General features: G+C 36.1%; 9 protein-coding genes, 1 long non-coding RNA gene and 1 pseudogene across 25 annotated transcripts; 4 read left to right on the top strand and 7 right to left on the bottom strand.

Moving 5' to 3' along the window:
• Nucleotides 1-17,181: 17,181 nt before the first annotated feature.
• LOC126699925 (uncharacterized) lies at nt 17,182-19,544 on the top strand. The gene is made up of 2 exons (XR_007646928.1): nt 17,182-17,453; nt 19,319-19,544. It is a non-coding gene; the product is annotated as an uncharacterized LOC126699925 (long non-coding RNA).
• A 3,614-nt stretch (nt 19,545-23,158) lies between these two features.
• On the top strand, nt 23,159-24,335 carry LOC126699663 (uncharacterized). The gene is made up of 2 exons (XM_050397617.1): nt 23,159-23,397; nt 23,744-24,335. The coding sequence occupies exons 1-2, from the start codon at nt 23,220-23,222 to the stop codon at nt 23,935-23,937; spliced, it is 372 nt and encodes a 123-aa protein (XP_050253574.1). The 5' UTR covers nt 23,159-23,219; the 3' UTR covers nt 23,938-24,335.
• A 901-nt stretch (nt 24,336-25,236) lies between these two features.
• Nucleotides 25,237-29,781, bottom strand: LOC126699400 (probable folate-biopterin transporter 7). The gene is made up of 2 exons (XM_050397173.1): nt 29,437-29,781; nt 25,237-26,653 (listed from the first exon to the last, which is right to left on the bottom strand). The coding sequence occupies exons 1-2, from the start codon at nt 29,693-29,695 to the stop codon at nt 25,593-25,595; spliced, it is 1,320 nt and encodes a 439-aa protein (XP_050253130.1). The 5' UTR covers nt 29,696-29,781; the 3' UTR covers nt 25,237-25,592.
• An 8,976-nt stretch (nt 29,782-38,757) lies between these two features.
• Nucleotides 38,758-44,892, bottom strand: LOC126699391 (uncharacterized). Its single transcript, XM_050397164.1, has 8 exons — nt 44,210-44,892; nt 41,984-42,504; nt 40,647-40,697; nt 40,455-40,562; nt 39,557-39,652; nt 39,338-39,436; nt 39,199-39,258; nt 38,758-39,108 (listed from the first exon to the last, which is right to left on the bottom strand). The coding sequence occupies exons 1-8, from the start codon at nt 44,712-44,714 to the stop codon at nt 39,043-39,045; spliced, it is 1,506 nt and encodes a 501-aa protein (XP_050253121.1). The 5' UTR covers nt 44,715-44,892; the 3' UTR covers nt 38,758-39,042.
• Nucleotides 44,893-46,416: 1,524 nt separating this feature from the next.
• LOC126699387 (pentatricopeptide repeat-containing protein At5g14770, mitochondrial) lies at nt 46,417-76,772 on the top strand. 14 transcript variants are annotated; one of them, XM_050397157.1, is made up of 6 exons: nt 46,417-49,870; nt 50,016-50,104; nt 50,679-50,802; nt 51,952-52,014; nt 52,137-52,208; nt 52,961-53,415. In XM_050397157.1, exon 1 carries the CDS (start codon nt 46,622-46,624, stop codon nt 49,802-49,804), a length of 3,183 nt encoding a protein of 1,060 aa, XP_050253114.1. In that variant the 5' UTR covers nt 46,417-46,621; the 3' UTR covers nt 49,805-49,870; nt 50,016-50,104; nt 50,679-50,802; nt 51,952-52,014; nt 52,137-52,208; nt 52,961-53,415. The 14 variants fall into 14 exon arrangements, with proteins under 14 accessions (XP_050253114.1, XP_050253107.1, XP_050253109.1 ...); XM_050397150.1 differs by adding an exon at nt 51,421-51,609 and having other exon boundaries at nt 51,952-52,208; XM_050397152.1 differs by adding an exon at nt 51,169-51,609 and having other exon boundaries at nt 51,952-52,208.
• Nucleotides 53,846-60,563, bottom strand: LOC126699390 (maltose excess protein 1, chloroplastic-like). Its single transcript, XM_050397163.1, has 9 exons — nt 60,032-60,563; nt 58,544-58,717; nt 57,912-58,202; nt 57,664-57,753; nt 55,787-55,888; nt 55,463-55,581; nt 54,767-54,829; nt 54,585-54,646; nt 53,846-54,352 (listed from the first exon to the last, which is right to left on the bottom strand). Exons 1-9 carry the CDS (start codon nt 60,278-60,280, stop codon nt 54,270-54,272), a joined length of 1,233 nt encoding a protein of 410 aa, XP_050253120.1. The 5' UTR covers nt 60,281-60,563; the 3' UTR covers nt 53,846-54,269.
• LOC126699389 (septin and tuftelin-interacting protein 1 homolog 1) lies at nt 65,250-68,293 on the top strand. The gene is made up of 2 exons (XM_050397162.1): nt 65,250-65,403; nt 65,529-68,293. The coding sequence occupies exon 2, from the start codon at nt 65,529-65,531 to the stop codon at nt 68,124-68,126; it is 2,598 nt and encodes an 865-aa protein (XP_050253119.1). The 5' UTR covers nt 65,250-65,403; the 3' UTR covers nt 68,127-68,293.
• Nucleotides 76,773-77,751: 979 nt separating the features above from the next.
• Nucleotides 77,752-84,227, bottom strand: LOC126699385 (RNA polymerase sigma factor sigA). Of its 2 annotated transcripts, none has more exons than XM_050397145.1 (10): nt 84,062-84,227; nt 82,414-83,269; nt 81,458-81,656; nt 81,248-81,340; nt 80,392-80,520; nt 80,158-80,211; nt 79,986-80,063; nt 79,812-79,874; nt 79,035-79,147; nt 77,752-78,087 (listed from the first exon to the last, which is right to left on the bottom strand). In XM_050397145.1, exons 2-10 carry the CDS (start codon nt 83,106-83,108, stop codon nt 77,979-77,981), a joined length of 1,533 nt encoding a protein of 510 aa, XP_050253102.1. In that variant the 5' UTR covers nt 83,109-83,269; nt 84,062-84,227; the 3' UTR covers nt 77,752-77,978. The 2 variants fall into 2 exon arrangements, with proteins under 2 accessions (XP_050253102.1, XP_050253103.1); XM_050397146.1 differs by having other exon boundaries at nt 77,752-78,082.
• Nucleotides 84,228-86,377: 2,150 nt separating this feature from the next.
• Nucleotides 86,378-108,654, bottom strand: LOC126699384 (dual specificity protein kinase YAK1 homolog). Of its 2 annotated transcripts, none has more exons than XM_050397144.1 (18): nt 107,820-108,654; nt 103,086-103,282; nt 101,455-101,608; nt 101,222-101,331; nt 101,059-101,128; nt 100,859-100,941; nt 100,646-100,724; nt 100,515-100,555; nt 99,674-99,796; nt 98,338-98,488; nt 97,946-98,060; nt 97,678-97,760; nt 97,508-97,582; nt 91,930-92,004; nt 90,990-91,804; nt 87,649-87,801; nt 86,882-87,227; nt 86,378-86,696 (listed from the first exon to the last, which is right to left on the bottom strand). In XM_050397144.1, the coding sequence occupies exons 1-17, from the start codon at nt 108,003-108,005 to the stop codon at nt 86,912-86,914; spliced, it is 2,826 nt and encodes a 941-aa protein (XP_050253101.1). In that variant the 5' UTR covers nt 108,006-108,654; the 3' UTR covers nt 86,378-86,696; nt 86,882-86,911. The 2 variants fall into 2 exon arrangements, with proteins under 2 accessions (XP_050253101.1, XP_050253100.1); XM_050397143.1 differs by having other exon boundaries at nt 86,923-87,227; nt 107,820-108,653.
• A 7,641-nt stretch (nt 108,655-116,295) lies between these two features.
• On the bottom strand, nt 116,296-118,961 carry LOC126700836 (uncharacterized). Its single transcript, XM_050399017.1, has 4 exons — nt 118,706-118,961; nt 118,183-118,241; nt 116,844-117,081; nt 116,296-116,402 (listed from the first exon to the last, which is right to left on the bottom strand). Exons 1-4 carry the CDS (start codon nt 118,959-118,961, stop codon nt 116,296-116,298), a joined length of 660 nt encoding a protein of 219 aa, XP_050254974.1.
• A 9,369-nt stretch (nt 118,962-128,330) lies between these two features.
• LOC126700835 (benzyl alcohol O-benzoyltransferase-like) lies at nt 128,331-134,254 on the bottom strand (annotated as a pseudogene).
• Nucleotides 134,255-144,179: the final 9,925 nt, after the last annotated feature.

Raw genomic sequence — 144,179 nt, 5'->3', positions numbered from 1 at the left:
AAATCTTAGGTTTTTCCTATGGGATTTCTATGTATTTTGAAAATGTACCATGTAAGACTTTTTATAGTAGAAAAAAAAAAATGGGGTTTGGAACGGCTCCTAGACAATGTGGGATTCATTCCAAACCCCAGCCATTATTGCAAAAAACTTGCCTTTTTCATACTTCTAAAACCCTAGTTGCGTATGCCTACGTACACATGCTTTGGGCCACGTACACAGGCTATTGCCCACGTACGTGGGCCAAGGGCCTCTTTGGTCATTTTATTTTCAAAAATAGTTTTTTTTTTCTCATTTAAAAGGTTATATTTTCCATTTTAACACTCCTCAAGTCAACTTGATATCTAATTGGGCTCTAAACTGGCCTTAGACCATAGAGTTTGAGCATTATTGGGAAACGGGGGCCCAAGTCATAAGGAGTACAAAATGCGGTGTCTACACCTAGCGATGAACCATTAATGGTAAGCTTAAACCAACCTCTATGAGGTCTCTCCCATTTGATGAACTTCTCAACTCGAGGCCTACTGACAGCCACATTTTGAGCACAAAAGACATACCTAACTGCTCTTTGGATAATTTCTTTATGGATTGTTTGACTGGTGAGTAGATTTTTGAAAACCACCCTGTTTCGGTGTTGCCATAATATCTAGATTCCGAAGGGAAACAGAATATGTATACTATGAAAGAGGAGCAAGAAGGATGTTTGCTTTTGACGTGGACCGGTTGGGTTCGACATATTGTTTTGAATATGAAAATATGAATGATGGAATACCTTAATATAATCAAGGGAAGTTATTGGGTACTCCTAGAGCTATGCTCCCCCCTCTCACATAATAGGTGGGTCAAGTTTTATATAAATATAAATATATATATATATATATATATATATATATTTAGAGTTTTAAATTATGGCATCTGCACCAGACCAAGACCTCTGTCGGTTTTTGGTGTAAATGGAGATTGACTTCAAATCTCTTATTCAACTATCAGAAACTTTACCAGTTGAGGTAACTGAAACTCACGCTATGAGTTAATAACTGAAAAGGTGATTTAACTTTTAAGTCATGGTTTTTTTTTTAAGTTATAAAAATAGAGTAAATACACTATGTAAAATAAACACCACTCTAATATTTAATACCACCAACGATATACGAGGTATAGAGTGAAGAAATTAGATAAGTATGGTTAGAATATGGCTCTTCTGACATGGTGGAAGTAGAGACCCCTTATCCCCCTTCCTATTCATGGGCTAACAAATCCTCTCAAGAGTCAAGACTATATATATAAAATATATATATATATATATATAAAAGAGTAAAATTTAAATTTAAAAAACCTAGAGGATATCTATCACCTATCTAAAAAAACAGGGGGAAAAAAAGTTTATCACCATCGATCAAGTCAAAGTGAAAGTGATGCGGGTGTAGGAGGCAAAATTTTAAGCCAATTATAAAATGCCACATCAAAATTTAGTGGCAAATTCTAAATTAATGTCATTAAATTAATCAAATTAGATGATGACATGTGTCATCCAAATTGATATCACATTGGCATATCAAAATTTGCCACGTGTCATTTGGCCCACAAAATAAAGATAAATTTCATATTTAAAATTTATGGATAATTATCTTTATTAAAATAAATAAGATAAAGATAAATTTTCTATTCAAAATTTGATAGTTAATTATCTTTATTAAAATAAATAAATTTAATAGAGATAATTATTTATCTTTGTTGATTATTATTTTTATCAAAATGTGATCTTTATCAAAATAAATAAATAGAAATAATTATCCCTAAGAAGAATTTGGACCAATCAAAAGTCTACTACATACTTTCAAGCATATCAATTCAAAGTGGAGCTTATCCTCTAAAATCACTATAAATAGAGAACATCCCCTCTCATTTTCGACACCAAGTTTTCAAGGGGTCCAAGCTCTGGAGAAATTCTGTCTCAAGAATCTTTGAAGAGCTTAAAGCATCTTTGAAGAACTTGAAGAACATTCAAAGGGCTTGAAGAACTTGAAAAACAACAAATCTCTATCAAGCTCAAGGCTAGAGATTCGTTGAGAAGACCATTCAATCCATCTTCCAACCAAAGTCAAGAAGATCTATTGTTCGAGTTCTTTGAAGTTCTATTGGAATTAAGCTAAAAAGCCTCCATAAACCTCAACAAACCCAAATCTTTGAAGCTCCCTCTAAAGCCCTGAAGAACTTCAACCCTAGAGCCTTCACATTCGAAGACTTGAAGAACAATAAATCTCTAATAAGCTCAAAGCTAGAGATTTGTTGTGAAGACCATTTAATCCATCTTCCAACCAAAGTCAAGAAGATCTCTTATTTGAGTCAAGTTCAAAGAAGATAGAATCAAAGGGTATTCTTTTGTAAAAGAATTGAAATAGAGATTGTACTCATTATTCATCAATACAAATTTATATTTGCAAACCATATTTCTTTTCAATTGTTCGATTTTTTGCAATTGAGAAAAATTTGTGTTCACAGCGGGATGTGATAAGGATAAAAGGAGTCTGGCCTCGGACCGACGGTTCTGTGCGACCTTCCATACATAAGCAGACGGAGCCATAGCAGACGGTCTCTAAGTGTGACGGTCTTAATAGCTGACGGTCTAAAAGCTGAAGGAAATGAATTGAGGCTGACGGACAAAGTAATATGACTTGCTCCCCACGCTACAAGTAAGGGATTGACTTGTTTCCCACGCTATAGAATATTCAAGAAACCCCTATAAGGAAAGGATCCCGAAAAATACGCCCAAAAAGGACTCCTATAAGGAAAAGACTTCTACTCCAAGGGAAAAGGGGATGACCCTTGCTACTATAAAAACCTTAACACCCTCGTGATTCAAGGTACGCATAATTTTACCCTCTCTAGCACTCTAGAGCAGTGAGAATAGTTCTAACTTGACCTTCGGAGGGTATTCGGCCGGTACCACACCGGTACGCTCCGCTAGGTTATTCCTTTTCGTTGTGCAGGTGTCATTGGCGATCGTACGAGGAACGCGTGACTCACTGGTGGACATTTCCGGCATCATCAGTTGGCGCCGTCTGTGGGGATCGCTTTAACACGTTCTCGCTTCCAAGGCAAAGAGTTACATGGTACTCACTCGCTCAATGGCGACCCTCAACGACGTTCAAGAAGAAGAAACTCCTACAACTGCGCTTGAAAGACAGGTGAGGACGCTCGCCGCCGCCGTGGAGCGCCTCACAAAACAAAACCACGACTTAGAAGAGCAACTGAGACAGAAGAATGCGGCTCCCAACAACCAAGGAGCAGAGCAAGAAGGAACCAGCGCCGACAGGAGAAACCAGGAAGGACCCCAGGCCAGCAACGCCCCGAGCAAACCTGAACGACAGAACACGAGCATCCCCTCCCTCGCGGAAACCACTCCGCCACTCGTTCTCGCAGAGATGCAAGCCATGAAGGAACAAATGGAGGTCATGATGAATGCTCTTAAGGGACGAGTATCAAGCGACCTTGACGACCTTGTCAACCGAACTGACTCGCCGTTCACCGCCGCCGTCAACTCCTACCCCTTACCAAGTAAATTCCGCATGCCGCAGATAGACAGTTATGACGGGATCAAGGACCCGCTGGACCACCTGGAGACCTTCAAAACCCTAATGCACCTTCAAGGAGTAGCGGACGCCATCATGTGTAGGGCCTTCCCTACAACGCTGAAGGGCGCAGCAAGAATTTGGTTCAGTCGACTGGCACCAAACTCCATCAGCACCTTCAAAGAACTCAGCGCTCAGTTTACCGCACACTTTATTGGAGGCCATCGGTACAAGAAGTCTACGGCTTGCTTGATGAGTATGAAGCAGCGAGAAGACGAAACTCTAAGAGCCTACATCTCCCGCTTCAACAAAGAGGCACTCTCGATCGACGAAGCTGACGACAAGATACTTGTCGCGGCCTTCACCAATGGCTTGAAGAAGGGCAAGTTTTTGTTCTCCATATACAAAAACGACCCAAAAACCATGTCAGAAGTACTTTATCGCGCCACAAAGTATATGAACGCCGAAGATGCACTGTTAGCCCGGGAAGAGAGGCCTAGGAAAAGGGAACGGCAGGAAGACAATCGGCAGGACCAAAGCCGAAAGAAGGCAAGAACCGCGGACCGAAGGGACGAAAGACACCCTAAGCCCCCGGGTGGAAGGTTCACGAGCTTCACTCCGCTAACAGCCCCGATAGACCAAGTCCTTATGCAGATCAAAGACGAGGAGTCGCTGACATTCCCAGGAAAGCTGAAGAGTGACCCCAGCAAGCGCTCCCGAGATAAATACTGCCGATTCCACCGCGACCACGGCCACGACACAGCTGATTGCTATGACCTCAAGCAGCAGATTGAAGCCCTTATCAGACAAGGAAAGCTACAGAGATTCGTTAGCAAAGAGAGAGCGGATCCCCCCGCGCAACACCAACAACCCCGACGGGACAATGAGCGACCAAGGCCCCCAATTGGAGATATAAGGATGATCGTGGGAGGAATGACCGCCGCCGGGTCATCCAAGAAAGCCCGCAAGACCTATCTTCGGATGGTACAAAATGTTCAACTGACGGGAGCCGTGCCAAAGATAACACGAGGAGAAGGTCCCGTAGTCGGATTTTCGGAAGAAGACGCACGACGCCTTCACCATCCACATGACGACGCACTCGTCGTCAGCTTACGTGTAGGAGATTACAATATGCACCGGGTGCTGGTCGATAATGGCAGTTCAGCAGATATCTTATACTACACCGCGTTCCAGCAGATGAGGATCGAGAGGGAGCGACTGATCCCAACAAATGCCTCGCTTGTTGGCTTCGGCGGGAGCCGAGTATTCCCACTGGGTGCGGTCACCTTACCCGTAATTGTGGGTGATTACCCCCAACAGATAGCCAGGGACGTAACGTTCTTGGTTGTAGATTGCTCATCCGCCTACAACGCTATCCTCGGGCGACCCACGCTCAACTCATGGAAGGCAGTAACCTCCACCTACCACCTGATGATAAAGTTCCCAACTGACTACGGAGTAGGGGAGCTGCGCGGGAGCCAGATGGCCGCGCGCAAGTGCTACATAGCCATGATGGAAATGGAGGATCAGGTTCAGGCTTTGAGTATAGAAGAGCACCGGACGGTAACGGAGCCGGTTGAGAAGTTAGAAGAGGTACCCCTTGACAGTTCCGATTCTGGCCGAACGACCAAAATCGAAACGCTCGCTAACCCCACAATCCGTCAGGAGCTCATAACCTTCCTTAGACGCAATCAAGACGTATTCGCATGGGGTCATGAAGATATGCCAGGAATAGATCCTTCAGTCATGGTGCACAAGTTGAATGTGTCACCCGCCTTTTCACCCGTCAGACAAAAGAAGAGGGTGTTTGCCCCCGAGCGAGACCGAGCCATAGCAGAGGAAGTCAGAAAGCTACGGGAGGCGAGTTTCATTAGGGAAGTGTACTATCCCGATTGGTTAGCAAATGTAGTAATGGTGAAGAAAGCGAGCGGGAAATGGCGAATGTGCGTGGACTTCACCGACCTTAACAAGGCCTGCCCCAAGGACAGCTACCCCCTTCCCAGGGTTGATGTCCTAGTGGACTCTACGGCCCGACATCAGTTGCTGAGCTTCATGGACGCTTTCTCGGGATACAACCAAATCCGGATGCACGAAGCCGACCAGGAAAAAACGTCGTTCGTGACCAGCCAAGGCCTATTCTGCTACAAGGTCATGCCCTTCGGCCTAAAGAACGCAGGCGCCACCTACCAAAGGCTCATGAACAAAATGTTCGCGCAACAGATTGGGAGGAATGTCCAAGTCTACGTAGACGACATGCTAGTCAAAAGCCGAAGGGAGGAAGATCATCTAGGAGATCTCAAAGAAACATTCGACACCCTTCGCTCCTACAACATGAAACTCAATCCGGGGAAATGTGCCTTTGGAGTAACGGCAGGAAAATTCTTGGGATTCATGGTGTCTCAAAGGGGAATCGAGGCAAACCCGGACAAGATCCGGGCCATTATGGATATGGCACCACCAAGAAATGTGAAGGAGGTGCAAAGCCTCAATGGAAAGATAGCGGCGCTGAATAGGTTCGTGTCAAGGGCGACGGACAAGTGCTTGCCCTTCTTCCGAACGTTGAAGAAATCCTTCGAGTGGACTGACGAATGCCAACAAGCATTCGAAGGATTGAAGGCTTACCTCTCCTCCCCGCCATTGCTGAGCCCGTCGCAGCCAGGAGAAGAACTTTTCCTCTATCTAGCCGTCTCCCCCGCAGCCGTTAGCGCTGCTTTAGTCAGAGAAGAAGAGAAGGTGCAAAAACCCGTGTATTACGCAAGCCAAGCGCTTCACGGTGCCGAAGAAAGATACCCGCCCATGGAGAAACTTGTCTTCGCATTGATTACGGCAGCCCGTAAGCTCAAGCCATACTTCCAAACTCATACTATAAACGTCCTAACTGACAAGCCCTTACGACGGGCGATGAGCAGCCCCGAAGCGGCGGGACGATTGGCGCTGTGGGCCATAGAACTGAGCGAATTTGACATTCAATATCGCCCGCGGACCGCCATCAAGGGACAGATCGTCGCCGACTTTATAGCTGAGTTCACCCATGGGGAAGATAAGGGGGCAGCAGAGTCCCCTCAATGGAGCATATATACGGACGGATCGTCCAACAGGCAAGCCGCAGGGGCCGGCATCGTGCTGCTATCGCCTGAAGGAGACACCATCGAATGTATGGTCCGTTTCGACTTCCCTGCCACCAACAATGAATCGGAGTATGAGGCTCTGATAGCAGGGCTTGACCTTGCCAAAGCAGCAGGAGCCTCCAGGGTAGTCATCTACTGCGATTCACAGGTCATCACCAACCAGATAAACGGAGACTACGATTGCAAGGGCGAAAAGATGAAAAGGTACCTTGACAAAGTGAAAACAAGGGTGGGGGACCTAGAAGCCAAAGTCGTCCAAATTCCCAGAGAAGAGAACGAGAGAGCCGACCGTCTGGCAAAGGCCGCTTCAGCTGAACAAATGGTCATCCCTGGTAATGTACTCTCTTTTGTACAGCTTTCCCCGCTAATAGATCTCAGCAACATGCAGGAAATATGCTCCGACAGTAGCTGGGCAGCACCGTTAGTTTCGTACTTAAAAGACGGGGCCTTACCAGACGAGAAGGAAGCCGCAAGGAAACTTAAAGTCCAGGCGGCAAGGTTCGTCCTGATAAAAGACATCCTGTATAAGAGAGGTTTCTCCCGACCGTATCTAAGATGCCTGGGTACGGAAGAGGCAGACTACGTCATGAGAGAAGTACATGAAGGAATCTGCGGAAACCACTCAGGGTCCAGGTCGTTGGTACACAAGCTTGTGCGAGCAGGCTATTATTGGCCCACTATGCAGAAGGACGCCGAAGCCTACGTCAGGACCTGTGACAAGTGCCAAAGGTTCAGCAATATCATTAGACAACCAACCGAAGAGCTAACCCCGATGACGGCCCCATGGCCGTTCGCACAATGGGGATTAGATATTATGGGACCATTCCCTACAGCCGTGCGTCAGCTGAAATTCATGGTAGTAGGCATCGACTATTTCACGAAATGGGTGGAAGCTGAAGCTTTAGCCACGATTACAGAGAAGAACGTACGGAGCTTCGTCTGGAGATGCATCATATGCAGGTTCGGCATCCCTAGAGTCTTTGTCTCAGACAACGGGAGGCAGTTTGACAACGATCATTTCCGGGATTTTTGCTCACAGTTGGGAATAAAGAACCATTACTCCTCCCCCGCCCACCCTCAAGCTAACGGACAGGTCGAAGTCACAAACCGATCCTTGCTCAAGATCATCAAGACTCGGCTTGAGGGGGCAAAGGGCATATGGCCCGAAGAATTGCCAAGTATACTATGGGCATACAGGACAACGGCAAGGACACCCACAGGAGAAACACCGTTCCGACTGACGTACGGGGGCGAAGCAGTTATCCCAGCCGAAGTTGGACTCACAAGCTACAGGGTGCACAATCATGATAAGAACAAAAATGACGAGGCTATGAGGCTACAGCTCGACTTGGTGGACGAGATCAGAGCAGCAGCAGAACAAAGGCTCGCCAGGTACCAGGACCGCATGGCCAAACACTACAACTCTCGAGTCCGACATAGAGACTTCCAAGTTGGAGACCTTGTTCTTAGAAAGGTCATGGGTGCCGCCAGGGACCCTACTCAAGGGAAACTCGGACCCAACTGGGAAGGACCTTACCGAGTTACATCGTGGCAGAGAAAAGGTACTTACCACCTAGAGACATTGGAAGGACAGAAGCTACCACACCCGTGGAACGCCATACACCTGCGGAAGTATTACCAATAGGAGCGGTAGCATGAAGACCAACCTCTTTTTATTTTTCAGCAAATTATAGTTTAACTCCTTGGATTTATTGTTTACTTTAGTTTTTTCGCAAACAATACTTTTTAGCCCAAAGGGCAGAATTTGGTTTTAATTACTTTTATTTAAATGCATGGCAATAAGAGGAGTTTTATTCAGAAATTACTGAAGTGCGTTTTTTCGACGGTCCACTAAGTTTGCAACCCAAAATCGACTAAGTCCAAAACACACGGACTAAAGACTGACGGACCAATAAAAATGTCAAAAGACATCAAGGCCAAAATGGCCAAGGAAACGACGGTCCAAAAAGACCAAGAAGCCGACGGTCTAATAGATGAAGCTATCTTCATACGGCCCAGGCCTTAAAAACTGACGGATCAATAAAGGTGTCAAAAGACATCAAGGCTAAAATAGCCAAGGAAATAATGATCCGGGAAAACTAAAGCCAAAAAAAAAAAAAAAATCGACGATCATCTAATGGGACATACCCAAGAAACTAACGAGGCCAAGGCCAAGCGAGTGACGGCCCGAAAAGGCCAACACTGTAAAGCTGACGATCCAATGGATGGAAATATTATATGATAGACGGTCAAAATGTTGACGGTCTTACCAAAAAAAAAAAAAAATGAGACTACTCACAAATAAGTCTCTCCAACCAACAAGCCTGTAAAGATGACGAGCTAATCGAAAAAGGCTAAATAAAAAAGAGATAACGGTCTCATTAAAATTAGTCAGAATCAATGTATATGTTTAAAGTGACGGACAACGGGGAGTAAATAGAGTTACAAGTAAAAAGCCCAACAAACATAAGGGCACTTAAAAACATTGTTCAGAAATTACAATTAAAGGATTAAGCGGCAGGAACGTCCTTGGAGACCCCGTCATCCTTATCCTTAGCATTCTGATCTGAAGACTCAGCAGGAGTAGGAGCAGCAGGCTGGGCCAAAACGACCCCAGCATCGTTAAGCAAAAAATCCAAACTGAGGGGTTCGTCATCTCTGTCAGCCGCCGGAGTCATTGGAACGGAGGCATCCATGGTGATCCTAGATAGATCCAGCTCCGGATAAGCTGACGCTACTTGCTTCAGACAATCATCAAAACCTGTGCCATAATAGTCAGCACAGGAATCAATGAAAGACTGGGTGGTCTTGAATTTCTCCACTGCGTCAGTCCCAGCCGTCAGCACTTGCGCACGCAGAGACGCAACCTCCTCCTCAAGTTTCTTTTGCTGGCCCTCAGCTTCCCCTAATTTCTCCCTCACATCCTTCAGCTCTGTGTTTAGGACACGGACGGCCTCCTTGTATTGCGCCTGCTGATCCATCAGGGTGGAGTTGTGCCTCCTCACCCGAGAAACGACGCCTTCTTTGGCCATGCACCGGTCTTGAAGTGCTCTAACACGAACCAGGGCCTGAAGATAACACAACCGTCAGCTATTAAGCAAGGTAAAGGATTAAATTGTTCAAAGTAGGAAACATACCCGTGCAATATCGAAAAAGGCTGACGCTCCGAGGTCTTCCGTGCCAAGCTGAGCACAAGGATCCAGATCCGTCTGTTTAATAAGGGATTCCACCCCTTCGACGGCGTAGTCCTTGTGAGTCAACAAGGAACGGGGGCCCTCAATGACGGGGCCAGAAGAGGTCATCACCCCTTTCCCAGCACCATGGCCGGATTTGGGGGACGACTTCTTGGAAGGGACGTCCAGGGGGCTGACGGTTGCCTTCTTGGAAGGAGGATCATCCTTTCCGTCAGCCTTTCTCTTGATCGGACCCTTCAAAGAAGAATGAGGGGTTGACGTTCCCTCTTTCCCCTTAGCCTTGTCTTCCTCCTTCTTGCGAGCAGCCGCAGCCCTCACCCTCTGCTTCGCAGCTTCCATCTCTGCACGAAGTAGGGTGACGGATAAATAAAAGCAGACGGAATAAAATACCGACGGAATAAAATAATACATTTACTTACGTTTTCTTGAAAATTCTTCCAACTTCTGGGCTTCGACCGTCGGCTCAGGACCACCACAATACAAATGAAGAGTGTCTAGGGTTATTAAATCCCTGCACTTACGTTGCTCAAGTGGGATGGTGAGTATCCGACGGATGAATTCTCTTTGTTCGTCAGACACCTCCGGACGAGCGACGGCTGGAACAAAAGAAAAGAGACGGTTAAAATTTCCTGAAAAATAAAAAGCGACGGTAAAAAGAAAGAGACGGGGGCAACCTGACTCCTTAATATAAGCCCAGGTGTTATCAAAATAACCCCCGGGCAACTTATCCCATTCATCTGGGTGACACACCCAGTCCGTCCCTTTAACGAAGAAAAATCTATTCTTCCAGTTCCTATTCGAATCCGGCATATCAAACACTAATCTTAAGTTCTTTTCACGAGGTGCAAAGTGATATGTCCCCTTGGCGGATACTTTATGCTGAGGTCGGTAGCAGTAAAAGAACTCGTCTATCGAAAGTTGACGGTTCCCCCCACTCAAGCGTCCCCAAAGAACTTCAGCTCCAATAAAGATCCTCCAGGCATTCGGAGAGATCTGGCTGACGGACAATCCTAAGAAATCTGCCAGCTGACGGTGTAAAGCCGTCAGTGGAAGTCTAAGGCCAGCCGCGAACATGGCATCATACATCCCCACATCAGCCGTCCTCCCTGTATAACACTTCTCATTCTTTTTAGGGAGACGGAGGGGAATGTGATCTGGGATCTGGAAGCGAATACGCAACTCAGAAAAAACTCTGTTGCTCATCTTGGGGAGAAATTTATTGACGGCCCACTCCTCTGGAAGGATGAAGGGACGATTACCTCCGGAACTCCCTGAAGTTCCCTCACTGGACTCTTCGTCATCCTCATCCTCATTACCGTCACTATTAACCTCGCTACTGTCATCCCTAGCTCCGTCACTATAGATCTCTTCGTCGCCTTCCTCCCAGTTCCCGTCATCAACAACCTCCTCGTCGATCCCCTCGACCTCAACCTCACTTAACACCTTTCCCCTAACTCCCTCAACACGGTCCTCTACATCAACACTAAAGGATTGGGTGGACGCTTCTTTTCCTGACGACTCCAAAAAGCCGTCGGACTCTTGACCTGAGCCAAAGACTTCGTCGTAGCCCGCTCCGTCGCGGACTGACGACTGATCACTCGACGCGTCACTTGACATCTGACTACCTACAAGTGACGGATACACCCTAAGTTCCTAGACTGACGTTCTCAATAAAAGAAAAATTCTTGGGCAAAAAGTAACAATAAAAAGGAAGCAAAAAGAGAGGAAGAAGAACTTACAGGTGAAATAGATCTTGAATAAATGGAACAAAGTGTGACGGTACTGGTAAGAGCTGACGGAGCAAAACGTGAGTGAGAGTGACGGTTTCTCCGTTAAAAAGATCTGCGAAGTTAAAATGACAAAATGAAGCAAAGTGTGATATTTATATAAGGAGAAAAACGCACGGAATGCGAGGCGACGTCCGTGCCCAGAAACGAGGCCAACGACCGCTCGCCACGTAACCTTGCATTAAATAGCTCGCAGCTCGAGGAGGCATTCATAATTCTTTTTCTGTTTCAAAAATAACTCAACATGCTGACGGTTGTAAGCGTCGAACATGTAGAGTAGGGGGCAACTGATAAGGATAAAAGGAGTCTGGCCTCGGACCGACGGTTCTGTGCGACCTTCCATACATAAGTAGACGGAGCCATAGCAGACGGTCTCTAAGTGTGACGGTCTTAATAGCTGACGGTCTAAAAGCTGAAGGAAATGAATTGAGGCTGACGGACAAAGTAATATGACTTGCTCCCCACGCTACAAGTAAGGGATTGACTTGTTTCCCACGCTATAGAATATTCAAGAAACCCCTATAAGGAAAGGATCCCGAAAAATACGCCCAAAAAGGACTCCTATAAGGAAAAGACTTCTACTCCAAGGGAAAAGGGGATGACCCTTGCTACTATAAAAACCTTAACACCCTCGTGATTCAAGGTACGCATAATTTTACCCTCTCTAGCACTCTAGAGCAGTGAGAATAGTTCTAACTTGACCTTCGGAGGGTATTCGGCCGGTACCACACCGGTACGCTCCGCTAGGTTATTCCTTTTCGTTGTGCAGGTGTCATTGGCGATCGTACGAGGAACGCGTGACTCACTGGTGGACATTTCCGGCATCATCAGGATGCATAAGCGTCAAGAAGCAAAACATGTCTACTTCTAGAAAACAGGAAACAAAACACATTTTTTTCTTAAAATCACCTCAAATCCACGAGGGTTCCTTAAATCCACGAAGGTACTTGAATCCACAAGGAGAAGGGGTCTGGAATCTATCAAAAAATAGAAAGACAAAATTCTGAATTTTATTGATTGAATAATTGTTTAAAAAAAAAAGTTTACAGACTTGGAGGCCTATTTAAGGGCACGGTAAAATTTAATAGACAAGAAAATATATTTTAAAATAAGCCCTAATTAATACCTAACCATAATAAGAACCAAATTTGACCTAAAAAGCATTAAAAGCACCTAAAAACAAGAAAATAAATCACCCAAACCTAAAACAACGTTTTTTACATAAAAATACGAAAATTTAAATAATTACAAAAATTAAATTATAGATTCTGTCCTACATCAAACCCCTTCACTTGAAACAAACTTGTCCCCGAGTTGATGGTTGAAATCTAAAATCTTCCATGCCAAGAGAACTACTTTAAATACTTCATCTTCTTCGTACTCTTACCAAACTTGAAAGTCATCAATTGGGTAACTTGAACTTCTTGTCCTTTGATCTTCATGCAATTGAAAATATTCACCAAATAAAAGTCAATGATCAAATCAAATATTTCCACCCCAATAAAATCAATAAACTTTGTTTCGATGTCTCCCACCAAAATAATAGGAGATTGAACATTGCAATCATCTAACTTGATTTCATCGAGATAGTTAACAACTTCCTCAATAATTTCTTCTCTAATGGTCTCTACTATCTCAACCTCTAGATTTTTCTCTATAATAGGGTCTTCATTAATCTCCTCCAAAATCTTGATTTTAGGTTCTTCTTCTATAACAAGGCCTTCATTAATTTCCTCAAAAATCTTTATATTTTCTTCTTTGACTTTTACATATTCTTCAAGAAAAGTATTTTCTTCAACATGTAATTCTCCTCTTAATGGTGGAATATATGACTCTTTAAAATAATTCAAGTGTGAACTTCTTGACCAATAATAATCTTTTTTTTTTTTTTATATGACAAGATTTCATCACAATCCATAAAATACATGTTTTTGTCTTTACCTTGTCTAATTCTATCAAACTGTATTCATTACCACAACCGTAAGGCATACTCGCTAAGGTTATACAAAGCAAGTTTAACTATTCTCTCATAATAAATATCCTCAAAGTCAAATAAATCCTCTAGATCAAGTAACCAATCAAGAAAATCTTCTTTATAAAAATAGCCATTAAAATTTGCTTACCAATAGGTTGTCCGTGAGTTATGTCTTCGTGACAGTTATCCCTATTGTTTCCATGCTCCAATGACGGCATCCTAGCAAAGATATTTGTGAGTGCTAGTTGTACGTCACGTAATACTTGCTAAGTTTTCTATCAACGGAATTGCTACTGTCTCATACGTTAGCCACTAGACCAGGATAAGTCAAGACTATAATACCAACTGATGCGGGATGCAGAAGCAAAAAAAAGTAGAACATGTCTACTTCTAAAAAAAAAGAAACAAAACACGTTTCCTTCTTAAAATAACCTCGAATCCATGAGAGTTTCTTGAATCCACAAGGAGAAAGGGTCTGGAATTCACTAGAAAATAGAAAGACAAAAGTTTGAATTTTATTAATTGAATAATTGTTAAAAAAACGTTTATAGATTTGGAGGCCTTTTTAAGAGCTTCGTAAAACTTGACAAACAAAAAAATGTATTCTAAAAAAAGCCCTAATTAATACCTAACCATAAGAGGAACCAAGTTTGACCTAAAAGCATTAAAAGCACCTAAAACAAGGAAATAAATCACCTAAACCTAAAATAACATTTTTTACATAAAAATACCAAAATTTAAATAATTACAAAAATTAAATTGTAGATTTTGTCATACATCAGAAAGCTTGAAAGGAATCTACCCAATTTGTAAATGATATTCTAATCTAATTTGCACAAATGTTGATGAATCCCAAACAAGGGTCAATCTTGGAATTTTTACAAAATAATAGAAGAGAAATTATGTGTATTATTCAGCAAGAATGGTCAAATATTTTTTCTTTCTTTTTTTTTATAAAAAAAAAATGTGCATATTAATTGAACAAAGTCTCTCTCCAAACTAGTTTGAAAAGAAACTTTTCAAACTTCTCATATATTTTCATTTTTTGGTATGATTTTTGAAAATCTAATCGTCAAAATTTCATGTTCCTCATATGCTTAACATGCATATCAAATTTCGTTCAAATCAGATTTTATTTACTACTAGCTTGTAACTCCATGCATATGCATTAATACACTTAAAGATATACAATAAGATACATAATATAATTCCTATATATATAATTTAAATACTATTAATAGTCATTTTTATATTTTGTTAACTCTTTAAAAAAAATTTGTAAGAACATTATTGGGTTTAAAATGTAAATTATCCTTTTTTTTTTTAATTATTGTGAAGTACTTTTTTTTTACTATTCATTTATTTTAGATTCTTTGGTTTTTGTACTTAATAACTTACTTGGATGAATATTTATGATATGGTCCCACATTTGATTCTAAAATTAAGAAATTAAACTCTTTAAGAATAAATAATTTAGGACACATGGCGCAAAATTAGAACTCTAATTTAGAATTTTAATTTGAGTTTTTCTCAGTTTTACCTATTATTATTATTGTATATAGATTTGATCAATAAACTTATTTTATATACACAAGTTTAAATCACAAAGACTTAAAGTTTTTATATTTATTTGATGACATAGCAATTGATCTTTAATTTTATTGAAATTTTACAAATATTAAAGATATAATAAGAATATTCAATCCAGCGATTAGATTGTCAAAATTCACATTCAATAGAAAGATATACGAGGAGTTTGAAGGATTTCTCTCTAAACTAGTTTGGAAATAAACTTTGTTCATATAAATTTTAGAGATTGTCTCAATTATAGGTTTGTTTGTGTGTGAAGACTACCAAGTTAAGATTACCTAAATCATGTTTGATTGTAAATGATATATTCCTGGTCTCTCTACATAAAATTAAAAAATATATGTTATGCTCACAGCATCTTCACAATAAATCTTAAATGACAGTTTGTTTCTGTTGTGCAAAAGAGTAAGTTTAATGGTTGGTTTAAATTAAAACTAATAACAACGTATCACCTAAAATTTGTTATGAAAATGTGATAGACTTATTACTTCTCTAAAAAAGATACATGGTCATCCGATGAATATAATTCTTCTATATTGTGGTTGTGAACATTTTATTGTTTTTTATATTTATTCTTCAAAAAAAAGTATTTATTTTTGTAATTATTTTAATTTTTCTCATTCTCTCTACAAATCTATATATATAATAATAGGTAGAGCAGAGAGAAAATCTAATTAAATTTCAAATTGAAATTCAATTAAAGTTTAATTTTGCACCATGTGTCTCATCTAATCTAAATTTTTAAATTTTGTGCCAAGTGAGTTAATTTAGTGTAAAAACTGAAATTTAATTTTGCACCACGTGTCTCATCTAATCTAAATTTTTAAATTTTTGTGTCAAATTAGTTAATTTAGTGTAGAAAATGAGGAGTCTAATAATAAACCACAAAAAACATAATCATATAACTAAAAAAAATTCAAATTTATAAGTCATATATATGTATTAATAGGTAAAACTTAGAGAAAGTTGAATTAGAATTTGAAATTATAATCCAATTTTGCAAATGTCTAAATTTATGTGGAGACTAAACCATAATTATCCACTTAAGTGTGGGTTTAGATCCACATTTCCAAACCCACTTTTGCATTTTTTTTTTTTTTTTTTAAAGACCAGAGCCTAATGCACTGTTCATGAGACATGAACAGTGCACCAAGGCATATGAACAGTAAAAAAAAGAGTGAACAGTACTTTTTCACACATTTAAAAATTATTTTGCTACAATATTTTCAGTTTTCAATTTCAGCAAAAATAAGTTGTATCCAAATAGACTCTAAGTATATGCCGTATGTCTACTTAAGTTTTTTAATCTTTGTGTCAAGTGAGTTAATGAGTGCAAAATACTAAGAATCTAATATTAATGAACTATAAATTATAAAAAATAATAATAATTACATATACTCAATAAAAATCACTACATGTTTCTCAAAAAATAAATAAAATAAAAATCACCACACGTTTGATCTTATTAAAAATTAGAAGAAGAAAAAAATGATCATAAGTAGTATTAAATTTAGTTAAGAATTTTAATATGTGACTAATTATATTTACTTTTAAAAAATAATTTGACAAATTATCTATATTTTATGATAAAAATTGTGTTTAATTTTAAATATATCTATACATATACATGAATGCATGTGTTACATATTTTCTATTTTGTTTATTTTTAAATGCATCAATGTGTTTGCATGGAGTTACATGCTAGTTTAATAGTAATTAGTAACTTCATTAATAATAATAATTGTCTAAGTCTTTTTTGGAAATTTGAACACAAAAGAGCAATTGTAGATCAATATTATCCATATACTTAACTGTGATTAAAAAAAATAACTTTTTCACATTTTTACCAAATGTGTATATGTGATTTTAGAAATCATTTTTTTTAAATGTACTTTCTAAAATTGCTATATTTAAAAAACACAATTGTTAAAACAACTAATCCAAACCATTCCTAAATTATGGTCTATTTAGATCCCTTGGATTTGGATTTGGATTTGAGGGGGCCAAATCTAAATCCTTTGTTTGGGTAAGTTAAAAGAAATGGATCTAGATTTGGTTCTAAATCTCACCAAAATTTGATAAGCTCAAATCCATGAATTTCAAATACCTTCATACACGGTGGAATTTAAAATCCTCTCACACAAAGCTCAAGCCTTCTCTGCCTCAAGCTACGTCAACAACGTTGAAGCTGCAATCACCATGGTGTTCAGGTTTGTCTCTCTAAGTTCGCACTAACCCTCTCGTCTTCTTAGCCTGTCCATCTCTCTCCTCCTTCAATTCCAAATTTGCTTCAACAAAATATCAATGGGATTTTGTGTTTATCTGTGGGTCTTGTATTTTTTTTTTTTTTTTTTTTTTGACTTCTTTGCTATGAAGCACGGGTGCGTTTCGAGACTCGGGTGCGGGTGCGGGTGCGGGTGCGGGACTCGGCAATTTTTGAAAAAATAGGGTGCGGGTGCGGCGGGACTCGGCGAATAAAAAATGATTAAAAATATTTTTATTTATATTTTTTATATATTTTTACTATTAAAATATTCTTAAAAAACACATTAATATACTTGATTCACAAAACAAAGAAAGAATAAGGCAAGAAACGCACCTGAGGTCTGAAATTCGGCCTCTCCGGCGAGTTTCAAGGCCGATTTCGGCCTGTTTCGGCCGTATCGGCCGTATCGGTCGCCGGCCGATATGTACCGATATGGCCGAAACAGGCCGAAATCGGCAGAAACAGGCCGGTTCGGCGCGAATCGAAGCCGATTCGGCCCGAATCGAGCCGCATCGGCGCGAATCGAGCCGAGTCGGCGCGAATCTGAGAAAAAAAAAAAAAAAAAAAAAAAGCAGACGCGGCACCGACGCGCGGTCTACCGCGTCGGACGCCGCGTCCCGCGTCGCGCCGCGTCGGACTCTGGTGCGGCGCCCTCCCAGCCGCGTCCGTGCATTCTAGCTTCTTTGTGGATTTTCTGTATCTCTTTTTGATTTTGTTTGTATTTGGGTTGTGTGGTTTTCTTTTGGATTTTTCTACGTCAGTCTGTATCTACTGGTAAGCATGGGCTGGTTTAGTTTTGTTAAAAAATTGTTGGAGATTTTATTTTTTTAGAGTTCAAAGTTGGTATAATTGAAATGCATTGAACTGTTTGATGAAATGCCTTGTGAGCTATGTATTTTAATGCATGAGTTTTTAGTTTGAGATTTTGAGCTACTTTGATGTACATACATTACAAGGAAAACATCCAAGTCCAAGAGAAATTGGGAACTAATTTTTTCATAGCTTTATACATAGCTAACAAGTAATATACAGTTTGCAATGTGTGCGTCCAGTTGTGTTTCCTGTGGTTGAATTCCTAAAGCACAGTCAGACTTTTTTTGACACTCTGCTGTGAAGCAATATCAATGGTACTTGTTGCTTTCAGATGGCTTTCGTTTAATTAGTTCTGCCTTTCTTTCTGAGAATCTGTTTCTAGGAAAATTCTCTATAGTTGACTACCGTCAAAGAGAAGATATAATTTCCCCAAGCTTTCTCTTTCATTTTCTACAATGAAGCTGTTCATATTGGTATGTATTTTTGTCCTTTGGTTTTTGTTAAAGGATTTCAAATTCAACTCTCTTTGGTTAAGCAAAGAGACTTGTGGGTCTTATATTATGTTCTTGCATTTACATGATAAATATTTAAATAACTGTACAACAATGCTTCTGCCTAGTGAGACATCTTATGCATGAATTCAATCATGAGCATTATAACCCCTGCTAGTTTACATAAAGAAAGGAGTTACTGACCTGTAGAACACCATATTGTGATTTAATTGTGCTTTATATTCTTTAAAAATCCATCAAACACTATCATTAATACACTGAAAAGATGGGATGCTTCAGTCTTTCATTTGACTATAGGTGGACTGGTGAGAAGGTTTTATTAGAACTTACTGGAAAGAGTGCTGACTTTACTGGATTTCCTATTTGTTATTCATATTTGTAGTTGCAATTACATTGATTTGTTTGGTGTGATTTCATGGATTTTCTTTGATAACCTTTTTATTAGTTATAGATTCTTATTGTTTGTATTTTGAAAAATAAACAGAGACAAAAATGATCAATGATGGAAGAGATAAGTCCATTCAACGAAAAAGTGGACAACCTTTCAAGATATTTTAGCAAAGGAAATGTTTGAGGAATATCAATCTCGGTATTGTCATGTTATTTGAGACTTTATATTTATATTTATATATGTATGATTTTTTATTTTAAATTTTGCATTATTTGAAAAACATAATAGAAATGGGAAGACAATGCACATATTTTGGGTATTTTGTCTCTCTCGATATATAACTTTTTAGTTGTTATGAACTTAAGAATAATTTTTTAGTTTGAGATTTTGAATGTTGTGAAGAAATCCATGCATTTGGGTTTCCTCTCTAGTTGATATAAAAATTTTAGTTGTCAATAGTTGGCAAGATATTTTTTTAGTTGTCTACAACTAAAGAGATTTGGTCATTATCTTGTCAATTGAATTATCAATATTATGTCATGTATTTATTAAAAATGTTAATAAAATTAAAATGTGGAAGGATTAAGAAAAATAATAACTATAAAATATATTTTATTGATCTTAAATCCAAATCTAAATCCAAATCCAAATTTAGGTATTCAAACAATGAAATTTCAAATGATGAATTTCAAATCATTCTTTGTTTAAAAAGACCCAAACAAGGAACTTTAAAATCAAGAGATTTCAAATTAAGGCATTTTAAATCAATGAATTTCAAATCCAAATCCAACTCTAAATGTTGTCATCCAAATAAAAGTGATTTGTATTTGGATTCATGTGCGAAAATACAAATCACTTTTATTATGACATCTTTTATATCATTTCCCAAGGCTATAAGAGCATTCACATCCCGAATTCCAATTCTATCCTATTTTATCATCCCAAAAAATCATTTTATCAATTATACCATACCACTTTACAATACCTCCAACATCCCAAAAATCTATTATTTTACCATTTTATCAAAATATTGTTTTTTTAAGTCCAAAAAGCAAACATAAAAAAATAAAATAAAATAAAATTATTCATCCTCTCTCATTTTTTTCATTTCTTCCTCTCTCTCCCCTATCTCACTTCTCTGTTACTTATCTGGGTTTGATTGTGCTCTGATTCGTGCCTATGAGATCATGGGTCTGTGCTCTGGTTGTGGATCGTGGGTCGTGGATCATGAATTCGTGATATGGGTTTTTGTTGGTTGTTGTGTTCCAGTGGGTTTTTGTTGGTTGTGCTCCAATGGGTTTTTGTTGGTTATGGGGGTCAGATTTGTGGGTTTGGTCGTGCTTGATGGCGTCACCGTCAGTTTGGCCGTGGGTTATGGGTGTCACCATTGGTGTGGCCATGGGCCATGGGTCGTGGTTGTGGTGCTAGGTTTTTTTTGCTTGGGTTGCTGGGTAGTGATGGTGGTTTGATGTCTGGCTACAACGGTGGTTCGGTGGTTGGTTGTGCTTGTGTCGTGGGTTGCTGTTTGATCTATGGTGCTAGGTTGGCTGTGCTGTGGGTTGCGGTCTGGTGAAGCATCAGCGATGGAGAGACAGAGATGAGAGACGTGTGAATGAGAGAGAAAACTAATATTTAGATAAAATATTGATATTTTCTTTTGCAATTGTACTACAGTGCAATTCTACATGTAGAATTGCACTGTAGCACAATTGCAAAAAAAAAAAATGCAATCGTTGGCTTTTACAATTTCAAATGCTGAGGTTTTTGGGCTTGAAATGCCATATTTTCTTTACATTTGGCATTTGCAAATGCTCTAAGCTCGGTGTCAATTTAATTACTAGATAAGGGCAACAACTTCAAAAGTCAAATCACTTTAACACCGTATTTTGCCAGAACTAAAGAACTTTTGAATTGAAATTCTTCATCGTTAAGTTATAAAGTATAAATCAAAAGTTCTATTGCTTAAAGATTTACTTTTTATACCTTTCTATAAAAATTCCAAACGGGCTTTAAGTATAAATAGTGGTTAAATAACAATTATATATTTACAGGTTGAAATAGAACCATGTACATTCGGTTCCAAATAAAGTGAGCTAATTATGATGATGATAAAAAATAATAATAATAATAATAATGAAAAGTGAGCTAATTATGATTAACTCGAGCTTGGCTCATGGAAAGAATTATTTATGTTTGTTGACTTAGAAAACAAGCTAAACTCAAGTTTAAAGTTAGGCTTGACTATTAAACAAGGACAATTCAAACATAATAATATGTTCATGAATAGACTCATGAACGTGGGACTCGATTTAAGTTTATATAATATTATACATATCAAATGTATATATGTTTAAAAATATACTTATACAAACTTGACATTGGATGGTGTAAGTTTGTAAATAAGCTACTAAAAATATTAAAATATTAATTATAATTTATTGGTAATATAAATAGTCAATTTTATAGTAGAAATGATATATAATAGCAATATAAGGTTGGTAGAATGTAGATGTAATTTTTATAAGTTTATAAATGAAAATCATTTTGTATATTATAATTTGATTATTAATTATTAGAATAGATTTATGGTAAGTAACAACTTTTGGACATGGCTTTTCTAATATTTGATAAAAGAATAAATTAATAAATTAGTTCGTGAATAAATTTGAACCTGTTTGACAAGAAAATTAACAAATTTTGAACATATAATCAAGTTTAGTAATAAGTTTGAGCTCATCTTGTGTTTAAAATAAGATTAAATTACATCAATCTCTTTTTGTGTTAAGTTTGTGTAAATAGAGAGATGCAAGTGTTCTTGCTAACAAGGCAACGAAAAAGAGGAAGTTTGGCTTGTTTGTCCCTCTTTTTTTAAGAGTAATGCTTTAAACACAAATTATTTTACAACTTTTTTAATAAATTGTTGTAATGGCCAATTTCTTACTAGTTTTCATCTAGGCCCATCATTAACATCATTTTTTCATTTACCAAAAATCACTCATCACATTAACAGTTTGTAAATTTTTTTGTAAAAAAGTTTGTATCTCTATCATTATTCTTTCTTTATATAATATTAAAAAATAAAAATAAAAATAACGACGACAACAACAACAACAACAACAGAGCTATGAAGAAGTGGGATTTTTTTTTTCCTTTTTTTTTTTCTTTTTTTGTTAGAATTTATTTGGGATTCGCTTATTTGCTGAAATCGAAAACTTTTTGCTGAAAGTACTGTAGATAAAGATTAAAGTTAGATAAAATAGTACAGTGAGACTCATGAATAGTACCAAAAGTATAATGTAGCCCATGAATAACAGTAAAAATAAGCTAAATTGGCTTTTTAATTTGGAGCCAAACTCACACTTAGGCTGTGTTTAGATAGCAACATGTTTGCGTTGCTATCTGCGTCTAAGTTTCCTTGGGTGGGTCTAGTGTACTGTTCACGAGACCCACAAGTACCTCTTTTGGCAAATATAACTTCTAAATTAGGTCCCACGGCACTATTCATATATTTAAAAATTATTTTGCTATAGTATTTTCAATTTTCAGTTTTTAGCAATAAGGGGTATCCAAACAGAAGGGTCTGTTTGGCTAGTTTATTTTTTGCCAACTTAATTTACTATTTAGCTTATTTTTACTACTATTTATGAGTCTCACTGCACTTTTTAGTACTATTCATGGGTTCCACTATACTATTTCAATTAACATTTACCTTTATTTACAGTACTTTCAGCAAAAAAATTTCGATTTCAACAAAATAAACAGATTTCAAATATACCCTTAGTTAGAGATAAATACAATGCATTAACTTTAAGAATGTAAAATAAGTAAATGTGGGAGACAAAAATGAAAATATGTAAAATTACAAGGACAAAAACGAAATAAAGCAATAAAAAAAATTCAAATTTTATATAAGCATAGCCTTGTTCCCTTGGGATTATTGAAAGAGAAAGAGAAACAAAATTCAAAATTCAAAAATTTGAAGAGAGAGAGAGAGATGGCAACGACATCAGGAAACATCAAGGAATTCTACAGACAGAGGAAGAAGAGCGGCGTTTCAAAGCCCTCCAACTCCAAGCTTTCCACCAAGAAATCGCTCAAAAACGCTGCCACTTTCGGCTCCGATATCACCCAACCTTCGGCTCTCATTTCTCACGGCTCCCCTGATCTCAAAGGTCTCTCTCTCTCTCTCTCTCTCACTCTCATAAATTTATAGGGTTTTGTTTCAGATTCTTATACATATTCTTTCGTTAGGGTTTCAAATCTGCTTTTTTTGCCCCCCGAAAACATGAAGATTCTTCTATGTGATAAATACTGAGTACGACGTCGTTTTGAAAAAAGAATAATTAATTTGTTTCTTTTCTATTGGTTTATTTTCAAACGATCAAAGATTTGGTACCGGTAATTTTTTTTTTGTTTCCTAAATTCGTTTTCCTTATGTAGGATTATTAATTAAGCAATGTGTTTTGCTCTCAAATGTACTAATGTGTTCATGTTTTTGGTTTTTTGGGGGGGTGATAGATGACTATGATGAGAATGAGGACATGTTGCGAAAATTCGACATGAACATGGCATATGGACCGTGCCTTGGGATGACTCGACTGGCCCGTTGGGAGCGCGCTCGGAGTCTAGGTTTGAACCCTCCTGAAGAGATCGAGGGCCTTTTGAAAGCCGGGAAAGCTCGGTCGGATTGCTTGTGGGATGGCCGCATATAGATGTTAGTATGTTGATATAATGTGTTCTTTGTGCTATGGTATCACAATGTAGTAGGTAGTGTATTGACTGAAAGTAGTGGTGCTGCTTGTTTCATCTCAAAGTGTTGAAGGTTCAGCCTCTGGCTGTGCTGTTCTGTTCTGTTCTAGATGATGTTTGTATGCTTTGATTTGCTAGACAGTTTGGTAGTGTTAATTAAGGTTTGTTTTAGTTCATGTTTGTGATTATGGTTTTCATTGCTTTTGCTAGTTGTGTGCTGGATTGAGTGATTGATAGTTTGAAGCAAAGCATAGAATGTTGCAAGTTTTGCAATTGTAGCCTGGAATATATGCTTATGCTTTGCTTGTGTGTGTCAAAACATTTGAGAATATGTCTATGGATTAAGATGCTTTGGGTAGTTTTGGCTAATTTGCTATTTCATTGTATGTTATGGTGTTTGATTAAGGTAACCAACCAAAAAAGGCATACCTAAGTTAATGCTCTTTACTCCACAAGTTTAAAACACAACAATTCAAATTGGGCAATAATGGTTAGCATTATGTCACTGATTCATAAAGCTAAAATATGTTTGCCTTTACTTTTTGATGATGAGATGCTATATCAATTTCTGCTGTTTGTTGAGCAAAATACTAGACATTGAATGTTTATGCTAATTGTTTTATAGGTCATGTTAACAGATACCTTTAAGGCATTTGTTAATTGTTAATGAACCATTTTAGAAAGCATACCACTTTTATGAGAAATATATAAAATTAATGAACCATTTTAGGAAACTTTTAATACCACTTTAATAAGAAATATATAAAACTATCAAAAAGCTAGTTTTTTTTTTTTTTTTTTTTTTTTAATATATATATATAAATTTTCAAAAAATTTATCATAAACTAATAAACCAATACCTTTAGAATATTCATTAATTTTTCCCTTGCTATATAAATTCCTTTGAAAAAGACAAAGATGAAATAACTTATGTAGCTAGCTATACCATTTTTTCCCTTTTAACTGCGTAAGGATTAAGGATATCCTGGACAGATTGAATAAAGTTTTCATCTACTGCTGCAAAAAGCATGACATTATCTGTGAGAGAGTGCCACCTTAATATAATCACATCTGATGAAATTTAAATACTCAATATTTTTTTATGGAATATTTCCACAATTACAATAAAGATGTAGAGTGATAATTAAAGGGTTCACCCTTCCTAAGGCCCCCTACCACCTCAAATTATTTATGAAATAATCATAAATTACTACTTAAAAACTTTGGAGAAATGATGCAAGATACGATCTAACCAATCAATCTTTAAAGGAATACCAACAACAGCCAAATTATTATAGCAGAATTTTCCAATTTATTCAGTCATATGCTTTCACTAGGTCCCCTTCAATGGTGGACCTTAGTACTAAACAGTGTTTTATCATCTATCATTTATTTTGTTCTTCCATTTCAATTATACAAGCGTAGCTAATTTCCATGTAATTTTCATTTGATCCTTACAGACATACCACTAGTATGAATAATGACTATATATATTGAAACAATTGACAAAGAAATAGTTTTACAAAAATCATACTAATAACAGATAAGCCCCCCTAAAAAAGAAATCATTTTTAAAAAGCTGCTTGGATAAACCTCCATCTCTTTTCAAATCAAGTGTTTACTCCTTTTTCCTCCTCGATTTGGATTTCACATCATCAGGTATACATGATGACCAATAGATTGGCAAAACCGTGCACACTGCCTGTATTAGAAGGCCAACTGGAAACCTTGAAAAATTATTTCCTGTAACCCCAATGTATGATGCAAGTGCTACACCAAAGTATCCACTCGCTATGAATGCAAGGGCTATGGCAGACATCACAAATGCCATCAGAGATCCTTCACATCCTGGAGGGCAGTACTGCGCTATCAGAACACTGAATGGCAGAATCTTAAAAAAGAAGAGAACCTCCAAAAAGCCTGAGAAAATCACAACATAAAGAGAGTCTGGCACACCCATATTTCGATAAAACCCCTTTACAAACAAGACATCAGATATCATAAGTACCGCCATCAACACCTGAATGGCTGAAATCAGTTTCCTCGGTGGGACCGACTTCAAGTGACTATTATAAATGATGCTCCATAGAAGCATTGCTGCCTGACCAAACACCTTAGAGAGACCCAATACCGATGAGTCAATCTTCAAATGTTCTATCTGGTAAAAGAACATGGTGCCTGTTAATGCTGGAATTATGGCATAAGATGCTGCAAACCATGCTATTGGGTAAGCAATCTCGGGTTTTTTTAATACAACTGCGAGCTCTGAAAGTTGTTTTATAATCCCAGCATTAGCTGTGCTCTTGGGAAGGTTAAGAGAGCTTTCACGAACTGTAAGTGTTATAAAGAACTGGAGGGCAAGGAGAAGGCCAAAAAATAGGAACATAGTTTGGGGGGAGGTTCTATCTATGACAATACCACCTAATAGGTTTCCAAGGACTCCACCAGCAGAGGAAGCCATCCAAACATACGCTTGGAGCTCTCCTGAGGAAGATGATTGAGAACTTTTGGAAGAGGAAGTCGGTTGTTTACCTACCTCTGCAACTATAGCATCATTTGCAACCTCAGCTATTGATGCCCCAAGGTTACTAAGAAGTAGAAATAGGGAGAACGTGTAGATTGACATGCTTGATGGGGAGAGGGTTGCTACAGCTAGCCATGACACTACTTGTAACAAAGCTGCAACAGCAAAATTGTGGGATTAGTAAGAGACCATAAAAGAATCATATTGCACTGGGGAAACAAAAAATGGACACATTAAAAGAGAAATAAAAAAGTCAAGTACATCCATCTAGAACTCTTTAGTTCTGAATTATAAGGGATCATAATATTAATCAGACCTTATGTCTACAAGCACAAGCAAATTAGCTGGGTGTAAGTTCAGATAATCATTTTTAAAGGTATTAAACTTTATCTCTTGCAAGCATCCCTTTCTCTCGGTGTCAAACTCTAGCTTTATAGAAAATTTATAAGGTTGCTTTTGGATACTTGAATTTGGATTTGAATTTTCAAGTAATAGATTTGAAATGTCTTAATTACAAATCCAAATATTTAAGTATGTTATACGGATTTCTAAAATTCTATAGGTTAAAAAGTTATTCAAATTCAAGGATCTTAACGGATTTGTCAAATACAAATCCTTGACCCTTTGCAATCTATCCAAACAAGGTATTTGGATTTTAATCACCCAAATCCAAATCCATGTGCCCAAATCCTACCATCCAAACACACCATAAAGAGAGCAACGCAGCTCCAAAACTCACCAAATTCTGACCCATATTGCTCAATTTTCTCATTTCCTCATAAAAGGAAAGGCGACCAACAAGTCAAGCCCAAAATAGCTTTTGAATGTGTCAAAAGTTGACTGACTAAGAGTTCTCTCTCTCTCTCTAATGATCAAATTCTCATTTTCCTTTAAAAACAAAAGCAGATCAAATAGCTTCAGTTGTAGGGTCAGATGTGGATATTCTAGCTCTTCTGGGCAGCTGGTTATGGCTTAATTGTGCTGCCTGTTTGTTCTATTCTCGTTTTTCATGAGTGTCCTTAATATACTCCCTGTGTACTTCAGCTCGGCCTTCTTTTGCTTTTTTCTTTAATAAAGTTCTTTACTTACTGATACAAAAAAAATAAATAAATAAAAATTCTGAGACTTTAAGTTGACAAATTTGAGCTCTATGGATGTGTAAAAGTATAACTCATGCAGACTTTCACCAAATATTTTTTGAAAGAAGGAAAGACTACATAAATTTGTACCTACTTCACATCAGCCAGTATAGCATTGAAACCAAGATGAGTTAGCAATATTAAACATGTGAAATAGGCACAAGACAGTATATTAACTAATTGTTTCGTGTTTTTATGCAACAAAAGAATTAGCCTAGGAAGCAAACATGAAAAATGACAAGGATACATGAGATTAATTCTTTCAAGCAAGAAATTTATTGGATTGCTTAAAAAAACTATGGATAGTGAAAAAGAAGTACAAATTGAACTAGATATTGGAGAAAACACATGATAACTTAAGAGGAGATCAAATTTCTTCGATAAGTTCTAATGAAATTTGTTTTTGTGAAGTATTAGACAATGCTATGGCCCAATCAATTCTGCATAAGAAATCAAGAAAGTCATTTTTATGATGATAAATTAGGCCTGCTTATTTTTACTAATGGATGAAATTACAACACAATCAGTTGAATGAAGTCAGTCGCTCCACCAAAAAGTTTCCTATATTGTTAAAAAATGGCTACCCAAGAAGCACTCCATTAAAGAAGCTTTTACGCAGCATGTTGAACAAATGCAGGCATCTTATCAATAAAGTATTGTTCTGCTGCAATAAATGTGGTAATGTGTTTTTTTTTTTTCCTTTCCCATTGTTTATGAATTCCAGGATTTTCTTCATCCAAGGGCCAAAAAGAGTCTACATGTTGTCAATGAGCTCTAGCTCAAACAACACTCTCTTTAATAAGAATGGATAGAAGGTAAGGTGTGGGTTTAAACCTCAGTGGTGCGTGTGTAACTTACTTAATTTAATCAACCTTGCTTCTCTAAACATTAAAGAAAAATTACAGTAATGTCCTATAGAACATAATGGTATCCAATCCTTTGGCTTAGGAAAATTATTCATAAAATAGGTGCTTACAAAAATGTGAGCTAATGGCTCTTAGATTTTTGCAACATCATGCACTCAAATGACCTTGCATGCGTGTGTCCACACAATGGGTTGATTGAATTATAAGATACTGCTAATAACCACCCTAATAACTTGAAGGAACCACATAACCAACAGCCAACTCTAGTCTCCTCCCCCTTCCATCCAAATTGGCCATAAAAGCGCATAGCTTTCACACCCAAGTATGGTAAGCAAGTAACGAGTGTGAAATGAAAATTTGAGACAAATGTTGACTAAGATTAAATAAATCAGACATAGACATTACAAACAACAATTAAAGAGTTAACAACTAGTATACTAGATAAACGATTAAGGTTTATGAGTTAAGAAAAGAATAAGAATAATGTGCTTTCCACAAATAAAGCAAACAGCTTTCAGGCATTATTGAATCTCTACTACATTTGCTTTTGCTCAGAGCAGAAAATAGTACAAACTTTAAAAAACATTAAATAGTATCACATATCAAAAACCCTCCACCTTTTTTATTAAAAAAAAAACCAAGAACATTAAGAATTCATAAGAGTACTAAAATTCATTTTTATCAGATCCAAATCACCATCACTGTTTCCATCATCTTAAAAAATGCCACCACTTTATTAGTGTCAGCACAAAATATTCAAAGTCATATTGGGAAATTCAGAATAACAAAATAAAGTAGAGCTTAGTCAATTTACATTCACTAATCTCAGCAATTCAGAGAGGTATTACCGTAATAACAAGGCCTCGACAATGGCAAAAAAATATATATATAATATATATATATATTTTATTATATATAATTTGATGTACCTACCTCCAATGGCGATGTAGGGAATGCGATGCTGACCAGAGATATACACCGCATCAGAAACGACGCCGTAGAAGGGCTTAGCGACCATGGGAAGATTGGCCGAGTTTTGAAGAAGCTGAAGAGTGGACGGGTCCACATTGAGCCCATCCTTGAGAAAAAAGTTCACAGCCATCCATGGAAAGCACCTGAAACCCTGTACAAAGAACCCGATCCCCAGAATTGTCCGGGTCGGGTTCTCGTTGTTACGATCCGACGAGACCATGAATCTGCTGGCGAGACCTGTATAACGTTAAAAAACTCGAAAGGGGGTTCTGGAATCTGGGACTGAAGGTGTTTGTAGTTTAGTTTAGTAGTGGCTTTATAGTGTTTTTTTTGGTGGAGTTGTTGAGTGCCACGTGTTGTCAGTGCTGGTGACGTGACTTTCTTTTTTGGCTTGTCCTAGAATTTTTGTTTTGCTGATTCTTGCTTCACGCTGAATCTTTTGCTTTTATTAGTTACGTGTAGAAGTACAATATGTCCAAAAAAAAAAAAAAGGAAAAAATTTTGGGTGTATGTAGAATATTCTCTAGGTTCGATATTTTACTGATATTTTTTTGTTTTTGTTTTTGTTTTAATAAAGATTTTTATATGATAATGATATGTTGCAAGGAAATGATGATTGCAGATGAGAATGAATTTGCTGATTTTTACATGACAAAAGAAATTGACTCAAAGGTGGTCTAATCATATTCCCCCCCATGCTTCACGATGACATGATCTGTATATTGGATTTTAAACTCTCTAGTATGCATCTAGGGGTCTCCCCCAAATACACTTGAAAGGATTAGTTAGAAAGAGCTTTGGACACTCACCTATAAAAAAAAATTGGTAAAAGTATTATATCTATAAAATAAAATGTATTTAATTATATAAATAGATAACATTTATGTATACTTTTTTTTAAAGGAAAATTTTTAATTTTGAACATATTTATTAAAAATATTATATTTAATTATTTTTTTGTGATTTTTCGTAAAAGAAAAATGGTAATAGATGATTTATGAAATAGAATTGATATCATAAAAAATGTTATTATTACTGAGTTAGACTTTGAACTTATAACTGTATTTTATTTTTTTAATATAACGATAGTTGGTGTGGGAGGAATTTAGATTTTGGATGTCTCATTTAGAAACTTAGGAAATATTTGTTGAATTACAAGACTCAACTATAACGAGAGGTTAATTATTCAACATTATGAAATGAAATATCATGATTTTCTAAAAAAATTAAATTAAAAATTAGATAAAAAGGAATAGATCTGAATTTAAGAATATTCTGTCACATGTATAGAAAACATAGGAATATCCCCTTTATAATGGTGGTTCAGCACTACAGCTAGCAATCCTAGGTGATTTCCACATTAAATTTGGGGTCTAATAACGAATGCAATAGTCACAAAGATGGATGATAAAAGGTGAGGTGAAGAGTATAATATACAAGTCCAAAGCCCCCACAGAACTTTACCCAAAGCGATATTCCTATCTTATTTTTATTTTTCAGTACAAAACAAAGAACTTTACTCAATGTTCAAGAAAAGGTAACAGATTAGTGATTCCATTGTAGCCATGTGAAGTGAAATGAGCAGACCCCAGCCCAGGTTATGACACGTCCAAGGTCCAATTTATTAAGTTCCAATATTCATACACAGATTGAATTTACATATGAACCATACCTAGTAGGCCAGTCCATACCGACTACCAAATAACAGTTGTCCAAAACTGATATCTATGTACATCCACAAACACACGCTCTATGCATGGATTGAGACTCATGTTTGATTCGCGATCTAATCAGATTAAAGATAATATTTCGGAATTAACTTTTTCTGCTAAAACAGCAACACCGACAACCAAGCAAAACTTTCCGAAATTTGTTCATACTCACTTTACTCTCCTAAAAATAATAATTATTGGAACCTCATTTCAAAATATGAAACATGTGGGGTCCAATAATTGATGGGCCAGGCCCACTTGCTGATGGAGAGTTCAAAGGCCTAAGCCGAAAAAGGACATGACCCGAGCTCAAGGATAATAAAGCCCAATTGGCCCGGAGAAGCGGTCGAGGACAGTGCAGTCCTCGGCTGACCCAAAGAACCACCAGGAAGAGGGGCAAAACGGTAAGGGGACATGCTTGAAGGGAAATCTAAAATATCTAGAAAAGGCTGCTTTTACCATGTTCCCCATGCGTATCTCTGCGCCTAACAGACTCTTATCCCTTAACTTTATTAACCACTCCCAACAACTTTGGGTTTGGATTGACAGGACAAGTATCAGTCTTGGAAATGTCGATCCTACACGTGGACGAAGGAAAGTGAATGCAGACTAGTATAAAAGAAAATTTAAGTAATCTAAGAAGGGGGGCTGTGACTACTGGCCAAAAAAGAAAGGCTCCCGGTCTACCTCCAGAAGAAAGGCTCCAAGGGTGAAAGCGCTTAAATCACATATGAACACCACCAGAACCACCACTGGGTAACTAAGGCCTAGCCTTTCGAATCCACTCTCTACAAATGATATTGTTTGGGCCCATTCACGTGCGGACCCAACTCTACTGCGGTTCGTCGCGAATCGTGACCTTACAATTGGCGCCGTCTGTGGAGAAGGCTTGCGTGTTAGCTCGAGCGGTGGTGAAGTTGAGCTTCTGTCGAACAAGGGTCTATGAGGGTGCCTTTATGACCGGCGACACATTGTTGCTATTCCAACATAAGTTCCCATTAGAGGCTACGTCTCACAGTGTCGATGGCATGGACAAGTCTAGGGGCTTCAAACATCAGACTAGCTTCCCCCACCTTGTTCGAGGAGCTAAACCTTCAGAAGATAAATAAATAAAGAAGAATAAAAGTTTTGGACAGAATCAAGGCCTTGTATGGTCCTCGGACCCAAGCCTCTGGGGAAACCAACTACTTACAAAGACAATACAAGTTTTGGACAGAACCAAGGCCTTGTATGGTCCTCGGACCCAAGCCTCTGGGGAAACCAACTACTTAAAAAGACAAAAAGTTTTGGACAGAACCAAGGCCTTGTATGGTCCTCGGACCCAAGCCTCTGGGGAAACCAACTACTTACAAAGACAATACAAGTTTTGGACAGAACCAAGGCCTTGTATGGTCCTCGGACCCAAGCCTCTGGGGAAACCAACTACTTACAAAGACAATAAAAGTTTTGGACAGAACCAAGGCCTTGTATGGTCCTCGGATCCAAGCCTCTGGGGAAACCAACTACTTAAAAAGACAAAAAGTTTTGGACAGAACCAAGGCCTTGTATGGTCCTCGGACCCAAGCCTCTGGGGAAACCAACTACTTACAAAGACAATAAAAGTTTTGGACAGAACCAAGGCCTTGTATGATCCTCGGACCCAAGCCTCTGGGGAAACCAACTACTTACAAAGACAATAAAAGTTTTGGACAGAACCAAGGCCTTGTATGGTCCTCGGACCCAAGCCTTTGGGGAAACCAACTACTTACAAAGACAATAAAAGTTTTGGACAGAACCAATGCCTTATATGGTCCTCGGACCCAAGCTTCTGGGGAAACCAACTACTCAAAAAGACAAAAAGTTTTGGACAGAACCAAGACCTTGTATGGTCCTCGGACCCAAACCTCTGGGGAAACCAACTACTTACAAAGACAATACAAGTTTTGGACAGAACCAAGGCCTTGTATGGTCCTCGGACCCAAGCCTCTGGGGAAACCAACTACTTACAAAGACAATACAAGTTTTGGACAGAACCAAGGCCTTGTATGGTCCTCGGACCCAAGCCTCTGGGGAAACCAACTACTTAAAAAGACAAAAAGTTTTGGACAGAACCAAGACCTTGTATGGTCCTCGGACCCAAGCCTCTGGGGAAACCAACTACTTACAAAGACAATACAAGTTTTGGACAGAACCAAGGCCTTGTATGGTCCTCGGACCCAAGCCTCTGGGGAAACCAACTACTTACAAAGACAATAAAAGTTTTGGACAGAACCAAGGCCTTGTATGGTCCTCGGACCCAAGCCTCTGGGGAAACCAACTACTTAAAAAGACAAAAAGTTTTGGACAGAACCAAGGCCTTGTATGGTCCTCGGACCCAAGTCTCTGGGGAAACCAACTACTTACAAAGACAATAAAAGTTTTGGACAGAACTAAGGCCTTGTATGGTCCTCGAACCCAAGCCTCTGGGGAAACCAACTACTTACAAAGACAATACAAGTTTTGGACAGAACCAAGGCCCTGTATGGTCCTCGGACCCAAGCCTCTGGGGAAACCAACTACTTAAAAGGAAAAACTGCGTTACATGGATTCTCTAGTTTGCCCTCGGATCCTCAACACTAAAGGGACCAGTATGGAATGGAGCAACGTGTTTCCAAAAGCATAATCAAAGTCGTGCAATGCTCGGTCACTCCCTCTGATGAATTATTTGGGATTTGTCGTTCTCAAACAGTATTCTAGCGCTTATTACAGAACGTTCAACCATTATCTCGGTTAGTTTCTTAAGTTTAACTTACTATGAGTTATTATTATTATGCCTGATAGTGTCGGTAGATTAGAATTAGTTGGATTGTGTTTCAAGAGTTCTTGCTTTAAATACCACCGAGGAGAAACACACACATGGAGCACACCCATTCACAAAGTAGTGTTGTCAAAGGAACAGCATTCAAAACAAGTAAAGAAATTTCCATTTTTTTTTACTAAAGCAAAGAAATAGTACAGCGTACAATGAAAAACTGGAATCAGTTTGTGTCAAAACTCACTACATAACCAAAAAGAAAGGAAGGTACAAGAGAATAAGGTAAAGCCGAGGAAGTAGATCAGAGGAGAGGTTGGCTACAGCTCCAAGACCTTGTTCTTCCTCAATGCTTTCACATGCCCACAACTCAAACAGCAAAAGAGACCCAACTTGAGCCTGACACCGCTGAAGGAAAGGTGCAAGGAGTTGGAAGTTGAGGGGCTTTCTCTAAATATTTGTCCGCCACAAGGCAGAGGCGCTGATGGCGGAGAATCTTTCTTCTGACACACCAAAATTCTGGCATGAACAGAACCTGCTTCGGATTTTGACTAAAAGAGGGAGAGACATCCTTTCCCCTCGATCGAAATGGAGTATTCCCTTGAACTTATGCTTCCTGTGCCCATACCTCACTATTTTGAGTCTCATGAGGGCACGGGGCTTCCGTGGCGGAGAGAGTTCCTTCTTCCCAACCCTCGCCTCAAACATGTTGTGCTAAGGGAGGACAGCACTGAGTATAGGAGCTGTGACTTGGGAGAAAACTAAAGAATTGGTGCGAGGGTGAAGTAACTTTCTCTCCTATTTATTTAAAGAGATAAGGTGGTGGCATTTAATTCACGCAGCGTCCCAAGGAACGCTACAGACAAGATGGCTTAGGCTCAATCTCCAACGCCACCTGCAACCAGGGGATTAAAGGAGTCTCTGGAAGGTGCACCTCGAACATTGGGACGCCAAAAAGTACTACGTAACCAAAAACTACATAAATACCCTTTAAGTTGTGGGCCAAGTGAATTCGCGGTCCAGGCCTGTTCTGCATGGGGGCCCAGGGGCAATGGCCCACACCGAGGAATAACCGTTGCCGAGGACAACTTCCTGCTCGGCACCTCGTGAAATACCTGAGGAAAGGGAGAAACTGAACTCAAAAAGTTTTGGACAGAACCTAGGACTTGCATGGTCCTCGGACTCAAGCCTATGGGGAAACCAAATACTGAGAAAAAATCTAAGTTTTAGACAGAACTCAGGCGTTACGAAGTCCTCGGACTCAAGCCTTTTGGGAAACCGACTACTCGAATGGGGAAGGTTCTCGGCTCAAATACTGTAAAAGGTTAAAGCCAGTGTGTTAAGAAGATGGCGAAACGACCCAACTTTCATTAACCTAAGGAAACTGTCCATTTGGCGAGTGACATGTCCTCGGATAGTTACTTCCTACACCGTATCGAGCACTTAGTCCTCATCTTGGCTAATTTTAAGGTGAGTTTCGTTCCTCACTGGTCGGCTTTGCTATGTTAAATAATCTTATTGAAGTTATGGTGACACCTTTTTATTAGCAAACATTTTAGCCTTAGTTATCATTGATTCAAATGCTATATTACGGTGCCGAGCAGCGTTTGTAAACTTGTAAAAACATAAAAACATAACATACGAAATAAGGTAACAACAACTTTTATTAATGTGAAAAATTATTACAACGTACAAAGAAGGGCTTAAACAAGCCTATACAAAAGATGAACTACCAAAGCAACAATAGCATCCGCAATACAGATAAGTAAACAGTCAGGTGTCTTTTAAACTCGCCTTCAAAGTTTCTCCAATCTCTGCCTCAGTACTGCTCGTATCAAGAGAAGAACCTTCTTTAGAAAAAGATAAAGGAGAAGGAAGAAGAATTGGAACACATGGAAGCACTTCAGCAATCTCTTGTCATCAAAGAGCGCAAAGGAAGAAGAAGATGGAGGACATGAGCAGAAGATGGAGGAGATGAATGAGGAAGATGGAGGACATGAGTAAAAGGAGGAGGAGAAAAAGAGGGAAAAGGAAAAGCACCAGGATGGATCTGGTGGTGGAAAGAAGAAGAAAGAGAGGCAGAAGGAGGCGCCAGTGAACGAAGAGAGGAAGAAGCAGGGGCACTTAGTCCCTGCCCCAGTCCTGACTCCTAACACACTGGTGCCATGTTAGATATGCTCATGACAGAGCGGAGGGTGGTGATAATGGATGTCTTTGACTCGGTCACACCGAAAGTGAGATGTGACGAGTCCCTGCTTCGGATTTTGGCTAAAAGGAAGAGGAGACGAATCTTGAGTCTCCGCCATCCTTGCCCTGACCGAGCCATCTCGAGCTTTATTGGGACATGGTGTTTTTGGAAGTGAAGTGGTTTATTCATGGCTGACTACTGTGGTGAACTTTCTATCGAATAAGGTATAATCAGAGAGAAGAGGTGGACTCTGGGAGGAATCTGAGGGACTCAGGTATGAGAAAGTAAGCTTTTGTCTTCTCTCTTTATATAGGGGACGAGGAAAAAAGTACATAATACGTTCAGATCTCCAAGGAAATCTGTAAACATGAATGCGTCCGTTTCATTCCCCCACGCCATCAAAAACCGTTGAATCTGGGAGGCCTCGTAAAGGGAAGACATTAAAGGCGCGCTTCAGATAACCAAACGGCATAAACGCATCGCGCGCAAATCAAGGGAAACGTCTTGTAGGCCGGTACATTCTCTGGGCAGGTGAAGATTCGCCAGCACCAGTCAAGGGATGAATTAAATGAACCATAATAAAGGCTCGGTATTACCAAAACCCCCCTCTCCAACCATGACGTCGGACAACAGGGTTTTGAGGGGCTATTGTGGGGTCCAATAATTGATGGGCCAGGCCCACTTGCTGATGGAGAGTTCAAAGGCCTAAGCCGAAAAAGGACATGGTCCGAGCTCAAGGATAATAAGGCCCAATTGGCCCGGAGAAGCGGCCGAGGACAGTGCAGTCCTCGGCTGACCCAAAGAACCACCAGGAAGAGGGGCAAAACGGTAAGGGGACATGCTTGAAGGGAAATCTAAAATATCTAGAAAAGGCTGCTTTTACCATGTTCCCCATGCGTATCTCTGCGCCTAACAGAGTCTTATCCCTTAACTTTATTAACCACTCCCAACAACTTTGGGTTTGGATTGACAGAACAAGTATCAGTCTTGGAAATGTCGACCCTACACGTGGACGAAGGAAAGTGAATGCAGACTAGTATAAAAGAAAAATTAAGTAATCTAAGAAGGGGGGCTGGGACTACTGGCCAAAAAAGAAAGGCTCCCGGTCTACCTCCAGAAGAAAGGATCCAAGGGTGAAAGCGCTTAAATCACATATGAACACCACCAGAACCACCACTGGGTAACTAAGGCCTAGCCTTTCGAATCCACTCTCTACAAATGGTATTGTTTGGGCCCATTCACGTGCGGACCCAACTCTACTGCGGTTCGTCGCGAATCGTGACCCTACAAAACAAGTTTGCTCAAGGCCATTAATAATACATATTTCTATCCATTAATAAAAAATAAAAATAAATAAAAAGTAATACTAGAGATACAATTTTTTTACAAATGTTGATATGGTGAGTAGTTATTGGTAAATGAAAAAGTAATGCTAATGGTGGGTCTAAGTGAAAACCAATAAAAAGTTAGTCACATTAACAATTTGTAAAAATGTTATAATATAGTTTATGGTTGTAGCATTACTAAAAAAAACATATTTCTAGCTTAATGGCATTGTCTCCGTATTTAAATTATTCCTCCCGTTGTTGTAACTTATAACTATTAAATTATCAACAACAAAAAAAAAAAAAACAATAATACATATGCACATGTTTTACAACTTACGTGTGATTGATAGGTGAGCCAATTCACATATGATCGTCCATAATTAATGTTAAGTGTTTGTGTTTACAAGAACTAAAGCTAACAATATCCATATTATTTTACCAGGCATTTTACCAAGAAACCAGCTAAACCTCCTGTTGCCTAAATCATTTATAATTATTTATCCCCAAGGTCTGAAAATCTATTGTTCTGAGGAAATTAACTAGCCTAAAGTAATATTGAAGTGAAGAATGCAATGTGGGTGTAGCTGCAAAACATTGTATCTGGAGAGGTCTTCCTGTTGGGAGATTCAACATGCCTTTCAGAACTTGATAGTCAAATAGGCTTTTTTAAAATTTCCTATTGAAAGCCTACAATTTCAATTTAACAAGGCCTGTGCTTAATGATATTTAAAAGGTATCTTAAAAACACACTTCACAACCATTCTTACTCTTACATTTAACAACAGTGATACCATTAAAAATCCAAGTCTTTTGAAGGAAGGGTAAGTGGTGGGAAAAAAGATTTGAAAGATTGCCCCAAACATCACCATTCCCAGCCTATCTAATGAGGCTATGAATACTTTTCTTGTTCTCCATTACCACCCTAAATTATACCCTTAATTACACTTTGTACCTTAAACTTTGCACCCTAAAGTCCTAAACTATGACCTTGTTACACTTTGCACCCTGATATTAAGTTTACCGTTAATTTAGATGGAAAAATATAGCACAATGTGAAAGGACCTAATTGGACCCTAAACTTTGAATTTCCATCAAAGTTAACAGGGAACTTAACATCGAAGTGCAAAGTGCAACAATAGTCATAGTTTAGGGTGCAAAACATGCATTTAAAGAGTTTCGAGTGTAAAGTGTAATATGAGGTATTGTTTAAGGTGGTAAAGTGTAATTTCTCCCTTGTGGCATTACATGCACTAACCAAACCATATTCTTTTCAATTCTGCTGGATGAAGTTAAAATTGAGTCTATTATCATTTTATTTGCAACAATAAGTCTACAACATTGCACCCCTCTATCTTGCTGGTAAAAATGTCAACACAAAAATAGAGAGAGTAACAGTAGTGGCGAAAAATAACTACCACATACAAGGGTTAAAAAAAAAAGCAATTGAACAACTAAAAAAAATTTCCATTTCATCATCTAATATATAAAGGAATACAACCTTCTTTTAGATTTGAGGAAACATAAGTACAAAACTGTAAGAATTGGAGTCGACCCAAAAATGCAACCATATCACAGCAAGTACTTCTCAACAACAGTCCGGCCAAACTTTTCTTGAACATCCTTTGGAGTTTCAACCTGGAAATTCACAGATAAGAGCAAATCAACAAGAAATTTTTGAAGAATATACAGGAAAGCATCCATAATATTGAAAGATGGGCAGCTTACTGCATTCAGAGCTTTGAAGAGAGCCTTAACAGTGTTGTGAGGATTCCTTGAGCCAACAACCTGCCAAGAGTTTTTGTTGTCAGAGCAAATACCAAGATATCATGATATAATCCTTGGATTCAGTTTGGTAGTTAATTACCTTAGACTTGATATTTTTAAAACCAGCTAAATTCAAAATGGTTTGGACAGTTTTTCCAGCTTTCATACCCGTCCTAGTTGGTGCAGGCCAGAGATATACCTAAAAGATTATGCAGGTTAAACCTAAGGTGAAATTGCACAAAGAAACCAAGGAAAGAGAGAAACAGAGACTATAAATAGAAAAAGACATGGAAACTGAAATAACCAAAAACACAGATACCTTGGTCTTCTTATATGCTGTTTGTACTGCATGTGCAATTGTATGCTCCTCATGCCGTTCCACATAGTGGAGATTTTGAAAGCATTTCTCATATGCCTGGTTGATTTTAAATCAAAAAATTAATGCATTCAAAAATATCATGTGAGTAACATAAGAGAGGGCACTTGCAAACCACCACAACATTGTCTCTTGGGATTGAAATCAAAATTCTTCATTCATTTAGGTTCTAACACACAAAATACAAATTTTGCACGCAAGAAGCATGGTTAAAATTTTCAAAAAGTGAAAAGGGGTGGCAATGGTTACTACCCTCACAGGGTTTAATAATTTTGCCTTCTTAAGTATGAGTGTATGATCCTATGCAACCAACTACACTTTGTTCTACAGAAAGGGGACAGTCAAGAAACAACGCCAATAAAGTGGGCTTCACTGAAATAAGAATAGAGCAATGTAAATGGCAACATAATATATATATATATATATATATATATATATGCATTTCCCAAGAAGCTCAGTCCTTGCATGTAGCACCAACGGACATGAGAGGAAATCAGCTGAAACGATAAAAATGTTGGAGCTTTCCCTATAAAAGACTAGATTAGATAATATTAAATAAATAAATAAAACAGATACAATCTCATGGGTATCAAGAACTAACTGCATCAAAAAACGTTTTGATATTTATTATACTGTATTGTTATTGTACAACATGAACACGAGTATCTATGTATTGTACAACATATATTGCATATTATTCATAGTTTGACTTATATCCAAATCCTGAATGTAATATGGTAATCAAATCAAGTAATTTTGAAACAGTAAGAAGTTAGAAAGCAGAAGATAAACAAAAAGGACCCCAAATTCATAAAAGAACTGATAGAACCAATAAAAATACCTTTTGAAGAGCAATAGGAATTGCAGGGCCTTTGGCTTTAGCAAAACCAACAAGACCATGATAGTTTCCACATGCTAAAATAGCAGTGTATTTGACCACTTGCCCACCCTACAGTACATATGATTAAGATATAAATAAAAATTATATAGACATTATTTTCAATAACAAGAAATTAAAAAAGGGAGTCAATACCTTAGTAACTTTACAAGTTCGATTGACATCAATCAATTTCACATCAAAACCCTGCAATTAAATGATAACAGCTCATTGAATGAAGGAACATAGGTAACCAAGAACAAACGCTGCATGGAGAAAAATATAAAACTAATTGAAAAAAGCCAGAAAACACTGCAACATATCTATAATGAAGATAACTGCAGAATATTAAATATAAAAGTAATTACACGAAGAACAAACTTTGTTAAGTATAGTCAAAATCATAAAAGGTTTGAGTAAAAAAGAACAATTTATCCCAGGCAAATCAGCATAGAGATTTCAGGACAAGGCAATCGCCATGCGCTGTGTGTGTGTGTGTGTTGTGTGTTTCATGACAATACTTGAACTCTTGACCTCTAACCGGCTTCCACATCAACCAAGTTCCTTCAAGAAAAGAGACACTGAACGTAGAGGAAACGGGAGTCAAGTATCAGAAATACATTTCGTCTTTTAAGTAATGGTCTATTAAACAAAGATCAATCTAAGAAATGTAGGCATTAACCTACAAGCTCAAGTTCATATTGAAGTTCCAAAGATTTTATTTTTTATTTTTTATTTTTTTTGATAAGAAAGTCCCAAAGAATTTTTTGAAGCAAACATGGTGCCAACTAGGCATTTATACATGGGAAATGTTAATGATTGCCCTTAGGGCATTAGCTAATAATTCATTTAAAGAAAGTTTTTATAGAAAAAGAAAAAAAAAACAATTAATGTTTTGACAGCTTTTTTCATTTCCCATAAAAGTTATGTCAAAACTTTTCTAAAATGGATTGTTAACCAATGCCCAAAGGGCACTCATTAGCATGACCCTTTATACATGATTTTCCTTGATATGACTAGTGAGGAATGAGCTTAAATTTAGACAATTTATAATCATGCCAATGAGCTAAAGCTCAATGGCATTTCCTCTTCCCATAATAATGGGATAGAAGGTGAAATCCTGGGTTCTTGACCCACTGGGTACAAGTGTAATTTACCAATAAAAATGACAATTTTAATCATTTCAAGATGCTACCAATTATGGTCATATTTAATTCTATGAATTGAAAAACCAAGAAAAGCAAGAGAAACTTCTCCACAAAAAGACTCAAAACCAAATGAAATTGTACAATACTTGCATGACAAAGAAAAGAGCAAAGGGAAAAAAACAGAACAAAAGCTACAACTTACAGAATTTGTCCCATTCTCACATCACAATGTTAACCAGATGAATTTTGAATATTTAGTACAATAAAAAAAATCAGAAATCCTCAAGTATGCTGAATTTTATCAATTAAAAATGAAAAACGTAGCAGGATGATGCATGCACTTACTTTCCTGTACAGAGGTCTTCTTTTCTTCTCTGTCAAATCATTTCTCTCCTCAGCCAGATCTCTGATCTCTTCCTCTAAAAGCTTCCCCTTCTTTCCAAATGTATGGTCCAACTCTGCTAGCTTCTCTTCAAGTTTTTTGTCAATGAAATTAATCTTTGCTATCAGTATGTCATCCCTCTCTTTCATGTCATCAAACTCTTCCTCATCATCGTCATCCCCTTGTATCAATTGCTTTGCCTTCTCAAATCCAGGTTGGTCCAAGAGATCAGCAGAAGCCCCAACTTGTTCATGGTGAATAACTCCATAATTGGCAGGATTGTTAGGATCATAAGCTTCCGTCCATTCCACCAACCTCATAGCCCTATTTAGTTTCTGTTGAAGAATGAATTTATCCTTTCCCTCTGCTACTTTCAAACGATTCATCAACTCACCAATGACCCGATACTCAAGGCGGAGTCGGAAATGCTTTTGCTCAAACTTGTCTATTTTATACATCCACTTGAATGCATCATCAAGTGTATCTGTTAGATATACCAAAAAGAATCTCACATCAATTTATATAAAACAACACTTTCTTTTTAATAGTAAGTAACTCACACACTCTACAAGAGTTCAACCTATGACCTTGTCCTCCATCCCATTCTTATGGGGAGTCAAAAGAAGAAAACACAAATACAGAACATGAACCCTCCATTGTGTTGATCAGAAACTTAGAAATGGATAAAAATAATAATAATAAAAATGTTTGAAACAAAAATGTCAACATTCGAAGTCATTTTTTTCAAAAATTTTACAGTTTCTCTTCCTTACATAGCAACCCTAATAGAATATTGGACATGAGCATTAGTTTGCGAAAGAAAAGGAAATTTTTATTAACTAAATTAAAATTTTCTGCTGAGTTACAAAGAGCACTTCATATAAAGCCCATACTGAAGGGAAAGACTGCAGAGAAGACATTAATTGAATTATCTTTGTAATTCAGCAACATTTAGTGCTCCCTCAATTTACAGAATGGCCAAAAAGCCAGAGAATAAAAAAAAGAAAGCAACTCAGAATGACATACAAACGTATATTAATTTATGTAACTGCCTGTATGCATGGTGAGCGTGAGTGTGTGTGCTGGGTGCACATGAGCTGTCAAGCAAAACAAAACCCAACAACTGTGAAGACTGCAGGGTCAGAAAAACAAATTAATGTCCCCTTCCGCCACCCCCCGCAGCTCCCCTTCTCTTCTATCCACACAGAACTTAGATGGAGTTGGGAACATCTCTTCCACTATCATTTTTATTTTATTTTTTTGATAGGTAAGAAAGAAATATTATTGATGATAAACAGAAAAAAGAATACAAAGTGTTCACGAGATGAACACCTTAGATATGCAGTAGTATGAACACCTTAGATACAATAACCAATTAAAGTTAAATGTAGTCTTTAGAATGTGAATACATACATATATTGTTTTAGGCTTTCTATAGATTGTGATGACATTACCATATCAAAATGGCAACGAGAGGGAGGTTACTGGCAATCTTCCAAAGTTGAAAAGATGCTCCTTGACCCAATTGTAAAGAATCCAAACTCAGAAGTCTATCGAACATAACATCCAATAGGATGCACTACGAACACTTGAGGTTAGAACTTTTCTTCTCATTTTAATAGTAAAGATGGGATTATCCTTAATTACTCATATTTATCTAACATGGATAATCTTCTACAAAGCTCTTCAACTGTCATCATATCAATTGAGAGCTGCTGAATGTACCTTTTCCCACAACCCACTAGTTGCAAAAAACCTATGCTACTCAAAAATAAATTAAATTATTAAGAAGAACAAAAATGTTCATTCAATCCCCACCCCAAAACCTAAAAAAAATGATAATTACATTTCTAGTGCAAAACTGTAATTTAAAAAGCTGCACTTTACTCACTTGAGCTAAAATTTCTTAGTAAAAATTAGCAAACTTGCCGATAAAAAGAATTCCATTTTCTATACTTCTCCCACTCCCATACTTCCTAAGCTACCAAACACATCATCCCAAACTCTTCTACAGTTCTACTCAACATTACAAACAAAACCATGAGATAACTATAAACCCAGTATTAAAAAGTCATTCTTTAGTCTTTTCCTACACTTTTCAAGCATCCAAACATATCACTCCAATTCCACTCAACATCACAAATCATCCAAAGAAGCAAACAAACAAACAAGTGGAAGGCATTCAATACCAGCTTCAGTGAAGTTCTTAAGCAACTCCTCGTGCCGCTTGAACTTCCTATCAAACTCATCCTTCCTCTTCTTCACTGCTTCATTGCTAAACCTCTCGTCATCATCGTCGCTATCAGAGTCCGAACGCTCCTCGTAGCGGTTCAATTCCCCAGTGTCCTTAAGCTTCTGTTTCTCAAGCCTCTCTATCAATGGCATGACACCCATGTAATCTTCGTCATCCTCAGCATCAATGTCTTTGGTGTCCAAGCCAGCCCTTTTCCTCTGCTCTCTTTCTCTATGCCTCTCTTTCTCCACCTCGGCAAGGAGGTCATGGACCACCCTCTCGGAGGCTGTGGAGTAATGGGTCTTTGTTAGAAATGAGAATTTCGGTGTTTGGGAGGTGGGAAAGTGTGTGAAAGTAGAGATTTTCCGGGAAAAGTGGAGTGGGGGTTTTGTGGGTTTTTTCAGGAATTGATAGTTGAGGAGGAGACGTGACCATGAGAATGGTTGTGATTTGGTGGCCATTGTTATTGTTGCTGTTGTTATTGTTTCATTGCAATGGAAATGCGGATCAGAAGAAATGCCTGAGATTTTCCCAGAGGAAAGGAAAGTAAGAGAAAATGACAGAAAATTTTGAAGTAGGGGTTAGGGTTTTGGTTTTTTTATTTTTTATTTTTAATTCATGGCCCAATACATCACGTAGTGGATCTAGAATCTAGATGGACTTCCTATCACATGATTTAGGCCTGAGAAATTGGGCCTACTATTAAGGCACAGACTCGAGAGAAAAGTGTGGAAACTAGAGATAGAGGGCAGATTTTGGGGTAGAAAAGAGAAGCATTAGTTTTTAATGCCGGCAAACAGTTAATGGTAAGTTATTAGGAGTGATTATTAGGTGCTCTCAAGATATGGTTGATTCGTGGTGTTATTACTGTACCTAACTCACTTAAATTCTAACTTATGCATAATATGGGATCATCCATGTAATAATGAGGTTTGCCATTACTCGAACTCATAACTTCTGAACTTACAAGTAAGATGAGTCACAAAGGTTTTCTATTACTAAGCCACTAGTGATAGGATTTCAACTTACAAACCTATAACTCTTAGGCTTGCAGGTAAGATGGGTTATAAAGGCCTTGTTTGGTTTATCATTCACTCATATCCCAACACTCATAACTCAAATCTCTTCACTCAAATTTATATCCTAATATCTCGCAATCCTAACTCAATAAAACCCATAACTCACTCTCATGCTCATTTGGTTGAAGATTTTCACAGCTATCTCAAATTCAAAAACCCACATTTCTGTCACTCATTGGGTCCCACATAGCATTGATTACACTACAAAAGCACTACAATGGCTTGTGTTGTGGGTTGGGAGAAGGGAAAAGGGAAAGTGATGAAGAAGAGTATGGTCTGGTGGTTGGAAAAGTAATAAGGAAAAATATCAGTTGCTCACAAAAAGCCTGTAGTGATGGGACGAGACATTGCTGTGGGACCCATGTTTGCTAGAAATTTAGAAAATTGTCACTGATAACTCAAAACTCTTAACTTGAAAATAGTCTCACTGTATTTCCAAAATTGCTCACCCATCACTCAAAATTATGAGATATCATCACTAAGTTAATGGTTTGGAAATTCATCCAAACAAGCATGCTACCCGTGGCCCCCACCGATTTTGGGTTATGAGTTAACAAAATTGGGATTTATTAACTCAGTTTGGGAAAATTCAAACAAGGCCAAAGGCATTCTATCACTGAGCCATAGGGATGGAACCATGTCTAACTTAAGGGAGACTATGGCCCCTACAAAATTTTTAAATATTAATTAGTAGTAGGTAAATGTAACTCACCAAATTTATATATATAGACTCTCCCTTCCCAACAAAATAATTGGGCCCCTAATTATGACATTTCTGTGGAGTGAATTAGAAAATTTTTGCATACTCAATATAGAGTTTAGAAAGATGTAAAGCTTTCAGATAAGATAAAATGTTTAGAAATATAACTTTTGTATGCGATATATATGAGTTATGTGTATATGATACTTTTCTTGAATTGTGAATCAATGTGATAGTTTTAGTCTCCTACGCCTCAAAGTAAAAATTCTGGTTCTGCCGGTTACGCCACCTCTGTATTGGTAATAAGATTTTAACTCATGACATTCGGTTTTTATTTATTTTTTATATATTTTTTATCATTAGGTCATTTTAGATTCAAACTTCATATATCACTTGTTCCTCTATAATAATAAGAGATTACAGTTGAGCTAGGTGAAAAAAAGAAGTCCCAAAATCTACGGAACTAGCCGGTTACAGGGGAAAAAAAGAAGAAGAAGAAGAAGACAGTGGAACAGAAAAGAGAAGCATAAATAGTTAAGGGAGCAGACTGCAGATAGAAGCAGTCAATAGAAGCTTTACCTGAAAGGTGATGCAGCACTTGAAGAAGCAAACAAAGAAGACCCTCTTTCACTTCACATCTCTCTCCCAGTCCTTCACTTTCTCATCCTCAACTAAGCATCCAAATCCAATCCATCTCTTAAACCTTAAACCCCATCAAAACCCTCTTCCCTCTTTCACAAACACCTCTTCCCATCCAAAATATGAAACCAATGCCATCACTTTCCCACCTCCAAAGTCTCATCTCTATGCCTCATTCTTCTGCACCCTCATCCACCTCTACTTGTCCTGTGGAAGATTTTCCAAAGCCTCAGACTCCTTCTTCCATATGAGAAGTCACGGTATTATTCCCATTTTGCCACTCTGGAATCGTCTTCTATACGAATTCAATGCTGCTGGCTTAGTTTCTCAGGTATGGGTTCTTCACAATGAAATGCTCTCTTGTGGGGTTCTGCCCAATGTTTTCACAACCAACATATTGGTTCATTCTTTATGTAAAGTGGGTCAGTTGGGTTTGGCTTTGGATTTGCTTAGGAATGCTGAATTTGATACTGTTACCTATAATACTGTCATCTGGGGTTTTTGTCAACAAGGATTGGCTCATCAGGCTTTTGGGTTTTTGTCTGAAATGGTAAAGAAGGGTGTTTGTATAGATTCTTTTACTTGCAATACTTTGGTTAATGGGTTTTGCCAAATTGGATTGGTAATTAATGCAGAGTGGATTATGGATGATTTGGTTAGTGGGGGGTTTTGTGGAGATGTTATAGGTTTGAACACATTGATTAATGGGTATTGCAAAGCTGGGGAAGTGACTCGTGCACTCGAATTGATGGAGAGTATGAGAAATGATGGTTTTTTGCCTGATATTGTTACTTATAATACTTTGATAAATGGGTTTTGCAAGACGGGTGATTTTGTTAAGGCCAAGAGTCTTATGGATTTGGTTTTTGGGTCTTGGAGTGACAAAGATCATGCACTTCTGAATATTGATGATAGTGTGGATTTGAAACCAAACCTTATTACACACACTACCCTCATTAGTGCATACTGTAAGCAGCAAGGGCTGGAGGAAGCATTTTCTTTGTATGAGGAAATGGTTATGAGTGGGTTCTTTCCCGATGTAGTTACATACAATTCCATTATATATGGCCTTTGCAAGCATGGGAGATTACCTGAAGCAAATGTACTTATGAGGGAGATGGAGAAGATGGGTGTGGATCCTAATCATGTTTCATATACCATCCTCGTTGATTCCTTATTTAAGGCAAGGAGAGCTGTTGAGGCTTTTATCCTTCAAAGCCAAATGGTAGTTCGTGGCATTGTTTTTGATGTGGTCACACTTACTGCTTTTATGGATGGACTTTTTAAGGTTGGGAAAGCTAATGAGGCTGAGGTCATGTTCAGAACATTTTCAAAACTTAATCTAGTTCCAAACTATATCACCTATTCTGCATTAATTGATGGGCTCTGCAAGTTAGGAGACATGAATACTGCAGAGTCTGTATTTGAAGAAATGGAAGAAAAGCATGTTTCTCCAACAACAATTACATATTCCTCTATAATTAATGGCTATGTGAAGAAAGGCATGCTTGATGAAGCTGTCAATTTACTGAGGAAGATGGTGCAAAGAAATATCCTGCCAAATGCTTTTATATATGTAACACTGATTAATGGCTATTTCAAGGCAGGCAAGCAAGCAACTGCTCTTGATCTATATAATGAAATGAAAATCAGAGGATTAGAGGAAAACAATTTTATCCTTGATGCTTTTGTGAACAACATGAAAAGAGGAGGAAGCATGGAGGAGGCTGAGGGACTGGTCAAAGATATGATGTCTAGGGGCTTGTTGCCTGACCGTGTTAATTATACGTCCTTAATGGATGGCTTCTTCAAATTTGGAAAGGAGTCAGCTGCTCTTAAGATGGCCCAAGAAATGACAGAGAGAAATATAGGGTTTGATGTTGTTGCATATAACGCTCTGATAAACGGTCTATTGAGGTTAGGAAAATATGAACCAGAATCTGTTTATACTGGAATGAGAGAGCTGGGTTTGTCTCCAGACCATGCTACGTACAACACCATGATGAATGCATACTGCAAACAAGGGAACTTGGAAAAAGCTTTTGAACTCTGGAATGAGATGAAGAACCATGGCTTTCTGCCAAATTTAATCACCTGTAACATTCTGATTACAGGGCTTTGTGAAGTTGGTGATACTAAAACTGCGGTGGACATTTTGAGTGAAATGTTGGTTCTGGGGCTTCATCCTACTTTAACCACTTATAGAGTTCTGCTTGATGCATCTTCAAAGAGTAACAGGGCAGATGCAATTTTGCGAATGCATGAGAAACTCCTAGATATGGGGCTTAAACTTGATCAGTCAGTTTATAACATTCTAATCACTACCTTATGCAGGCTAGGGATGACCAGGATAGCCACTTCAGTATTGAAAGATATGAAACAAAGCAGAATTTTAGCAGATACTATTACCTACAATGCCCTTATACGGGGATATAGCATAAACCGCAATGTAAATAAGGCCTTTGATGTGTATTCTCGGATGACGCTTGAAGGAGTTTCTCCAAATATTGCTACATACAATCTCCTTCTAGGGTGTCTTTCAGCTGCTGGTTTGATGACAGAGGCAGATGAATTATTTGGTGAAATGAAGGAAAGAGGATTTGTCGCTAATGCTTCTACTTATGATACTTTGGTTTCTGGACATGGTAAGATTGGAAATAAGAAGGAATCAGTAAAGCTTTATTGTGAAATGGTAACTAAAGGCTTTGTTCCCAAAACTAGCACCTACAATGTGCTTATTAGTGATTTTGCTAAGGTGGGAAAAATGGGCCAGGCTAGAGAGCTTCTAAATGAAATGCAGGTGAGAGGGGTGTCCCCTAATTCTTCAACTTACGACATACTAGTCTGTGGCTGGTGCAATCTATCTCTGCAACCAGAGTTGGACAGAACATTGAAAGCTTCATATCGAGCTGAGGCCAAAAGTTTATTCACAGAGATGAATGAGAAAGGGTTCATCCCATGTGAAGGTACTATTTTATGTATCAGTTCCACCTTTTCTACACCAGGAAAGAAGGCTGATGCTCGGAGGCTGTTGAAGGAACTGTATGAGAGAAAAGAACAGATGAGAGATGGGATGATAAGCAGAAGACAAGAAATCTCTATCATGGATAGCCAGCCGCTCAAGCGCCAATAAAAGTATATGTTGCTGCAACATTCCAATTCTTCAGTTGGATACCAGCCATGAAGTACTTCAAATATGGTATGCTTTCTTGACGCCTTGGTCTTGGCCTGTGGTGTTCATATTTTCATACTATACTTTTCACCAAACTGATTAAAGTCTGTTTCTATATGAAAAGAGCATTAGAATTCAGCCATTAGCCATTCTCACTTAGCATTTTTTCCAGATTAACACTGAGAATAAGGTTGAAAGCCTCCTGTTTTGGACTCGCATGTGTAAATCCTTGCTTTGAACTTGGGGTTCTAAACTGCATTCGTAAGTTTTTAATCATTATTTATGATATGATAGAGAACATTTATTTATGACCTGAAATCTACAACTTGTAGATCCTGTGGTAGCATAAGAGGCTCATTTACATTTCTAATCTTCTTTTTTCTCAATAATAATATTCTTGCTCTAGGGAGGCGTCATCACTATGCCTCTTTAAGTCTTGGTGCATGATTCCTTCACCATTCTTTCAGCATCCACAGAAAGCATTCTCTCTCTCTCTCTCTCTCTCTCTGTGTAATTTATTTTGATACTTACTCACTTTCAGAGAAGAAAGCACCAATTTTTTAATCCCTGTCATGAGGCTTGGAGTACAATCCATATGGTGTCTGTTTGGTTTGGTTACTTGTTAATTCCTTGATATTTCCAGCTATTGATATGATCTGTGATTTATTTATTTATTTTATTAAGTAGACATTATGTAGTACAGGGAAAGAGCCATTTCTTCTTTAATTCCTTTAAGTTTGGTTCTCAGAGACATGGTGGATCATTTCAATTTTAATCCTGAGTTGCAATGCCCAGTTACATTTAAGTACTAATATTTTTAATGTTTACTTCGCAGAATTTCTTCCACCCCTTGTGGCAATCTATAGACATAATGTCATTTCCATTTTCCTGAGTGTTGGGAAATACAGGAAAGGAAGAAATGTTGAACCACTATTCAAAGCTTCAAAGCAGAAAGAGAGGTTGGTTTTACTCTTGTAGGAAATAATGAAGGGAAAATATTTATAAGTAGAACATAAATTTCAAATCAAAGGTAATAATTTCTCATACTGTATTTTGTGACCATGCACAAAAATAAAAGTAAACAGAAACAGATAATCAAGGAGCTCCCCTCATGCTCTATCCTGGCCTTAAGAGTCTCATTTATTGCTCTCTTGGATCCAGTGAATGGCAATGCCCTTTTGTAAACTGCAAAATATAATCTCTCTTAATTTCTTAGTAGTAAATGTTCCCTGGTGAAATCTTTACTATATTTCCTCTTTTTAGCACTTCAGAAGTTTTGTTCTTTTATTTCTTCACTCTGCTTTAAGTCATTCATTCCCTTCCAGCATAAGCTTTACAAACATGCCCTGCTGATTGAACTATTGGAGTGGAAAGATGGGCCCTGAAAAGGAGCCACAGACAGCCTGATTTTGTGTGTCTATCAACTGGGACATTCCCGCTGTTCAGATAAATGATATCACTATTCTGCATGTCATACCAAAGCATCAAGCAATGCATATTTGTGGAAAGCAGTTTACCTTTATTATTTTCTCCCTTCTCCTGTGTTTAATTTATTGCTTTGTTAATGGCAATATCAGGGTGAATATGTTGGAGGCTATCATGTTCTGGACAGTTTGATACTAGATCCTATTATAAAGACTTCAGAGGAAACTGGGATATTGGGTTTCCATGGAAGAATATATGGATTAAAGGGTTCCACACAAGATAGGATTTTTTGGCAGCTGCATCAAGGATGATTTTGACAGGGGAAAATCTTTTTGAGAAGGGTATAGTTATAGTTAATTGATGTTGTACGAGCAAGAAAAGTGCAGATACAGTATTTTGCCTCTTACTTCAATGTTTGGTGGTAGGAGAACTTTGGGTCGTTAGTCTTTTTTTTTTGGGGGGGGGGGGGGGGGGGTGGTGGAGAAAAATGGGGGATGCCAAAGACAATTGTTGATGCTCCTCTTATTAGTACAAAGATTATTTACTTACCAGAAAAATCTACGAGGCTGCCACATTTGAACATTGATTCTATTCATTCTTTCCTTTTAACTGTTACTTAATAAAACACAACAAACATTTAATTTTCATATGCTAATCCATTTTTCTAATTTCCCAATGTGAAGATATTGATCTGTGCTCCTTGAATAGTAGAACTCTGCAGTTGCATTTAGTTGGCTATAAATCAGGTATACTATAGATTACTGAAAGTACATTTGCAAAGATGCTACTGTGGAAATGCTCTTTGAAAGGTGAACTCTACTTTTTATCTTATGCTTACACAGTCTCAACTATTTGATATCCTTACTAGGGTGGTCTAATATTTTGCTGGAGGAACATGGATGCTAGGAAGCTGAAAGAGCTTTCCAGAATCATGAATTAGGTAACTTTTAAATATGTTGTCATTTTTTTTAAAAAATAATAAACTTCACTGAAATTGAATATGTTATCACTTTTTTTGTATAAATAATCATTCATTTTAAAAGAGGGGAATGCTCGAGTTTTATACTCCTTTATCACTTGCATACCTTTATTAAAAAATGGTTATTAAAAACTGGAAATCCTGTTTTTTTCTCTTGCATACCTTCTGATGTATCTATTCCAATATGACAAACCACCTACTCTATCTTCTGATTCTCTACCAATAAAGAAACTCTATCTTTCCTTCCCTCACCAATTTATTTTCTCTTCCTAATAAAATTACTAATTCTCTACTTTCATTTTATTACTTGAAATCCATTGAATTTTCTAAACTTGATTTAGGTTTATAGTTGATGACAACTGATTTTTGTGGAATAATCTCATCCAAATTTCTAGTTCAACAGGAAAAATTTATTAAATCTTCTCCACAATTCATGAATTCTCTTTAATTCACAGTCCTTAAGTGCACCGGGACACCCAAAGCTAATCCTCAATATAATAACAAGACTTTACTAAATCCACTGACTCATGTTAAATTCAAATCATTATTGTAAATTTATAATTAAGATTAAATCTTAGTTCAGTTGAGTTTATATGAACTTATAATTTCAATCTTCAAATTTATTTTTTCATATTTTCTCTCTGTATCACTTTAGGCATCCATGGATGTTGCTTGGCATCATATATTTTAGCTTGACATGCGTTGTTTTGCAGAATCAATTTACTTTGCACTTTGGGCCAAGATCAAAAGGTCTTGAAAAGTTTGATGCACGGAAAAGCCATGACTTGTTTGTTCAAGAGATACGGGACCTAAATGTTCCTAAATGCGTTCCAAGTTTGTTAAAACGTCAATAGCCACATGTCCATATCTTTTGAAGAAATTTGATTTCCATTTAAGTGCACCTGGACCAAAGAGAGAGAATCCTGAGACTTTTTCTGGTCCTATATAAGTGACATGTTGAAGGCTTGGAGCTCCCTTTTTCCAAAATGTTGGAAGACTTGTTTCAAGAGATGAGAGGAAGACACTACAAAATCTTATACATGGCCCCCGCCAAATATAATTGACTTGGGCGCTTTTCTTTCATTTTTAATCATATTATATTGATAGGAGACTAACTTTTTTTGTAAAACTTTTGTTGTTCCAAGTAAAGTGTATGTTTTCCTCTTAACTTTTTAGGTACTATTTCCATTCCATTCCAATCCAATCCAAATCGGCATAATCAAAAACTGCGCATTCAATTCTAAAATTTCTTGATTCTGTTAGGATGATTAATGGTATTTTGAGCTTTCTTGCTGTTCATTTTAAACTCCCATACTTACAAGCATTTCCGGATACCCAGGTTTTCATACATTTTTGTTTTTCTGTATACTTCTTGAATGTGAAACTTCAAACTAGTTGGTTTGCTTAAAATGGTCATGTAATAGTTCAAACCTTTTAAGAAATGAGCTGAATTACTAGATTGAAACATCCAAAAATTAAGGAGAACCTCCTCTCCTAAGAATGGGATGGAGGATGAATTGATTCAAAATTCAGTGCCCAATTGGAGGATGAAGTAATGGATTCAAATCTCTGATGCACAACTTACCAATCAGAAAAAATGTTCCAACGGAGATGATTATATTAACATCCCTTGTAGCCTTATTTATTTTTGAACAAATAACAAATAAGTTGAACAAATGAGGGCATTTGATCCTAGAGAGAAAGAACACTATTAAACAAGCAGTGAATGAAAATTGGACAAATTATTATAGGAGATTATGCTACATGCTGGACTATTTTGGAGCTGATTTTATACTATCATTTTAAAAGTTACAATGTGCTATTTCGCGTTCCCTCCATAGATAAAAAGCAGTGGTAATACGGTGAAAATGCTGTATGATTGAAGCTTGTAGGGTGGCACACTATTGTCGCAGATGTTGCACCAGCATCCCAGCAGAAAAAGAATTGTTGCATTTTATGCTCTGAGACCACGTCACTTCTACATCAGTTGAGCTCCATTTGCAGCATCAACTTGGCTTCAAGTCAAGAACCAAAAACCAACTCTTTTAAGGATCTCAAAGGTGAGTTGTATCCATACGCTAGGGGGTCTCTCCACAGAGCCATTCCTGTTGTAAGGAAAATTATATTAGAGGGTCTTTTTCTCCCATGTTCAAGACTAGAATCAAGTTTAGAGCAAGAAAAACTTGATGGTTGGCTCAAGCACATAAAATAAATTAAAAAAAGAAACCCAAAGATTTGGGGGAGGGAGGGGGGGGGGGGGGGTGTTGTTGAAGGTTATCAGTCTATAAAAACTCATAAAAATCAACATATAGCATGAATGGGGGATAGAGGGACAACCTAGCCACAAAAACAAACCAATCGTTGCTGCCAAGAAGAATTCCCTACTAGTGGCGTTGAAACTGAAATCACAATACAACACAGATTCAGTTGAGATCAAATTGTCACTCAGTAAACATAAATATATATATATATATATATATACATATGTAGAGATGGACTATTCATTAGGGATTTCTTACCAGTACAAACATAGAATATTCCCATATCCATAAAACAAAGTAGCCCAAGTTGAACCAAGAAACCTGTAGTCACAATTGAACCAACTTTTTACTAATATATATAGTTAATAATTCATCAAAGCATCAATGAATAAAACAAAAACATCAAAGAATCAGGTCAACAAAAAGCATGTTAAAACCAGGTCAGTAAGGAGTTTACTAAAATTTAGTAGTTGGTATCTAACTCCCTGGAAGTTAAATGATATATGTTCAAGAATTCTATGATACTTCCCATTCGTACCTAAAAATGTTTAGATATATTTGGTATAGGTCATAAATATGTTATATAGAAGATTTCTAGTGAGTGGAGATAGCCACTTGGACAGACAACTCCACCTCCCACACCCCTTCTGATAATGGAAACTGATAACAATCAGAGTTACTTCATAGGAATACCTTATTTTCACCCAAGAACTAAGTTAGATGGTAAACTTTACAGTATATAGCATGGTGGGCATTGTTAGAAACAATACCATGATAGATGATACACATAATTATTTTGGCAATGTGGCGTTCAAATGCAAGTTAGAACAAACTTATTCTTCTAGAGTTGAAATGCAGAGGGTTAATCTGTGGAACATTAGCAAGTTAAACAGACCTATGAATATCTTATTCAACATTGAAATCAAAAAGAGCATAGAAGGACAAGGGCATTACCACATAAAATCACGAGTAAAGAGGGCACGTGGAATCATAAGTCCATTTCCCATCATAGCGAGTAACATCGTGAAAGCTGATAAGCCTCTGATGTTATCAGGATTCAGGAAATTTGTCCACTGAACAGGAAGCACAAATTGTTGTCAGTGTATGTACCGGTGAACTACCAGCTGACTTGAAGCTTAATCTTGTATCATTTAACCATTATTCTAAATCTCCTCTTCACATGAGTTTGATTGTTCAACTATTGATCTAACACATACAAAATAAATTTTCCTATTTAAAATGTCACAATTCTAAGACAGCACCACAAGATTAGATTACCATTTGTGAAACTGGCATCCACATGAAGAGAAGTGTAGCCGTCCACCCAGATATTCCTCCAACAAATTTGACACCTTCCTCAGAAAGTTTACCCATTCGTGCCTGCAAATATTAGCAGCTTCATGTTAGGGGGGAAAAAGGCTGAATCAGACTGCCCATTTCTTGGTCTTAATCTAAGAAACATTAAAAAGAATGACAAAACGTTTTTTTTAAAGGCATCTATTGCAGATAATGAACCCTGAATTAGTCACTTTTATGTTAATGACAACAGATTAATCTCACAACAATTTTACAAATGAATTATGTCTGGATCAGAAGGCAAAAGGATAGGATCTTTTCACTTCAGTTTGGCAATTTTAGAGTGAAAATAAGTGACACAAAGGAAATTGATAAGAAGTGCATTGAAGTTTGTAGTAATTTATTTTGTTTAGCATTGGAAGGAAGAAAAGAGAAGATTTTTATTTTCCTAAATAGTTTCTACTGATTTTGTGTCATAATTAATTTGTAAATATGCTTTAAATGTTGTACATACATGAACACTTACAGTTTTCACCAAATCCATTCAATTTTGGACTGAAGTACAATGAGAGTCTAGTTCCTTTCATTTCTGTCTTCACTTTCTTCTCATTAAAGATCCAAACATAAGTAGTAATTAAAACTTTGAAATACTTCACTTCTCTTCCTTCCACTTCTCTCAATCCAAACACACTGAATTATGTAAAACCAGTAAGGTTTGAGACTTACCACTTAATGTGCCTGGTCAAGGCTATAGCAGGATTAGAATTAAAAAAAGGGTTAATTTTTAAAAATCATCAGCATGTTATTCAATTATTTGAACTGCGATAATATCATGAATAAATTGTCCTGTACATCAGCACTTTTATTGCTCAATAGTGGGAGCTTGATCCCACATTACTCAGGTAATGGAGACCTTTAGGTGGATCAGGCAAACATATAGAGAGAAAAATCATCAGAGATCAATTTTGGTGCTCTTGGATACAAAAGTAAAGATCAACACATACACCTGAATGATATGTTTTAGAACTGTACATGACAAGGCCAGGTCACTTAAGCATGGACTTGATTTGGCTCAGTAAGTGAAGTTCAAAAAAAGAAAAACCACATAAAATGAATTGTAACATTCTATTATTATTGAAGTAATTGTTTGTATTAAATTGACCATGTTTTGACACAGAGCAACCTTTCTTTATCATTTTCTACAATGCACACATACTTGAGTTGTCTAATATTAATTTTGATAGGTCTGCTCAGGCCCAAGGATTCCAAAATTAAGGCAATCACTGATGCTGCTGTGCCTGGAGAAATTATAGAATGCATTTTCCTTAAGTTCTCTTTGACATGAAACTAATACATAAGAATAGCAAGAGGACCCCATTTATTAGTGATTCTATTTGTGCATGCAGTGAACAATAATCTAAAATTTCTCTCAGATAAGGAATTTTTATGCTACGGAATGTCATTGCAAAGAGCACCTTATTCAATGAGGTTCAATAATGTGAAAATCAAGGTAGACATCACACCCTAAACTATTTTAAATAACTCAAAAGGCATCTGACTACAGAGAGTAATTAAGCATACTGACTCCTAGAATAAAGAGATTCACCCATGATCCAGCACACAGACTTTAATCATGTTGAAAGACTCTGTGCACATTGTTCCCATCAGCTATATTTGCCCTTGTTACAGTTCTATTCTCCCTTAATCTACCAACATAAGAGAGAGAAAGGAAACTTTATGCACCTAGAACTAAACTGAATGATTCATGTTCTAATGCTTTCACCACATTTAGGACTCATATCTTATCAGAGTAACATGAATAAAAGTAGATAAACAGCCCACAGGTAGGTAAAGCTTACCATAATAACAGCCATGACAGCTATAACAAAAGCTATTGCCCCTGGCAAGATACTATTCGGTATATATGGGACAAATGTAGACCACATAATCTGCATCCAAACATGTTTAAAAGGATCAGAATTATAAGTGCCAGATATAAATAAATATTTTCATTGCCTAAATACCAAAATAAATTTTAGAATGGATGTTTGTGTGTGTGTTTGGGCATGCAAATAGAGAGAGAGAGAGAGAGGCTGGAGGAGATTACTTGGGGAAGGACAGATAGCCCGCCAACAGTGATAAAATCTTCCCAAAAGCGCCAGATTCCGGCATCGAGCAAATTAAAATAATTCGTGAAATTCAATATAAGCCCAGCTGCGACAACAACTGAAGTAATCAAAAAATAAGGTAGAGGCATGGCTTCTGCCATTGCAAGCTGCAGGAATACCACATATTGTGATACTACGCCCAATGTTTGCACAACAATCACCTCCTTCTCCCTCTTCTTTGTAAAGTATGAGAGCAGTGAAAGGTTTCCAAGTAAACCAGTGAACATTCCCTGCATTAACAACATTCAGTCCCTTCAGTTCCAAAGGCAATGCGTTGTCTGGTTGATAGTAAAAAGTAGGGGGGGGGGGGGGGGGGGGGGGGGAGAGGGGGGGACAGTTTGAAGTTTTGAATCTTTTCTCCATAACATAAAAACAGAAGAGGATTGAAACATCACTCAACAAAGCCTAAGAAAAGAATGTCAATTCTAAAACTTGATATTGTTGATTTCAACTTTTTCCTGAATGTTTTCTAAGAGCCTAAACTGAGGACATTAAACAATAATAAATCGAAAGATTAAAAAGAATTTAAAAATTTGCTTTAAATGATTAAGAAGCTACAGCAATGCTGTACCAGCCATGGGACCGCCAGAAGGGCTGTTTTGTTCCCTGCCAAAAGATTGCGAGCATTCAGGATGATCTGAGGCAGTTGCATCAACAGAAATGGGATATTTGATGCTCCAGCGAACTTTGCTGTCAATGAATCCCATTGCTCAAAGCTCTTACTGCTCCTTAATTTCACTGATCCCTTTCAAAACCCCCAAAAGAATCCATCAGTACATTTAACTCAAACCAAGGGCTTACAATTCAGCTTATGCAAGCTAATAGAAAAATAATAATAATAATAATAATTATAAAATCTGAGACATTATAGGAGAACAATGTTCTTGGTCCTCGGAATTGTGGGGATTAACTGAGCTTCTGAAGTATTTAATCAGCTGAATGAAGTCAAGCTTTTAAGAACCAGAGAGCACAAGATATAAGAAATCAAAATAATTTACCACAAAAGACAGGATTAATGATTAGCAATTCATTGAAATCTTAGACAATAGATGATCCAAAGAGAAAGCAAAGAACCAAGTTAAATAGTTATATATACAACAACAACAAGCCGTAGTCCCAAATTTTTTGGGGTTGGTTATGAACCCTTAATAGATTAGTCGGATTTACCCACATGAATTATTTTCCGTCATTCTATTCTATCCTAAGTTATAATCTTTTTTATTTTTATATTTATATTTACTAAATTCATACTCTTTGTTATCTTCGTCATTAACTCGTCACTTTTTACTACTTCTACAAACATTACTCTTTGGTCTTTCCTCTACCTTTTTTTTCATTCTCTCAACTTGAATCTACTCACTCTTTCTCACTGGTCCATTAATAGCTCTCCTCTGGCCAAAAACTTAAATATCAAAGACCAAATTAATGGAAAATTTATTTAGCCAAAGCTTTAATTGTCATACTATTCACATGTGTGGTTTTTCCTTAAGCCCCATTTGTTGACAACAAAAACAAAAACAAAAAGGAGAAAGGGAAATGAAATCTTTTGAAATATAAGATCCAAGTCAAATAAGTGTTCCTAAACTAAACAAGTGCCCCAACCTTTCTGCAACCACAACCACCAAAAAGAAAATCAGAAGTTTGCTGAGGTATGCATTTCTTGAGATTAAGAATCATATAACGAGAAATGAATTTTCATTGCTAAAATAAATAAAAGGCCAAGAAATTGAATCTTTTGGATAAGAATTCTACACCCCAATTAAAAAAAAAAAAACAAAAAACAAAAAACAAAATGATCATTTGGAAAAAGTGAAATCCAAGTCAACAAAGTGTGCAACAATTCCACAACCGACAAAGAGCAAAACTTTAGTCTGTTGGTTCATTTTTTGGCAGACCCAGAACTTGTTAGTGGGGTTTTCTTACTTTAATTGGTAAAGACATACTATTTTCTCAGCTGACAAACATAGCATTAGTTAAACACTTAACATAATGAAACTAGCACCAATTTGTTAATAACAATCATAATACCTAAAACAGAGAGATGGGATTGCGGAAATACCTGGTGAAGTGGATGTGGGACATCCGAGTCAAGAGCAGCAGTAATCGGAGAACTGACTCGTCGGTTTATCAAAGTAGTGAGCGAATTGTATTTCAAAGATAGAGGCTTTTGGTTTTGGTTTTGAAGGGTCAAAGATAAGGTGGACTTCAGTGGTGGAAGAGAGTGGCAATTGTTTGGATACAAAGTACGATGTTGAAGACTATGTGGTACCTTGTTACAACCATAGGAAACTACTAGAGACTTAGCCATTGAATTAGGATTGGATTTTTCAACCTTTTGTAGTAACAACAAGACTTTCAGAACAAAAGACTCAAAAAGATAGTGAGAAAGAGATTGTGCTTTGTTTGAAGCAAAGAGATTTATAGGACTCAGAACACAGTGGCAGTGACAGTGTCTTTACTTGGTGAAACGTGGAAGAGAGAAAAAGTGTTACAGTGCAGATTGGAGTGGTGTGAGATGTGGGGAGTGTGGAGAGGACACGTGGAAAGTTCAGTGATATTTGCTGCATTTGTACGGTGGGTATTTCATGTGTTTGTGCATTGAGATGTGATGCAACGTGTGAGATATTTAATGCATCAACTAGAATAGAAGAAGTACGAGAAGCCAGAGACTTCGCTGGATCCGAAATCCAATCCAAGTGAGTATTCATTGTCCACCGCCCAAGCTCGTGAGCTGTCCGCCTGGTATTCACATCCTCTAAATTTTCAAGGTACTCAATCCAATAAATTTTCTTAAATTTTAATTATTTTTTAATAATTTAAATAATTTAGATTTTGCCATATCAACATTTCATTAATAATATTCTTAATTATTTTGTTTGTAATATTATTTTATTATTTTAATAATATTGTTAATAAAATACTGACATGGTAGAATCTAAACTATTAAAACTGTGTTTGTTTTGACTTCAAATCACTTCTGGAAATACTTTTCCTTAAATGCGAGTGTTTGATTGCGCATGGAAAATAAATTTTCCAAAAATACTTTTCAGTTGACCGTGTGTTAGGGTGTAAAATCATTTCCGTTTTTATTTTACCTTCAAATCTCATTTTTCGGAAACCACAAAGAGAGAGAGAGAGTGAGAGTGAGATCGCGCTCGCGTGCAAAGAGAGAGAGCCCATCGCCGGCGACCCACGAGCCTTCGACTTCACCGGCGACCCAAAGCCTTCGTGCCACGAACCCACGAACCAATCTTTGACTTCACCGATGAACCCAGAGCCTAGATCACGCCACAAACCTAAAGCCAGAGCCTTCGACCCATCGATCTTCGACCTAGAGCCTTCGACCCACGAGCCTTCGACTTCACCGGCAACCTAGAGCCTTCGCGCCACGAACCAATCTTCGACTTTGCCGGCGAACCCAGAGCTCAGATCACGCCACGAACCCAGAGCCTTCAACCCACCAATCTTCGACCTAGAGCCTTCGACCCACGAGCCTTCGACTTCACCAGCAACCCAGAGCCTTTGACTTTGCCGAAAACCCACGAACCGATCTCTCTCTCTTTGTGATTTTAATTTCTGTGTGATTTTGATTTTTATTGTTGTTGTGGTGGTGTGGGTGGTGGTGTTTTGGTGGTTTTCTTGTTGTGTGGTGGTTGGTTTTGTGTAGGTGGTGGTTGAAAATAGCATTTTCAGAATGTTACCAAACACATGAAAATATTTTCTAAAACAATTTTCATAATGCAACCAAACACTTGAAAATATTTTCCTTTCCCGAAAATAGCATTTCCGGAAAATATTTATTTTCTGGAAAATATTTTACGGGAACCAAACACGGCCTAAATCATTTAAGAATTGTTAAGATTTAAAGAAATTTATTGATAAAGTACCTTAAAAAATCTAGAGAATATATGTCTCTCTCCCTATCACTCTTTGACTTAATTTCAGAAAAATTATTAGTTAATCCTTGGCAATAAGGACTTCATATTCATTTCTAATTGCTAATCTTATTTATGAATTTAATTAATATGTTTATTATTATTATGTGAGAAGAGATATTATCATATCATTGTACTTTTGAAATAGTAAATGTGGGGGCCAGTCAATCAACAAGCCCATTAAGGTCAAGATCGTTGGGCCTGTGGCCCATCCGAGGATGCATATCCGTTCGAGGAGGCCCAAGTCAGGTTGTAAGGGTAACTACCGAGGGGTGGTAGTCAGTATCACGAAAGTAGAGTTCCGTATTCGTCCGAGGACACCATACTCCTCGGCAGTATGCGTCCGAAGACGATCAGGACGCGGTCTTGCTACAATCGAACCTCGGAATTATGTCACCACTAAAGATGGGATAACAGGCCAAGGGTAAGAAAGAAAAGACAAACAAATATCTATAACTACAGCTGCCTCCGCATTAATTGCCTCTTAACCAACTCTCTGGCCGCATTAATGTGGAGGTGATACCTGAACAGTAATGAGGCAGCCTTACAGCTGCCCATAGGAAGTTCCAGGAGGCGCTAGATGGGACAGAAAAAAATCCCCCGAACCCAACCTACACGTGTGTGGTAAGGATGGAATACAGAGGGTGATATATAAATTGAAAGAAGAACATGCAGAATAGAGGATCGGAACATAAAAAAGGAGAAGAAAAGCAAAGACTGAAGAAGAAAAACGGAAAAAAGCAAAAGAACTGTATCTATTACAAGAAAAAAAACCGATTGTTGTGCCAGCTCTGAGCCTTCAATATACGTGAGGGTAAATCTTTTCATTATATGAAAGTTAATCTAGTTCTTAATACCCACGCTCTACAAATTATATTGTTTGGGCCTGTTTACGTGCGAGCCCAATATCCTTTTTGGGTCGTTACAAATCGAGTCCTTACAGTAAATATTTACTTTCTGGTAAAAAAAAAAAAAAAAAACTTTCTGACTTATATGGTTGGTTTGAGATGTTTTCATTTTCGTCCTCCATTTGTATAATTTTTTTCTTTTGATTTTTCTTGTAAGTTGTAATTATGTTTGAGACAATTTTTAAATAGTCATTTTGTCTACATGTGTGATAATTTATCCATTTAAAAAAAAATGATATAATGATCTACATATGTGATAATTGACCCATTAAAAAAAACGATATAATGATTTAAAATTATATGGCAGCAATTTTTAAAAGAAAAACGTTCCCCTCCAAACTGGATTGGAGAAATCTCCTTTTACTAATTAGTAATTACATGGGAATTTATAAAATAATACATAGTTATATGGGCTAAAAATCTAAAAGCTCAGGATGTAATGGGGCTTGGATTAAGGCCCACCATAATTAATTTATAAATATGGGTGTTCGGACTAACGGTTGAACTTTTGGATAACAATTTTTATTTAAAGATAAAGATATGACAAGATATTAGCATAAGGATTGTTGTTAAGGGTAAATGTGTTTAACTTATCTTCCTCGGAATGGCCGAGGAACCTTTTACACTAAAGGATATATTAGTATGAGTATCATTTTTTCTAATATTTGAGATCCGATCCATGTTCAGTCAGGATCTCTTCCCTTTTATAGTGTTTTTGCTTCGGTCTTAAGCCTCCACGTGGAGGGTTGTTGATCCTCTCTTAAGATACTTGTATCATCCCTTCTTTTGAGGCCATGCGATCCTCCCTCAAGATACTTGTCTCATCCCTCCTTTTGAGGCCATGCTGAATAAGTAACAGGCTATGTTGGCACTATTCATATATTATTCAGTCATTAATGAAGTAGGTTTGGTTGTTGTAGTACATTTAATGCAGAGTTGATGATAGCTTTTTAGAGACGTTTCCTCTTTTTCTTGTCTACACTAGTCATTGTTTCCTCATTCGTATCATAACCCTCGCCCTCATGTAGTTTTCCTCTCACCTTCTTCAAGTCGTTTTTGTCCGAACGCCTTCCTCAGGCTACTTGTTCCTTTGGTCAAAACTCCTCTTTGATTTGCTTAGCCCTACTTGGATTAAATGGGTTGATGGTTGGGCCTTCGTGCTCCTTGAACCAAACCCAATAGGGCTAATTATTTTGGCCTCGCACAATAGTGTATTTTAATGACATGATCTGCTAAAATATTTTAAAAAGTCATGTAACTTTAAAATATGTCAGATGATTAAAGGTATACATAGATTGTTTTTCAAATTGTCACGTAATGAATTGGAGGAACATTTTATCCATATTAAAAATTCTATCTTAAAAAAAAAACAACAAAAGAAAATGAACATACATAATATCTTAACACCCACTCATTGATGTCAAAACACTCACCTAATCTAAGTTCATCTCTTTGGGTTATGAGTGGCAATTTTTGTTGGTGAGTTATGTTTGTGTCATATTGAGGATTGGCTATTCTAGTACTCGAGTTAATGGAATATGACCTATTTAACAAATATGATTTTTTTTTTGGATACAGGGTTGGCTAGGTATAGTTTGAAACCTAAGGTGATAAGTTGAAGAGTGGACTTTTATTTAAACATTAATTTAATAATAATGAATCTAAGGTTAATTTGATGAATTAATACTAACTAAATCAATTTATATTTATATAGATAATTAAATATTATAGTTCAAGTACAATTTAAAAAAAGTATTTTTTTTATAATTTTTTTAAAGAAGAAGTTTACTTCATCTTGGATATAAGATAATGCATGGTTAAGTAAAATTGCAATCTAATTTTTAAATGTATATTTGGTGTTAAGTAAGAGCTAGAAATTGTTTGGTGTGTGGTTATGTGAGAGATTAGATGGCTAATGTTAATAGTCTATCGTATAGGATATTAGTTTACAAAAAATAAAGTTTCAAGCTATTGAGTTATGTTTCTATTAGTCTAATATTTTGGAGGCCTTGTAAGAATCGAGAAAAGGAAAACTAAAAAATTACTACAAAATATTTATAAACTAATGTAATAATGAATGACTCTAAAAAAAAAAAAAATGTAATAATGAATGTGATTAACAAACTTAAAAAATCTAATTAATGAAATTTTCATATCAATTTATAAGCCTTATATAATAAAATTTTTAGTATCTCAAACATCACTCATGAAAAAAATGGTTCACAACCTTAAAAAAGGAAAAAAAAATTATACCATAAATATTTTGGGCTTCTTCATAAATGGGGTTGGTTTGGAGGCTTTTTTTTTTTTTTTTAAAAGGGTGAGAACGTTTTTGTTTTCGGAGGACTTGGGCCAGCCCTATTTGGTTAATACTATTATATTGGGCTTCTCTTTGTAACCCACATGAGTTATGTCGGCTCAACGGGTCTGTTTTTTTAAGCTAAACATAAATTTTTAGTAATCAAATTCAAAAGCTCGAATCTCTGGTCTTCTCTTCTGTTCTGTGCACTTTCGGACTCGCACCCGATTGCGAGCTTTGGGTCCGAACTGTTGTTTTCTGAAACAACACCAAGTACTACTGCCACACGGTTAGCTCTCTAAGTCTCATTACTACAAATTCGAAAACCCTAGTGTGTTTTTTCGGTTTTGGTTTCTTGCAAATTCGAAACTCGAAACCCTAGTGTTTAGTTTTTGGTTGTTGTTGTTGTTGAAGATGGATGATTATCAAGAAATGGAGAAGTTCGGTATGGAGAACGATTACGAGGACGGACAATGGATCAATGGCGAGTTCTACTACCGGAAGCGCAAGGATAAGCGTTCTCAAACCAAGGATGATGTTCTCTATGGCGTTTTTGCGGACTCGGCCTCCGATTCCGATGACTACTCGTCCTCCAAAAAGCGTCGCAAAAATCGCGATCTTCACAAGAAACCCGACCTCACAAAGCCTGTCAGTTTCATCTCCACCGGTACCGTCATGCCCACCCAAGAGATTGAAGAAAATTCGAAGGAAGATATCGCCGACGATAGGCCCGGTCTTGGCCTCGGGTTCAACTCCGGGTCGGGTCTAGGGTTTGGTTCGGGGACTAATGGAGTTAGCCGGAACGAAGAGGAGGAGGCGGAGGTGGAGGAGGAGGAGTTTTTGCCGACGGCGTTTGGGAAGAGGATTAAGGAAGGGGCGATGAGGAGAGAGAAGGAGAGGGCTGAGAAGGTGAAATTGGATAAGGGGAAGAGAGCGAAAGATGAAGGTTTTGTGAGTGGTACTGGTAATTCTGTTGGTGGGTTTGAGAAGCACACGAAAGGGATTGGTATGAAATTGTTGGAGAAAATGGGGTACAAAGGTGGTGGGCTTGGGAAGAATGCGCAAGGGATTGTGGCCCCCATTGAGGCGAAATTGCGGCCGAAGAAAATGGGCATGGGGTTTAATGATTACAAGGAGGCGGAGAAGTTTGCGGCTCCGGTGGGAATGAAGGAGTTGGAGGTGGATAAGAAGAAGGGTTTGTTGGGGAGTGAGAGTGCGGGGAAAGGGAAAGGGAAGCGGTGGTTGAAGCAGGCTAGGAAGAGGAAGGAGGAGGATGAGGAGTTTCTTACTGCGGATGAGTTGTTGGCGAGAAAGGCGGAGCAAGGGGAGAAGGTTGAGGTTGTTCAGAAAGTGTATGATATGAGGGGACCGCAGGTCCGGGTGTTGACGAATTTGGAGAATTTGAATGCTGAGGAGAAGGCGAGGGAGGATGATGTTCCAATGCCGGAGCTTCAGTACAATGTGAAGCTTATTGTGGACTTGGCAGAGCTTGAAATAGAGAAGATTGATAGGGATTTGAGGAATGAGGAGGCCACGGCAGAGCGATTGAAGGCGGATAAGGAGAGGTTGTTAGTTGAGGCTGAGAGGCAGAAGAAGCAGTTGTATAGTATGGGAGAGATAATGAGTGTGTTGGATCAATTGGGGGAAGAGGATTCGGCGGGGAAGTTGACATTGGATTCACTTGCGGAGCGTTTCAGTGCGTTGAGGAGTAAATTTGCTGAGGATTACAAGTTGTGTAACTTGTCCTGCATTGCCTGCTCGTATGCTCTGCCTTTGTTTATTAGAGTGTTTCAGGGATGGGATCCTCTTCAGAATCCCTTTCACGGGTTAGAGGCTGTATCTTTGTGGAAGAGTGTACTTGAGGGTGAAGAATGTCATGATATCTGGGATACTGCTTCGCCTTATTCCCAATTGATATCCGAGGTTGTGTTACCGGCCGTTAGAATTTCTGGTGTCAACACTTGGCAGGCTAGGGACCCGGAACCAATGCTTCGGTTTATGGATTCTTGGGAAAAGTTGTTACCTCCATCAGTTCTCCATTTTATTTTGGATAACATTGTAATGCCTAAATTGACTGCTGCAGTGGGCTCTTGGGAACCATTACGGGAAACTGTTCCAATCCATGTTTGGGTGCATCCATGGTTACCGTATTTGGGACACAAATTGGAGGGTATTTATCAAACGATACGTGTTAAGTTGAGTCAAATTCTTGGTGCTTGGCATCCAAGTGATGTGTCTGCATATACCATATTGTCACCTTGGAAGACCGTGTTTGATTCAGCGAGTTGGGAACAGCTTATGCGTAGATTTATAGTTCCTAAGTTGCAGCTTGTTCTGCAAGAGTTTCAAGTAAACCCCGCAAATCAGAAGCTTGATGAGTTTTATTGGGTTATGAAGTGGGCTTCTGATGTACCAATTCATCTTATGGTTGATATGATGGAGAGGTTCTTCTTTTCCAAGTGGCTACAGGTCTTGTATCATTGGTTACAAGCAAGCCCAAACTTTGAGGAGATAACAAAATGGTATTTGGGTTGGAAAGAACTTCTTCCGAAGGAACTTCTTGCAAATGAAAGTATCCGGTATCAGCTTAATCGTGGTCTTGAGATGATGAACCAGACTGTTGAAGGTTTGGAGGTGGTCCAACCTGGTTTGAAAGAGAACATTAGCTATTTTAGGGTACTTGAGCAAAGACAGTTTGAGGCTCAGCAGAAAGCAGCAGCACAACAAGCTGCTGCGAGTTTCAGTGGTGCAACCTATGTGGATGATACGAGTGGTGCTGAGATGAGCTTGAAAGAAGTTATTGAAGCCCATGCCCAACAACATGGCTTACTATTTAAGCCCAAGGTGGGAAGGATGCACAATGGGCACCAGATATATGGATTTGGGAACGTCAGCATTATTGTTGATCACTTAAATCAAAAGTTGTATGCTCAAACTGAGGAAGGGTGGTCCCTTGTATCCTTTCAAGACTTACTGGATAAGCAGCATGGTTCTCTTTCAAAGAGACGATGAACTCTGTGTTGAGATGGAGCAGTGTTTCTGGTTTTAAGAGTGTATTCATTAGGCATAGATTCAGATTCTGAAGTCACAGGTTAGCTTGTCCTAATTGTTCCAGCCTGTCATGACTGGAATTTTTGTTGTAAGAATTGATATCGAAATTTAATTTTCCTTGACATTAACATAGTTTTCCATTTTTATTTTCTCCTATTTTCTTGTTCTGTAAATACGTCTTGCCCTTATATGTTGTTAAAAATATTAGGTCTTTTCACTTAGATAGTTGGCACTGAAAGGTAGCTTGTTCTGTAATATCAATTACATTTATTGAAGTGCATACATAGTTGTGATTCATCTTTGCAGTTATCTTTTGGGAACTTGTATAATTGAATTCTTGGCATGGAAATTCTAAATCCTCTGCAGTTTACATTCAAATTGGGACCCAACTCAGATTGGGTTCCATTGGATTTGTGCCAACCATATTGACCTTGAAGAATTTCCTGTGATAACATAATCTGGTTTTGATTGGAGTGCAAAGAAATCTTAATTTTGAAAAGCCAATGAGCTATATCTCAACTGGCCCTTCTCCCATAATGGAGTTATGAAGTAATCAGTGCTTAGAGTGATTCTCACTGAAACCAAGCCTCTAGCCACTATAGCTACTAAGAGCTATATAAATTTTTTTGATAAGTAATAAGATATATTGAAAAAAAGAAACACCCAAGTGCACCGGAAGTGAACAAGGGATAGGAAATCAAATACAAAAATTACAAGAGTCTAGGAAAACAATAAAAGAAGGGAAAGATTTATTTTGCAAAGCAAACAACCAATCCCTTAAAGTTCTAAAAAAGAGAAGCTTGAGGTCCGGAATAGATCTCTCAGAATCTTCAAAACATCTACTATTCCTCTCCCTCCAAAGGCACCACAATAAGCAATGAGGAATGATAGACCAAATAAAACCATTTCGATGACGACCAAAGCTGCCTTGCCAACAACGCAGTAGCCCCAAAACAGAGTGTGGCATAACCCAAGAAACTCCAAAAAGACCCAAAACCATAGACCATAGATCCGAAGCAAAAGGACAATGAAGGAATAGATGGTCAATCGATTCACCATTTCTCTTACACATGTAGCACCAATCCAAAATCCATACCTTCCTTTTACGTAAATTATCAATCGTCAAGTATTTCCCTAAGGCAGCAGTCCAAACAAAGAAAGCAACTCTAGAGGGAATCTTCTGCTTCCAAATACTTTTCCAAGGAAAACCAAAGAAGGCGGAGCCAGCTAAAATTCTATAATAATCACTAACCAAGAAACCCTTAACTTTGCTAGGAATCCAACACAATTTATCCTCACCTAGCCCCCTTATAGAAGAACCATAAATGGTTTCCAAGAAATCAGACATAGCCTCTAGATCCCGAGCATGCACACCCCTAACGAATCTCACATCCCAAAAGCGGACACCATTGGTGGACATCATAAGCTCAGCCACACTAGCATCCTTATTCCTGCAAAATCTAAACAAGTCCGGATAACTAACAGCAAGAGAAGTCTCTCCACACCACCGGTCCTGCCAAAACTTCACTCTAGACCCATCACCAATATCATATAGAATATGGCTAGAGAAGGAAGGCCATCCCTGATGGATATTTTTCCATAAACCAACACCATGAGGGCCAATCACAGCTCTGGTACACCATCCCCCCCACATACATCCATATTTTATCTCTATCACTTCCCTCCAAAGGGCATCTTCCTCAATCCCGAATCTCCAAAGCCACTTCCCAAGCAGAGCTTCATTGAAGAGTCTAAGCTTCCTTATCCCTAAGCCACCCGAAGAAATAGGAGAACAAACAGTAGCCCATTTAACCAAATGAATTTTAGGATCATCACCAAAACTGCCCCATAAGAAATTCCGCTGGAGCCTCTCAATTCGGTTAGCCACATTAGCAGGAATAGGAAATAGAGACAGAAAATAAGTGGGTAAATTAGAAAGGGTGCTTTTGATTAGGGTGACTCTACCTCCCTTGGATAAATATAAGCGTTTCCAACCCGCCAATCTCCTCTCCATTTTCTCCAGAATTGGATTCCAGATAGTCTTATCCTTGAATTTAGCACCCAAAGGAAGACCAAGATATTTCATTGGGAGAGAGCCCTGCTTGCAGCCCAGAACAACCAAGAAAAGGTCTAAATGATTGACTACCCCAACTGGAACCAATTCTGACTTGCCTAGGTTAATCTTTAGGCCTGACACCGCCTCAAACCAGATAAGAATCATACGAAGAATCAAAATCTGATCTAAATCAGCCTCACAAAAGATTAGAGTGTCATCCGCAAAAAGGAGATGAGACACCGCCTTGGATCTTCCCTCCAAGTTACCCACACTGAAACCCGACATGCGACCTTCACGAACAGCTTTATCCAACATTCTTCCAAGAGCTTCCATCACCAAGACAAACAAGAAAGGAGACAACGGATCACCTTGCCTCAAACCTCTAGTGCTACCAAAGAATCCACAAGGAGAGCCATTAATCAAGATGGAGAAACGGACAGTGGATAGACAAAAGAGGATCCATTGTCTCCATTTGGCAGAGAAACCACTTCTTTCTAACATCCGCAGCAGGAAATTCCAGTTTACATGGTCAAAGGCCTTCTCAACATCCAACTTACAAATCAGCCCCGGCATCCCAGACTTCAATCTACTGTCAAGACATTCATTAGCAATAAGAACAGGGTCAAGGATCTGCCTGTCCCTCACAAAAGCATTTTGGGAAGCTGAGATTAAATCCCCCATCACCGAGCGGAGACGATTAGCCAAGACTTTAGCAATAATTTTATAAACCCCTCCAACCAAACTAATGGGCCGAAAATCTCCAATCTCATTAGCCGCATGTTTTTTAGGAATGAGAGTAATAAAAGTTGCATTTAAACTTTTCTCAAACTGACCAATGGCATGAAAATGATGAAAAACAGCCATGAGATCAGGCTTAACAATCCCCCAGCAAGCTTGGAAAAAAGCCATAGGGAAACCATCTGGACCAGGGGCTTTATCACCATTAAAACTTTGAATGACATCAAAAATTTCTGCCTCTTCAAAAGGCCTCTCTAACCAATCCGCATTCTCACCAGATATCATTGGAAAAACCAACGAATCCGGAAATGGCCGCCCAACCTGCTGCTCAGAGTATAGATTCATGAAGGAATGAGTAATGTAGTCAGCAATTATACCCTGATCCGAAGACAAGGTACCATTAACCATTAGGCTTTCAATACCATTATTTTTTCTGTTAGAATTAGCCATTCTATGAAAGAATTTGGTATTGGCATCCCCTTCCTTCAAATACAACACCCTAGACTTTTGCCTCCAACTAGTCTCTTCCATAAGAGTCAACTTTTCAATATCTGTACGAAGATTAGTTTGAGCTAACTTCTCCTCAACAGATAGACTAAGAGTCTCCGCTTTAGCATCCAAACCATTCAGTTTGTTCCAAAGGTCTTGTTTCTTGAAAGTGACATTGCCAAACTCGGTCTCATTCCACTTTTTTAAATCCAACTTTAAGGCAGCCAACTTCTTAGCAAGAATAAAACTTGGGGTTCCTTGGAACGAGTAGGAAGCCCACCACATCTTCACTTTGTCGACAAAATTATCCACCCTCAACCACATATTTTCAAAACGGAAAGGAATTTTTCCTCTTCGCTGCCTCCCACCCTCCAACAATATAGGAAAGTGGTCAGAAAGAACTCTAGACATCCTTTTTTGGGTGAACTGAGTGAAGTGATCAGCCAAAGTAGGGGAGAAAAGGAACCGGTCTAGCCGAGAAGCAGAGGAAGAATTGGACCAGGTATAAAGGCCCCCTTCCATATTAATGTCCATCAACCCATGCAAAGAAACAAAATCAGAAAATCCAAACATAGCCCTAGAGAAGGTAGCAGCCCCCAACCGCTCAGAAGGGAAACGGATAATATTAAAGTCCCCTCCTAGACACCAAGGCAAATCCCACCAAGTGATCAACCCGGTTAGTTCCTCCCACATCAACTTACGCCTATTGTTCAAATTTGGCCCATAGACGCCTGAAAAAGCCCACTCAAATTGGTCGCCTACATTTTTAAACTTGCAAGAAACCGAAAAATGCCCCACCGCTTCCTCCACCTTTTCCACAACTCGACTATCCCACATCAATAAAATTCCTCCAGAAGCACCATCTGAGGCCAAGTACAGCCAATCTACATATGGACAACTCCATATACTTCGAACAATACCTCTCGTAATCCATTCTAGTTTGGTCTCTTGCAAACACACAATATCTACCTTCCAGGATCGCAACAAGTTGCGGATCTGAAGCCTCTTGCCAGCTTCATTCAGACCTCTGACATTCCAAGAAAAAAGCTTCAAATTCATTGATCAATGGAAAGAACCCGATTCCGATTAATACCACAACGCCTAGCAGATGAAGAGCCATAATTTATGGAACTAAACAACCCTTTCAACTCTCTTAAACCTTTCACCCCCGAACCTTTTGAACCACATGATTTCTTATTCACCTCAGCCCTTCGAAATAATTCAGCTTCAACAGCCAGTAAAAATTCTGTTGCTTGATCTTCTAAACCCTCAAGGGACGTGCCAAGGAAACTATGAAAATTATTGAATCTCTTTTGAAACCAATCAGAATGAGGTTCAAGATTCTGTGAAGTATCCGTACTCACCACACTTCTCTCATCTACAAGAGATTGTTCTGCCATGGCTGAAGGTAGAGAAAAAGCAATTGGCTCAACAACTAGGGGCTGATCAGCTTCCTCCGAGTAGGAATCCAAAGCTTCCTCCTAAGAGCTATATAAATTGCTTGTGATCTCATGTTAACGATTTTCATTACTAAACTGTTGTATTATCTTTTCATCTAGGATATATATATATAAGAAGGGAGACTAATCGCACAAGAAAAACTAGAAAATAAACACACTTGATGTCATGAGAGGGGCAGACGAAATATTTGGTGAAATGTAGGAAAGAGAATTTGTCCCTAATGCTTCTACTTATGATACTTTGGTTTCTGGACATGGTAAGATTGGAAATAAAAGGAATCAGTAAAACTTTATAGTGAAATGGTAACTTAAGGCATTGTTCCCAAAACTAACACCTACAATGTGCTTATTAGTGATTTTGTAAGGTGGGAAAAATGGGCCAGGCTAGTGAGCTTCTAAATGAGATGCGAGTGAGAGGGGTGTCCCCTAATTCATTAACTTACAACAAACTAATCTGTGGCTCTCTGTGACCAGAGTTGGACAGAAAATTGAAAGTGTCAAATTGAGCCGAAGCAAAAAAATCATACACAATGAGAAAGGGTTCATCCCTTGTGAAAGTACCCTTTTATATATCAACAATTCTGCTTTTTCTAAACCAGGAAAGGAGGTCAATGCTTGGAGGCTTTTGAAGGAACTGTATAAGAGAAAAGAACATATGAGAGACGGGATGAAAAGCAGAACGCAGGGAATTTCTGTTATGGATAACCAGCTGCTCAAGGACCAATAAAAGTATGTTTTACAGCAACATTCCAATTCTCCAGTTGGATGCCTGCCCTGAAGTACTTCAAATATCGTATGCAATTTTGATACCTTGGTCTTGGTCTGTGTCATTCATATCTCATACCTTACTATTCACTAAACTGATTAAAGTCTGTTTCTATATGAAAATAGCATTAGATTTCAGCCATTAGCCATTATTACTGAGCATCTTTGCTAGATTAACACTGAGAATAAGGTTGAAAGCTTCCTGTTCTGGACTTGCATGTGTAAATCCTCGCTTTGAACTCAGGGGGTTCTAAACTGCATTCATAAGTTTAATCAATACATATGATCTGATAGAGAACCTTTATTTATGCACTGCAACCTATAACTTGTAGATCTTCTGGTAGCATGGGGGGCTCATTTATGTTTCTGGTCTTCTTTTTTGTCAATTATATCATTCTAGCTCTAGGGAGGTGCCATTACTATGACTATTCTTGTTAAGTCTTGGTGCATGATTTCTTCATCATTCTTTCAACATCTGCAGAAAGTATTCTCTCTCTCTCTCTCTCTCTCTCACATCGTAATTTTTTTTTGATACTTCAAGAAAAAACATCAATTCTTGATCTCTGTCATGAGGTGTTTGGTTTGGTTACTAGTTGATTCCTTGATTTTTCCAGCCATTGATATGATCTGTGATTTAATTTAATTTAATTTATAAAGTAGATTTTATGTATTACAGTTGAAAGAGCCATGGTTTCTGGAGTTTGGGTCTTGGAGACTTGGTGAATCCTTTCAATTTGTACTACTGAGTTGCAATGCCCGGATACATTTAAGTAGCAATATTTTTGTAATGTTTACTTTGCAGAAGTTCTTCATCCCTTTTTGGCAATCTATAAACATAATGGCATTTCCATTTTCCAGAGTGTTGGGAAATACAGGAAAGGAAGAAATGTTAAACTACTGGTCAAAGCTTCAAACCAGAAATAGAGGTTGGTTTTACTCTTATATGAAAGAATGAGGGCAAAATATTCATTGAGTAGAACATAAATGTCAAATCAAAGGTAATAATTTCTCACACTGTATTTTGTGACCATGCACAAAAATTAAAAGTAAAGAGAAACAGAAAATCAAGGAGCTCCTCTCATGCTCTATTCTGGCCTTGGTCTTATTTTTTGCTCTCTTGGATCCAGTGAATGGCACTTCCCTTTGTAAACTACAAAATATAATATGGAGCTCTTAGTTCCTTGTGAATGTTCTGTGGGCAAATCTTTACTATATTTCTTCTTTTTAGCACTAAGTTTTGTTTTTTGATTTCTTTTGGTCTGCTTTAAGTTATTTGTTGCCTTCCAGCATAAGCTTTACAAACACGCCCTGCTGGTTGAACTATTGGAGTGGAAAGACAGGCCCTGAAACGGAGCCACAGAAAGCCTGATTTGCTGGCGTATCTGAAGTTCTGAACAGTACTTCTATAATTGTAATCTCCTTGTCTTGAACTTTACAGCATTAGTTCAAAGAACACAAAAAGGGGCCAAGTTGATATAGATGTAGGATGGTGATATTCATTTGATTTTTTTTCTTTATTTTGTGTCTATCAACTGGGACATTACCGCTGTTCAGGTAAATAATATTACTGTTCTGCATGACATATCAAAGCATCAAGCAATGCATATTTGTGGAAAGAAGTTTAGCCTTATTACTTCTCTTGCATTTAGTTTATTGCTTTGTTAATGGTAATATCAGGTTTAATATGTTGGAGGCCATCATGTTCTAGACAGTTTGATACTAGATCCTATTATGAAGTCTTCAGAGGAAACTGGGATTTTGGGTTTCCATGGAAGAATGTTTGGAAGAAAAGGGTTCCACACAGGATAGGATTTTTTGGTTGGATAGCTGCATCAGGGATCATTTTGACAGGGGACAATCTTCTTGAGAAGGGTATGATTATAGTTAACTGGTGTTGTATTTGCTAGAAGAATGCAGAAACACGTATGTTGTTGCTTCTTTGTTGTTTGATGGTAAGAGGACTTTGGTCATTAGTCTTCTTCTTCTTCTTTTTGTTTTTTGTGTTTGTTTTTGTTTTTGTTTTTCGAGTTAATGGGGGATGCCTTTTTTTTTTTTTTTTGTTGATAGGTAAGAAACATGTATATTCAAAAAATTGCTAAATGCAAAGAAGCACTAGCATATCAAACGTACAAGAAAAGAAAGAACATAAATGAAAAAAAACACTAAGAACAAAGAAGAAGAGAGCTAAGGAAGAAATGAAGAGAATCACTAGATGTGAGTCTCTAAGCCCTAGCCCAATCAAAAAGGGAATAAGAAAAGAGAGCAAGCATTTGGTCATCAGATCTATCCAAATCTTCAAATGTCCGCCGATTGCATTCCCTCCAAATACACGACATTAAGCACAATGGAACTAAATTCCAAATGTGAGATGAATGCTTCCCCAACCAATTCCACCAGCTAAAAAGAAGATCTAACACCGTATCAGAGGGGACCCATGAAATCCCAAAGGTACTATAAACAAAGCACCACAACCGATAAGCTTTTCTACAATGTAATAACAAGTGATCTACTGTCTCCCCAAAACAACGACACATAATAAACCAATCAACGAAGTAAAAGCCCTTAATGCCAAGGATAGTTTTTGATGCTCTTCTTATTAATAAAATGATTATTTACTTATCAATTTTTTTTTTAAAAAAAAATCAGGGCTGCCACATTTGAATGTTGATTCTATACATTCTTTCCTTTTAAAGTGTTAGATAAAACACAAAAAAGATTTAATTTCCATATACTAAACAATTTGTCTAATTTCTCATTGTGAAGATATGATTTGTGCTTCTTGAATAGTAGAACTCTGCTGTCGCATTTAGTTGGCTATAATTACCATAAAATGATTTGCATGAACAATGATGATAATAGTTTGGTGTACTATTAAGTTTTCTATTCATAAAAAAAGAAAAAAGAAAAAAAAAGGGGTTTGGTATACTATTTGATTATTGTATATACTGACGGTACATTTCTAAAGATGCTACTGTGGAAATGCATTTTGGACGGCAAGCTATACTTTTTATGTTATGCTTACACTACACAGCTTCAACTGTTTGATATCCTTACTAGGGTGGTCTAATATTTTGCTGGAGGAACATGGATCCTAGAAAGCTGGGATAGCTTTCCAGAATCATGATTCTGCCATTCTGGTAAATTCTAATTTTATTATCATTTATTTATTTTATATAAGTAAATAATCATTCATTTTAAAAGAGGAGAATGCTTGAGTTTTATACTTCTTTATCACTTGCTTATCTTTATAAAAATATTGTTTTTAGAAACATAAATCTCTCCTTCATTTTATTATTTTATTTTTGGTTAACATGAAACATGCTTGATAGATACGTCAGAATCAGCAATTGCCTACACATCAAAACCTTCAGAAACAGGTCTAAAGTTTAAAATGATGCTTCTGCTGTATCTATTCCAATATGACCAACCCACTCTTATTCTATTTGCATCTTAGTACTTAAAATCCATTGAATTTTCTAAACTTGATTGAGGCTTGTAGTTGATGACAACTTATTTCTGCTGTATAATCTCACCCAAATTTCTAGTTCAACAGGTAACATTCATGAATCCTCTTTAATTCATGGTTCTTGTGTGCACTGGAAGTCTGGAACGCCTGAAGCCAGGGGATAGAGGGGGAAGGCAATACAAAATCTCATACATGGCCTGGGCCAGATGTATTTGACCTAAGCAGTTTCTTTCATTTTTAATCATGTTATAGTGATAGAAGACAATAACTTGTTTTGTAAAACTTTTGTTGTTCCAAATAAAAGATACGTTTTCCTCTAATCTCTTTAGGTACTATTTCTATTCCATTCAAAATCGGCATAATCAAGAACCACGTTCAATTCTTGCTTCTGATGGGACGATAAAGGGTATTTTGAGCTTTCTTGCCATTCATTTAAAACTCCCACACTGAAAAGCATTCCTGATAGTTTATGTTAAAAAAATTTAGTTCCGTTTTTTGTTTTTCTATGTATTTGTTGAATGTAAACTTCAAAACAGTGTTGGCTAATTGCACATCAAGGTCCTGAAGGAAACTTCTTGGTTCAGTACTGTGACTAAAGAAAATGAGATCTGATTCACATAAGAGATTCTGTCCCTCCCAACATATGATACATGAAAAAAATTCCGCTCCAACTTACAGGCTCTTAATCAGTGTTTTCTTTAATTCTTGTTACAGAAAGTTAGGGTCATAAACCCTGACATAATCTTCTATAACTATTTTTGATTAGCAAAACAAATTGAAGATACAGTTTTCTTTTCTGTATATATACAATCATGGGGTCTTTGATGAAATGCAGCAAATTAGTATTTCACCAGCATAGCCTCCATCTCCCTCATCCTTGCGGCGTGTTTTAGTTTTTCTAGGGCAACAAGCCCAACTTGCCTGACTCTTTCTCTGGACAAACCTATGCTGCAGAGTAAGCACAATAGAATTGTTAAAAAAGAAGAAGAAAAGATATAAAACTAATTATTTATTACAGTTCTGCAAGCAAGAAGGATCCTATAAGCATAAAGTCAATAAACACAACCAATACATGATCCAACCTTTAATGTTTAGAGTCAAACATAGCAGTTAGTTAACTTAAGACAACCTTAAAACTTAGCAGAACACATTTTCACTTGAAATACTATCATGACCAAAAATCAAGCTGAAAGTTTTTCTATCAAAGAGTTTAATTTATTTGAAATTAATTGATTTGTATAGAGTTTTTTGTTTGAAACTATTGTTATTCTCTAATGTGTGATCTTTTATTTATTTAACTAGGAAAAAAAAAAAAAAAAACCTCAATTTCAAATATATTTAAAGAATATTAATTTAAAGGATAATTACACAACTTAGCAAACGAAAATATTTGTCTTGAATTATATAAAAAAACTTGATGAAATTTTCATGTATTTGAGAAAATAGGTTTGACTTACCTCCAGTACTTTTTTAAATGTAATCTCCTTTTGTTTTAATAAAAAACTGTCACATCATCTACTAACTAAATAAAATGTGGAGATTAAAATTCACTAATACTTTTCATTGTGTATTTAAAACAAAATAAGACCTCTAGTTAAAAAAATATTGGAAGTAAGCCAAACCCTGAGAAAATAACGTATACAATAAATCCTGTTAAAGACACGCGCACATAAATGTTATTTAGTAGAATAAAAAATTATTCATATATTTAGTTTGATATCCATTAAAAAAAATTTCACTGAAGGCACACGAGATATAACATAGGAGCTTACGATTAGTGTAGGTAAACATGTTTAGTTTATTTTGAAAAAACATTCTCATGCATCTAAAGAGTTTATAAGAAAGCATCACATCTGGTTTTACTAAGAATTCAGTACTATGTAGTTTGCAGTTACCGTTTACTAATATCCTCCCAGGTAAGACATTCATTATCCAGACCATGATAAAGACGTATAATCTCCCTTTCCCGTTCCCCAAGGGTCATATTGATGAGCTTGTTTACTTCATCCTGCAAATGTATTACAGGCAACATTTATTATTTCTTCACCAGCCCAGAAACATGAATACAGAGTAAAGAGTTGTCAGACAATCATTATTCAGGAAACAAGTTAAGCACACAAAAATACACAAAAGGTCGTGAACTCAGCAATAGGTCATCTGTGAATTTCCTGATGCTAGATGTAGCACATGATTAGTTGAGAAATGGGTTCCATGATCATTGGCCTATGCTATTTCAAGAGGTCTTTATCGCTAAAAGTCAATCTTGCCATAAACATGAGATATCACAACACAGGTATCATGAGTCCTGTAAAATTCATTAAAAAAACAAATAGCACTAAAAAATTAAAGTAAAAAGAATTAACTCAGATTATTTAAGAAAAAATACACAGTACAAATTGTTTCTTGAAATTCCATAAGAAGCTCCTACGTAAAAGCATGAGGAATGTGAAACATGGTGTCAAGACCTTGATCCCTTGGGCGACTCATTCTTCAAAATCAAGTCATAAGGTTTGAGGTGAGCCCCAAAGAACTATTTTGGAGCTAACAATAATTAATACAAACTAATTCATTTGATTAGGAACACTTTCAAGGGAATCATTAAATGGTTTTTTGAAATACTGCCTGCTAACACACATTTGAGTCTTATATTTTCAATTAATTATTTCTTTTACCTTCAGCGCCCACTCATCTACTCCATGCCATGGGTTGTTCTCAAGGCAATTATCTGCAATGTACTGAAATAGTAATAAAGAAAAAAAAGTTAACAAATAATATATGCAAGAAGTGTAAAATGATGAGGAAAAAACTTTTCACAAACCGAAAAAACTTGCAACAACCAAACTTACACTATGATGAGTTTTTCCTGGAAGTCCGTTCAAAGATGGAAACACTTCCCTATCAAGAGAGAAGACCTTACTGATTGCCTACATAAAATTTCATTATACAATAAGCATGTTTACGCAACTAAACCAAGAAGCATAATGTACTAGACAATTTACAATTTTGAACATGTAGTACCTCTGTGGCATTCTTGACTTTCTTTTTTGACATGTTCAGGCATTCTGCAATTCTCTGAAACAAAGGTGGAAACAAAAAGATGACTCACAGGCAAGGTGACAAAAAGGTAAAACATTCCAGTTTGTGATTATAAGTTATTATAGGTTGCATTAATCATGTTCACTGATATTTTAGTGTGCCAAAGATTAAATGTAGTGAAAGTTGTTGCTTATCTGATAATGATAATCAACTTACATCAATTGAAGGAGTTATTCCTTTCTCTTGAAGTTTAATTTTTGCATTCTTGATTAAACCCAACCTTTCATGCAAATGAGTAGGCAATCTCAAGGTTCTGGAATTATCAACTAATGCTCGTGAAACACCCTGGTAAGAATATCAGGTTAGATTTCCAATAATTATTGAAGGCATTGATTTCAGAGTCATGAGCAGAAAGATATTTTACAGTAGAATGGAATTTATTGCTTTAAAAATCTCAGGTAAGAGATATCCCAGTTCATTACTCAGTCTAAAATGGCATGGGACACTAAAAAAATGAATAAAAATCCCAGCGAAAAATAAAAAAAGAAGCAATTCATTTCTTTTTTAGTTCAAGAAGGTGACGTGATTAGCATTTTGCTCTCTACTAGCTCTTATACATCATTGCCAAACACAACGGCCAGAAGTAAACAACTGGGTCAGTGACTCTGAAGTAAGAACACCTCTCAATGTGAACATAGAAAAGTGGATGCAAGGATGACATTGGATATTTCCTTGTATTTGCAGTGATAAAATGACCCAGGTCCAAAGAAATCTTGAGAAAGATGAAAAATGAGTAATGAAAATTAACCAGAGTTGATTATTCTCACGTGGTCTACTTTACTAATATTTATGCTCCTTGTTTCTTTTGTGTGGGTAATTAAGGGATCACCATCTTTAGTAGCTTCAAGTTTCACACAATCACACATGGTAAAATTGAACCAAAAACCAAACTTGGTTAAACTATAGTAAGAATTTTAAATACAGGGATGATTAGAAGCTGATAGCAATATGTTTTGACTTTTTGCTTTAGGCTACATTATTTACTAATCTTAATTGGAAAAATTAGCCTTACCTGACGTATCCACCAATAGACATAAGTTGAAATTTTGTACCCTTTTGAAGAATCAAATTTCTCAATTCCACGCAGTAGTCCAATCAAACCACCCTAAACAAGAAAAAAATAAGGCTTTATTCTAACAGGAATCCACATTGTCAACAGTAGTTTAGTTTATGGATTCACTGATATCTTATATTTGAAATCATGCAAGAAACAGATGATCACCTGAACCAGGTCAGCCATTTCAGCACCCATGTTTTCATATCTTTGAGCAATAGACATGACCAGACGAATGTTACCCATTGCCAGCTTCTCTCTTGCTAAAGTACACTCAATCAGTTTTGACTGTAACTCAGCACGAGGAATCCTCAATGCAGTTGCAAGTTGGTCATCAGAAGGCTCACATCCTAACCTCTCCTTCAGTCTGGTTGTCCCATTTCAAAAATTAGAAAGAAAGACAGTAAGAGATTTCTCCTGCCAGAAGAGTCATAAAGTATACTCTAATCTTAAATGACAGCCAGTTATGAAACCAGAAAATTTCAGGAAGGGATATTCTCTCTGTATCTCTCCCCCTACCATCCTATTTCAAACTAAAAATTACACAACAATTTTAAGGGGCTTCCATGAAACACACTTACTATTACAATTGCATACTTTTTAATAGAAGGAACAATGTATTGGTATGAAAAATACAGAAGTAGAAAGGGAATACTTTGAGTACACTTTGTATTGCAATGCAAATGATATGAGCACAAAAGAAATTAGACAAATACGTACTGTCAGCAATTGTTTAACTTCTGTAAGGGTGAAAGCAAAACATATCCCTAGGGTCAAATCATCATTACTTATAAAGAGGACAAAACAGATCCTCTTGACATTTGTTGATCACTTTTTCTTTTGGTGCTAGAAGAAGTCAAGTTCATCCCCATATGGGGAACCGTGGGTCAAATCTGATCTCACCCATTTGGGGAGCCAGAGGCACCGCTAGGGTTTCAGTTGTTTAACTTTAGATAAGCAAATCAACACTTGCATTATGTATCAACTGGTTTCTCTAAATGTCTTCTTCCAGCAGAATATATATTCATGAATGGAAGAACTACTAGGAATAGAAGGTTAACAGGAGATAAATAAAAACAGTTCAGCATGTTAAAATCCATCAGATTAAGAGAAAATGTTGTCACCTCAATTTGTGCTCCTCTAAGGAGATACCAGTTTTAATTTTCTTTGACAGGCATACAACATCTGAATGAGTGAGTGAATATTCGCTTAATACACCATTGACATAACCCTTTGAACGATTCTGAAGCAGCTCTGGACTGATCATGGATCTCATCTGCTTGGTTGTACAAGGTTGCATCATATAACCATTTTTGTTCAGATTTTTCTTCCTTGTTGTCATTCTCCTTTGCCGAGCAGATACCCCAGAACAAGTGACGGGTATTTTCTTGAGAATTCTTCCTCTTGGTGAGTCAGTTAGTACTGTCCGCTCAAAAGAAAGATTCCATTGCTTTTCCAGCATAGACTTTTGCAACAAAAGAAGTGCCTCCACTGAATAATTGAGATCAGAACTTTCCTCTTCAAGGCTAGTGTGTCTCTGAACCCATGGCTCTTCAGCTGAAGGAGAAGAGGTAATATTCACATGTTCTTTGACAGCCTTGATAGACTGTGTTTGCTGATTAGATGATGTAAAAGTACTGGGGCTATAATTAGATGACTTTTTGGAACTTATCACTTTCTTAGTTGAAGTGATTTGATTGTGAGCAAGTGCATGATCATTAACATATGAGAGCTTGTCTGTGAGATCAGAGTAATAGTAGGAGGAACTCAAAAGCCTCTTCCCCGCACTAAGCCCGATGACTGCAGCTGTGGTCATCATATGGCTTCTTTTCGTGTATGTAGAATTACCATCACACGTCTAACAATTTTGGAGAATCAAATATATGTAAACTTTAGTTCTTCAGTGAACTCAAATTAGAAGCCCCAACGAATTGATTATGCTTCTCCCCAAGATGTACCCCAAATAACTTTGATATTCTTCTGGTAAACCAAAATAAAAAAGAAAACAAAAAAATATGAGTATTTTATTTTCTTCTCAAAAGAAATTGTTCACAAGATTGGTTTGGCACATTATGTAAGGAGTGTATGTGTTTCCAATTCAAGCAGACCCAGTAACCAGCAGATACCTTATGCACTAAAAAAAATGTACAAGAATATTACAGCATAGATAACACTTAGTGAATTCTGATGATAAAAGATTTCATCTTGTTTTTCAAAAGAAAAAGACAACAATAACAATCAAACCTTAGTCCCAAATTTTTGGAATTTACTAAGGATTTCCCTTAACAGACTAAGTTGGTCACATGTGTTCTTGTCCATCATTCTATTCTATCTGAAGTGATACTCATGCTATATCCATCTCTCTCATTTGTTGCAGAATTACAAGTTTCCAAAGCTCAAACATATGCAAATGACAGATTCAATTCTTAACAGAAACCAATTTTTATTTCATAGATTCAGTGAATAACTTGCGTTAGTATCAATGAAGGGTTGTTTCTATATTCAATAAACATATATGGAAATTCCATAATATAATTATATAATAGTTTCTCCATCTGATATTCTTTGCCTCTCAACTTGTTAATGAATGAAAGGTAGGAAATCCAATGACTCATTAGACAATGAAAACAAGAAGATGAATAAAGGTTGTAAGTTGTAACAGTTTCAGTTAGGATACTCAAAACTGAATGAAGTTTAACTCATTAAAAATGAGTTTTAAAGAAAAATTATATATAAAAGAAAGCTCTATGTGGGTGTTCAAGAATGGCATACCTGAATCCACTACAGAATGAGAAAGAGAGAAACTTCCAGGTAGTTGAGAAGAAGAAGAAGAAGAAGAATGAAGGGAGTAAGAGACGCTGAACACAAAGTGAGTAGTAATAGACTAATAGTAGGACAGCTAGTTATAAGCTTCAACTGACTTCTGTTTCTATTTTTTCTATGTATGATATGAAAGAGTCTTTGTTTTTGTGCTTTTTTAGGGTGATTTTATTTTCCATTCATATATATATTTTTAATAATTTTGATTTATTATGAAAATAGAGAGAAAAATAGAAAAATGGGAGGGGTTGTTAAAGAGAGTTAGAGATATGGGAAGAAGAGATGCTATTGGCTGGAAGAGATATTAGGTCCTGCTTTGGGTGGTGCAAATTCAACCATTTTATATTTTTTTGCTCTTTCTCTCAATCCTTTTCCTCTTTTTGGATGATATTTTCTATTTTTTTAGGTTGAGATGGGGTCACTTTCTTTTACATGTAAATTTGTTTGGTGTTGGGTGAGCCACACAACACCAAACAACATAAAAACTCAATTTATTAAACTCCACAGGAAAAATCGATGAAGTGTGGGCCCCACAAACCCCCCCATCTTTCATATATTTTTAACACATCGCAGCTTAACCACCCCAACAAATTTTCATGCACGCATACTCTTCTTGAGTCAAGAGTTTTGGATCATCAGCTGCATCAATCCTATGGATTTTTCAATAGAAAAACAAAGACACATGATACCCAACAGCTTTTGTTTTTAAAAATATATAAATAATTTGATTCGAGGAAGAAATGAAATAAAAAAGAAAAGGGACGATGGATGATTATTATTTAATTAAACATTAATTGTTGTGGCATTTTTATGCACAAATATAGCTAGGATAAAACAAATTGTTAACCACGCTAAAAGGACGGTCCCTATATTTGGCTCTGGCCAAACAAACAAATGAACTTCTCTATCCTACAACTTGATTTAGACCAAATCACAGGCATATTTAATGAGATATTTAACCAATGGGCTGTGTCAAAAGCGATGTATGTGAGAACCTATATAAAAATAATATTACTCTAATTACAGCATTTTATATTAAAGTTTAAAAATCTATTTTGAGAATTGTTACAACTCTAAACTAATAGAAAATAGTCCCTAGTTTGTATCATCTTCCAACTCTGACATTTAAAGTTCTAATATATATATATACACACATATAATTGACCTCTTCGAACTGGGAATACACAAATTTACTACTTAGGTAGACCATTCGTAATTTAGATTTACATTATTCTTACAATAAGATTATGATTAGTGGATAAGTCAGAAGAATTCATTCTTTATAAACTGTGTATTCTTGTGTACAGATAGTTTTAACGCATTGTTGTGTGCAAGTAGTTTTATTTATTTTAAAGCATAGTAAACACTTTTGCCCGAAGACATGTCTTTAACAATTATTTTTGGCTGAGACGACATTTTCTTTTATTAGAACATTTTTTTCACATGAACTCATCAAGAACACTATTGTTATTACAAAACATAGGATACTATTTTTCACAATTGTTGACATCGCTTAGCGTTCTATAATAAAAATGATATCAGTAGGTGATCTTGTGCCCCTCCGACAATTGTTGAGGCTAGTCAATTGAAAATTTGTGCTTCAAAGGACTAAATATACCTTTTGCCAAAATGGGTTCCTTGATACCACAGGTAACAGAAATCATGTACAGAGCATATTTGATGAAAATAAATATCTCAAGGAAACACCTAGAAAACCAGTAGTAATCAGCCATTTCTCTGATGATGTTGATGTAATTGTTTTCCACCGTTTTGGTCATCAATTAACAGATGAAGCAGTCTTCTGTTTCCAAACTTGTCACCATCTTGTAGCAAGCAAAAAAAAAAAAAAAAACTCACTTTTTCACCCAGTTCTCAGTCCAGTTCCCAACTGTAATTCACTCGAACTAAATAAATATCACCAGCATCATCTTATTTTCAAGGGATTGAAAAACTTGTTTAATTTACAACAAGAATGGCCTAGTGGATTGGAAACTTTGTAAATAACCCATTTGGCTTTTCAACCAAACATAACAAATATAACAAATAATAGGGAGAGAAAAAAAGTCTATTACAATTCATACATCTCTTAACAAGAGAAACTAAAAGACCTATTGGCTATTCCTAGATCAACTCACACCTTGTCGAAATTCTTTTCAGTAGCTGCAATGTAAATACTTCAATAATCAGGTTAGATTCCCTCAAATAAATAAAAGGCAATCAAATAATTAGTGCAACACTTAAACAACAAAACCAGGTGGTCAGGAAATATATGCAAAAATCACGGCCCTTGATGGGTCATAACTAAATGAATATTGATTGCATGCATTAAGTAACAAGAAGACAATAGAAATCATAATCATAATTATATTGCTGCAACCACAATGAATAAGCATTGTCTGATGGGGACTTTTCTAGCATAAGCCCATTAAGAAGCTGAACTATTGAGTACAACTTTCTTGCCAACTCTCAGACATGACCCCTCACAGTAAAAAGAATGAGTTGACTCAACATTAGGCAATCCTTCCGAGGTCTTTTCTTCCACGGGAAGTTGGCGGAATGCTTGTGACAGGATGATTGGCCCTACGCCCTACAACAGAATGCCAGGATCAGTTTAAATGATCAGTTCATTGCATCCCCTCTATTCATCTCAGATATAATTTTGACCTTTGTATTTGTGCTAGTGTGTGTGTATAAATGGATAGGTAAGTATTCCATCGTATATTTTGACTCAAATATTTCTGATTAAAACTTATTGAGAAGAAAGGAAAATACAGAATGTTGGTGTGGCTTGACAGTATCAAGTCAGGAAGTACCCCATGACATGCCATTGTTGAATGAGCTACTCCCAGGAGAACGTGGCCCCCCAGAGTTGAAGCTGGCAGGAGGGGGCTGAACCTTCATATGATTCCATTCACCAATTCGAACATTGGTAGATCTCCCATAATTGAAACGCTGACCAGGTTGCTGCTGTCCCAAACGGCTTGGAGAATTTTGTGAGATATGAGGTATGAAATGAGAGGTCTTTGACATGGAGCGGCCATATCCAGAATGTGGATCATGAGCTGAAGGAGGGCTACCCACCTCTAGATGTGGAAATGCTTGAACAGGTCCATTTTGTCTGAAGCACATCATTGAAAACCATAAATAATATAAACAATAGAAAGGAATTTGAAAGAAAACCACTCATTTGCCCCTTAATCACCATCACTCCCTATGGGGAGGAGGTATCTAATGTAAAAGTGTATGCAAAATCTCTCTCACACACACATTGGTCCATGGATTTGGTTACTTGAGAAAATTAAATCCAAATTAAAGTGTTTTATATTTATGTACAAAATCCTCAAACTATCAAAAGATTCTATAGTTGTTATGAAGAGTTCAATTCATTTGGTACATTAGTTCATATCCAACGCCACACAACTAGACATATTTCAGGCTTCAACAATAAATGGAATAAACCTGTAAGAAATAAGCTGCATTTGGGAAATTTAAAATCTGACCATGCAACCGAATGAATACTAAAACAAAACACAGCTTACCTTTGTACGGACAGAATTGAGCTTGTGCTTGAGGCAGGGTTAAATCTTCCAACCCCGACCAATGGTTCTGAAGATCCAAGATGCATACCTTTGCTAAAATCAGCTGTCATTGAGCTCACATCCAAACCATCCTCTTGCAGAAGAAGTTCATCACTGAAACAGAAACATAAAAACTGTCAAACCAACAGTTAAACACGCTTAAGGTTTTCAAATCACCAGAAAATCCAAAGTAATTAACACTTTAAAAATCTAGTTGAGCAGCAGGGGAGAAAACCCAATAATTCAATATGATATTGACATTGATACTCAGCTCACTCTTTACATGCATAAAACAAAATAGTTTTATACAGATTAATACATGGAATGGATGACGATGATGATGACAAAACAATTTGCATTTGTCTAAAATCTATTTTTGATTTTTTGATTTTGATAAGTGATATGTTGAGAAGAAATATGATCTTGAAATTCTATCCTATCTATCTGAAAAAATAGAGTCTAGTGTAGAAGAAACCTGTAAGAAGAAATTACAATTACAGCAACAAGCAAGATTAAAACCAAGAAATGATGATCGGATTGAAGTTGAAACAATCAATTTCTAGGCTCAAAGAGCTCAGGAAATATTCAAAAATGAAAATTTATAACATAGATAAGAAAAGGCTGCCTACAACGGTCAAAAGAGGCTATTTATTATAGCTTTTGAAAACTCTAGAATCCTAACCCTTCATCTTACATATAACAATTAAGTCCTAAGCATCTAACTTCATTAAAAGTCACATGCTGATCACATGACCTTTTAAAATACTATTAACATGATAATAATAAAATAGCACAAATAAATAAAAGACAAAGACTAATGAGCTTTTTTTTCCTCCCTCCCTTTGGGCTTAAATTCTCCTGCATCAGTTCTCCTTGGGTTGAAAAAAACTTGTCCTCAAGTTTGGCTTCAATTTTCATGATTTTTTAATCTCAAATGTTTTCCATCGTTTCTTTATTTATCGTCTTAAGTACATCGCTAAATAGCTCCTTCACCTTTATATGCCAATCTAGTGCATAACTAGCTTGAGATCCTTTCTTTGGTTTATACTATAAACAAGTCACATAAAATAAATTACCATCATCTGTCACCATACAACTTTGTTCCAAAATTATCTCAACTTCTTCACCCTTGCATCTCTTGAATCTTGTCGAATTGAGCCTCGCTCCATAAGTTCTTCCAAACATAATCAAATCTTGTATCTCTATCCTCCTTTTTTTTTGATAAATAATGTAAAAATTTGTATCTCTATCTTCAGAAATATAAAGATTCCTCAAGATTCAGCATTATGCTGAAAGAAGAATTATTAAGCATCACATCTTTCCAAGTAAAAGTATCCATCTTTACTAAAACTCTAAAAGTTCTCTTTGGAATTCAACGAACGCTAGTGGGCTCTCCAAATCAACCTGTGTATGCAAATCTTACATGTCCCAAAAACACACTCTTAGGATTTGCACTGAACATTTGGTGTGCATCAATCTCTTGAATATCTATATATCTATCTATATATATATATATATAGAAGTACTCCTCTAAGTCACCATCATCAAAGTAGACACAATAGATTGGTGGAGAATCCCAGTCTATGATACAAACTCTTTCAAAAATTTCATCCTTCAATTCAACTACACATACCAACTGATCCTCCAATCTGCCTTGTGCCACATGTCCTACAAGTCCATCATCATGAAAGAAGTTTTCATCTTCTACATCATCATTCTCATCCTCAAGACCACGTTCCCTTTGCAGTCACCTCCCGGAATCTCCATATGGCTCCCAATAATTCCTATCATTGAATAGCTTGTACAACTAGCAACACATTATAAGCCTCATCTCAACCATCCATGTCTGCTGGTCTTGATTTCCTATACCACACAGCCAATTATATCTTAAGTTGCAACCTTTGACTCAAATATGAATATTGTGTATTAGATATATGTTCTTTTGCTTTGATATCCCAGGAAGCAAGGACACTGCAGCATGGGTTGCACGTTCATGTTGGACACATATTGGACACTGGACACACCTTGGACATTGATGCCTGTGTCCCCAACATATCCAGCCAAATAATAATAATAATAATTTCTTTCAGGAATTATTTTACTAACTTTTAACTTTAATTCTTTGTTTAATATTTTTTGAACGTTAAAAATTATAAGATTCGGATATTAATAAATGATGTTCTGATTAGTATTTGATGGGGTTAGACTCTTTTAAAAAAAATAAAATAATAATTGTATTCTAAACATCATTTAATAGCCACAGATTCATTCTATTATCCACTTGCTCTTAAATTGATACCCGTTTAACAATTATCAAATATAAATGCTTAACAATATATTAAAAATAAAAATAAAAATATATTTAATGATTAATTAATATATGTATCCCCGCCATGTCATATCCTGATATTTCAAAAATTGCCATATCACCGTGTCAAACTCGTACCCGTGTCAGTGTTTGTGCTTCCTAGCTGATACCTCTTAATGTGATGCTTAAGGTGATGACAACTAAGAGCTAGTGTAGAAGAAGAGTTTGATATGAAATTACAGCAAAAAACAAGATTACAACAAAGAAAAGTATAATAGGATTGAAGTTGGAACAATCATATATCAATTGCTAGGCTCAAAGAGTTCAAGAAATATTCAAACATGAATTTCATGTAGTACATAAGGAAAGGAAGCGTAAAATAACTCAAAAGATGCCAGTTATAATAGCCTTTAGTGACCCTGGAATTCTAGCCCTTCATCTCATATAACAATTAAATCATAACTGTCGAACTTCATTAAAAGTCACATGCTAATCACATGACCTTTTAAAATACTAAAAACACAATAATAAATAATAAATAACATTAAAGAAATAATAGACAACTAGACTAATGTGCTTTCTTTTAGAGGGGAGGGGGGCTTAAATTCTCCAATATCAATAAGTACATTATTCTTTGATAATAACATAAAAAAGTATCATGTCCTTCATACCTTCTACAAGGATTAAACGCATCATAGTAGAAGTATATAATAGATACACAATCAGTGACAAACACCAGTAGCCTAGGCAATGGTGTTTACCCATTGGGCAGTTAGTTGTTCAAGTCTGACTTATCATGATGCTTTGTTCTCTATAAGTTTTTAAAAATTATGGACAACTGGTTGTTGTGAATGTGCCCTATGTCCCAATTTTGATTGCAATATATCCCTACGTAAATAAAGCATGTTTATGTGCAAGAAATGGATATCTCTCTAAACTTTGTAATTTGTGTATGCAAGTTTAGATTGCAATCTGAAATTTCTTTTCTCCTTACCTATAGTTGGGATCCCAATCTCCAGGATCAGGCAGAGAGAGGACAGCCTCAGGCTTGTCATTAGTTGCTCCTGCAGTTTGTGGGAACTGCACATGCGTAGAAGAACATGGCATGCTCTGAACGGAAGAGTAACCAGCAGCAATTCCACCGCCACCTCGATGCTGCTTCCAGCTAGCAGCATTAGAATTTGACTGCAGATGCGATGGTGAACCACCAAATACTTGAGAGTTTCCTTCGGCTTGTGTGGAGATGGAGCTATCGGTAAATTGCCCTTGCCAATGAGAAGATGACGAGCACTCTTGAGATTGGGGATTTCCAGAATATCCCCAACTCTTTCTTCTATTCATCTGGCTAACTGCAGCCATCTTTCCTAAAGGTGATCCATGACTGCCTCTTGCTGGAGATGTTGGACCATAGTGTCCAGGAGAGCCAGCTGAAACTTGACTATAGGAGCTTGGTGGAGTAAATTGTGAGGGGCTAGTGCCAAGGGGCAATGGTGCAAAATTTCCTGCTGAGGGACTCACACCAAGTCCATTTCCATGTGGGTATGGCATTACCCTTCTTCTTGCATCAGGACTACTTCCCAGCATTGAGACATTACCCTGTGGATGCATGTTCATCCCAGAAGGACCAACAGGTGAAAAATATTGAAACATATTACTACCATCTCCATAGCTTCCATAGCTACTACCAAGGCCAGTAGTATCACTATAGCTACCATAACTTCCAACACTGCCATAACTGTTGGCATGTGGATATGGCATCATCTGAAAGTGTGGGCTGTTATGAAGAGCAACTCTGTTCCTGCCTGGAATCTACGTGAAAGTACATATACTTCAGAGAGAATATAATGCAGTAATGCTGTATAAGACATAACAATTAGATATGAACAACCTCCAGTATTCAAATAATGGAATAATTGAAGGAACAAGAGGCTTACATTAGGAGAGAGACCAGCAGCAAACCAATGCCCTCCGCCTGGGTGATGGTCCACATTGATGTTTTGAGCAACAGGCTAAGCACACACAAAGATAAATATATAAACACAGGGACAAGAATACTTTTTAGATGCGTATTAAGCATGCTATATGAATCAGAATATGTACATATTGCATGAGATATCCAACAGGATATGCATATTAATATTACCACATATAAATGAAGGAACTTCATAAGTCAAATAGTAAACTGCAATAAAACCTTAATAATGTTGCCAAGAGCCTTGTGACTCCCCTCCCCACTTGTTGAAACAATTGAATTATATATATTAAAAAAAAAAAAAAAAAAAAAACCTTCATAATGTTATTGGAATTAGGTTTTAAATATTTTTTTTAATCATTAGTTAGGTGTTAAATAAGGATCTTACTTATTATTTACGAAAATGGACCAGGACTGTTAGCTCATTAAAAATATATTTAATAACTCATAATACACTAAAGCATATTTAATTAATTGATGCTGAAAGTCAAGGGAGGATTCTAGAGTTTAGGAAATTAGGGTTAGGGTTTGTAAAGATTTGGGAACTTTGCTGAAATTGGTTGGGGAATTAAGAACTCACAAATGTGATTACACTTGCTGGAAGTAACTAGTAGATCATACTAATAGGTTCCTAGGAATCACTCATGGTGAAAGAAAGCATCACAACTTCTACGGTTTGAGAAACTCAAAGACAGCAATCAAATTTTGATTATACATCAATAACAAGAGTCATTATAAAGGTCATAGTTAAATTTTATTTATTTTTATAGGTATCATAGTTAAGTTTTCTATTTCCAGAAAGTACAATCACATCTGCAAGTTCTTAATTCCCAATCAATTTCAAAAAAATTCCCAAGTATTTACCAACCTAACCCTAATTTACTAAATGCTAGAATCCCTTCACATTCTACATCAGTAGTAGACACCTAAAAGAAGAGTATAATAAATAAATGGCTACAGGGCTGTTGCTTGTGTCATTGTAGTGGGGAAACGGTAGATCACTTGTTGCTTCGTTGCAAGACTGCTTATGCTTTGTGGAGTGAAGTTTTTAGGGTGTTTGGTGTTCAGTGGTGGTGCTCTCAACAGTAGTTAACCTATTGTTTGAGTGGAGGAATTGGTTTGAGAAGCATCCTTTGGATGTTTGGAATATTACTCTGCTAGTGTGGAGACAAAGTAATAGTCGCACTTTTGAGGATAGGGAGAGATCGCTAGATCAGCTGAAATCCACGTTAATTCACACTTTGTTTGATTGGTCTCGCACATGGGATTGTGACTCTTATTTAGAGTTCCAACTCTTATTTTGTTTTTTGGCTTGATTTGTTGTAATATTTTATGGTGTGTTCATCATAATGAACAAGAACGAATCTTCACTTTCAATAAAATTTTAGTACTTAAAAAAAATAGCATGAAGGACCTTTCCAACCAATAAAGATCTTAAGATTGAATAATAAGGTTTTTTTTCTCTCTTAATTTTTTTCTCTAAATATCAAATTTGAAAATTAAGGTAGTTAATAATAAGGATTTATTATGATTGTATTTGTATATGGAACTAGATTAAGCAATTATTGATTTTGTATATGTATATGGAACTATAGTCTACCATTTAAAGAAAATATGATGCACTAAGATTTTAATGGATGGTTTAAATATATAATAGAATTTAGTTTCAATTTAAAAATATAGATTAAAATAATGAAGAGTAAAGTTGTGAGGCCTCAAAAGTTTATGAGGCACAATATTATGAGGTTAACTAAAAGTCAAACAACTTTGGTTTATATATATATATTATAGGTTACTTCTATTAAGTGACCCTATTAAATGACCCAAAAAAAGAAAAGCACACTCCAATTTTAATCATATTACTATTTCTTGCTAATGCAATCATCAGTTTGTGTTTGGTGCCACCTCACCTACAAATGGATATCTTTTAATTAAAAATTCAAAATATATGCAATTAATATAAAAATGTATTATTTACTTAAATTAAAGCTAGAACATATAAAAAGTTTGAAAGAGGATTCGGGGATCGACTTAAAAATCAGACTTAAGAGAGTAAGAAAGCATATCAAAAGTATATTAACAAGTAAACTACAATAGAAATAATGATGGGTAGATAAGTGCACTAATAAGTGGTCCTCTGTTTCAACATTGCATTGGTAGATCCAACACCACTTAACCAGTATTTAGTCTCTCCTAAAAAGTGTCACATGTAAGAATTTTTTCTCATGCTGCAGTCCACACAAAGAAAACCACTTTTTTTGGAGCCTTAGTACACCCACACACTTTTTCATGGAAAAACCACCCCATTGGAACACCTCTGAATGCCTTTTTATTTTATTTTTATAAATGAAAATTTTATTAGAAAATAATGGAATGCACCCAATACATAGGACATATACTAGATGTACAATGATCAATAAAATCAATTAAGTTTGAAAAAGAAAAGAATCCAGAAGCTGTCATCTATTCAAACAAGGTTCTGACAAACTGCAATTTCAGGTATAAAATAGTCTGTTCACACCACTCAAAGTTTCTAGCAATTCTTTCCCACCAAAGGCACCAAACCTCTTGATGCTTCATGGTAAGATTGAAAACCAAACCTATTAATAAGCATTTATTATGATAGCATTTGTATGTGGAACTAGATCAAGCATTTATTGATTTTGTATATGTATATGGAACTATATAGTCTACCATTTAAAGAAAATATGATGCACTAAGATTCTAATGGATGGTTTAAATATATAATAGAATTTAGTTTCAATTTAAAAATATAGATTAAAATAATGAAGAGTAAAATTGTGAGGCCTCAAAAGTTTATGATGCACAATATTATGAAGTTAACTAAAAGTCAAATGACTTTGGTTAATATATATATATATTATAGGTTACTTCTATTAAATGACCCTATTAAATGACCCAAAAAAAGAAAAGCGCACACTCCAATTTTAATCATATTACTAATTCTTGCTAATGCAATTATCAGTTTGTGTTTGGTGCCACCTCACCTACAAACGGATATCTTTTAATTAAAAATTCAAAATATATGCAATTAATATAAAAATGTATTATTTACTCAAATTAAAGGTAGAACATATAAAAAGTTTGAAAAAGGATTCGGAGATCTACTTAAAAATCAGACTTAAGAGAGTAAGAAAGCATATCAAAAGTATATTAACAAGTAAACTACAATAGAAATAATGATGGGTAGATAAGTGCACTAATAAGTGGTCCTCTGTTTCAACATTGCATTGGTAGATCCAACACCACTTAACCAGTATTAAGTCTCTCCTAAAAAGTGTCACATGTAAGAATTTTTTCTCATGCTGTAGTCCACACAAAGAAAACCACTTTTTTTGGAGCCTTAGTACACCCATACACTTTTTCATGGAAAAACCACCCCATTGGAACACCTCTGAATGCCTTTTTATTTTATTTTTATAAATGAAAATTTTATTGGAAAATAATGGAATGCACCCAATACATAGGACATATACTAGATGTACAATGATCAATAAAATCAATTAAGTTTGAAAAAGAAAAGAATCCAGAAGCTGTCATCTATTCAAACAAGGTTCTGACAAACTGCAATTTCAGGTATAAAATAGTCTGTTCACACCACTCAAAGTTTCTAGCAATTCTTTCCCACCAAAGGCACCAAACCTCTTGATGCTTCATGGTAAGATTGAAAACCAAACCTATTAATAAGCATTTATTATGATAGCATTTGTATATGGAACTAGATTAAGCATTTATTGACTTTGTATATGTATGTGGAACTATATAGTCTACCATTTAAAGAAAATATGATGCACTAAGATTCTAATGGATGGTTTAAATATATAATAGAATTTAGTTTCAATTTAAAAATATAGATTAAAATAATGAAGAGTAAAATTGTGAGGCCTCAAAAGTTTATGATGCACAATATTATGAAGTTAACTAAAAGTCAAATGACTTTGGTTAATATATATATATATTATAGGTTACTTCTATTAAATGACCCTATTAAATGACCCAAAAAAAGAAAAGCGCACACTCCAATTTTAATCATATTACTAATTCTTGCTAATGCAATTATCAGTTTGTGTTTGGTGCCACCTCACCTACAAACGGATATCTTTTAATTCAAAATTCAAAATATATGCAATTAATATAAAAATGTATTATTTACTTAAATTAAAGGTAGAACATATAAAAAGTTTGAAAAAGGATTCAGAGATCTACTTAAAAATCAGACTTAAGAGAGTAAGAAAGCATATCAAAAGTATATTAACAAGTAAACTACAATAGAAATAATGATTGGTAGATTAGTGCACTAATAGTGGTCCACTGTTTCACCATTGCATTGGTAGATCCAACACCACTTAACCAGTATTAAGTCTCTCCTAAAAAGTTTGTCACATGTAAGAATTTTTTCTCACGCTGCAGTCCACACAAAGAAAACCATTTTTTTGGAGCCTTAGTACACCCATACACTTTTTCATGGAAAAACCACCCCATTGGAACACCTCTGAATGCCTTTTTCTATTATTTTTATAAATGAAAATTTTATTAGAAAATAATGGAATGCACCAAGTACATAGGACATATACTAGATGTACAATGATCAAAATTAAGTTTGAAAAAGAAAAGAATCCAGGAGCTGTCATCTATTCAAACAAGGTTCTGACAAACTGCGATTTCAAGTCTAAAATAGTCCATTCACACCACTCAAAGTTTCTAGCAATTCTTTCCCACCAAAGGCACCAAACCTCTTGATGCTTCATGGTAAGATCGAACATCAAATTCTCCATTGCTTCTATTATTAAAAAATAAAGAGCAAATAAACCAAAATTCAACAAATGTAATATTGTTTTTTTTTTAATAGGTAATCAAAGCTTTATTGAAAAAAGTACATCGGGTTCACGATAGTGAACAAAATGTACTTGAAACAGTTATAAACAGATACAAATGTAATATTGTTTAAAGGGTAGAAGGATTATTCTTTCAAAATAGAAAGCGTAGAAGGATATCGAGAGAAATCACATAGAAAACCTAAGACTAGAGTCTAGAAAAGTATTACCTCTGTCCCAAACTGTTAAATCTCTATTCCATTTTGGGATGTCCCAACATATAGACCTCTTTAAAAAGTTAATAAATATATTCCCTAACTTGCCCTATACTTTATTTAACAAGTCAACACCATTCTTTCACTAGAGTTTAAATTAATGAGAAATGTTTTGGAAACTTGTACTTTTTTTATTTAAAATAAACTTATGATGTTCCCTTAAAAAGCTGAATTTTCTAGGACCAACAATTTGAGATGGAGGGAGTGCATGAGAGGAAGGCATCGAAAATAACTTCTTTTGATAATTCAATTTTTACAACAAGTGGAAGGGGAGATCCCTTGTTCTCCTCACAAAGGAGACCAGGCAATGCCATTGAGTAACAAGGCTCTTGGCACACTGAAAATAGTTGTTACATTGATTTACAATCATATCAACTCAGGTTAAAGTTTCATGAACCAATTAACAAACTTTTTAAAGAGACCAACTTACCACGCGGGGGGTCTCAGGGGGAGGCTCATAACGGCTTGTGAATGGTTCCCCAGTGACAAAAGGGTGTTTTGAAGCCTGCATGCATATAGATTACAAATTATTCTAACTTTGCAGCTTGAACTTCATATAAGAGATGACAAATCAAGACAGTTGAAGCAAAATTCAACAACCTGAAAAGGTGACCACCGTTTTGCTGGATCAAACTCAACAAGCCCCCTCAAGAAATCAATTAAAGCTAATCGTATTTGACTTTCTGTTACAAGTTCATGATAAGACAGCCATTAGTGACATATTCTAGAGAAGGTAGCAACATTTAGTGAATATATTTAGTGACTGAGAAATATATATATATATATATATATATATATACTTGTCAAAAAACCATGTAGTAAAAATATTGGTGTCTCCTACTTCAGACAGAAAAACAGAAGAGAGTACCTTTCATAACATCTTCCTCAGGCAAGTTCTTTCTGTAAGGGTAGTTTGTGACAATTGTTTCAAGATTCTTATGATTGAAATACTCCTTTCCAATCACAGGCTTTTTCATCTCTCTCTGAAAAGAAATGAGCAACACAACAATGAAACAGAAAAACATCAGAACATAAACAGAATATCTCTCCATGGCAGGGGGGATATAAGAGATGGACTACTCTTTGTAATTATATACAAGATAAACTGATAAAGAAAGACGAATTATACAGAGATTTGATGAGGTTTTTTCTTTGATATTCATTATTTATTTATTATTATTAATTTTCAATAATTTGATTTTATTTTCACTTCTATAAAGATTTTTCTCTTACCTAGATAACTATAATATAAACACTTACAGTTTCATATTCTTCTTCTGTTAATGCTTGGTAAGCACTTCTGCTGTTTGTTGAAACTTCACCATTCTCTAAATTCTGGACACTCCCAATGCACTTAAAAAACTTACTTGTGTTTTTTGCCTCCCTCAATACATAATCCGGGGGTTGCCCTCTACAAAATGTTGACAATATATTAATGGCTGTTTGCTGTTTGAAACAATTGGAAAGAGATACAACAAACTAATGAAAAGTGACTAATGAAACAAATTTTTGGTACATATACACAATCTGATTTTTTTTTTTCTTGAAACAGAAAAGAAGAAAATACCCTTTTTTATTTTTTATTTGTATTTTTTGGATAAGTAATAAATTTCATTAAGATAGCACAATTAAGGGTGCAATCCTAGTACACAGGATAAACACCTGTGCTTTGGGGGAGGGAGGAGGGGAGGAGGGGGGGTTACTTTTGAGAAGGGCCAGTTTATGTAATGACAATACAAAAATATATAAGGCAATAGAAGTGCCAATATACAATTCCAAGAAAATAGTGGCCAGAGGAGAAACAGCATATCAATACCTTTCATATCTATGTTATTAAACAATTAACTACCTCAAGGCAGCAGAACCAGAAAAAAAAAATAATAATAATGATAGAAAAAAACTCATTGTGTAAATTTAACCCCTATTCTAAACATTATATACCATAGATGGAACTGCTAGTTCGAAGCAAATTATGCATAAATACCAAACTCCGGTTTAAATATTTGATAAAGCAAATGCTGATTAAACATTTCTTCACATATGGCTCAAATATCGCTGTCTTTTGGTGTGGACAGAGAGCAGTACCAAATCAAAGTTTAGCAACCCCCATCCCTAGGCTGAACTAGGTATTAATGCTAGTGATGTTACAGATCGTCGTGCTTCACTACTGGCTATTGTGTTCTATTCTTTCACTTAATTTTTTTTACCACACAAACAAATATTATTTATAAGTAATTTACAGAATTGAAAGCAGACAATCCATGACATTGGAAGAGGAAAATTTCCTAGATCAAGTAAAGTAGACTAATGCCTCAACAACAAGAAGCATGCCTTAGTCCCAAAATTTATTTTGGAATCAGCTATGCATCCTCAATAGAATAATAAGGGTTCTTCACTAATATTCTTTTCGCCATTTTATCTATATTTAGTCATACTCTATGTTATCTCATTAATTGACATGTCCATTTTCAGTAATTCTACTAATGTCTTCCTCAGTCTTTTTAAAATTCCCTCAACTTGAAAAGGTAGACTAATGCCTAGATAAATTAAATACAGATAATTACTTTTGAATCACAAAGAAAAAGAAAGGGCATACCCAAGTATTTCAATCATTCGCCTAAGGAGATCAAATTCTGAAGCTCCTGGGAATAATGGCAATCCTAGAAACAATTCAGCAACTATGCACCCAAAGGACCACATGTCAATAGCTGTAGTATATCTGGAAAAAGGGTTAAGAACCAAACAGAACACTCACAATAATAGGATGAAAGACAATGGAATGCAAAAATCACACTTAAGATTTCAAACGCACCAAATACAAAATCTACATCTCTTATAACATTATTATCAACAAAATAATTATTCAATAATTAATGATAAATTATCATTTATTCCCAAAAGGTTAAGCTGTCGGGGAAAAGGTGAATTCATTTAACCTTTTAAAAAAAAAAGATAATCATTTAACCAGTATTCTATTCTAACAATTACTATCCAAAAACAAATCTTCTAATGGACTTTCAACAGAGCTTCTCAATAGAAGATCCTGTAATATTCCAGTCGACTTGAGAGTACAACCAATTGTATGTGCGGCTCGAAGCAGTCAACTCAAGCTCCAGTTGGATCAACTTGGATCTCCTTTTTTGCAAATCATTAATCCTGTAAATCTAGTTGTAAGAAGTTCTACAAAATAATAGATTGCTGGAGGCTTTCCCTGATGCCACAATTTTAGTGGGTTTCCTTTAACTCAATTCCGGTCTCAACTGTGGACAGTTTGGCTTAAACCTAGCTGATCAGTTTGACTCCAACAGAGTTGCAGCCCAGGAAGAAAGTAAACAGGGGTAAAACTTGAAAGGGGAAAAACTTGGCAGAAAGTGAAATCAAACCAAAGAGACAAGACTAAAATAAAAGTACAGCGGTAACTTCACTGATAAGGATACTGATACCCAAGAAGAACTTCAGGAGATCTGTAGTAACGACTCTGTAGAATAAATTAAAGGCATGAAATTATAAGATCATCCTCCGCATGTTAATATTGAGGCAAAAGGCTGGGAGTAAACATTCTGTGAACCTGAATGTAGGAGTAAACAGTGCGATCCTCCATGCATGCTGATCCAAAGTCAATAATTTTAATCTCTGCTGGCTTCACACTGTTGGTGTTTAATATGCACAAAAAAAAAAAAAAAAAAAAAATTAACATAAATATAATAGTTTTTTTTTTTAAATAAAAGAAGTATCAACTACCTAATTTGAAGAATTTAAACTATAATCAAAGGTAACATACCTAGTGCACAATAGAATGTTTTCTGGCTTCAGATCACAATGAATTATCCCAGCATCTTTTAACAGAGCCAGTCCCCGCAAAATCTATTAGAGAAAAAAAGGGGGAAGGAGGTGATGTAAGATTGATGCAGAAACTTACAAAATAATCCAAAGAAAATCCATTACAGGACTAGATCCAATCCCAAGCAAGAACTGCTTTACCTGTTTAGAAAACATTTGGACAATGCTCAATGATAATCCCCTAAAATGATTTATTTTGATAAGCTCATACCTGAAAAAACATAGAATATGAAAACTGTGACCCATCAAGACTAAAACAATAATTTTTTGAATGGTGATAAAAGCTGTAGTCACTGTAACTTACAGATTTGTGTCAAGCAGTTCAAAGCAGATGCACAAATGACGCTGATGTACAAAGTAATCATAAATACGAACAATGTGATGCTTATCCTCAGGATCATACTTCTTATTCAGCTGCAAAAAACAAACATTGAGGCAGAAATTTCACTGCTACTTTTCTTTTGAAATTAATACAGAATTTTCACTACTAATGTCACTACACATGGGAAACATAAAACTAATGGAGAAAAGATTTACCGTTGTCAATATAGTTACTTCAACCAGTGCCTGTTGATAGTAAGCAGGCTGATTTTTTATGATCTTCACAGCAACAAAACTGTTAGTTTCTGCAAACCAGCATTTAGCAACCTGCCCAAATGTTCCATGGCCAAGAACATCCTTTACAATGTATCTATAAAAGAGAAAAGGAATCCAATTAAATGGTTAATTCTGGGATGAAAAATCAAATAGATAACAGGCCAAAATTGGATTTGACAAATGCATGACAACATATATTCTATGTATGCCATATTATCTTCTTCCATTAATCCATAATCAATCATATCTGTTTGTTTCCAGCAACTCAAGTGTGGTCCCCCATTGCCTCATTAGGCAGAGACGTTAGTAGAGGAGTGGCACACATACAAAAAAACTTCAGGAATTTACAAGTCTACTACAAGTATTAAGATGCCAGAACAAATTTATATTTCACTACATCATTAACAACTTCACAATGGAATCTTTAGAAACTATGCCAGCTCAAGCATTGATGATGATGCAAACAATAGCATTTCTAACTTCTGGGTTAAACATTAACCATAGGAACTTGAAAGGGCACATCAGATAATCTCAGCAGGTACAATTTCAATCCAAATTCATGTCTTTTTCAAATGATATAACAGAACTATAGATAAAGTGCTTCCAGAGTCAACGTTTTACTCCCATAGTTCGTTTCCTCAGAGAAGGTGGAACTCCCAACGATTTTTTTTTTTTTTGGGTTGGGGGGTGTTGGGGGGGGGGGGGGGGGGGGTTGTGTTGGATACTTTCGCTTGGACATAAGCCAGAATGCTTTGATTGCATCTATCTCATGTCATTGGTTAAAGGCCAAAAAAAACCTACATAGCAAGTTTACACTTTTTTTTTTGATAGGTAATAATAGCTTTATTGAAAAAAGTACATTGTGTTCATGATAGTGAACATATTGTATTTGAAACAATTACAAACAAATCAGGAAGAAGAAATAATAGATTGTAGGAAATCAAAAATGGAAAGACATTGTGTAAAACCCAGATCTGAGACCACTCAAACAAAGTCCCAACTAGCAAAGACTTCAAAAGATCAACAGGTTTCTCAGTGTCTTCAAATGTGCTGATATTTTGCTCCCTCCAAATGAGCCACATCAAACAAGCTGGTACCATATTCCAAACATTGGAATAATGTTTTCCCAAAAAATTCCTCCATGCAAAAAGACAAGAAGCAACGGTCCTCGGCATCACCCACTGAATCCCAAACATTAGAAGAACTTCACTCCATAAAGCATGAGCAAAATTACAATGGAGCAAAAGTTTACACATTGAATATTTACAAACCAGAAACTGAGAAGACGATATTTATAGCAACAGTATGTACTCCCTGGGTGATTTGTCCTACTTATAATTAAAGTTGAGATATATCTTGCCTAGATTGAAACTAACATAAGCTGGCATTAGCATAGTTGAACAACTATACTGAGATGCAATAAAACAATCACCAATGCCTTCAAGCAAACAAAAATTTCAAATGCCCTTCGAAGAAATATGGCAAAAGGAGAAAAATATTTCGAAAAGAATAGTTGAAATAAAGTGGTATTAAATTTTTTTATTTAAAAAATAAAGGTAAGAATAACAAACCTTCGCTGTTCTGAATTGATTAAGACATAGTTTGCAGTCAAAATAAGATCTGAGTTCACATTATCGTGACCATCATTTAGGACTCCAATGGATGGGCTAGTTAAGTATCTCTTTGGATTTAGTTCCTCTGAATACTTGAACTGTGGATTGCATAATTGGTATGTTTCAACAATGTCCTTTGTTAGTCTTGCCACCAACTGCACAAGTGAAAGCTACATGTTATCATAATATCTGCTTTGTATATTCAGATCTAGGTAATCTTCTGACTATATAAACGTCATCATGATGCTATATCAATTGAAATATGGAAGCTATAGAAATAGCAACTGCTTAATTCATCCACCTTAAGACTGAAAAATCCACCCTTCCCCAACCCAGGCATTCTGAGTTTGAAAATTCCCTTTGCTATGTATCATAAAGCAAAATATGAATAGAAAATTTGAATTGATTGAAAACTTTAGTGTGAAATAATTTTTTAAAAGCTACAAATTGTGAGCCTTAAGCTATGAAAGATGGGTGCGTTTCTGGATTCGGGTGCAGGTGCGGGTGCAGGACTCGGCAATTTTTGAAAAAGTAGGATGCGGGTGAGACGATTAAAATATTATTAAAAATATTTTTATTTATATTTTCTATATATTTTTACTATTAAAATATACTTAAAAAACACATTACTATGGCCTTGATTCACAAAACAAAGAAAGAAGAAGGCAAGAAACACAAAACAAAAAAGAAAACACAAAAGAAGCAACAAATATTCAGAATAAAATTGAGGAAGGACAGATTTAGGATGTTTGGGCCTTATTCAAAGCCGATTTCGGCTGTTCCGGCATGATTCAAGGCCGATTTTGGCCTGTTTCGGTCGCCAGCTGATACGGTCCAATTTTGGCCGAATCGGCCCGGTTTGGTGCGAATTGAAGCCGAGTTGGCACGAATTGAGCTGAGTCGATGCGAATCCAAGAAAAAAAAAAAAAGGCTTAGACGCGGCACCGACGCGCAGGCAGCCGTGTCGGGCCACATTGGACTCTGATGCGGCACCCTCCCAGCCACATCGGTGCTTCAGAGGCCTTAAGTATCTCATAGACCTCTACCCTAATATCTAGTAAAGATGAGGTTCAATACACGAATCATTGGAAGTACAGATTACTTTCAGGGTAATTGATTACTCCAATTCCATTTGACCTTGTACAAAAAACCGCTAAAAGAAGCAAGCAGCTAGTCTCCCGAACTATCCATATCCTCAAAAGTTTGCCTATTGCGCTACCTCCATATACACCACATCAAGCACAGTAGAACTAAATTCAAAATGTATGATAAGTGTTTCCCCAACCAATTCCACTGACTAAAAAGAATATCTGGTACCATTCTTGGTAAGACCCATGAAACCCCAAAAGATCTAAAGATAAAACACCACAACTAAAGAGCCTTCTCGCAATGAAGCATTAAATGATCCACGGTCTCCCCACAACAACACGTGACACACCAGTCAACAAAAGCAAAACCCCTACTTTTTTTGATATGTAACGAAAAATTTTATTAAGAAAAACAAGAAGAATGCGACAAAGCCACACTCCATATAAGAATGGTATGTAAGAAAAAAGACTTAATCTCTAGAAAGGACCGCTCACATCCCCCAAAGCATCTACCATTTCTTTTACTCCAAATACACCACATCAAGCAATGCGGCACAAGTCTCCAAAAATCTATATTACGATGCCTCCCGAATTTACCTTGCCAAGACTCAAACAACTCAATTACCTTATGAGGCATAACCCAATGAAGTCCAAACAAACAAAACTCCAAAGACCATAGCTCAAATGCTATGGAGCCCATAGCAATGAAGCAAAAGATGATCCACCGACTCCCCACACCTCTTACACATGTAATGCCAATCAAATTGTCACCTGTGAGAATCTTACCCGAGCTGTGGTCCAATAAAAAAATAGAAACTCACCAAGGGGCCTTAACTCTCCAAATACCTTTCCAAGGAACGATGGCGGAGAGGGGACCTCGCAACTCATTATAATGCGAATATCAAATTCCTCATTCTTCTTCAGTTTCCATCTCGTGCAATCCCCATTTTCAGTCGAAGGGGTATTAGATTCCAAAATATGAAGGAAATCCTCCACTAAATCCAATTCCCAATCATTCAAATCCCGAATCAAATGTACTCTCTAGTAGTTGAAATCATTGACTTTCTTGCTGCTTGGAAAAGCAATACTTACCCCCCCACCCCCCCCAAAAAAAAAAAAAAATGGTGAGGTCAGTGTGAAGGTAGAGTACAAGGCTATGGCCTATACAGCTAGTGGGAAGTTATGGGTAAAATCTCTTTTTGAAAATAGGATTTTTCAGTAGCAAGCATGCTAAGAATCTAAGATGTTTGACAGCCATATATTTTAAGATAGGACTAAATATATTGAGTTTGATAGTCACTTCAAGCAAGAGATAGTTATGAGTAAGTAGATTGTGGCCGGTGGCCCTTAATGGCAAACAATTGGGACAAGTTTTTATCGAAGCCCTTTAGATCTACATGGTAAAATGGACTGTCATATTATGTGCACCAAGGAATAGTGTTAATGGAAGATGAGGCCACAACGACCTTAGAATTAGACACCAAAACCCTTTTTTTTTCCCTGTAAGAAAAGAAGGCTGAGGCCCAAGTACACAGGGAGTATACCACGAACACTCAACAGGAGAGAAAAGAAAGAAAAAAATTAACCAACAGACAAACTGTCCATAAACTCCATAACAACTGAAATTGGCCAGAAAGTTGAATAGAAAATATCTCCCACTACATGTTGTTATCTTTTTTAATGCAATTTAATTTGAAAACCTTGTCTCAGGACCACAAAAGGACTTCAAATTTGAAAATTTCCAGATGGTAATATGGTTTCCAAAGAGTATATAAAGCCTAATAGTTCCTTTTCATGCAACTTCTCAAGACCCTTAACCAGTTACCCAAAAAAAAGGCATTCCATGAGGATTCCTGCCAACCTATCCCAATGTTTGCAAAAAAGGAGATGGGGGAAGAGGAAAGAAGAAGGGAAGAAGTGAAATAAACTAGGGTGGACAGATACACAATACATTCCCGCCACCTCTTCCCCTTTCCTCTTCTTCTTCCATCTCCCCCTATCCAAGCAAACCATAAGCACTGGTAGCCAGAGAATTTTTATTTTTATTTATTTTTTATTATTATGAATAAGTTACACATGCATACAATGGGTTTTAAATCCACAACCTCACCCTCCATTTGAATCATAGCTCATTGGCAACTATATAAACTTAGTAACAACAACAAGGAGATGCAACCAAATTAACTGGATATATAAAAAGAAGCACCGATACCAATTACCAACAGCAGATTTCAAAGATCTAAGGGCAATAAAATCTAAAAAGAAGAAACAACAGAAAAATCAAGTATTATCACTTCCACCATCCTGGGTAAAGACTGTACCAATTGCCTTTTAATTCCAATATTTCATGCCTACCTTCACCAGGCTCGTATCTACAGGTTTGGTTCAAAGGGACTTCTTGTGGGAAGAAGGAAAAGGAATGGTATTTCATATATTCCTAGTGAACACATTTCTATTGAAGTTATGGAGGTTCCTTGAAATTGCCATACAACTTACCAAGGAAGATATTCTGCTACCATATGGGACTTCAGGTAACAAACAATTTCATTATAAAATGGAGGGTACAAATAGGCGTGTTTAATGAAATTTTTGAAGGAAGAAATATACTTTTAATTAGTTTAGCAATCTTGAAAGGTATTCTTTTGTAAGGAACCGTATAAGGTACAATTTTTATGAGAAATAATTGGTGTGGATATACTTTGCTTTAGTTTAGCTTTTCTGTGGACATCATTGATGGAACAGGAGCAGAAGATAATTAAAATTCAAAGTTGCATTGGAAGTGATTGGCAATTGATGATTTTACTGATAAGCTTTGATAGTAAAATCTTCAATTGATTGATGTTACAAAGGATATAAGCTAGCAACAGGTCACTTTAGGATTATTTGCATCCTTTCCAAGACATTGCATGAACTTGCACCAACTATAAGAATTTACTCTTCCCCCTTTAGTCAATACAGTTGCTCTAAACCCAAGCTGACTACCATCTCAAACCTTCCGTATACTTCTTCCATCTTTCAAGCATACTTCAATTTAATGAGAAACGCTTGAGATAGGAAGGGCTGGATTGAAAGATCCTTTCTTAAACATCCGTACACGTTGAGGGAATCATGTCAAGTGAAGTGGCCTTTGTTACTAAGCCCTTTTCAGAATTTTTGAAATATTTGTCTTTTTTCTGGGAGAAATGATTTAAATCATTTAAATTAAAGGTTTTATTGAACTGCATTCTCAAAAGGAAATGTCTTTAGCTGCATTACATCCTTCTTTCCCCTTTGCCATTTTTGAACAAGTATTTTGTTCCTTAACAACTATTTTGAAGTGGCAGGCAAATATCATTACTTCAACTAACATTTTGTGAATTGGGACATCTTAAGCCCTCCCCATAAGACTCACTCCTCCAAAATCCAATACCAATGCAGGTACCAAATTATAACCACATAAAAACTCCAATTTTCCCCCCATATTTCAACACCGGCATACTCAATTCCCAAAACTTAAATTTCAACATGCAAATTGCAAACTTAAAAATTGAAGCTAAAATAACTTGCAACAACAGCAGCATAACACACAAAAAAACTAAAAAATAAAAAAAGCCATAACACTTACAGGTCTCCGCACAACAACACGCAAAGCTTGGACCTTGTTCACGGTACCATAAGGACTAAACGCCAGCTGCCTCGGCCGCCAACTCAACCCGGCTGCAGCCGCCATCGCCGCCGCCGATAAGTCATCGGCACCACCACTTCCGCCACCCAAATCCTTACTCTCATTGCTAGGGCTCACCTCATCCATGACCCAAATTCAGAAGCCCTAAAATCAAACTCCCACCTTTAAATTTACCTCACCCAATACCTTCCACATCGATTCTAGCACACCCCTTTTTTTCACACACAACACAACAATGAAAGCACACACAAAATAAAAATCCCAATTCAATTACCCGATCACCGATCGGAACGACCCAAAAACCCGATTGTTCAATTGGGGCTCGAGCTTTTTTTTCAATTCAACGTTCAAAACCCCAACCGATTCCAATCCCATCCTTCTTCATTCACAGAATCGATCACAGCTTTCCAACTCTCAAATCATCAATGACCCAGATCATAATCTATCAGATTGATTGTAAATTTACTATCTTTTTTCTCTTTTCGAAGCTCTCAAACCCACAATCAAAGATTGAAATAACAACAAGATAATGAATTGGAGATCAATAACACATATATAAAACAAAACAAAAAAAAAAATACAGAAAAACTAAGTAATAGAGATTTGATGGCGTTAAGGAAATTTGGATAGAGTGAGAGAGTGTGAGAGAAATCGTTGTTGGAGGAGACAGACAACTTTGTTATTGTTCGTCCAAATAGGAGTTTCTCATTTGTTATTTTATGGGAACTTGGAAACATACATAGTACATACATATGCCTCTCTCTCTCTCTGTTTATGTTGTTGTTGGCACAAAAAGCACTTCTTATTAATCTATTCATTCATTTTTTTTTTCCTTAAAAATTGTACTACATGTCTTACCTCACGCAATTCTGACCGTCTGATTTTACAATCACTTGGCCATGTCAGCTTTAAAGTAAATATATACTAATAATAATTGATGGATAAACTCTTTTACCAAATTTTTTGGGTTTCATTTTTTTATTTATTAATTTTTTGCTGTATTTAATTTAATATTAATTGGGTAACAATGTAAAGTCGTATCTGCAGGGTTGCGTTTAACGTGCTATATACGACTACTATATAATTAAATTCAGGACAAGTTCACGACAAAAAAATAAATAAAAATACAAGTTCAAATTGTACACTATAATTCCAGATTATTATTTCTTGTGGTAATAGTAAACATAATGTCTTCTTGTCTTAAGCAATGATGATTTAAGAGTTCAAGTTACTGATTGTGAGCTTGACCAGATCCTGAAAGTTTTGCTTTTTTCTCTTTCTTTTTTTAGAGATACCATAAATTTGAATTTTTAATGTCCTGCATTGATTACTCTTTATTAATAAGTCAATATTATTGATTATTGACTTACATGAGAATAGAGAATTGATAATTATTATATATCTTAAAAGCATTGGTTCAAGAAGTGTTTTTCAAAACCTTTTATGAAAAAACAAAAAGTAACACATTGTTTTATACACATTTTTATATTTTCCATAAGTGGTATTAAAACTTTTTTAAAACAATTTAGTAATAAATGTCTTAATGCATCCGTTAAAGACTCATACCTACAGTAATATTAATCAACAATTTGCATCGTTTATCATAATGTTCTTTCAAGCATTATCGGACTTATGATATGCCAAAAGTCAAAAGAATTGAGTTAAAACTGGCATTGAGAAGACATAAACAACATATAGTTTTGTTTTTTCAGCTTGATGCATGCTAGACGACATGTCGTGCATCTCTACTTATATGCCAGAAAGTGCAAGTCGCCGTTACAAGGTTGATTCATAGTATCAAGAAAAAAATGCTACATGTTTATGATAGTTGTTTTGGAGGATTCTGGCATTTTACCCCTAATTTTTAAAAAAAATTAGCAATATGCCCCTGTTTGCAAACTATATAGGAGCGTGCCCCTGTTTCGATACTCGATTATCCTAATATCGAGTTCAATTAAATACTCGATTTGTAGAAAATCGAGTTATGCCCGATCAAATTTAAAAAAAAATAAAAAAAAAATTTCATGGAACTCGAGTTTTAGGAAATCGAGTATCATGCAAAAAAAAATTTTATAAGTGTGATTGCCCTATATTCAAAGAGCCCTATAGTGGCGTTTTTAATCCCTATAGTGACGTTTTAAAGCCCTATAGCGGCGTTTTCCTGCAAAAAAATTTTATAAGTCCCCATACCAAGTTCAAGGGGCCCTATAGTGGCGTTTTTAAGCCTTATAGTGACGTTTTAAGGCCCTATAGCGGCGTTTCCCTGCAAAAAAATTTTATAAGTGTAATCGCCCTATTCTGGGTGCCCTATAGTGACGTTTTTAAGCCCTATAGTGACGTTTTAGAGCCCTATAACGGTGTTTTCCTGTAAAAAAATTTTATAGTCCCCCATACCAAGTTCAAGGGGCCCTATAGTGGCGTTTTTAAGCCCTATAGTGACGTTTTTAAGCTCTATAGCGGCGTTTTGGAACTCGACTTCCCTAAAATCGAGTTCCATGCTTTTTTTTTTTTTTTTTTTTTTTTTTTTAGTTTTATTCGGCATAACTCGATTTTCTACAAATCGAGTATTTCATGAAACTCGATTTTAAGGTAATCGAGTATCGAAACAGGGGCATATCCCTATATAGTTTCGAAATAGGGGCATATTGCTAAATTTTTTAAAAATTAAGGGCAAAAAGCTAGAATCTCCAGTTGTTTTGAGTAATCACGCGAGTTGACCATGTTTCATTAATGTAAATTTGTCTTAATGTTATTGGTTTGCAGTAAGTTAATTACTAATTGAAAGTTGTTAACACTATATATATAGCGGTAGATTTTGAGTTTGTTAGAATAGTTTTCATTTTTCTACCTTTGTTTTCAATGTATATAAACAGAGATCCTCTTGTACAATTATTTGATCAAATTCTACCATTTTTTCCTCAATTCCTTTATTCAACTTTTGTTATGGTTTTCAGAGCTCTTTTGAGCCTCATTTTCTTTTCCATTCATGGCCATCACTTCTGCTCAATGTCCATACTATGTGCAACACAATCGTCCTCTCGAGGATCTTGAATTCACTCCCCAAGGAGATAGCTGCTAGTGTAATTTACATAAACACAACTAGAGATCTGGGGCTTGATCTTAAAGAAAGGTTTGCTTAAAGCCATAGGCCAAGGATCTTTCAAATCCAAAAGGCCATTTCAACACTCTCTTAAGAGCACTCTACAATCAGTGCATATTTCACAAGGTTGAAATGCCTATGGGAATGGGATGGTCATTCATCGGTAGGTGACCAAGTCTTTTTATAGCAATAACTCTCTAGACTCTAGCCTCAAGCTCCAAATCTATTGAAACTTTCCCTAGTTGATCATCAAGCCTGGTGCATGCATGTGGTATTTTTTTGTCCTCATGCTTGTTTGATAAATTCCAATGATAGGAATTTGCTTGTTCCTATCCTAATGAAGAGGAAAGCAATTCTAGCAGTTCTTCAAGAGAACTAGGCCTCCTTAGAGAATGAATGGAACACAGAGAGAGAGAGAGAGAGAGAGAGAGAGAGAGAGAGAGAGAGCAATAACTCTCTAGACTCTAGCCTCAAGCTCCAAATCTATTGAAACTTTCCCTAGTTGATCATCAAGCCTGGTGCATGCATGTGGTATTTTTTTGTCCTCATGCTTGTTTGATAAATTCCAATGATAGGAATTTGCTTGTTCCTATCCTAATGAAGAGGAAAGCAATTCTGGTAGTTCTTCAAGAGAACTAGGCCTCCTTAGAGAATGAATGGAACACACACAGAGAGAGAGAGAGAGAGGATAGTGAATTGTACATCAATCTTTATTAATTCCTACTCCTTAACAGATTACTCCTTTATAACAGTATGACCATGCTATAGTTACAATGATACAAGACTATAACTACCTCTAACTAACTAACTACCCATTCAATCACTTGATACAACTATAACTAACTGCACAATCCACAATTATAACAACTAACTTCCCAACTCATGCCCTCCTATAGTCCTACCATCTAGCTTACAACACAACAGCAGCACAATAGCACAGCAATACCTGATTACAGCCACAACAACTCCTAATCACAGCAACAACAACTCCTGATCACAACAGCTCCTAGTCCACTCCTCTCCAATCATAGTGAGGTGGGCCTTTTTTGCAATGCTGGGCTGGGCTGGGCTGCCTCTTGCTGTACTGGGCCTAAGTATTCTGAGTAGGGGAGTTAAGACTAGTCCAACTACAACTTACTTTGGTCCGGCTTGTACGCAAACTATGCCACGTTTACCAAGAACTTCGTTCATATGCCCATGGCAGGTGGAGCTCCTACGGATGAGTCATGGCAAGCAAACATGATAATAATAATAATAAGAGAAAGTATTTTCGCCTTTAGACAAAGTGAATAAATAATCCCCAACTAAAATGATAATCACAATGATAAGAAAAGCCTTGTAAAGAAAATGGTGGAGATAAATAGGTAAGGCATGAGTTAACAAAAGAAAGAAAAATGTCAATCTATTATGCCAAGTTATGTCAAGACCAAGACCAAGGAGGGAAACCGTTTTTCCTCAATGCGAATAATCTCCCAGGGAAAATCTTGCAGCGAAAATTAATCACTTTGAAGGAAGCGGACCTGAATGGCTTGTGCCCAAAAGAATCCTTTTACTTTTGGCAGAGAGCAGGGTTTTTAGGGAGAGAGGGGATCAACCTATTGGTGCATGCCTGCCATTCTATCTCTTTATTTTCTTTCCTTTTTTTCTATCTTTTTCTCTTCTTTTCTCAACGTTTGTTTTCGTGTGGTGATTTTCTCCTAAAGATTCCTATTACCCTGATTCTGATGGCTGTGCACGATAAGGGTCCTTTATATAATACCTACGTAACCAGATTTTACTATTTTAGCCTTTAACTACCTTTATCTGGTCTGGGTGTCCTTGCCGACCACCTACTGATTTGTCAGTCGCCCAGCCATCACTGCTTACCTATGCTGGCTGTGCCACCAGACGAAGAAGACTATTTTGTTTATTTGTTTGTCGTGGCACTCTTATCTGCTACGGTGTGGGTGCTCTCTTTTTTTCTATCCCTCATGGCATGCACTTAGTGGTTCCAACTCATTCTTACTTCCTTGGGCGGTATGTCATCCCAGCAGGACATTTCCCCCAAAAGAGCCTGAGCAGGAACCCCATAATAGGTTTTCCACTCTCCCCACCGCCAGACCATGCCCTCTTACCTCTGATCCATGATCTCACCATGTCCTATATTGGCTGGGTACAAGCTGGTGATGTTTGGGTTTTGCGCGTGCTTCACTTCTATGCATTCGCCATGGTCTGGAGGCTCGTCTGCACAGTCTATCGTCCATCCTTGACTTCTTATGGCGTGAGCTGTTTTCTGATTTCCCATTCTTTTATGGCTTGCTCCCCTTAAGGGTTGGGCTTTATTTGATTGTGGGTTTTTCCTTCTTCAACCCACTATTTTGCTCCTTTCTGCAGTCTTACTACCATTTCCTGCTGCACTACTCTGCCATTCCTGCTGTGATGTCATTTGACCCAAGCCTGCTAGGCTCCTTTGGGCCTGTTACTTATTCTTCTCTTAATGACTCAATATGGTTATTGGGCCTTTTATTACATTACTTGCGGGCTCTTGTGTCTCATTTATATCCTTTTGGGCATCTTTGGCCCATTTACTTTCCTTGGGCATCCTCGGCCCTTTCTAATTCTGTGTTCCCATGGGTTTTTACTAACTCCTTTGAGCTTCCCTGGCCCGAGTACCTTATTCTTCATCCTTGGGGCTTATAGGCTTGCCATCAACCTCTTACTTTCTTCATTTGTATTACTTTGGGCTTGTTGTGGCCCATTCTCCCTTTTCTACGTCACATACTGCCCATGGGTTTGCTACTTTTTTCTTTCCGAGCTCCCTTAGGCCTATTTACTTCCTCAAGACCCATTTGTTTATTTTATGGCTTTATGATCCATTATTCCTGCCGCTTAGACTTAATGGTTTTTCTATCAAATTACTAACTCATTTCTGCTGGTGTTGTTGGGCTTCTTCATTCTACTGGGCTTCCCAAAATAAGCATCAACACATAGCAATACTTAAATCATTCCTATCATTCCATCCCCCTTTAAAAACCTTGTCCACAAGGTAGAATGAAAAGAAGAAGTTGCAGCAGCTAACAGGGTAGAATGAAGTAAGAGGAGAGAAGTGAAGTTGCAATAGCACCCTCCCCTCAAAGTACCTTGCCCACAAGGTGAGGAAACTGAAGTTGAAGCTTGTCCAGAGATTCCCAAGTAGCACACTCTGGGGATTGACCATGCCACTAGACCAACACCTCAGCGATTGTTCTACTTCTGAGTTGCTTAAACCTGTGCTGTAGAATGACAATAGGCTCAGGATTGAGAAAGCCCTCAAAAACCATAGTTGGAAGAGTGGGAATAGGAGTAATGTGAGCACCAAATTTAGGCTTAAGGCAAGACATGGAGCACTAGGTGAATCAAACAACCAGGGCGTAAGGCCAGCTTGTAAGCCACTTGACCAATTCTCTGCAAAATTGGGAAGGGGCCAAAATACCTTGGAGACAACTTGTGAAACCCTTTAGAATTAAGGGACAGCTGCCTATATGGTTGAAGTCTAAGAAAGACCCATTCACCAATTTGGAAAGACTTATTAGACCTATGTTGATCAACTTGAGTTTTCATCCTAGCTTGAGTTGAAACCAAATTCTGTTTGAGAAGGTCCAAAAGAACAGTCCTATCATGAAGCACAACATCCATTGCAACAATTTTAGTAAGACAAGACACATAATCTAGGACTCGAGGAGAGGGAAAACCATAAAGAGCCTTAAAAGGGGACATTTTAGTAGAGGTATGATAGTTGGTGTTGAACCAAAATTCAGCCATATACAACCATAAAGCCCAAGTATGAGGCCTGTCACCTACAAAAGCCATCAAATACTGCTCCAAACTTCAATTCACTACCTTAGTTTGCCCATCAGACTGAGGGTGATAAGCTAAGGACATAGCCAACTCAGTACCTTGGAGCTTGAACAACTCCTTCTAGAACATAGAGGTGAAGGCAGCATCCCCATCACTCATAATGGACCTAGGTAATCCATGCAACTTAAATACACCAATCATGAAAGCTTGAGCTACCTTAGCAGCAGTATAAGAGCATCTCCAGCAAATTCATCAAATTTTTGTACTGTTTGGAGAATGAACAGTGATTTTTACCTTTTATCTACCCACTTTTTCAAATACACTTTCCAACAGATTCTTTATCCCATTCTCTATTTTATTTAAATATTATTTCTTCATTCATTATTTATTCTTTTTTTAACAACTACACATCTTCCAACATTTTCTTATTCACCACCTAATTATTATAATAGAAAAAAAACTTTTGAAGAATGAATAGTAGCCCATTAGACTTGATGAGCTACTGTTCATAAGCCAAAAAATTTTCCGGGTATAGAGAACCCATTGGAGAGTGTTTCTATGGTCCCATTCTCTATTATAGAGAATTTTATGCTTTTGCCTACACAGTTGGAGATGCTCTAAGGATGTGACAAGGGCATGAAGTGTACAAATTTAGTAAGCCTATCAACCACAACCAAGATGACATCATAACTTTGAGATTTTGGGAGACCAGTAATGAAATCCATACTAATATCCAACCATGGTTTGGCAGGAATATGGAGTGGCTACTATAAACTAGTAGGTTTAATGGTATCCACTTTGATTCTTTAACAAGTCTCACAAGTTCTGATATGCTCCTTAATGTCTTTCTTCATACCATACCAAAAAAAATCCCATTGTACATGATGCACAGTCTTCAAGTACCCTAAGTGACCTCCCAATGGACTATTATGAGCATGTTGAAGGACCAGAGGTTTCAATGGTGAGTTGGAACTCAGAAACACTTTATCTTTATAAAGCAATAGGCCATTCTGAAGAGAAAAGTGAGTATTAGATGGGGTAGCAACTGTCAAGTTAGAGAGCAGCTGTTGGTACTCTGAATCAATCCTATAACCATCCTTCAAAACATCCAACCAAGTAGGACAAGGAAAAGAAATATGGTACAGCTGAGCATTCTAATTTTCTACCACAAACAAGTCATCAGACAAATCATCAAGGCCTTCCAATCTTCTAGAGAGTGCATCTGCAGCCTTGTTTTCCTTACTTTCTTATATTCAACCAAAAAAGAATACCCCAAAGCTTGGTAATCCATTTTTGCTAAGTAGGAGTGCCTACTCTCTGCTCCAAAATCTTTTCAAGCTTTGCTGGTTTGTTTTGATGATAAAAGGTTTGCCAACCAAATATGGTCTCCATTGCTTCACTGTAGTGATTAATGCTAGGAATTCCTTTTCATAAGTGGATAAATGCAAACTCCTTCTTTAAGGGCTTGGCTGTGGAAAGCCAAAGGCCTTTGATCCTACATCAAAATAGCTCCACTGCAAGTCCTGAAGCATCACACTCCATTACAAAGGTCTTAGAAAAATTAGGAAAAGCAAGGACTGGTGGGTTGGAAACAGCCTGTTTGAGAGCTACAATAAAACCATAATTCTACAATGAAAAGCATCCTTTTTCAACAAAGCAGTCAATAGAGCTGCAATAACACCATAATTCTGAAAAAACTTCCTATAGTACCCTGTCAGTCCCAGAAACCCCTTAAAGCCTAAATTGTCCTAGGAATAGGCCACTGCTGCATTGCCTCAGTTTTCTTTGGATCAGTTCTGACCCCTTGAGCAGAGATAAGATGGCTTAAATACTCCACCTCTCCATAACCAAAGACACACTTAAATTTCTTGGCATACAACTAGTTGGAAAGTATAACAGATAAGACCACCCTTAAGTGAACAATATGATCTTCCAAAGACTTACTGAACACCAAGTTGTCATTAAAGAAGACTAGGACAAACTTCCTCAAATAAGGCTAAAGATATGATTCATCAATGATTGGAATGTTGAAGGGGCATTGGTCAAACCAAAAGGCATAACAAGAAACTCATAATGCCCCTCATGAGTCCTAAATGCAGTTTTATAAATATCACTCTCCTTCATCCTAATTTGATGATATCCTGATCTAAGATCCAACTTAGAGAAAATGGCAGCACCACACAATTCATCTAACAATTCATCAACCATAGGAATATGATACTTATCCTCTATAGTGGCCTTGTTTAAAGATTTATAATCAATGCACATACCCCAACTCTCATCTGCCTTTTTAACCAACAAAACAGGAGAAGATGTTAGGTTCTAAGATTTTAGGAACTAATGTATTAGAACTTCAATTTGTATTATGTTGGTAAACCATGATCAAAACATAGAGTCTAGGTTTAGGCTTGCTCAAAGTATGTTTATTTGTAAAATTGGAATCGAGTGATTGCAGAATTTATTGGACTAACTCTACAAGGCTCGATCGATTGAACCACGTGCAGATTTATTTTTCTGCAGAATTCCAGTTCAGCCCAAACTCTACTTAAACGTATTAGGGTTCAAGTAAAACACTCATATATATAAGGGAAACCCTAAAACGTTTTTATAGGTTTTTTAGAGAGAAAAGAGTGTGCCTCTTTTTGTATCTATGATTTTGTACCCAAAAGCTCTCTAAGGACTTTGTTGCTCATATTGCTGTTTGTGTAAATCTCTTGTGAGATTTGTGAGGAGCTTTCCTTTACACAAGCTTAGGATTATCAAGAAGGAGATTTCTTCAAGAGCTTGATGATCATTCAGTTGCTGCCATAAGAACTTAAAGAAACACAAGCGGGTGTGCTTGTACTTGCTGGAGAATCCAAGAAAGAAGGAGTCCGTGGTTTTAGAGCTTGCACGTGGTCGTGTCAGTAACTTTCTACTGGTGGGTAGCAATAGAATGTTAGTGGTCTAAGTCCTGTTGAACAACTTCAATTCTTTTATAGTGGATTCAGGTTTACCTTGAGGATAGCTAGGTTAAATCCTCCCCATGTTTTTACCGAGTTGGCTTCTTGGGTGATCATATCATTGTCTTATTTATCTTTCCGCTGCTTTGCATGATATGATTGTTTGATTGTGATAACCTAGATTTGGAATTTGGACTAAGTAACAACTTGGTTAATTACCTAGGTTAATCCAATTGTGTTTTTAAGGGGTCTAAAAACTATCAGAAGAGAAAGGACTTTGACTAACTCTAATAGAACCAGTTTCAAGCAATTCATGCACAATTTTCTCAACTTCAGATTTTTTATAAAAAGAATACTTGTAAGGCCTTTCACAAATGTGTGAGGTACCTTCCTTCAAAATAATATGATGTTAATGCCCTCTTAGGGGTGGTAAACCAATTGGTACCTCGAAAACCTTAGCAAACTCTAGGAGTAGATCATCAATGGTTGAACACTGTTGTATAGCTGGAAGTAGAGAAGAACAGGACGTAATCTACAATACCAAACCCTTCTTGATAATGGGCTTGAAGAACTAATCTCCATCTTGAAGGGTAGGAGCTGAAGGTTTGAGACCTTGGAGCTGAACTGATTTGCCAAGGTAAGCAAATTGCATGGTGAGTTTCTTAAAATTCCACTGAATCAAGCCTAAAGAGTACAACCATTGATTTCCCAATACTACATCACAACCTCCCAAGGGTAATACATTCAAATCAACATTGAAAAGGGTGCCCTGAATCCTGAGTTAAACATCAAGACATGCTCCCTCAGTTTGAAGAACAACTCCATTAGCTACCTTAACCTTAAATCAATCTTGAATTGAAAGAGGCAACTATAACAACCTCCAAAGTGCAATATCCAAAAAATTATGAGTGCTTCCACTGTCAATCAAGATAACCATCTCTTGATTCTTCCCCACACCCTCATAGTACCTAGTGATGGACTGTCCAACAAGGCATAAAGAGTTATCTCAGCCACTCCTTCAGGAATTCTATCCACCTCATGCTGCAATTCCAACTGAGAAGCTTGTTCATTAGTTAATTCCCCCAATTGAAGATCTTGCACACCTTGATAGTCCATTTCTTGTAAACCATCCATATAGAAAAATCCTGGAGTCTTACACTTATGCCCTATAAACCACTTGTCATCATAGTAATAACATAATCCCTTCTTCCTCCTTTCTTCCATTTGAGAATGGGAAATCTTCTAGATTGCCATCTTTGCACTCTTAAGGTCGTTCTTGATTAGTGGTGAAGGACTAAGGATTGAAGCTTTAGGCCCATCACCCCAAGATTTGATGTTTCACCTAATAGCCATTAGATATTCTTCTTGAATTTTTGCTAATCCAAATGTTGCATTCAGGTTTTGGGGGTTAAGCATTCTGAGTGATAACCTGATCTCATCCTTCAAACGACTCAAAAACAGCTCATTTTGTGCTTCTCTGATAATTCCTTGATTCTATTTGATAAAGCTTCAAACTATCCCTTATACACAGCCACACTACCTACTTTTCTAAGCCTGGTCAGGGTCTCCATTGGATCATCATATGCTGATGTACCAAACCTCACATGTAAGGATCTCATAAAGGCCTCCCAACTAGTAAACTGACTAGCCTTTTTTGCTTCTTGAAACCAAATCAGGGCCTTCTCCTCCACATGATAAGAAGCTAGAAGAATCTTTTGATTAGGGGGAGTGCCATACAATTGGAAAAATTGATGAGCCTTATAGACCCAACCAGAGGGGTTTTCATCGCTAAACCTTGGAAATTCCAACTTCACTGCTCTGGGAATGGTTGCCAAGGATGTTTCTAGATGGCTTGGAGACAAAGGTCTTTCTGGTGAGGTTGGTTTCTGTCGCCATTGATTACCAGCCTTAGTTAATCCTTCCACAGTTTGAGATAGGGTCTGCAACATGCTAGTGACAGCATCTAATTTCTGGTGAATTGCATGTAATTCTTGATCATGTAGATCTAAAGTTTGATAGAAAGCATTGATCTTATCATTAAGAACAGAAAAGGATTGAGCCTCTGCCATGGTGACAGAGGTAAGCTCTAATAACAATTGATAGGAATTTGCTTGTTCCTATCCTAATCAAGAGGAAAGCAATTCTGGTAGTTCTTCGAGGGAACTAGGCCTCCTTAGAGAATGAATGGAATAGTGAAGGAAATAGGGAGAGAGAGATAGAGAATAGAGAGAGTAAGGGTAGTGAATTGTACATCAATCTTCATTAATTCCTACTCCTTAACAAATTACTTCTTTATAACAGAATGACCATGATATGGTTACAATGATACAAGACTATAACTACCTCTAACTAACTAACTGCCCATCCAATCACTTGACACAACTGTAACTAAATGCACAATTATAACTACTAACTTCCCAACTTTTGCCCTGCTACTATCTAGCTTACAACACAGTAGCACACAGCAGCAACACAACAACATAGCAGCACTTGATCACAGCCACAACAACTTCTAATCACAGCAACAACAACTCCTGATCATAGTAGCTCCTAGTTCACTCCTCTCCAACCATAGCAATACTTAAATCATTCCTATCATCCAAATATTCGAAAACAAGTTTGTCTATAAATGATAGAGGTTGATTTAGGATTGAAGCATGCTAGATTTGTTTTTTCAATTCGAATGTTTAAACCTTAAAAAAAAAAAATTAAACCCCAGATGCTAGATCTATTTTTCTATGAATGAAATTTTGTTTTTATGTTTCTTTTGACATGTTGGTTGAATATGACATGACATGATGGTAGCCACCAATGCTCTAGAAGATCAGTTTATTGGGTGAGATGGATACCTAACACATTTCCACCTCGTAACTTAGCCTTTAATCTTAGATCAATGGTTCATACACTAGATCATGTCTAATGTAATATTCAAATTTTACTAGGACTTTAATCCATGTAATTGGCTTAAATTGTATTTAGGATCAAAACCATGTAATGTTCTTATTATATTTAAATCAATGTAAATTACACATTTGTTATCATTAAAATGATGAATTTATTTTAGGTGGAAATCACATTTTCGTCCTTATATTTTTAGCCAATTCCCACTTTGGTCCCTAAATTTTATTTTTACCGCTTTTAGTCCCTAAATCAAAAAGCGATCTCGTTTTTGTCCCTACTGTCATCTCATTAACGGAAATAGTCTACGGGGCAAACGGAATGCACCGCTAGCACACTAAATACTGACATCAGCATTAAAATAATAATAAAATATTTTATTTAACATTTTAAAAATACCATGTCATCTTTTAAAAACAAAAATTAATTTATGAATTTTAACTAAATGAAAAAAAAGGAAAAAACAGAAATAAAAACCAAAAAACATATAAATTGAGATCTAGCTTTATCTTGAGGAAGAACAATCAAGAACAAAACCTCAGAAAATTCAAAACCCAAAAACATGATTGAGGCTATCAGTGCAAGCTGGTGTGTGTGGAGTCTTGGTGTGTTTCACATCACAGGCACAACAACTCGCCAACTCAATTCCCAAATCAAAATCCCCACGAAGCCAACATACGAACCCATCTAGCTCAGCGACGACGACGGCAATGGCGAGTTTCTCTTCGCTTTTTCTCTCTTTTGCTTTTTTCTTGCCATTGTTGGAATTGGATTTGTTGGTGTTTTTGCTACTGGGATTGTGGGATTTTGGCGCCGTCGAGCCATCGCTATCTAGCTGAAGCAGAGATCTCACCGTCCCCGACGACCTGGAACGAACAAGATGGAGACAATTTGTGGGTGACGAAACAAAGAGGTCTGGGTTTCAGCAGATTTATTTGGAATAGGTTTTTGATTTCTGGTCGCTGCACTTTGTTTGTGGGTTTTCAACAAGTTTGTTTGTGAATTTTTTGATTTTGGGAGTGCCCACTTAGTCGCCAATAGCCTTGGTGAATCGTCCCACACACTTCACATGTCACTAGGACTCCACAAACACCAGCTTGCACTGATCGCCTGAATCATGTTTCCCCATGCGATGACATCTCCTCAATCATGTTTATGGGTTTTGAATTTTCTGGGTTTTTGTTCTTGACTGTTCTTCCTCAAGGTAAAGCTAGATCTCAATTTATATGATTTTTGGTTTTTATTTCTGTTTTTTCCTTTTTTTTCATTTAGTTAAAATTCATAAATTAATTTTTGTTTTTAAAAGATGACGTGGCATTTTTAAAATGCTAAATAAAATATTTTATTATTATTTTAATGCTGATGTCAGCATTTAATGTGCCAGCGGTGCACTCCGTTTGCCACGTAGACTATTTCCGTTAATAAGATGACAGTAGGGACAAAAACGAAATCGCTTTTTGATTTTAGGGACTAAAAGCGGTAAAAATAAAATCTAGGGACTAAAGTGAGAATCGAATGAAGATGTAGGGACGAAAATGTGATTTCCGCCTTTATTTTATTTATGGCTTTTTTTTCCCAAAGAATTAAAATAAGTGGCGCCTCTAAATGTACAACTCTCGATCTAAGGGATACAATGTTCATAGTCAGGCCAGCATTTTGAAAGACAATTAAACATAGTCTAACCCATTCACACATGTTTGGTCCAAACACTCTAAACCAATAATGAACAGAGGGATTCTCACATTAGTACGTGTGATTCGGCCTCACGTGATAGAATTAAGCATAATCAAGACAATCAAATTTTCATTTTGAATTTGAATTTGAATTTATATATATACATATTTTTTTTTTATGAAAGAGTTTGAATTTATACTTTTTTTTATGAGAGAATTTGAATTTATATTTAAATTTGAACTTTAATTTTTTTTTTTTTTTTTTTTTTTTTTTTTTTTTTTTTTTTTTTTATACAAGATAGAAATTCTACTCTAGCCAAATCTAAGTGTATATGTATATGAAGCTCTATTTTGGAGACTTGAACCCTGACCCTTGTCCTCCACACTCCACAAACACTTATACTTATGGAGTGACCATCGTACCAAGGGTGCGCAGTGGTTGAATTTATTTTTCTGTCACAAGGAAAATCTAATAATAATAATAATAATAATAATAATAATAATAATAATAAAAATAGGTGAAACTGAGAGAAACTCAAATTAGAATTCTAAATTAAAGTTCCAATTTTGCATCATGTGTCCTAAAATTATTTATTCTTACAGAGTTTTATTTCTTAATTTTATAACCAAATGTGAGACTACATCATAAATATTCATTCAAGTGAGTTATTAAGTACAAAAACCAAAGAGTCTAGAATAAATGAATTGTAAAAAAAAAGTGCTTCAAAATAAATTTTTTTTTTTTAAAACGGACAATTTACATTTTATACCTAATAATATCCTTACAAAATTTTTTAAAGAGTTAATAAAATATAAAGATGACTATTAATAGTATTTAAATTATATATATAGGAATTATATTATGCATCTTATTGTATATCTTTAAGTGTATCCATGCATATGCATGAGGTTACAAGCTAGTTGAATATAATTAAAGGCTAAAGATTTATTTATTTCCTCTTTTAATTATATCACATGCTTTTAACTTTACTACATGCATGATTTTGGTTACTACAAAATGGTTTGATGAGATATCTTTTCATTAATGTTTTGTTTGTTTCGATGGAAAACATTGTGTAAATATAGTTTTATGTATTTTCTAGTATTAGGTGGCATCAGAAAAAATGAGTCAAAGGAAATCTATCTTTAGTCAACATAAGAAGTATGGTTTATTTTTAGAGATTGTTTTCCACTAATTTTTTTTTTTAAATAACAACTCTGTCTCACAGTAAGCTAAATAAGGAAAGTTGAAAGACTGTTTTTCAATTTATTTAAGGTTGTTATCAAACATATGAAAATAAGATAGTTTTATAGAAAATGCTTTTTGAAAAATAACTCATTTTCTAGAAAACATAATTGCTAAAACAAATAAAGCGTAAATATTAATTTGATTTTCTTTTAGGAAAAAAAAAGGGCTTGCATGTGTAATCTTTGTGTGCATACTTAATGTAATAAATAAATTATGTGATTGGGTTAGGATTTCCTTAGTAAAATTTTGTCAAATATGGGTCAACATGAATGAAGGCCAACCATACGGTTGGATGAGTTTGAGTGTTTAAATTTACCGATAACTCTGGACTTAAGTCCAGACAAGTAGTCCTTTGGGTTCAAATTTGATATTTGGACCTATAACTATAAGCAAGTGACAACTTCTTTCCACCTGGCCCACGAAATTTGTGACATACTCCTAAGTCCTAAGCCCATTTATAGGATGAGTCCACATTGAACACCACCCAAGGGATCTATTGTTTCTTCTTCATTTTTTTTTTTTTTGGTGGCAGAAATCCAGGAAAACTATTCAGTTGGCAGTCATGGTGGCCATGCCACAAGGTGCTCACAGTTATTCCTTGAATTTTATTTGTTCATAAAGTCATCAAACTCCTGCCATATTTGAATTTCCAAACCATTTAACTTACTTGCACCACATATTCTCAAAAAAATTGTCAAGTTTTTGTTTAACCTCTTAAGCCTATGATATAAAGCTAAGTATTACCCATTTTATCGTTCACATGCTCGTCTGTGGCATTATTTTATGTGTAAACACTCAATGTATCAATCTGATTCCCCACCAGGGCCACCACCAACCAGAATGAAGAGAAAGGAAAGTAAAAACGACTAGGGCATGGTAGATATAATTTTAGGCTTAAGGCATTATATATAACTTTAGGCAAGCCATTTTCTTATTCATTTGAGATTTTCACTTTTAAGTTTTTTGTTGTATTTATATATATATATATATATATATTATTATTATTTTTTTTTTATCGCTACTAAAAAGAATTTAACAATAGAAATATAGAATGTCTAGTAACCTTAACCTTTACCAGTAAAGAAAAACTCACTTAAAATCAAATTCATGTGTTGGTTATTTTATGTTTGATTAGAACTTTAATTTTAGAAGCAAAAGTTTCGTTTGAATATTTTGTATAACTTGTACGTAACTACCTCGTCATCCTTTCGGCCAACTATAACGTAAATACAAACTCTACTACTGTAGTAATTTCTTTCTTTCTTTTTTGTTTTTTTTGAGAAAGTACTGTAGTAATTTCTTGACTAAAAACTCCATAGTAGAAATTCTACTAATTCTCACTTTTCGCTTTACTTTATATACTATTCAATAAACTTTCTAAAGCAGAAGAGTTTTGTGGGAAAAAAAAAAGCATATATTACGATAAAAATTAATAAATGAAAACAAATTAAATTAATACTTCTTTAGAGTAATAATTTATTTTTAATTACTCACCCATAATGATATATATAGTTATAGTTATAGACACACAGAAAATGGAAGACTATAGAAATATGAAAGAGAACTTCTACTATTCATTGTTTTCAAAATAAAAGAATACAACTATATATATCAAATTAAAAGTAGTATGGAAGAGGGTAAACTAAAACAACATAGGAAAGAATCAAAAGGGAAATAGGTATTCTCCGAATACAATTTTTTATTTTTTATATCTTACTTTTTATGTTCCACTTTAATTATACCATCAATTACAACCTTTTTTTTTTGTGAAACAACCACTTTTCCAAAAAAATTTTTTTCACTTTTCTTATAAAATAATCAAAGTTTTATTTTATTTTATTTTTTCATATAAAAAAAATCAGATATGCATCTCATTGCACTTTTTGGTACTATTTATGAGTTTTACTGTACTGTTTCAACTACCTTTTAGCTTTATTTACAGTACTTTCAACAAAAAGTTTTTAGTTTCAACTAAATAAACTGTTCTCAAACAAACACTCATGAATACAACTTTACAAAATAATGATGCACAAAAAATCGTCAGTGAGTTAATCATCCACACACGTCAATGGGTGCATCTGAAGAACAAAAGAAAGGAACCAATCAAAGGGCATTGGTGGGGTACCGGCCAAAGACCCTCCGGAGGTTAAGTTAGAAGAGAGCTCCAACAATACTTGAGAGTTTAAGCTTTAGAAAAATTGTGCGTACCTTATTATCTAAGGGCCTTTGGGTTTTTATAGTAGTGTAGAACCGACCTCCGTTTCTTGTGTAGCAAAATGTTTCCTTATGGAGAAGATCATCATTAATGGACAAATATTATGAGATCCTCCTTATGTTATGATTTTATTTGTATTAGAACTCTATAGGCTAGGGTTAATCATAAGACGCAAGTTGTTTCCATTTAGGATTCCTTGGAGATCACTAAACCAGGTGGATGCCACGTGGCCTTTAGATCCGTCCACTAATCTAGCACCATCAAGTTTATTTAAATGGATCCGTCATCCTTAATTTTACCCTCTTCAGTTGCCCCCTCACTCCATAGATCTGTGATCTTTGAGTGGACAGGCCCATGGAGTGACAGTTCAATTTGTCTCCTGAAAAACATACCTAGCCTGACAAGTTGGCTTAGGGTCATTAATGTCGTAGGACATGTGGCATCTATCCAGTGGCTCATCACTTGGAATGAAGTGTCCCTTTGTCTTCCATGTCGTCCCTTCTATATAAACCTGAGCCCTCTTCTTGAGGGTGAAGCCTTTACAAAGTCTTTGACTTCATTGAAAGTGAGACTAGTCGGCTTGGCTTATATCACCCATGTTTGCATTGGCAATTGTGGTGCCTAAGAAATATGCACCCCCTTTTCTTTTAAGCTTAAGGCGATCCTGTCGATATCATGCTAGATGGCACAATGCATGAGCATATAGATCCCTACCGAGTAAGGGTTCCCATCTGATCAATCCAATGGCATGTTGTATGGCTTTTGAGAATACCAATGAGGTAAGTGCTATCATTTGAAGTCTTCAAGAAAGAATAGCGCCATTGGTAGCCCCCCCCCAGATATTCCTGAAATCCTTGCTAGCTTTATAGCTAGCTTATGGAGGTCTGTGGGGATGATAGCTTCCATGTCATAGACTAGAGAGAAAAGGCGAAGCTTCTGTGGCTTGTAACTTGAGATTACAATGAGCCCAGAGGGCTGCAAGGAGCTCCTTTGTGTTTGCTATGTCTCATGGAAGATGGGATCACCATCACCTTGACAAGCTAGATAGCGATGATTCTCTTCTAACTTAACCTTCGGAGGGTCTTTGGCCGGTACCCCACCGGTGCCCTTTGATTGGTTCCTCTCTTTTGTTCTTTAGATGCACCCATTGACATGTGTGGACGATCAACTCACTGACGACTTTTTGTGCATCATCAAAAAAAAAAAAAAAAAAAAAAAAAAAAAAAAAAAAAGAGCTGCACAACATTCTAACTAATTAAATGTAAGGATGTATTGAATATGCAACTTCACGTAGTGCAGGAGTAACCTATCTTACAAGGGTGAAGAGAGTAAATTCTATTTGTAAGAAAAAAAAAACACAAGTGAAAATGTAGAGACAAACTTGCTTATCTAATTTAAATGGCAGCCTTTATTACATTGCTTATTACACACACATCGTACTCATATTTCTGTTTTTTAAATAAAATTGTAACTTGAAGTCACATTTCAGTCTAAAAAATAAATTATGTGTATGGTGTATGTAATGAGTTAAAATCTTCTATTCCACTCTTTTTGCTCCACTATATACTCTACAAATAAAAACATATCACATGTCTTTCTAATTTATTAAATGCTAAATTTATGCCTTTTATTATTTCAATATCCTAAAATAAATAAATAAATAATCCATCATATTTAGGTAATTGAAATAATAGAAGACATAAATTTAGCATTTAATAAATTAGATGGATATGTGGTATGTTTTTATTTGTGGAGTATATAGTAGAGTAGGAAGTGAGGGACAGAAGATTTGGACTCGTATGTAATAGGTGTGCACATTAAGAGTATGTTTGGTACACTGAATGTAGATTACATTAAGAATAGTAATTTTTATTATTGGGAATAAAAAACATTGTAATGGAATAACTATTACTATTCATAAGTTTGGTTGTTACATATGGAAAGCTTGTAAAAGATGATGTATAAGAATAGCTATTACATCCATTTTATAGAGGAATAGCTATTCTTCAATTTAAAGAATAGTCATTCTAATGTAATAACTAATTCATGTAATAAAGATGTAACCAAATGACTGAATTGCTATTACACATGAATAACTATTCATTTTCAAGAGCTATTACAGCATACCAAACGTACCCTAACAATTGCAATAGTAAAACATTAATGCATGGCTATTGGTTTGTGATATCTTTATATTTTTGGGATATTACAACATATTCCAACATTTTTTTTGAAGAGTACCAACATAATCTTAACCATGCATGAGTGGTTAAAATAGTAACTATTAAAATGAATTTTCAGAATCATTGGAAGTATCATGTACTCCATAAATATCATAGAAATAAGATTATGCATTTTATTCTCGCATCACATATAAGTCCCCATTAGTACTGAAAAGATATGATTACTTAGAACAATGTCTATTACACATAAAGTTGTGTAAAAAATTTTTAAATTGAAAATTGTGACTTCGTTCTAAATTATTACACACAACTTTGAGTGCAATAGTTTGTGTGCACTAGTCATTTAACGATTAGTTAAGAAGTCTCACTGCTATCTTAATGATCTCCCAAGATGCTATCGAGCTCCTTCACAAATCTTTCCATGGCTAAAGTTGGCAAGCACATTGGCACCATAATTCCCTCCTCTCCTTGACTGTTCTTCATTGGCATGTAGAAGTTTGCAGGGTCAAGACCTGGCTCCGGAAAAATCTTACCTGGTCCACCAAAGGCGGCTCTGCCCAACCCAAAATCCAAAGCTTCAAATCTTATACGTGTTATGTCTGATACAAACGTAGGAATGCACCATGGTAAGAAAAGGTCGACCTTTTATCACCAAAAGATGTATAAGTGATCGAACATACTCCTCGGTAACATTATTCTTTGCACTTTTGATTAGTTCCAATGCGTATTCCAAAGGACTTTGACATAGCTTTCCAGCAGTTGTTAAAGCCAATGAGACTGCAATCCCATTACCATAGTACCCTATTGGTGAGTTAAATTTGTTTCGCACGTTAATGGCAAATATCAAGCGCACTTCATCCTCTGAGTCCAGTTGAATTGCTATGGTGCGGCATCTCCATAAGCATGCAGGTAATACCTCAAACGTGGAAGATTTATGTAGGTGATGAGGAAGTTTTTTTTCTTCGAATTGCAGATATCTGAGTTGGACCAAAGAAGAAACAATTGCAGGCCATGTCATGGAGGGAACTGGCAAAGGCCTTGGACTCGACCACTTCATCAAATTCATGATATGTGAATGTCACTTGTGGTGGGTTTCTAGCATTGAGAAGCTCCCCTTGCCACACAGGTGGGATTGAAGGAGCAGTTGCGCCTTGTGCCATCTCACCTACAGCAATCATGAATTGAAGTATGCTCATACCATCACTCATTATGTGATTGTAGCGCAAGGCAAGGACAAAACCTCCACACCTTAGTCGTGTCACCTATGTATCATACCAATCAACATTAGTACACACAAGCATAAGCAGATTATTGTATTTATTCATATCACTTATAAGTAACATACTTTTTTTTTTCTTGAAAACAAAACTTTTATTGAAACAGCCAAATGCTACAATACAATACAGGGGAGCACAGAGCTTCCCTCGAAAGTACATCCACAAAACTAAAGAAAATACATCAACCAAGCCAAAAAAGACTATAAGCACCAGAAAATTATCAAGAAAAAAATTTGTATACACAATGTCTATATCGAGTTATTACAGAAAGGAATCCATGAGGGTGGCCCCAAAATGCTGGTAAGAGATTTTGAAACCAGAATCTCATAAGGCTTTAGGAACCACTTAGTGGAGAGTATGTGATTTGTGTTTGTAAAATACAATTTAGTGGAGCGTATGCGATTTATGTTTGTAAAAGACAATTTTAATCCTAGTTTCAAAATTTGGACCTTGTGAAAAGGAATATCTCATGTGATTAGTTTGGTTTTAAACTCTTAATATAATTTTGGCCTTATGGCTCTTATTCTACACTTTGTTTGAAACTAGTTGGAATCAAAATGGTATTTTCAAAGATTATTAGGTTGACCCCATCTATATTCTTGATTTTAAGAACGATTATAATTTAAAATGACCTTTTAAATTTTTTGAAGTAAAGAGGTATTTCTAAAATTTCAACTTGATTCTAAGTAGGGCATATTTGTGCTCAGAATAGAGAAGAGAAGGAAAAAGCCAAAAAACTTAGGAATTTTTTTTTAAGACAACGTCTTTTCTTAGTCTTAAAAATAGAAAATTACACTTTTAACCTATTTATTTTTTTTCATTTAAAGTTATTTAACTTAAAGATAGGGGTATTTTAGAGAGTTTTAGAATTTGTGAGGATATTTTGGTACACAAAATGGTAAAACCTAAATAGGAGATTCCTATTATTGGTAGTACTAGCCTCATCGTACACACTCTGCACATGTGATGAGGCTCTCTCTCTCTCTCTCTCTCTCTCTCTCTCTCTCTCTCGGATTTAGTGTCATAATTTTGATGGATCACACTTTGGTTTAAGTGTATGTTAGATCATATTATGCATTTGAGAACTACTGATGCACCCAAGAGTGCTATTAGGCTAGCTCCAAAAAATGAACACATTTTTTATTATTCATCTCTCTGTTATTATTTTCATTTTTTGGAGTTAGTCTAACGACACTCTTTGGGTGTATTAATAGTTCTCAAATGCATAATATGATTCAACATTCACTTAAACCAAATTGTGGTTCATAGAAAATTATGACACTAAACCCAAAAAAATAAAAGAGCCTTATGCACGTGCAAATTGCGTGCAATGAGACTATTATTCCATAAATATAATCCAATTTTTGTGTTGCTTTTAATATGATTGTTAATAAATTAATTTTTAAAACCAAACTATAAGGCAGTTATTCCATAAATATAATCTAAGAATGTAAGTGTTACACGTATCAATAAACTCAAGCATAATAGGACAATTATTATTTTACAAAATAAAGAATCACTAGGGAGTTGTGCATGATTGCATGCAAGTTTTAACTTCTTCTCTCACCCGAACTCAACTAACACCAAATTACGGTTCTTTGGCCTTTATGCAATCCATTAAAAAAGTCACCTTGCATTTATAAAAAACAAAAATTATATGACTTCAATTTGTTTTCTTTTTTTGGACATTGAAACAAATACAGGGTTGTTATATATGTTTTTTATTTTAATTTTTTTGACCACGTTAGAATTTAGTGCATATATTATGAAATTAATTTCAATTTGGTTCCAAGTATATAATTACTTGTCAGTATTATAATTAAAAAAAAAAAAGAAGAAGAAAAAAGAAACCAAACTGTCACTACAAAAAAATCGTTCTGTCCCAGCGTTTTTTTCCCAGCGTTTTTACAAACCGCCGTAATAGATAAGTCTGTACCAGCGCTTTTTGAAAACGCTGGTATAGGAAATCCTATTACGGCGGCTCAGACCCAGCGCTTTATAAAGCGCTGCAATAGGAGGCCTATAGCGGCATTTTTCAAAAACGCTGTTATAGGAAGCCCAAAAACGCTGGGATAAGGTTACTGATTTCCCTTAGGGGGAAAGACCTATCCCAGCGCTTTTAAAAGTGCTGGAATAAGGTCGACCCTATTCCAGCGCTTCAAAAAGCGCTGGGATAGGTCTTTCCCCATAAGGGAATGAGGGACCTGTCCCTGCGCTTTTGAAAGCGCTGGGATAGGTGGACCCTATTCCAACGCTTTCAAAAGCGTTGGGACAAGTCCCTACGTTCCCTTATGGAGAAAGACCTATCCCAGCGCTTCTAAAAGCGTTGGAATAAGGTCAACCCTATTCCAGCGCTTCAAAAAGCGCTGGGATAGGTCTTTCCCCATAAGGGAATGAGGGACCTGTCCCTGCGCTTTTGAAAGCGCTGGAATAGGGTCCACCTATCCCAGCGCTTTCAAAAGCGCAAGGACAGGTCCCTCATTCCCTTATGGGGAAAGACCTATCCCAGCGCTTTTTGAAGCGCTGGAATAGGGTCGACCTTATTCCAGCGCTTCAGAAAGCGTTGGGACAGGTCCTTCCATTCCCTTATGAAGAGAGGCCTATCCCAGCGCTTTCGGAAGCGCTGGAATAGGTCAACTTATTCCAACGCTTCAAAAAGCGCTGGGATAGGTCTTTCTCCCTAAAGGAATGGAAGGACCTGTCCCAGCGCTTTCAAAAGCGCTGGAATAGGTCACCTATAGGTTTTTTTTTTTTTTTTTAACACAAGATAGAATTTCTACTATAGTCTAATTTAAGTGTATATGTGTATGGAATTTCCTCCTGGAGACTTGAACCCCGACACTTGCCCCTCACATCCCACAAACACTTATACTCGTGGAGGGATTTGTTAATTATCAAATGACCAATACTCTCCTAAACCTAAAAAAAGATCAAAGTACCCCCCAAAACATTGAAAAATAGCAAAAACACCCCGATACCTAGAAAAAGAATAATATACCCCCGAAACCTAATAAATGACTAAAATAACCCCAAAACATCAAAAATGACCTAAGCACCCCCTAAGGCATTGAAAATGACTAGAGTACCCCTTGTGTCTAAAACTAGCCAAAATACCCTCGATTACTTAAATAAGAACAAAATACCCCTATAAGTCAAATAAATGACCAAAATGCCCCTAGAAAGACAAAAAATGTCCAAAACACACCTGACACCCAGAAAAGGATTGATACACCCCCGAAACATAAAAAATGACCGAAATATCCCCAAAACATTAAAATGAATCCTAAAAACTAGAAAATGACAAAAGCACCCCCCATGCATATAAAAGGTGGAAAACCCCCTTGATTATTTGAATAACACTAGGGGTGGCAAAATCAACCTAAATCCATTTGCCCACCCAAACCCGCCTACTTAAATGAGACTCAAACCCACTCAATTATTAATTGGGTAAAATGAGTATTAACCCAATTAAACCCAATTAATATTAATGTTTATTGGGTTTTAAATGGGTACCTAATTATGATCCAGGTATCATTTCTACAAATCAACCAACTTTAAAATACCCCAAAACCACTAAAATGAGCAAAATACCCCTTAAACATAAAAAATGACCAAGATACCCTAAAAAAAAATAATAAAATAACCCCGAAACCCAAAAAATTACCAAAATACCTCCAAAACCTAAAAATAAAATACCCCCGAAACATAAAAAAAAATGACTAAAATACTCCCTGAAACCAAAAAAAGGAACAAAATACTTCCAAAACCCAAAAAATGACCAAAATACCCCCAAAGTCCAAAAAATGACCAAAATATCCCTAAAGTCCAAAAAATGACCAAAATACCCTCAAAACCTAAAAATTACCAGAATACCCCCAAAACCTAAAAAATGATCAAAATACCCCTGAAGTCCATAAAATGACCAAAATACCCCTGGTCGTTTTTTGGGTTTTGGGGATATTTTGGTCATTTTTAGGTTTTAGGGGTATTTTTGTCATTTTGTAGGTTTCATGATTATTTTGGGTATTTTTTGGTTTCGGGGGTATTTTAGTCATTTTAAAAGTTTTAAGGGTATTTTTGGTCTTTTTTTGGTTTTTGGCGGGTATTTTGGTCATTTTAAGGTTTTGGGGGGTAGTTTTGTCAAATTTTGGTTTTTGGAAGGTATTTTGGTCTTTTTTTGGGTTTTGGGGATATTTTGGTCATTTTTTTATTTTGGGGATATTTTGGTCATTTTTTTTGGTTTTTGGGGTATTTTGGTCATTTCGTAGGTTTCATGGTTATATTTTAATATTGTTGGTCCTCGAGTCACATCTTACAAATTTTTTTTAGCTATCACATTATATTTTAGTAATTTTTAGTGAGGAATTATATTTTATTAATTTGAAGTATTAAATTAAAATATATTAAATTAGTTTGAATTATTAAATTCAATTTTGTTAAATTGAATTATTAAAAAATATTTTTATTGATTAATATAATTTATTTTATTAATTTATTAAAAAATATTTTTATTAATTAATATAATTTTTATTAATCAAGAAAATGCTAATGGAAAGACCTATCCCAGCGCTTTTAAAAGCGCTGGAATAGGATCCACCTATTCCAGCGCTTTAAAAAGCGCTGGGACAGGCCTCTCTCCATAAGGGAATGGAGAGACCTGTCCCAGCGCTTTTGAAAGCGCTGGAATAGGTGGACCTTATTCCAGCGCTTCAAAAAGCGCTGGGATAGGCCTCTCTCCATGAGGGAATGGAGGGACCTGTCCCAGCGCTTTTGGAAGCGCTGGAATAGGTGGACCTTATTCCAGCGCTTTCAAAAGCGCCGGGATAGGATCACTTATTCCTTTATGGGGATAGACCTGTCCCAGCACTTTCGAAAGCGCTGGAATAGGTGGACCCTATTCCAGCGCTTCCAAAAGTGCTGGGATAGGTTTCCAAAAACGCTGGGATAGGTCCCTCGTACCACTTAAAAATTTTCAGACTTCCCACTTATTTTTTTCACCTTCCCACCACTTTGGTCTCTCATTTTTGGTCTCCCACTTCTTTAGTTCAGCTGTTTTCCTCTCACCCACATTTTTTCTCCCTCTCCCTCTTCCTTAACCCACTTCCCCTCCTCCTCTCTTCTTCTTTACTCAAAACCCACCATTTCTTTTCCAAAATTTTAAGCACAAAAATACTACCCAAAACCACAGACCCTATCCAAAGCAAGGTAAGTCTCTCTAGCTCTCATTTATATTTCGTAGCAATATTTGTATATATATTTGTTGTTAAATTTCTAGTTTTTTAGTTTTGATTTTAGTTGAAGTTTGGTTTGGGTTATGTGTATATTTTTGTGTAACTATTGGTTGATTGTGTGGGTTTTAGTTTTGGATTTGGTTTTGGTTAAAGTTTACCCAAAGCAAGGTAAGTCTCTCTAGCTCTCATTTCTATTTTGTAGCAATATTTGTATATATATTTGTTGTTAAATTTCTGGTTTTTTAGTTTTGATTTTGGTTGAAGTTTGGTTTGGGTTATGTGTATTTTTTTGGGTAACTATTGGTTGATTGTGTGGGTTTTGATTTTGGTTGAAGTTTGGTTTGGGTTATGTGTATATTTTTGTGTAACTATTGGTTGATTGTGTGGGTTTCAGTTTTGGATTTGGTTTTGATTAAAGTTTACCCAAAGCAAGGTAAGTCTCTCTAGCTCTCATTTCTATTTTGTAGCAATATTTGTATATATATTTGTTGTTAAATTTCTGGTTTTTTAGTTTTGATTTTGGTTGAAGTTTGGTTTGGGTTATGTGTATTTTTTTGGGTAACTATTGGTTGATTGTGTGGGTTTTGATTTTGGTTGAAGTTTGGTTTGGGTTATGTGTATATTTTTGTGTAACTATTGGTTGATTGTGTGGGTTTCAGTTTTGGATTTGGTTTTGATTAAAGTTTACCCAAAGCAAGGTAAGTCTCTCTAGCTCTCATTTCTATTTTGTAGCAATATTTGTATATATATTTGATGTTAAATTTCTGGTTTTTTAGTAATTAGAAAACTTTTTCAAATGTTAGTGAGATTCTAAAACTATCAATTGCCTGTATATATTTCCTTATTAAACGATTCATTGTTAAATGTTTTTAAATCATTAATAGGAATTGATATTTGTATTGATTATATATTGCCAAGATTAACAAATCTTACTAACTTTACTAGGCCATTTCTTGTTGATTTGATTAGTCAAAGCACATTTTTAAATCGTTAATATGGGAATTGATATTTGTATTGATTATATATTACCAAGATCAACAATCATATTAATGTTACCGGGCTATTTACTATTGATTTCATTAATCAAAGCAATAAAAAGAGTGGGGACGGCTTGCAAAACTTTCTTATTTCCTAAATATATAGTTAGATAGCTGAGTTAGTTGTATCTAGGGAGTGGGAACTGCTTGCAAATCTTTTTGGTCTGTTACATGGAGGCAAGACTTTTGAGCAATAATTTTGTCAAAATTGATATATTTTAAAATCTTAAAATTTAAGTAACTATAACTTTGGACACAAGATTTAGCAAGGGTGTACATAGAATTATTAACTAAAGCTTTCTTCTTCTCTCTTGCATCCTAGCTCCTGCTCCCTTTTTTATCTTCATAGAATTATTACACTTCCAATGGAATTTTTCTTAAAACTGCAAAAGAATGGGTATAAGTTATGGTGCAACAAACCTTCTGGTGCTTGCTTTCAAATTTCTTGGGAATGAAAATTGAATTGTCTTTTTGGGTTTGACTATAATCATATGTTTGGCTTAGCTATAGATGCTTGTCACTTAAGGCTATTAGCTTGATGCTTAAGAAGAGCTTGACAATCTTATTAAGTGAGAAGGAATTTTGATTTTTAATAGAAATGGAATCAATTTGACCAACTTCGATCTCCATTCTGCTCTCACAAAGGTATACCCTTTTTCCTTTTCTATTTTTTTTTTTAAATTTTATTTGGAAACTATGTTCGAAATGTTATATTTTCACCATATGCGAATCAGATTGTAACCATGTAATTTTTTTATTTTGAGTTTACGATTCTAATAAAGCCATTTAAAGGCATTTGTATTCTTTTTTCCTAATAATGAATTTGGGTTAGTATTTAGTGAGAAGTTAAACCTTAAGTGCGTAAAATTTAGTTGTATTTGATTTTTTAACAATGCAGAGAAAATGTGAGTTACTTTGAATTTTATAGTAGTGAATTTGGGATATTTATAGGTATTGGAACAAGTGGGGTTTGAGGTAATTGATGGTGGAGAATGGAAGTTCTGGAAGTATGTGGAGGAAGCTGAGTTTGGACTAGGGCTGCCGGTTCATACTATTTTCATTATGGGAAAACTGCTGGTAGGGGATCGAAATTTACTAGGTTTGTGTGTATATATATATGCTTTATTAATTTTTTTTAATTATCATATACAAGTTTAATTTTTTTTTTTTTTTGCAATGCTAAATATGAGGGATGTCTTCATTGGGTCTTACATTAAACACATTTGAGAAACAAACTATTTTTTTTTTTTAGTGCTTGCTTTAAGAGCTTGTCTATTCATGCAGCGGTCTTTGACACTTTTATACCTTGATTTAATTGTGAGAATTTCTTAATCACATGAAAAATTTCTAAGTGATGTCCACTTTAGTTATGCCTACAAATTTTGTTTCTTTACCTCTATAGTTTTACTTGTGTTTAGGATCAACAAAGTAGGAAGCTTTCTCAATGTCATGTATCTAAGCTAGCCAAGAAACTGAGGGTGAAGGTATGAGTGATGAGTTGGTACTTTTCACCCTTATTTATGATATTACTAAGTTCATTTGTATTATTGCTATTGTTGTATTTCTTTTGCAAGTTTAGTGTGAAGTTTTTTTTAACCCTTAACTACAATCTTGTTTTAGTCATTTAATTTTACCAATTATTTAGTTTTTATTTGTTGATTGTTTTTCAGGAAGAAGAGGTCAAATTGAAGCCTGTTATTGCATTCGATTATGGTATGGTCTTCTTATAAGAGTTATTTCAATGATTTTTAGTTACATCTTGATGTAATTGAGATGTGAAAAGCTAATGCATTCAGTACTAATAACTGAACGGTTTTCTGATTTTGGTCCTTTCATTTCATGGCCTAAAATGTGGCCGTTTCTTTTATTAGTAGATTTTTAGGTTATGGGTCAAATGTCCTTGTCTCACCATCCTTATTGAGTATCTAGACTTGGCTACGTTATATATATATATATATATATATATATATATATATTCCCCCCCCCCTCTTTTTTGCCAATATGGTACTTTGCAGGGCATTTTTGTCAAACTGAACGCTTTCATTCATCTATGTCAATTCATGTCTGGTTTCTTAGCCAACCATTTCGTCTGAAGTGGACCCAACTCATTGAATTTTATTTTTTGAGTGCTTAATGCAGCATTGACCAAGTATACTAGTACTAAAAATATAGCTAACATTTGCAAACAGCTAGTTCCAAATAACAATCTAAATTGGCCTAAATGACAATAATGTATAAATACTATTATTTAATATGTAACATGCCTTTGCAATTTGACAATTAAATAATTTCTACCATTTTTATTCCTTTTGAATTGATGAGTGAGTTTTGCTCTTGACTTCTTGCAATCTTTTTTTTTTTTTTTTTTTTTAATTTTTTTTATACTAAAAATACTTGCATAGTGTAAGAGAGTGCAAGATTTTAGATACATCATCTATCAATATATATCCCAAGAGAGAAAGAGAGAGAGAGCTACAACTACAACTAGAACTACAAGTCTGTTATGGCACGTCTAATTTATCAATATTTCAAACATGAATCAAGCAAGTGCCTTTAACAATGCTTCTATGCATTAATCTTTCCACTCAATTTAGTTGATAATTTTATTTTACTTTGTCATTGTATTTTTTATTAAAATAAAAAACAACTCAATTCTGATTGTTGGATTTGTTAAATTGCTAGATTAAACATTTGGTGGCTACTGCAATATCTTTAGCATCCCCTATGGAGCAAAGCAAGGTAGCAACTAGTAAGTTAACCTCTCATTCTCTGACTACGTATGATTAAATTATTAAATAGCTCATGTTTACTGTGGAACAAATGCAAACTAGCAAAATATTGGAGCTTATCTTCTGGTTTGTATATCTTTGTACACCTCCCCCTATTTTAGTTTATAGTTTGTTCTCTCAATGTACTTAGTTTAGTAGTTTCTTCTCTTTTTACATGATTTTGGACATGAAGTCACCTAATTTACGTCTTTTAAGTGATCTTAGTAGTCTATAATTTAGACTTAGATTTTGTAAGATTAGCAGCTCATTGTAAGTTTGAGTTCCTCTTTCTGGGAGCAAACCAATGAATTGCTCAAGGGAGAGTAAAATCTACTTCAAAATACCCTATTAGTATATAATTATATGTCAAATTTTTTGTTGTGGTGAGTTGTTGATTTGGAGCAAGTGGGTGGCTTGCACGGTGATATAAGGTGGTTTACTTTTCATTATTGGGAGTGTTGATTGTCTTGTGAATATTGTGATATTATTGTTCAACTATGTGTGAATTTATTTTATCTCCTCTTAGTAAATTCAAATATTCTACTGTGGTAGGTTGTTGATTTGGAGCAAGCGGGTTGTTTGCACGAAGATATAAGATAGTGTATTTTATTTTGGGAGTGTTGATTGTGTTGTTCCTATTGTGCTATAATTATTGATAATGAACTTAGTCATTCTTGCTGGAATTTCCTTAATAATTCTACCTTTTATGTGATCATCTAAGTTTACTTTTTATCTATTGCTACTTGAGTAATACTCATGCATTGGTGTGTTCAGTGATTAGCCCTAGGCAGACCAAGTATGGATCTAACTTGACTTAGACTTATATTTTTTAGTTTCGTGAACACTAGGTTCCTAGGTGATTGGAGTGGTCTAGCATCTTAAAGCTTTTTCAACATAAGCTATGGAGTCAAATTCAAGGCATTCTTGATTATTACCCATGATTAACTTCAGATTTTTCATCATCGATAAGTATATGTATGGCTCCTTTGGAAGAATGGGCATGGCAATTTATGGTACAAAGACAATTACTTAATGCCCTTGATGAGAGATTGAGGGCTAGAGGTGGGTTTGATGAGGGGAAGATTGAGTTGGATGAGTTAGAAAGTGAGGACATGGATATATATTTGCTCCAAAAAATGAAATCCAAGGATATGTGGTCTGAGTTTGAACAAAATTATGGCTCTTCATTATAGCCAACATTTGAAGATATTTTTGATTATTACCCATGATTAAGTTCATATTTTTCAACATTTGAAGATTTTTCATCATTAATAAGTATTGCATTTGCTATTGTAAATAATTATAAGTAGATATATTTAATTTGTTGGTTTAATATGGTATTGTATTTGCTATTGGAAAATATGAATTATGATTCATTACAGGTGTTATAAAATAAGTATTGAAAAATATGTATTTTAGGTACATTACAGGTGCTAAATTTTTTTTTTTAAAAAAAGGACCTATACCAGCGCTTTTGAAAGCGCTGGCATAGGTCCTTTCAAATTATACTGATTCACGACCTATGCCAGCGCTTTTGTGAGCGCTGGAATAGGTATAGTCTATGCCAGCGCTTTCAAAAGAGCTGGTATAGGCCTTTTAAATTATATTGATTTAAGACCTATACCAGCGCTTTTGAAAGCGCTGGCATAGGTAGTACCTATTCCAGCGCTTTCAAAAGCGCTGGTATAGGTCTTGAATAAATATGATTTAAAAAGGCCTATACCAGCGCTTCAAAAGCGCTGGTATAGGGCATATGCCTTTCCCAGCGCTTTCAAAAGCGCCGGGACAGGTCCGTCGACCCTATACCCACATTCACTGCGCGGCGGTTTGAAGCGCTGGGAAAAAAAACGCCGGGATAGGAATTTTGACCCTATCCCAGCGCTTTCTAGGGCTATCCCAGCGGTTTTGAAAACGCTGGGATAGCCCTGTTTTTTTGTAGTGTGTGGAGATTAGTTTTTATTTTGCAAAGAGGAAGAGGAAGCAAACTATGGAGGTTATTTTTATTATTATTTTTTTTTTGCACAGATAGAGGAAAGACATTCATTAAAAGAAAAAATACAGTACAAAGAGATGTCAAAAGAAAATAGCTCAAACACCAAAATAACACAACAAATATTAATATATTTGTAAATTTCCAGTGGTTAATTAGTGGATTAATTTAGTTAAGGTTTGATTAATTTTTCTACATTTATACAAGTCCCTGTGGGTTTGATTTTGTTCTTATCAAACTATACTTCGGTATAGTTCATGTACTTGCGAATATTTTAAATTTTACAATATTTAGCCATCATAAACAAGTTCTCAGAAAGTAAAAATAAAACCATAAAAGAAACCATAACACATGGATCAGAAAACGTTAACTTTTTGAAAGAATATACCCAGGTGTTACATAGGTTTTTGGGGGACACTCCAAAAATGAAATTAGTGTAATGGCCGTTAAACAATTTTTTGTAATTTCTAGGAATTTTGTGTCAATTGTTATTGGATTTTTCATCCAAAACACAAAAAAGAATGCTTTGAAGAAAACTTACATACCTTTTTAATAAAATAAAGCAAGGTTTGAAGTTTATGTAGAGACCGTGCAACAAAAGGAAGTGAATACTTCAACTGTCTAATTGTCTAAGGATGTAGCACTCAAAGAAAAAAAAATCACCTTTTAGCTTTCCAGCGTGTTTTTCTCTTCTATTCAATTAAATCACACACATTGCTTTTATACAAAGAAGTAGCTACTTGAGAAAAAAAAAAATTCTATTTCAATTAGGAATAGGAATAGTAATCCTTGTACATGTTGTGATCGAGCACACTATCCACCTGACTAAAATTTCTTATTCAATTAGGAATAGGAATAGTAGTCTTTGTACACATAACAAACTACTAGGAAGATTTTTGTTTGTAAGACGTTCACCTATTGGGAAGTTTTTGTTTGTAGCCAGTGAGAAATTACATTTAACTTCCCATTGTAATTATCATTCATGCGTTACATTTCGTTGAAGTAGTGTTTCAATGTATGGGTCGTAGGGTAGAAGTTGCAGTGTTTCAACGTGGAGTACTTTTGGTTGTATCTACCTACCATCTAATGGGGAGTTTTTAGTCTGTAAGGTTTTTATTTTTTATTTTTATTGGTTTCCGACTTGATGTTTATTTCTTATATTTTAAGAACAAGGATAAATTAATTAAATTAAATATATTGTTAGAAGTTAAAAAGGTTATAGCAAACACACAACTTTTTGTGCAATTACTTTTTACATCTTATTGGTTGTTTATTATTTTACATAAATTTTATCTTTTATTTTTTTACCGGACACAGTCAACTATAAGGAGAATTGTAGCAAAATTTGTACAACTAATTTTTTTTTTACCAATCACAATAAATTAAATGGAGAGTCGTAGCGAAATTTGTGATGTTGTTTAATTTTAAGAGTAATGCTAAGAATATATTTTTACTAATTACAATTCATCATGCGTTGATGGCACAAAATAATTGCGTCAATTTCAGTGTATCTAGTATTATTTTTCTTTTTTAGCACTAGATTTTTTTGTTAAAGTAATACATAAAAGATTCTGGCAGAGAATATTTTTTGTAATCAATTATTGTACGGATGTCTACGGCGACACCCATTCTCACACCGATCACACGTGTCATGACAAACTCTATCACACGTGTCATCACACCATTACTTCTGACCTCACTGCCCCACTGGCCCGCGGGACTGGACTTATCATTTCTCCGGGAACAAAGAGTCAGTTTGTCGAATTTATGTCTTCTCTCTCTCTCTCTCTCTCTCACTTGTCTCTCTCTGCACTCTCTCCTCTCCATCACTAACATTCGTAACTTCCAAACTCTCTATCTTCCTCTTTGTCTGATACCCACTATCATACTATTCACTCTCTTTCCTTTGCTTAGAAGGAAAAAAAAAAAAAAAAAATGCCAGGATTTGATGTCGAAACTCCCAATGGAGATTCATCAAACGGCCCAAGATTTTCTAGAGATAGCTCTCGAAATACGCGTGACTTGCCATCTTTACTGCCTCCTTGTTTTCCTGTTACTCTCAAGTTCATGGACGTGTGTTAAAGCATCTCCAACAGAGCTGGTCATCTCTGAATTTTGAAGAGAAAAGTCACTGTTCACACAAAAACAGCCCTCCAACAGCCTCTCTATCTCCAAAAAAATTTTTAGATTTGCTACAGTAGCTCTCCAGGCCTGGAGAGTACTGTAGCAATCACTGTAGCTTTTGCAAAGATTATTTCTCATTAAACTAATACCGGTTGAATTAAAAAATAATTCTAAGTATTTTAAAAAAAAAATTTAATTATTGAATCGTATGTTTTTTATATTCTTAACGTACATGTCAAACTTTGTTCAAATCGAATATTATTTTTTATTTGGTCTATAAACTTATTTTTATACATAATTTAAAATTACAAAAACTTAAAATTTGATTGAAGACTTATGTCTTCAATCAAATTTAATTGTAAATTTATTTATAGTAAAAATACTCATCTAATAAAAATATATAGGTAAAATTTGTAACCATTACCTACAACTTTGTTAATTAAACAAAATGAATGAGAAAAGTACTATAAACTAAACAAACTGACTACCGCACATCAAGAAGTGAAAATTTTTATCAGAACGTATTAAGTGCAACCTGCTATCTTGGATATTTGTGTTGGCTTTGACGGTGGCCCAATTTCAACTTCACTTCAGTAGAGTTGGAGGTGAATATGATGATACAGCCATACAGGGGCTTTATTGTTTTTAATTTTATATAATTGGGATCCAGAGGTTGATTTACAAATTAACACTCCTTATATAGATAGGTATTTAATTATTAATTTTTATTTTAATTCCAAAACATGGTTTTTAGATTAAGAACAATTTAATCACTTTATCCCAATGGCGACTCCAAGATTTTTTTTTCTAGGGGTTTAACAGTGGTAGAGCTAGAAATTTATCATGGGGCGAGTAAAAAAATAAAATAATAATTATCTTTTTATATGTGCAACTTCCATATTATATACATTATACAATAATTTAAAACATTATTCTAAACATAATTTAGTTTAAATATCGGTAAGTAAACAACCATTGAATGCATAAAAAAATATAATTAAATAACTAATAATACACGTGGTTAGTCTCTTGGAGCCAGACTACAACGGTAAATGTGAAACTAAGAAGAAGAAAAAAAAAATAATTGATATAAGTTTAAACTTTTAAAATGTATGACTTCTTAATATACACGTGCTCAGTCTCTTGAAATTGGAGCAAGCACTAAAAGACTTTTTAGATTTGGATATCTATAGAGCATTTATCAAATTACTTGATCAAATAGAGATAAAAAATTAAGAAAACATAGAAGGGAAAAAGAAAGATAGAGAGAATAAAGAAAGAATCACAGATATAGATACAGATTTGTTGGTTGTAACAATACGGTGTATTTTTGTTGATGAAGAAAAAAAAGTGCAAGGAAAACAACTTTATTATGCTATCAATGGAAAAGTAAGCCAAAATCTTGGATTTTTTTTTTTTAATGAATGAGCAAAAATTTGAAACATTTTTTTTTTCTTTCTCATAAAATTGAATATTTTAAGAGATGTGCTATTGACATAGCACTTTCACAACAAAATTTAGGTGGCAAGTTGTTAAAGGTAGGAAAAAAGTGATGTTAGTTGTGGGTTTTGATAAAAACCAGTTACAACTTGCCACTTAACATTTATTGTTAAATTATTGTGAAAGTAGCATTAAGATCATCATATTTAAACTTACATTTACTGGGTTTAAACAAAATTTAGGGTCATGAGGTTCAAAATATTATTGTGAATATATTGTGAAAGTAGCATTAAGATCATCATATTCAAACTTATATTAACTGGGTTTAAACAAAATTTAGGATTATGAGGTTCAAAA

Source organism: Quercus robur, chromosome 9 (assembly GCF_932294415.1).
Source record: "Quercus robur chromosome 9, dhQueRobu3.1, whole genome shotgun sequence".
NCBI lineage: Eukaryota > Viridiplantae > Streptophyta > Magnoliopsida > Fagales > Fagaceae > Quercus > Quercus robur.
Note: the sequence above shows the minus strand (reverse complement) of the source record. Positions and strands in the feature narration are given on the sequence as shown.

What these genes read in the sequence shown, in the direction of transcription:
- LOC126699384 (XM_050397143.1), bottom strand. Translation starts at nt 108,005, where the DNA reads ATGGATGAGGTGAGCCCTAGCAATGAGAGTAAGGATTTGGGTGGCGGA. An exon ending in GAACTGCTTGACACAAATCT is followed by an intron (nt 101,129 to 101,221) that starts GTAAGTTACAGT and finishes ATGTTTTTTCAG; the next exon opens with GTATGAGCTTATCAAAATAA. An exon ending in GATTGGGATCCCAACTATAG is followed by an intron (nt 87,802 to 90,989) that starts GTAAGGAGAAAA and finishes TTTCTGTTTCAG; the next exon opens with TGATGAACTTCTTCTGCAAG.
- LOC126699385 (XM_050397146.1), bottom strand. Translation starts at nt 83,108, where the DNA reads ATGATGACCACAGCTGCAGTCATCGGGCTTAGTGCGGGGAAGAGGCTT. An exon ending in AAGTCAAGAATGCCACAGAG is followed by an intron (nt 80,064 to 80,157) that starts GTACTACATGTT and finishes AATTTTATGTAG; the next exon opens with GCAATCAGTAAGGTCTTCTC. An exon ending in TGGGAGGATATTAGTAAACG is followed by an intron (nt 78,083 to 79,034) that starts GTAACTGCAAAC and finishes TCTGCAGCATAG; the next exon opens with GTTTGTCCAGAGAAAGAGTC.
- LOC126700836 (XM_050399017.1), bottom strand. Translation starts at nt 118,961, where the DNA reads ATGGAAGAAAGGAGGAAGAAGGGATTATGTTATTACTATGATGACAAG. An exon ending in GTTGGACAGTCCATCACTAG is followed by an intron (nt 118,242 to 118,705) that starts GTACTATGAGGG and finishes CTCTACTTCCAG; the next exon opens with CTATACAACAGTGTTCAACC. An exon ending in GTTTCTTGTTATGCCTTTTG is followed by an intron (nt 116,403 to 116,843) that starts GTTTGACCAATG and finishes GTTTTATTGTAG; the next exon opens with CTCTCAAACAGGCTGTTTCC.
- LOC126699387 (XM_050397160.1), top strand. Translation starts at nt 46,622, where the DNA reads ATGCAGCACTTGAAGAAGCAAACAAAGAAGACCCTCTTTCACTTCACA.
- LOC126699389 (XM_050397162.1), top strand. Translation starts at nt 65,529, where the DNA reads ATGGATGATTATCAAGAAATGGAGAAGTTCGGTATGGAGAACGATTAC.
- LOC126699390 (XM_050397163.1), bottom strand. Translation starts at nt 60,280, where the DNA reads ATGGCTAAGTCTCTAGTAGTTTCCTATGGTTGTAACAAGGTACCACAT. An exon ending in GGCTATCTGTCCTTCCCCAA is followed by an intron (nt 57,754 to 57,911) that starts GTAATCTCCTCC and finishes GTTTGGATGCAG; the next exon opens with ATTATGTGGTCTACATTTGT. An exon ending in TTTACTCGTGATTTTATGTG is followed by an intron (nt 54,830 to 55,462) that starts GTAATGCCCTTG and finishes TTGTGACTACAG; the next exon opens with GTTTCTTGGTTCAACTTGGG.
- LOC126699391 (XM_050397164.1), bottom strand. Translation starts at nt 44,714, where the DNA reads ATGGCCACCAAATCACAACCATTCTCATGGTCACGTCTCCTCCTCAAC. An exon ending in TAAGAACTTCACTGAAGCTG is followed by an intron (nt 42,505 to 44,209) that starts GTATTGAATGCC and finishes TATATCTAACAG; the next exon opens with ATACACTTGATGATGCATTC. An exon ending in GAACTTGTAAAGTTACTAAG is followed by an intron (nt 40,563 to 40,646) that starts GTATTGACTCCC and finishes TATGTACTGTAG; the next exon opens with GGTGGGCAAGTGGTCAAATA.
- LOC126699400 (XM_050397173.1), bottom strand. Translation starts at nt 29,695, where the DNA reads ATGGTCTCGTCGGATCGTAACAACGAGAACCCGACCCGGACAATTCTG. An exon ending in TCCCTACATCGCCATTGGAG is followed by an intron (nt 26,654 to 29,436) that starts GTAGGTACATCA and finishes TTGCTGTTGCAG; the next exon opens with CTTTGTTACAAGTAGTGTCA.
- LOC126699663 (XM_050397617.1), top strand. Translation starts at nt 23,220, where the DNA reads ATGGCAACGACATCAGGAAACATCAAGGAATTCTACAGACAGAGGAAG. An exon ending in CGGCTCCCCTGATCTCAAAG is followed by an intron (nt 23,398 to 23,743) that starts GTCTCTCTCTCT and finishes GGGGGGTGATAG; the next exon opens with ATGACTATGATGAGAATGAG.